The 144179-nt window shown below is 40.8% G+C and overlaps 6 protein-coding genes across 15 annotated transcripts in view; 3 read left to right on the top strand and 3 right to left on the bottom strand.

Moving 5' to 3' along the window:
- LOC311255445 (zinc finger E-box-binding homeobox 2) overlaps nt 1-25953 on the top strand; it is a 34625-nt gene extending 8672 nt beyond the window's left edge. For both annotated transcript variants that reach the window (XM_084349924.1, XM_084349923.1), the window contains exons 2-8: nt 18314-18595; nt 20461-20670; nt 21568-21761; nt 21913-22024; nt 22259-23775; nt 23925-24108; nt 25312-25953. In XM_084349924.1, the coding sequence (XP_084206050.1) occupies nt 18337-18595; nt 20461-20670; nt 21568-21761; nt 21913-22024; nt 22259-23775; nt 23925-24108; nt 25312-25928 (3093 nt within the window). In that variant the 5' untranslated portion in view covers nt 18314-18336 and the 3' untranslated portion in view covers nt 25929-25953. The remainder of the gene's footprint in view (nt 1-18313; nt 18596-20460; nt 20671-21567; nt 21762-21912; nt 22025-22258; nt 23776-23924; nt 24109-25311) is intronic.
- Nucleotides 25954-30164: 4211 nt separating this feature from the next.
- Nucleotides 30165-83781, bottom strand: arhgap9 (Rho GTPase activating protein 9). 7 transcript variants are annotated; one of them, XM_084349724.1, is made up of 22 exons: nt 83566-83781; nt 72650-72741; nt 67088-67429; nt 64958-65156; nt 64439-64836; nt 57097-57309; nt 56184-56273; nt 51422-51487; nt 48824-48964; nt 48557-48655; nt 47251-47312; nt 47023-47110; nt 46032-46127; nt 45528-45626; nt 45096-45201; nt 44583-44702; nt 42857-42955; nt 40182-40259; nt 39851-39904; nt 38946-39080; nt 34139-34244; nt 30165-31352 (listed from the first exon to the last, which is right to left on the bottom strand). In XM_084349724.1, the coding sequence occupies exons 3-22, from the start codon at nt 67310-67312 to the stop codon at nt 31166-31168; spliced, it is 2661 nt and encodes an 886-aa protein (XP_084205850.1). In that variant the 5' UTR covers nt 67313-67429; nt 72650-72741; nt 83566-83781; the 3' UTR covers nt 30165-31165. The 7 variants fall into 7 exon arrangements, with proteins under 7 accessions (XP_084205850.1, XP_084205848.1, XP_084205849.1 ...); XM_084349722.1 differs by having other exon boundaries at nt 57097-57348; XM_084349723.1 differs by lacking the exon at nt 83566-83781 and adding an exon at nt 72833-72895 and having other exon boundaries at nt 57097-57348.
- A 344-nt stretch (nt 83782-84125) lies between these two features.
- mars1 (methionyl-tRNA synthetase 1) lies at nt 84126-103073 on the top strand. 2 transcript variants are annotated; one of them, XM_084349583.1, is made up of 22 exons: nt 84126-84387; nt 87045-87135; nt 87632-87710; nt 87978-88109; nt 89399-89474; nt 89684-89868; nt 90914-91023; nt 91382-91498; nt 91789-91992; nt 93456-93657; nt 94000-94074; nt 94320-94490; nt 95828-95923; nt 96787-96904; nt 97111-97324; nt 98967-99098; nt 99421-99525; nt 99802-99997; nt 100643-100714; nt 101009-101035; nt 101319-101456; nt 102320-103073. In XM_084349583.1, the coding sequence occupies exons 1-22, from the start codon at nt 84285-84287 to the stop codon at nt 102467-102469; spliced, it is 2793 nt and encodes a 930-aa protein (XP_084205709.1). In that variant the 5' UTR covers nt 84126-84284; the 3' UTR covers nt 102470-103073. The 2 variants fall into 2 exon arrangements, with proteins under 2 accessions (XP_084205709.1, XP_084205710.1); XM_084349584.1 differs by lacking the exon at nt 101009-101035.
- On the bottom strand, nt 103071-107483 carry ddit3 (DNA-damage-inducible transcript 3). The gene is made up of 4 exons (XM_084349585.1): nt 107284-107483; nt 105758-105819; nt 105078-105286; nt 103071-104857 (listed from the first exon to the last, which is right to left on the bottom strand). Exons 3-4 carry the CDS (start codon nt 105231-105233, stop codon nt 104084-104086), a joined length of 930 nt encoding a protein of 309 aa, XP_084205711.1. The 5' UTR covers nt 105234-105286; nt 105758-105819; nt 107284-107483; the 3' UTR covers nt 103071-104083.
- A 7187-nt stretch (nt 107484-114670) lies between these two features.
- On the bottom strand, nt 114671-130490 carry dctn2 (dynactin 2 (p50)). The gene is made up of 14 exons (XM_084348451.1): nt 130283-130490; nt 129890-129958; nt 126220-126316; nt 125724-125785; nt 125379-125477; nt 122852-123012; nt 122108-122261; nt 121826-121891; nt 121498-121536; nt 121184-121261; nt 120342-120413; nt 118336-118438; nt 117175-117266; nt 114671-115517 (listed from the first exon to the last, which is right to left on the bottom strand). The coding sequence occupies exons 1-14, from the start codon at nt 130316-130318 to the stop codon at nt 115431-115433; spliced, it is 1215 nt and encodes a 404-aa protein (XP_084204577.1). The 5' UTR covers nt 130319-130490; the 3' UTR covers nt 114671-115430.
- A 1579-nt stretch (nt 130491-132069) lies between these two features.
- The window catches only part of kif5ab (kinesin family member 5A, b), a 76156-nt gene continuing 64046 nt past the window's right edge, over nt 132070-144179 (top strand). For both annotated transcript variants that reach the window (XM_084349559.1, XM_084349560.1), the window contains exon 1: nt 132070-132791. In XM_084349559.1, coding sequence (XP_084205685.1) covers nt 132663-132791 — 129 coding nt within the window. In that variant the 5' untranslated portion in view covers nt 132070-132662. The remainder of the gene's footprint in view (nt 132792-144179) is intronic.

The raw sequence follows: 144179 nt of genomic DNA on the forward strand, positions 1-144179 counted from the left end.
AGAAAACAACTGAATTTTTCCATCAGTTTTTGGAAGTTTGATGAAGCAACCCTTTAAAATCCCTTCTCTATCTTAACAAATGTTGGCGCAGTTCTGGTAGTCAATTAGCAAAGGCAACACAATTAAGAAAATGTTGTCATGTTGTTTATTTAAAATCTTCTGGCTGTGTACTGTTCGGGATCTCCCCTTGCTTTCAGACTCGATAGAATGACAGCAGCACAACTGATCAGACCCATTCAAACCCTCGCTCTCGAATCAAATGTTGGATTACATTTCGTAAGCCGCCTCACAAACATATCTATTCCTGTTGTCTTGCGCGTTATGTTTTGTTAGTCCATGAAAAACCTCCCTCTGTTCCTGACTTGATGTGCCGGTTTAAGAGAGAGCTTTCTCTCTCCATGTTTCCCTCACTCCCTCTTTCTCGTTTTTCTTCTTTTTTCAAGTGCCAATTTATTTAAACTCCTTTCCCCTTTTCTTCTTTCTCCTTCATTGATTTCCAAACCCCAGTCTTTGTATGCAGCTGGGGCCCAGCTGTGTGTCTGTGACTGTGTATGTGTGCGCATACATGTGTGTCTGTGTGTTTGTGTGGGTTTTTCTGGCACAGTGCTGCCACACTGAGCATAGCACACTGTACACAAAGGACTCGGGCAGCGAAAAAGAGAGGGAAAAAGAGAAAGGGAGAGAATAGGGGGAAAACTTTTGAACGTTAAAGACTGACGTGCATGTACTGTACAGAGTGGAGGGGCCGGGCCTTTTTGGACTGGGCCTAGTATAACGGCAGATGTATCGGCGCTCTGGGATGAGGGGTGGGGAGAGCGAGACAGCAATGAAGAGCGCAGGCACCACAGTTTATTACCAGGACTCTTCAAGGGGCTCAGCTCAGGCGTCAGAACCAGCGGGTGGGAGGGACAGAGGAGGAAGAAAAGAGAGGAGGATGACAGAGGTGGGGAACTGATGGGGTTGACAGGGCCGGAGACAGCGAAAACAGCTCTCCAGCGTGAGAAGACAAGAGATGGAGGGGCTGAGGGGCGTGAGGGGTAGAGACAGAGCAGACGGGACGGGCGACAGAATGCGGTGAAATCTAAGTGTTTCCTCGTTTGCTCCTCCACGTTCCCACAGCTCCAAGTGTCACAGATTTCTCCCATCCTAGTTCTGTGTGTGTGATGCCAGACCCTGCAGAGCCGTAATGGGGAATCCCTTGATTGAGTCTCTCTGGTATTTTTCACATGTTTATTCGATTATTGCTCGTTCTGATGCTTCAGATGAAGCCAAAGCAGACCCATGTCTTACTGTACGTTCTTGCCACGCTCTTGATCCACTCCAGGAGGAATTATTTGGAAAGTTTTGCGGTGCCATTGCAAGATTAATGGATGCAGAGGGGTTTTCCGCCACATAAGCTCCTGCATGACTGCTCGGAGTTGTAGGATCTTTTTTGTCATAGTGATACAGCAATATCTCTTTGTTGTATTTTGCCACAAATTATACAATTGTTTTTTTAAAATCCTATAACAGAAATTACATTTTTATTCAAACAATCATGATTTGATCCCTTAATCGATGGTGGTCCAATCCAGTGTGGTCATCACTATAGAATAAGAGTAGCACCATTGTGAACACAGGACTTCATTATACCCCTTTCACATTAGTCAAAACACCCACTGATATCTGGCTCTTGTCTTCACTGTAAATGGGTACAATCTGCAGTCACTCAAATGTCAAATGACACTGCGGTAGTCACGGGTCTGATCGTCAGTGATTAACGCAACACCTGGGGGACGCACACATTTTTGTTCCATCAGGCGCAATGTTATGACGTGTGTTAAAGTAAAGGCCGCTGGCTTGTTAATACCTTTGTGTCCCTTTTCTGTTCAAGCAGCAGGTGAACATGATTAAGTCGGCGCTGACTATGAAAGAGAGAATAACGTCAAAAGATATTACAGAAGTAACCGTTGTAAGCACGCCTGTGTCCCTAATAACTGAGCGCTGTCGGCTGCCAGATCGGTACTGCACATGTGCAACTTCGATAGAGATGAAAAAGAAGTGAGATGTCTCACTCCTCACTTCTGTTTTTAGCTCCAGAAACACATTGTGTTTCTAATTCAGAATCATGTTGATTAAAACTTGTTCTGGATGTAGTCTGATGAGGTGTGTGATCTGCTGCTTTCTACTGTTCCCTGTTTTTCTGGCGCGTTCGTAGTGACCAATGTGACACTCACTCAAAAAAACAAACCTGCATATACAAACTAATTTCAGTGTAAAAGTGGTTTTACAAACTGTGGCGGAAAGGATCACACTCACCCAAACTGTAAGATAGCACTAACAGCCACAGAGCTCATTAGGTGTGTGTGAGTGTGCATGTGTCTGTATGTGAGCATTTACTGTAGGTGCGTGGGTACACACTTTTCACACATTTAACATTAGCTGTAGTTCTTGCGGCTTCTCACTCACATACAGGCATTTCTATTTTCACATCAAAGGCGTTTTATCTGATAGAGAAGGTTAACATACTGTAGAGTTAGATGTTGCAAATTGATCCCTCCTCATTCTTGAAATACTCCATTTGCAGCGTTATTATTAAATTCATTGTCATTGCTTTGGCAGGGCTCCTCACCATTAATTCTATTTGTAGATCTTCCTTTTTGTGCAGAGAGCCTGGGTATCATGTGTTTGATATTCTGCACATGTTTGACAGAAGAAAGAGGTTAAAACGATCCACATAGAGGCAGGCTTTCTGTGCACAATTTATAGATATGTGCTGTTTTATCACACCTCAAATTAAATTTGGAAACCCTGCTTCAGCTGTCATGTATTACAAGGCCCAGATGGGTGGCAGAGAGAGAGAGAGAGAAAGAAAGAGAATGAGACAGGGGGAGAGAGGAGAGCAGCCTGGCAAAGAGGCAGAAGCACTCAGCTGGCTGAGAGGGTGCCAGTGTTTGCGAGTGAAGGAGCTCGATATAGCAAAGCAGCAGGGTGAAAGAGGAACAGTTTGATATGTGATGGTATCAGCAACAGATACACAGGAGTGAGGTGGCATTAGTTGAAGCTCTGCCTTGATCACCTCTGAGGCCAGAAAACCTCACCGACACTCTTTCTCTTTTCTGCCTTATCCCACCCTTTGTATCTCTGAGTCCAAGTCCATTTTCTTATTGCTTCTTATGTTTTCACACCCAATGTTAGTATGTGTTTCACTTAGACTTGTGCTGCACTTCCACTTACTGTTAGCACTATATACACACAACTGTATCGAAAGAGAAATAATCAATTAAAATGTTTAGCTGTGCATTCATAACTGACAAACAAAGGGATCTTGTTTCTCAAGACCACAGCATGGTGCTAGAAGAAACATGTGCTATGAATTAATAGTAGGCAGTGGGAGTGCGTGATATGGATACATTTGTTAAGGATGGTATGTGTGGTTTAATAGTACAAGATCAGATGTCATGATAAAGGAAAATGAATTAACTAACTTATAATGCATGAAACAATCACAGTAGGGCTGCAGGATTGTTTGAGTTATCGATTAATCTTGGATTAATTGTGAAGAAGTTCTCAAAACCGATGACTTCAAACGCCTAGTTCTGTCCAGGTAACAGTCCAGATAATAATTCTGTTTGCAATGGTATAAAACAAAGAAAAGCAGCAAATCTTCACATGCGAGATGAGAGAACCAAAGAATGGTTTGCATTTTTGCCTCTTTATTGATTTCAGAGATTCATAATTTATCCAACTCTTGACAGTTTATTTTTGTTGATGAAGTAATCAGCTCTTTACTTCAAACTAGACTGTAATATCTCTCAATCCAAAAAAATAAATACCTGACAAATAGAGCTACATCATAACATTAAAGGTCCTGTGTGTAGAATTTATGGGGACATAAGAGGATCTAAAGGCGGAAATAGAATATAGTATTCATAATTATGTTTTCATTACTGTATAGTCACCTTCAGTGTTGGGTAGCATTACTTGTTACATTACAAGATTACTGCTATTTTAAAGTAACTTGTTACATTACAGCATAACCGACGGAGAAAAGAAACTTGTTAGAGTACTTTTGTGTTACGATTAAAACCCCTTTGTGATTCCTTGCAATTGAATAGCATATTCTACGACCCGTCGCCCAATCTGTAACTCTGCAGGCTTATGATGACAGATGAAATATCTGTTTCTCAGCTCTATTTACCTTTTATGTTAAATTACAAAACATAAAGTTGAGTGGGCACAGGGACCTTGTTGTTCATACAACATGTAATTTTTTTCAACCGAATAAAAATGGTTGTACATGAAAGTAAACAGAAATTGAGGATACCTGACCGGTCGCAGCTGCACACCCTTTAGGCTGCTAACGATCGGACAGTGAACCTGACCCAGACTCAGCCTCCAGTTTTAGTGCCTGCCTCTATGAAAACAGACAAACGCGGGCTCGTATAGCCTCCAGTACAACATGAACATGTGAATAAACCTGTACCTGCACACTGACACGACCCATAGCCCCGACACAGCTGGAGGGGGCTGTGTACTGCCTGCCAAGAAGTAGGAAAGAAACTGATAGAGGAAACAGCAAAGTATGTTGAAATTCTTACAGTTACGGATTACTTATTTGAAAATGTAACTAAATAATGGATTACTTGTGATACTAGCCTGTTACGTTACTCGTCCCAACAAAAAAGTTATCTAAGTATTGCGTTTTTCATGGACTTACTAACTGCATTACCCCAACACTGGTCACCTGAAACTAAGAATCGTGTTTTCATTACCTGAGAATGAGCCACTGCAGTGGAGGATAAGGCAAGTGGCATTTCAATCTGCAACTTCACCACTAAATCCAATAACACTTAATTTTACATGTCTGGAAATTTCATGGTAAGTAGGCGGTAATTACCAAGCAAAGTATTTGAAATTACCCCGAAATTACCACAATAATTACCTCAATATTTATTGAAAATTGCCCCAGCAATCTTCTATTTTCCAATAAGCAGTTTATACATAGCTGGTAATTTCTTTAATACATTTCCAGGAAACTTCCAACTAGTTCCTCTGTAACTTCCCCTTCAGCAGGCCACTAAAATTAAGTGAGTTGTTTCTGCTCAACCTCAGACTAGTTTCTGTCTTAACATTCCCTCAGCAGGTCACTAAGTCATTGGGGCGATTTTCAATCAATCTTGAGTTAATTGTGGTAATTTGTTAATTGGGGGGTAATTTCAAACACATTTTAAATATGTAACTTGGCAATTAACACCGCTTTTACTTCCCATAAAATTTGCAGACCTGTAAAATGAAATGTTACTCTCAAGCCTACACACTGGAACAACTACAGACATTAAAGGCATCTCCACTATGCATGAACAGAGTGATAAAAACAACAAATGTATATCTTTTGATATATAATGTCCACCATCATAGATTATCTGCAAAAGTGTTGGTACTTCTATCAGCCCAGGTGAGAGAAAAAACAAAACTTGGACTACCTATAAGAAAGGCACGATGGGAGAGGTCAGCCAGCTGACTCTCACTCTTCTCCTTGTACCTGTGATCACCTGGCACCACCACCTTTATCCGACCTGTACATCCCACACACACACAGATACTGCACACACGCATATTACCTGGGAGGGAGTAAACACATTCCATCATGAAGCGAACACGCTTCACTGATTTCTAGGCCCACCTGTAACGGTCAAGGCTTTTGGTCTTAAATTCTTAAATTTTACTATCACACTATCTATCTGACTCCCTCCCTCTCACTCCCTCACTCTTTATTTTGCTAGCAACATCTCACTTTAACACATTTCCACTTTGTCTCCACCAGACACGTTAAGAGGCAGATGGCCTCTGCAGATGCTGCCTCACAGGCAATAATTTAGTTCTTTCATTCAGTCAATCGTTCTGTCTGCATTGCATACTTACAAAAAAAACCCGCAGCTGGTGGTTTATGCTTTTAAAGGTTGTTTTCAGGTCTCAACACACTTTGCAAAGATATTGCAGCATGAACTATTAGGTCACTGACATTAATCGCTTAAAGCTCAGGTATGATAAGGAACAGGATCCATGCACCGGAAATATTTTGTGCGAGAAAGGAAGCAACAAAGTTAATCAGTAAGCACTGGTCCACTCTGTCATTTATCACCTTCTAACAATCTAGTAGATAGTCTTATCTCATCGTTGTTATAGAATTTCTCATGGTTCTTGACAGGTTATGATGTGTGTGATGGTGTTGCAAAATGACAAGACCAGAGACCAGAGAGGGTTTTTAACTACAAAGATCAGCCACTAATGAAAATGAATAGCTTAGGAGAACAAAAACATTCTGAAGTTGTACAGAATCGATTTATTTTTCCTTTCTCGGCAGTGCGGTCAACTTGGGTACCTCAGCGAAACAGTGCAGTTATGATTATATGGTGCATGTGTCCAGCATTGCAGGAGGGATGGAGGGGGAAGTAAGTCATAAAGCTGCCTGGCAGCATATCAGAGGGAGGTAACGTCATCTAAATGATACAAGTAATGGGTAGGTGTGAATGTGTCCAGGCCTGATATTGGGACGGGGCTCTGGAAGGTTGACTTAATTTACTTCATTGTCACATTTTTCTCAGATTTGCGGCTTTTATTTGACTGTCATCTGTTGCCTTTCTTATGTGTGAGTCTCTTTTTCTTCTTTCTTTATCACCCCTTTGATTCCTCTTTATCTCCTTGTATCTCAACTCCCCCACCCTCTATCCCTTTTGACCCTTTCTTACATTTTTATCCACTCCTTCTCCTACTTTCTTCCCCTCTCCTTCCATCTATCCATCCTCCACTCCTCCTCCCAGCCCCGGGTTCCCCAAGCCCTGCACTGTCGCCATCATGCCCCCCACCCCCCCTCCCTGAGCGCCTCCCCTGTCCCACTGACACCACACGCTGCTCCCATCCCCCGAAAACCACTTCAAACAGCCAGCGCCATCAAAGCCCACAGTCAGTCAGCCAGGCAGCCAGTCAGCCAGCCAGCCAGCCTTCTGCTTCGACTTAAAATTACTGTCGTCCCAGTCGCAAGGCTGCTTTCCTCTTCTGATACACATCAAAGATCCTCTTAAACTCCCGAAGTTTGCTTTTTAAACCTTTCTTCTTGTCGAGTCTTTTTTTATATACATTATTTCGTTGGTTGAGGTTTTTGTTCTCCCTCTCTCTTTCTCTCTCTTCTTGCCATCATTTTTTTTTCTCCAGGTCAGTAATGACATGCACACACTCTCTTGTGCGGTTCTGCTGCCATTGCATTTTTCTCCATGACTTTAATTAGTTTCTTTTTCAAGGCGTTGGTTCGGGCTTCACATGCACAGCACACACGTTCCCTCTCTCTCACACACACACACAAGTACATCAAGCTGTAACTTACAAGCGTAAGGATGTGTGCAAATTAATATGCAATATGACTCATACATCTCTCTAATCAGAACTGCTTAACCACAAAAAGACCAGTTTAATAGCTTGTGTGTGTGTGTGTGTGTGTGTGTGTGTGTGTGTGTGTGTGTGTGTGTGTGTTCCTCATTTTGCTGCCCCGTGTTTCTTTATGTGCGTGCTTAAAGGGCAGAAAAAGTGACGAAATAAAAGAGACAGAGAGTCAGGGACGGAGAGAAGAGACCAGATAGTGTTTGCAGACATGTGAGGAACAACTGAGACAAAGACAAAGAAAATAAAAGCAGAGTGACACATTAGAAAGGCATGTCTTCTATGTTTCAAAGCCATGGAGGTCACATGTGGTCACATGAAATGTTTCAGAGTATCATCATCTCTCGGCTGGAGGATGTAATGTCAATGTGCGCCAGAGGATGGCGCCCCGTCTGTATGTTAACCAAGCAGGAACTGACTGTCAGGCTGCATCTATTAGGCCATTTATCATTATAAGGCAAAGTATATTTAGATACAGTCTCATTTTAAACTTTCTAATTTTACTGAATGACTTTTGAGTCCAAGAGCAGTCTGTTCTCGTCTATTCTTTGCTGTCAGGACTTTTATTTTTTTCTTTTGGTGGTTAAAGTGTAGAGGAATAACAGAGCAAAATATTATTATTGTCAGTTGTAGCGGCAGTGAGAGCTGTAATAATAGTTGAATTGATGTTGCTGTAATACCTTCATATGGTCTGCTCTGATCTTTTATAATGTGGCTTTCTCCAAATTCTTACTTCTTTGTGTTTTAAATCTGCTTTGAGTGGTTAGATGAAGACATTTTGGGCTTTAATACATTAAATTGTTCTTTTCAAGAACACCACATATTGCAAAACACCTCTAACAGACCTTATATACAGATGTAGACAAAGTCAGTGGGATACCAGACATATTTGTTTCACCCTCAAAACAAATCTCCCGTAGTAACTGAAAGTTGCAGCTCGAGTCGAACTAACCAGATCCCACATTGTATAGCTGTTAAGCTCAAAGAGAAGTTTTTATTTAGCGTGCACCCCTATTAAAAAAGTTAAGAACCTTTGTGCTCCGTCAGAGAATGTTTTAATATTCAAAAGGAGCCACTATTGTGTGGTTTCTTGCGCCAACGTACAAAATAAAGAGCCACATCAGACAGCTGGAACGGTCCCCGAGCATTTTCATGTGTAAAGAAAAAAGAGGGAAAACAAATTTGGAGGGGGGAGACAGGGGTATTTATAGAGTGGTGTGAGAGTCTTTGCAATGACAGGAGCCTAATGAAGTGGAGTTTGGTTTTTGATTCACAGTGTGGTGAGCGCGTGGGTCCCTCTGTGACCGTTACTGCATTCCAGCACCGATCCCTCGCTACACGGAAAACCAGCGCGGGCCACAGGAGGAGGCGGCAGAGGGCCAGCTCGAAATAACGTGTTCCTTTAACCCGGTTAACCTTTTCTCATCAACATCACCCTACTTCCAGTGCAGCAGATGCACACACAGAGGCTTACGGTGTACTGACACAGAGCTCAAACATGGTTATGAGCTCTCACACACAGTATACTGCAGATACAATAGAAAAGTCTGTTAGTCACTGCTGGTGAGTCATTGACATGGTAAATGAGTCAAATGACACAATAATGACACAATTCGACATGACATTGTAGGGAAGTCCAGAATGATATCAACTCCGTTTAACTTTAATAGGTCAGTGGAAATTGTAGTCTGTGTGAGATTTTATGACAGATATTTAATGAGGAAGTGAGAATGAGACAATGAATGAGATCGGAGGCTGTAAGTCATCACAATTGTAGTGAACGGTGTGATTGTTCTGGATGTTAAATTGCTGAGAGAACAACTCAATTCAAATTCAAAAACTAGCCTAAACAAGTTCAATGCAGACGGTGTGATTTTTGCGTTCTCTCAATCAAAACAAAACAAAAGATGTGAGCAGTGTGGGATCATGGGATTTTTTTGTCTTCATGGCTGATGGAAATCTATTTATGTTACTCAGAAATGCTAAAGGACGAGGTGAAGTTTAAAATTTGTTATGTTTACTCACGTCTGCCTACTTCTTTTCTCACTCTGGCTCTACCCGCAAATGCACTGTTTCTTGAATAAAATGACAGATTTCTCTGCATTTGAACATTATTGGAAACATTTAGAAAATTTACAACCAAGAACTAGTTGTTTTGAGACATTAAATGTGGAATTGCATATTATATCTATAATTTTTTGCGGTATCTCGACAAAACAAGCACTATTAAAAAAAGATGTGCAAGCATGACCATTCTTAGCTGATGCAGTTTGTAGAATCCAAAAAAAATATAGTTATTTATTGGTGTTTTTTATACATTTAAAACTGCTTTTCCCTTAGAACAGAACTGGTAGACAAATTTAAAAAAAAATCTTCTCTCTACGGCGTTACCATAGAGAATACTCTCTTACTTATCAAAGCATCCAACAAAGTTTAAAAAAAAAATGGCACAAATGCAGACAGGCTTTGAAGGTAAAGGTCGCTGTCATACAAGGTAGTTGTCTTTTGACAAATGTCACTGTGGTGGTCGACAGGACAGGTAAACATGGTGGCAAACATGTAGGCAGCAGCATACAGGAAACCTCCAGAGGAAGAACACAGACAACCACAAAAGCTCTTTGCACACCTCTTCACTCACACCTTGTGTCATTTCTGCGAAAAGAAAAACTGATTGCTGCAATTTTTTTGCATGCGAATTGATGACTGTTGATGTTACTGTTTGGTAAACAGCTAACATGGTAGGTGTTAGGATCAGGGCAGTAAGTCTATTGTTGTAGTCGTTTTTGGTGATCATTTTTGTCTCTTACAAAAGGGAAACCACAACAGACAGAGCACAGGAAAGCACTTGTGTCATAGACAAAATGTTGAAATATGATCTGTGATCTCTATTCATTTTCGTTTTCCTACTCACTTTTTTAAGCATCGGTGGTAAAAAAAAAAAAAAACAACAACATGGAAAAGAATCCATAGAAAAATTTGACTGAGGTGCTCATCCATTTTTAACCCTCTGTGGTTTGTTTTGGGCACCTCCTATAGCTCAGATGCTGCACTTTAAAAAAAGCACACCATGTGAAAACAGGCCACATTATCCATTATGGAAGATAACAGTTATCATAATGACACACCAAAAGATAAGCTAATTATCTAGCAACAAGCATCACTGCCTCTTTAATCCCTACCTGTGAGAAATGTAGAGCTATTAATTTTGAAGTGGAAGCAGCTATCAACTCTGTAAAAGTTAACATCATTATAGGCTACAAAAATATCTCATATATGTCTGGAGTTCACTCACCGCAATCTAAGAATACATAGCTCGAGTGGGAATCTACAAGAGGGGATGAAAGTATACCCTGTGTGTGTTACTCTCTCTCTCTTCTTCGCACTGCCTCTCCATCAGTGTTAGTTCAGTGTGCTGCACCTTCACATGAGTCACAGTTTTCTCACCCTTTCAACAGCATGAACATATATGCACCTTTGTGGTGTGATTACTGGTCTAGGCCACAAGTTATTTGGGACTCTTTCCTGTACATGTTTACTCTCACTACACCTATTTGTCCCTTTCTGTCTTTCTCTGAAATGCATCAGCGCATGCAGACACGGTAGCACAGAAAACGCTGTTTGAGCGCAAGTTTAATGAAAGTCCGTGGTGTCATGTTTGTGCTTTGCATTCGGAATTTGCACGTTTGGCAATTAAAGCCGTTAAGCTGGATAAAGGTGAATTCACACGTGTTCTGATGTATATGGAGAGCAATGAAAGACGTGCAGTACGCATGGGCAAAGTGCAAACATGAGTAGGAGGAGATTAGACCTATCAGATGTAAAGAAGAAAAAAACAGTACTGAAGGTGGATGATAAAAAAAAATAGCAGCAAAGTTGTTACCCTCTCAGTTTCATCATGAGGTAAATTAGCTTGTGCTGCAGCCACACAGTAAGTTAGAGCTTTTAACTATTTGTTTGGTGGTTTTGCATTACATTAATTCTGCTTACTTGCTGTCTGTTGAACCAGTCTGTGTTTGAAGTCACATGCAAGCAGGTTTCCAGTAAGCAGATGTGGTTCACTGTTTTGTGCAGTGATGTGACATGTAGATAGAGAACAACAGATCAGTGCTGCTGATCTCAATCGATTTTCAGATGTCTGGGCCTTTTTTCTGGGCGGCCATAGCAGCTATACACAACACCACAGCACGTTAAACTCAGGGCTGTTCTTTGATTCGCCGAGCCTCCCCTGAAATCGTACTGAGAACTCATATGTGAATAATGAAACTAACACCAGCGCACAGTCACACTAAAAGCGCAACTCGTTGACAAATCAACTTTGTGAGTGTTATCTGTGAATGGCTCAGTGGCTTTGAAGCTAATAAAATGCCAAAGGGGATTCTGTTTTTGTGTCACAAGGGCCCTAAGTGAACAGGATCATTAAAAACCACACTGAACAAAGGCAAAATAGTTTCAATATGCCGTTTGTTGCCAATTTAAAGACCACTGCTCAGTGTGCAGAATTGCACTGCTGTTGTGCTTCTGTCTTTGCAGAGTCTTAATCAATACGAGGAAATTAGCTTGTTGTTTTATTTTCTTGATCTTGATTGTTGTGTGTGCCTCTGCGTCGTTCAAAGTGCAGATGTTGGTCCTCCGCTGCGCATTCTGTGGTGGTGGTGGTGTAAATGCTCTGACAGGGTGGTGTCTCCTAATGAGTGGGACATCTGAAGGCACAGAGCCGTGACTGGGCTTGAACTTTTCTATCTCTGCAATTCAGATATTCATGGAGCCTCGCGTCCACACACAAACACACACACGCACACACACACCCACACACACACACACATGCAGTTATTGTCATGTCTGTCTTTGTTGTGTTTGATCATACTGTGTCCTCTGCAGCAGCACATCGGTCTTTCTCCCCATTTGTTCCCACGATGCAAGTCGTGTTTGTTTGTTTTTTCTAATTTCTTTATACCCTATTTTATGTCTCTCTGTGTATGTGTGTGTGTGTGTGTGTGTGTGTGTGTGCGTTCGTTGAGGGAATTTCCCTCAGTAGTGTTTTTCACAGTTCGACATCAGTTGGAGGATTTGTGTCAGGGACAGTTTGACACTGTCACTTTCTCTCTCTCTCTCTCTCTCTCTCTCTTTCTCTCTCTCTCTCTCTCTCTCTCTCTCCCTCTCTCTCTTTCTGTCTTTTATCGCTCACAGTTTCTTCTGTAATTCCTCACTCCACCATCTTTACTTTTATCGCTCTCTTTCTCCATGTCTTGTTCTGTCCATGCACTGTGCTGTATTCTTCATGCACCAGTGTCTCTGTCTCACTCTCGTCACCCCCTTTCTCTGACATGCACACCACAGCGCTGTGTACCAAACACATTGCAAAATGCAAAATCACATATTGCACCACACATCACATTTAAGCATCTCTTCCGTCACACTAATATGACCTTTACAATCCCCATCGCAGTGTCACAGTTTCAGTCTCATTTATTCTTGCCAACAGCCATTTGGAGACTTTTTTTTTTTTTTTTTATGTGTGTGGCTCGCTGTGAACCAGCTAAGACATGACTGTAATCACTTGAACTAAAATTTGACTGTGAGACTTAGGCTTTCATATCAATGTGTTTGTGGTTATTTTCACCATCATTAGACAAGAATGTTTGCACTTCCTTTTCTCTGGCCACAGCAATGCAATAAAAGTGCAGCAAAACATCACATTACCACCATTCCGATTGGTTAACATGTAATTTAGAGCATTTAATCCTCAATTTGCCGTCAGCATTCATGATATAATCTGTAAAACATTTGAATGCATTGAAATTAAAAGTAGCATTCCAAAATGCGGCAAGCACCGAGAGGGAAATGCAGCACCGAGTAAAGTAAATGAATATTACCGGTGTCAGACACTCTTCAACATTTTGAAATTATATCTTTTTGTGTCAAAAACTATTTTATTTTTTTTGTTGTAGAAAATGTCCAGTGAGCAAGCGTGTATTTGGTGCATGTGCAAAAACACAGGTAGATAAAATGCGTTTGGCACGCGGTCATCAGTGTGATTTCCCTCTCAGTGTTGTTAGGGCCAGTCAAACCAAACCGAACAGGTCTGTAGGTGCCGAAGTCAGGAGGAACTATCACCCTGCGACACACAGAGAGTGAGTCGCTGCTAAGATGAAGGAGATCAGGTGGGAGGTGTTTGCTCTGAGTTGCGGTCCTACTCTGACTCATCGTACGAATGTCAGACAGTAGGTATGAATAGGAAAGCTGCCATGTGAGATTTTTTTTTTTAAATGGCAAGTTTGATTTCTGCGATATATTTTAAGAGAGGTCATCGTTGTCAACATGAGTACGCTCTGCAGATGAATATGGACTCGCCTCGTCTCTGAACTGCTCACATAGGTACTGTAAAATGACAATACACACATCTTCCTGTGCTTGCTTTTTGTTTAGCGTGTGGGTGTCCATGACCCTCATGTGGTAATTTATTGAGTTCAAAATAGCAAGTGTTGCTCTTTAAACAGTCACCTGTGAAACTATCACCATTTTAACAGCGTGGAAGAAGCATTATTTCAGATATTAACTCAAACCAAATAATTTAAACTAATGTTTTAAACATATTTTAGATATCAGACTGAGTTCTGTGTCAAAAATATGATGGATCAGATTTTTATTTATGCCTCAGTGTATTCAGTGTCTGACTTGTTTCTGACAGTTTCACCGCCTACATTTTGTACTTTATAAAATGTGTCAGAGGTTAGTGCAATATGGCATCTGAAGAGCAATGTGGAGCTCATTTATTCTGGTTAGTTAAAGGACTCTTGACTGACGTATCAGTTTAAAAATGGATTTGACATAACACTTTAAAAAGTGAAGACACAGAAAAATGGAAAATGTATTTACCTTCCAAATCTAAACTAAATATATGCGCTGTACTTCAGTTAATTTACCACCTAAATTTAAAGGCAAGTTTAATGGTATACATGTAGTGTGTGTGTTTGGGGTATATCACAAAAACATTTAATTCAGTTTTTAATAATTCAGAAATGTGTCTATGCTCAGTTTGGGTGTTACCAAAATATCTTTAAACTGATATTTGCATAAGAAGTTATTTCTTGGGCTGTTGTTATCTCACGTGAAGAATGAAAATCTATTAAATGGCGCTGATGATACTACAATTTTTATTCTGGCTTTTTTGTAACAATCTTAAATTGTAAAGATCAACAGAACGGTAAGGATTACACTGTGCGGTAAATTGGGCCTGGCCTTGTTTGTTGCCATTAAAAACCAAAAGCAACAAACAAGGTAATTTCTAGGTAGTTATTGCGTGCTTACCCTTTAGCCACATAATTACTCAGTCAATACCAGCTCACATGTGTGCATCGTAAAATAAACTGCAGCCTAGCGTGTTGCTATACAGTACATGCCCTCTGGGATATAAACAGTGCAGAATTACAAAAGCACTGAAACGGACTCTGTGCTGTTGTGAGACGGTGAAAACGATGTATTGAGACGATTTTCCCCGTTATCTTATCTGACGTTTTTTTGTGTGTGTGTTTGTGTGGTTTGCATTTTAATGTGGCTGTGTAGAAACTATGTTTCTTTGTGACACACATGTGTGCTCATGAATGTATTCGGGCGTCCAAGTCTGGCTGGCTGTAGAAACCATTTTTTAGGCTTCAGATGGCAGGCAGTCCGTCAATCTCTCAGATATTCAGTCACTGTCAGGCAGGGAAAGCGACACACAGATTAAAATAGTTCTGCAGCTTTTGATCTGAACACACTGTTGTTGTCAAACCATCAGAAACAGTCCCCAAAAGACAGTGATCGACATTGTCAAGCATGATGCAGCACAGTTCAGTTAGCACTCTCTGGATATGAGTCACGTTCTTCCCACACACACTACAGTGCATGCACAATAGCGGTGGACTGTTTTCTACTGTGCCGAGCTGTGTGTTATTTTGTTCCAACAAATTACACATTCTTAAAACTCTCGCACATTGCACGAATTCATCGCTCTTAAACTCCTTTGTACCTTGACATAAGATCTCTATTTCCAGGCAATCCCAAACCTCCTGCGCTGTTCAAAGGTTTAGCTGTCCTGCTCCAGCAAAAGAAGGCCCATTTGAAGGATGCAGTCGCCATCCGAATAAATAAATCAGCAGGCTTGATAATGAAAGCCATTCGGCTTTAATGACAGCGCATATAGGCTCAGTGTCACTCACTGTCATGGGAGGGAAAATTAGAGCCAATTTGATGCTAATCCGGACCAGATTTTTGCTGTTTTCGGGCCCAGCGGTATGTCCCTATCATCCCAGGAAACTCCTGCAGGGCTGATAGGTCGACCTCAACTACATCATATAACTTCATAGCTGTCTGCTGTGGGGAAGCTCATTTGATGACCAATTTAACCCCCCATAAGAAGAGCAAGTCATTCCGCCCCATGTTAGCAGAGCAGCGCTGTATGGAGCAGAGGCCTGGATGACTAGCCTCTGTGAATCAGAGTTTTGGTGAAATGGAGCAGAGGCATGACACACAACTTGCTGACACATACAGATACACGTGTAGGTGTGAAATATCGAGATTAGCTAATAAGGTCCTCAGAGGGATATATTTTAGGTTTGTGTTTGTGTTTGCGGGCCAGCCCCTATGCAGCACTGCCCCCCCACTTATTTTCTTCTGGTCTTTCAGTAACGGAGTGAGTGTGTGTGTGTGTGTGTGTGTGTGTGTGTGTGTGTGTGTGTGTGTGTGTTTGTTATCTGTGTGTGTTTGCATCTTCTCGATGTAAAGTCACCGAGGTAGATTTGCTAAAATGTCTTCTGTCTCCGGGCTTTGTCACTGCGAGCTGTGGGGCGTAACTGAATGTGTAGACGAGCTGAAAGCTCATCAATTATCGTGCTCACCAGCCAGTAAGGGTGCATTTGGAACGGCTCAAACAAAAATAAAAAGTCTTTCAAGGGTGACTGAGAGTTGTTTTGACAGTTTAATGAATAAACTTTGTTTGTGTTTGGTAAAAATTTAAAGAGCTGTGAAACCTTATTTGCACTCCGATCTGATGAAAAGAGGCACAAGACTCGCACGGCCAAAGGGGAACTATTATTTAAAACTAATAAGAAGCATGATGATATTTTGCTGTGAGCTTCATCATATACTGATCAGAAACGTTTGTTTTCACAACACAAAAAGAAGAATTGGTCCTCTGCGTGTTGGCACAGTCAATGTTCCCCTCTTGACAATGGGTTGGCTTTCTCTGATGATATATTTCAAAGGCGCTGGCAAGGAGTCTATTTGTGTTCTTAAATGGTCATTATTTGCTCGTGATTAGATATTGCCAATCAGCGAGAGAGAAACAGAGAGTCCTCAAAAAAAGCCTTTGGAAATGAGAGCCAACAGCTGAAATCCCAGGCATGTGTTTGTGATTGTCATTTATTGTCTCTGCCATGGGAAAAAGTAATGCGCCTTTCCAGTTCTGCTGCAGTCTGGGCACAGAGGGTACACTTTAAAATTACAATATGTTATTTATCTTTTCTTCTTACTGCTGCTCTGTATCCCTTCTACATCACAAGTCACATACCGTGCATGTGAATTTAGACGGTAAAACAGATTTTTCTACAGTCGCGTCGATTTTGTTCTGTTAGAGCAATTACACGTATAAACTGTAAAAGTTCAATAAACTCAGAACAAAAAATGTCCTCTTCACTTGCAATCAGGACATTTTTAATAACAATGTTCTGTACAGTCCATTAGGTTACCTTCATGAGGTTATTTTTAATTTAAAAAAAAAAAAAACAGACCATCAGCACGTTATTTTTAAAAATTAAAAATAACCTGAAGAAGGTCTGTGAACCAAAAGATTGTTATTTTTTTCATTAAACATTTTTCCTGATTACAAGTGAAGAGGACAGTGTGCAGGATTGTTTTGTTCTGATTTTGTTGACCCTCGGTCTTCTGCTACATACTTTTCAATCCACATGTGTGAAAAAGTTTTGCTATATTAAACATTTGAAGACAATTTTAAAGGATTAAAATGGCAAATCCTCTTGTTCGCTATTTTTAGAACTGCATAATTACAATAATTGATAACAATATTAAACAGTCTGTTATTTATTAGATTTAGGCTTAAGAACCAAGTAAGAAAATGTGCTTGTTTTAGTCATGACTATAATTAAATACATATATTTTTATTTAATTGGATCAATATTGTATTTTCATTTTACAGATGAAAACCAAGTTTCACTCTCAGTACTGTCAGATTAAAACCATCTCTCTAGAAATTACACCGACATTGATCAGAAATGACTATTAATACTTAATATTTCTGTGTCTGAAGTTTTATATCGTAAAAGAAGAAAGCCCAGTTAAATATTCTGGATCTCCTTTAAACAAATGTGTATGTTGCATGCTGAGTCTGCCTGTATTGATCCACTCAAAGCCATAAAAATATTCAGCACATCAAACAGCTTCAGTTGATGACAGTTTCATTTGTCTTCAATACAGAAATATAATAGAAAAACTAAAGCAAATAATAATACAGTCAAAAAAACGTCTAAGATATAGTTCAGAATTTACAAAACATTTTTTAATGTCTGGTTGGGTTTTCCCTCTACTCTGTTTCGTGATGCAGAATTGTCTCTGGTTTGTTTTGATCATAATCGACAGCTCAACCACTTAAATGCCATCTGAACTAATAAGAAACACATGTATAAAAATAGTAAAAACATATTCGGACACAAAATAATAATCTGAATCTCATTCAGTGTAGACCTAAGAATTGCATTCAAGGTATTTGATTTTTAACATGCTTAAAAATACAATGCATAGTTCTGCAAAATCAGACGTCCCTAATGAGCATTTAAACCCGTCAGCCTGAGCCAGTGTCTTTTGTCTCCCTCATAAATTTTCTCTTTTCTTTTTCTTCTCACAGTGGATGCTGAGCAAGTCAGTTCAATGGGATCAGAGGGGGAGGATGAGGTCGGCCTGTGGAGCCTGGAGCCCCAGGACTGCCAGGAGAGCCTGGACAAGACGAGCCTGACACCCAGCGAGGGGACGGAGGAGCCTGGCAGCCCTGCTCGCTCCACGCGGCCGCACAGCCTCAGCCCTGGCAGCAGGAACTACTGGGGGCAGGTGGAGCCGGAGGTCGCAGAGGACGCCACCGGCGCTTCTGCCGCTGACAGGGAGGGAGATCAGGAACCACTGAGGATGTACTGTAAGTTATAAGCTTCAGCACAGAGCTGTCTTGTCAACCTTTTGGTGTTTTAATTTAAGCGCTAAACTATAAAATATCCATGAATATGTTTCTGCAGAATTGAGGCCAAGAGAGTTGCAAAGCTATGTAATATATGTACAGTATGAATACTACTACTGTATGTGTAAACAAGTTTACAGTGTTTTTCTGATGCAAGACACCCCCGGTCTCATGATGCTGCTCAGAGCCCTGTAGATACACCTTCATATCAGCTCCTTGTGAAACCATGCCTTCCCTACAAGCTGTTCCTTTTTTCACTCTTCTCTTTGAAAAGGCAGCCTTCTGAAAGCATGACAAAAGAACTCATCCCACACAATGTCACAATATTTCCATGCATCAAAGAGGTGACGTTACGGTACTGAAATCAGCACTGCACGACGTGAGGCTTTCCCTTTTATTTAGGAGAGATCAAAGGCTCACGCGGCTTGCCTACTAACAATCACTTAGCTCCCTCGCCTCGTGTGATTTGGCCTTGCCTGTTGAAGGCAAAGCTGAGTTTTTACAACACTCAACCGCACAGGCTCTTCCCTTCGCCACATAAAAAAACAGCTCAAAATATGCCAACATCTGCAAACATTTGAAAAATCTTCCTCAAAGTCGCTGTGAGCTGACTGGCTTGATTCGTGATAGGAGGCGCCCTCTCTTCTTCTCTTGGCTTTCTCCCTCTGTGCCGGCCTGTCGCTGCACTCACAGACACGAATGAGAAGGAATTCTTAAAATGTAGTTTCATATGTGGCCAACTTGTTCCCTGGATCTGTTGTTCTATCTGACAGTCTTCAAGTAAACAATTTAGTCCCATTAGACTCAGTTGTGCAGTGTCACTTTACAGTTGATTCCCACCTCCTCTGCAAACACACATTTACTCATGAATTCATGACAGCAAACCGTCTTTCAAGAATCTGATTTAGCACAGACAGTACACGAAAACAGTGGTTCAACCACAGTGATGCACCCATGTACCAGACTGCTCACCAGCTTTAAAAATGTTAAACTCAAAAAGATTTTAGATAAACCAGTTCAGGAGAGGTCATGTAGCAATGCCATATATCAATCTGCATAATAACTGGATATTGTTTATAAACTTTTGCGCAGCAAGTGACACTTTTCTTACCTTGTTTTTGTTGTCCATCCTGTATTTATTGTCATAATATGACTTATATGCTGCAAAAAAAAGTGAGATTTTTTTTTTGCAACTTGACTTTAAAACAATCTTGCAAAGGGATCAGCTCGAAAAAAAACGCATCCCTCGTGCACTTTCACAAGATTTACGTACACACACAAATGCATCATTATTAGTCAGTTAATCATTTAGTCAATTGACAGAAAACCGATTAATTGCTTAGATCATTTTTTCATAAAATGAAATGTGAGTATTTTGTGGTTTTCTATCATTGTAAATGTACTTTGAAGACGTCTCTTTGTGCTGTGGGAAACTTCATTTACTGTACTGTACTTTACAAAATTTTCTGACTTCATGTGAGCTAGATGATTAATGAAGGAAGTAATCAGCATATTTACTGTTAAGATAGATCATATAACAGTAAATTTAATCATGGACAGAGACACACACTTACAAACAGTTACAGTTGTGCTTCTTGGCCACAATTTTATTTCAGTTAGGCATGTAGCCCATTAGCCCACAGGGGAAAAAAAACTTGTAGCAATAATATTTTCTTGCAAATGTCACTAAGAAGGCTGAGTGTGTGCATGAGTCAGAATTATGTAGGACATTTTACAAAAATGCCTGACACAGCTCAACAACACTCATTGTTCTTTAGATTAAATATATGGATGTTTCAGTTCCTCGTGTTTTTTTCTGTTCCCAGATAAGAACTCAGACACCCAGAATGCCTTTGAGGACCTGGCCCATTATGAATTTCTGGCCCACTTGAGGAAGGCCTCTACCTCAGCAAGTCTCTTGGACCATCTGAACCACAATGGCAAAGCGGCAATGTACCACCCAAGCAGCAGGCACGATGAGCTGCCACCTGCCATCTGGTCACCAGGAGCTCAGCACCGCTCACCTGACGGAGCAGGTACGCTAACGAGGAGAACAACTGCAATGTTATGAAATTAAAAAACAACGCTAAACTGACTCTTCAACCAGGCCAACAAAATGTCTTCTTAGTTCTCATGAACCGCTGCCTGTGGGCGGACAGTAAATATCAGTGATATATATCAGATTGTTCTTTGCTAACGTCATTCTGAGAAAATGAAAAGGAAAACATGTATCAGCTTATCGACCACTAATAGCGGGGGTTCAAAAGCAACTCATTTACACATCGTAGCAATTCATGCATGCAACAGGACAATCTTGTCTTACAAGTTAAATATTCTGCTTGTTTGACATTTTATTTAGACTATGTCAGGTTTATATCAATGGTTGTCTCATAGTTCAATAGTCACTATACAAACATATAAGAGTAGAAGTTTAATCAATCAAATAAAAACATTGGATTTCAACAAAATAACTAATTCAACGCAAATACAATTATTAAACAACATGATCATATTTCAGTATTTTCAGGAAAGTTATGTTCTTCAGTTTTGCTCAAATTGTACTCTGATCTGTGAGTCTGAGGGAATGAAAATACACGTCTTTATTCTGTCAGTGGTGAAAGAAGGATTCAAATCATTTACTTAACTAAAATTAGTGATGCAACAGTGTAGAAATACTCTTACAAGTAAAAATCCGGCCTTCAAAATGTTACTTAGGTACAAAAGTATGAGAATAAAAATATGCCAAAAGCACAAGTACATTTCAGAATAATATATATTATATCATTGGATGAAAATCATTGATGCATTTCTGTGTAAGTATCACTCTAAAGCTGCAGCTGGTAACAGTAAAGTGATTTTAACAAATCTGGATGGATGGATTTAATGATTGTTTCCGCGGTCTGTTTAAAATGTCTCCTCTCTCTGGACTCCAGATGCAGGAAGGACCCAGCAGGCCTGTCCTTTCTGCCACAGGATGTATCAGCGAGGAGCTTCTTTAAGGGACCACATTAAGTACTGTCAGGAGAGGGAGGGGGGCCACATGGTCTGTCCACTCTGCGGATACACTGCCACACTTCGAGCACAAATGGAGCGACACTTGGCACTTCACAACCACATGCAGGACAAGGTGAGACACAAACAGACGGTGGCAAACGTTTACAACTGCAATCAACGTTATTTATTTGTAACTTTGTGATGGTAAAACTGACACTCGTACTTGAAATTCCTCTCTAAATGTGTTGTGTTATAAAACTATTAAAAATGTCTCATGGTCCTAGAATGCCATCACTTTGGATCAAGCCATGGAGACCAGGAAGTTCAAATGTCTGCAGTGTGGGAAAGCTTTCAAGTATAAACACCACCTCAAAGAGCATCTCCGCATCCACAGCGGTGAGACAAAATAACATCAAAACAGTCGTACTCACCCATCAATTTGCAATTGTTTCCACTGTATCTGTAACCCTCACTTATCATGTGGCATGAAATTATACCTAATTTGATGTGTTGACAGGAAACAAGTTAAAATAATTCATGACAGTAAAAGAGAATTATGAAAAATGTGGAAGGATCACACCCGAATTGAAGGTATTTTAAACCTATTTCTGTCTGTGTGTTGTCCTTAAGGTGAGAAACCGTATGAGTGCTCCAACTGCAAGAAGCGTTTCTCTCACTCTGGCTCCTACAGCTCACACCTCAGCAGCAAAAAGTGCCTGAATGGTGGAGGAAGTGGAGCCAGCGGAGCCAGCGGTGCATTTAATGGACATAACCAAAGCTCCTACCACCACTCATTTCCAACATCTCCCTCTGCAGGCGGGGGAAGAAACAGTAATGACAAAGGCTCTCCGATGGCTTCACAGGCCCAAGAAAATACCAGACCTCTTGGTCGAGTACCAGAGGATCCTCACCAGCTTTCACTGCAGGATCCCAGCCACAACCCCACAGGCTTCCCCAGAGCTTCAGATCTGCCTCGGCTTTGGGACCCATCAGCAGAGCTCTCTCTGAGGGACAGCATACTCAAAGGGACCACTCTGCTGCCTTATCTGCACTCTGGGACCAAGTTTGAGCAGATGCTGCAGGAGATGCTTCACAGGGAGGTGAAGAAAGACGAGGAGATGGACAGAGAAGGAGGAGGAAGAGCTGCAGTGGAGGATAGAAGGGTGATGTACAACGGAGGAGGGTCTGACAGGAAGGGCTCGCCTGACAGGAGGAGAGATGCCGGGGGGTCAGGCGAAGGGGAGAGAGGTGTGCTTGGGGTGACTTGTCGCTTGTGCTTCCAGCTTTTCCCAAATGTGGCGGTGCTCCTGCAGCATGAGCGGTACCTCTGTAAGATGAACAGAGAGTTGGTGGAGGTGCCTGAGAGTCTTCGAAGCAAAGACCACCCCTTGTCCCCTATATTCTTCCCCAGGTCTGCTCTACAACCAGAGAACAGCAAACCGATTGAAGTAACCAACGGCCTCTCTGGAAGCAAGTCACCGCTACAGAAGCCCAGCTGGCATGCCATCCCGCAGCAGCTTTTGGTGGCAATGCCTTCTCCCACGCAACCCCACCATGACGCTTTGCCCACACGAGCTTTTTGGTCCCGCCAGGAAAAAGGAAGCCCAAGTCAACCAATCAACCGTTCCCCAGAGCTGTCAACACCTCGAGCCAGAAGGAGAGTTTCCTCTTCAGGATTCGGTTCTCCAGTCCTCGACCTCACCAGCTGTCCCCCTGACCTCCCCTCCCCTCAGAAGCAGACCGGAAGCCCCTGGTCACAGAGTGAACCTCTGGACCTCTCGCTGCCCAAGCAGCTCTCAGACCAAGAGGAGAGAAATAAAACTGTAAATGGAAACTCAGCCAGAGGAGAGAGGAGAGAGCTCGGGAGCCAGCAGCTCAAGAGGCCGAGTCCAACTTCACATCTACCCCTTCAACACCACCCAGTCTACGGCGGGGCCGGAGGACCTGTGTTCCCAGGTGCCTTATACAACGGATTTCCTATCTTCAACCAGTCTCCTTTAGGGCTTTCAGGGCACGATGGCATCACACCGATGCCATTTGGCCAACCAGCTACCAGCCCTGGGTTTCTCTCTCCTATGGCTTACATGATGGAGGCCGAAGCAGAGGCGACGCTGAAAAAGATCCACCAGGAGAGACAAGCTCTCATGGTGAGTAAAGCTTCTCTTTCAGTTTTAGATTAATATTTGTATAACTAAAGAACATCCTCAAAATTACACATCAGCAAAAAATACATTAAAAAAAATATCTCTTTTTATACTGTTATGCATCGCTACAAATGTTCTGTTCATCTCTGTAGGGTGAGGTGTTAAGCCGTGGAGCTCTGGACTACCTCTCTCTCATGGATGAAGGACTGGACGGAGACGGAGGGCCGGGGAGGAAGAGATTGAAGAAGACAGACGAGGGGCTTTACGCTTGTGACATTTGTGAAAAAACCTTTCAGAAGAGCAGCTCTCTGCTGCGACACAAATACGAGCACACAGGTGTGTAGCTTGTGCACATTTTGCAAAATCATATTATGTGTCATTTCCCATAGTTCAGTGTTTCCCAAACTTTTAACGTCGTGTACCACCTCAAAAAAGTACCTCTGAAAGTACCACCATTATGATCAGCGTTAACCCTGAACCTTTCATTTTTATCTCTGCTTACCATCACAGCTTGAGTTTAACCTAACTAACCTAATCATGGATGAGACATGAATGCTCGATGTAGCCTAGCATGCAGAGCAAAAATATTGACAAAAAGTTATTTTAAATAACATTAAAGAATAAGGATTTTAATATGAAATTCTGCAGTATTGTGATAGTGTGATATGTTTTTAAATTGCCTTATTTCATTTCCCCCCACAAAAATGTTCCTCCGTGTACCACTAGAGTTGTACTATAATTACTGTAATTCGAGTTTTGGATGGTTAGATGAGAAGATCAATACAACTTTACATGGTAATTATGAAGCTACCATGTTAGCTTAGCTTAGCATTAAGAATGAAAACAAGGGGAAACCGCTAGCCTTGTCCATCTAAAGGTAACAAAAATTGCCAATACCTCTAAAGCTCGTAAATTCAGTGTCTTGTTTATTTAATCTGCATAATATGTAGGAACAAATTAGATGCAAGGTATTATTTGTTGCGCTTTAGAGGTGCTGCTAGGTGGATTGTGTCACCTTTTGACAGAGGTGAAGCTATCCGAGTGTTTGACTATTTCTTTAAAAATGTTTATGACAAAGTAGGGGTGGGCAATCTGGACACAAAAATAATAGCACAATCTATTTAATCACAATCAGGATCCGCAAACTTTTTTTTCTCAGACTATAGACTGTAGCCAGAGTTGTCAATGAATTTCTCCATTTTCGACCTTCAATCAGAATAATACAAGAAAGATTATTTTTTGGCAAAAGGTCCTCATCTGCCGTACCGTTAGCTCTAAGTCACATTGCATTATTTACAACCACATGAAGTAATTTGTCCAATCAGCCCAAACATACGACTCCATTAAATATTACGATCTCTACGATTGCCATAAAAGGTGATTGTGGATGCCTTCAAGATTGCCCACCCCTATGACAAAGTAAACTAGGTACATTAAATGTCTTAAATGTGTCTTTTTAGAAAAAAAAGAAAGAAAGAAAAAAGCTGGTACTTTTTTTTTTATAGTACATTGATAATAACTTCTCTCTGTTCATTACAGGCAAGCGTCCTCATGAGTGCAAGATCTGCAACAAGGCCTTCAAGCACAAGCACCATCTGATTGAACACAGCCGGCTGCACTCTGGAGAGAAACCCTACCAATGTGACAAGTGTGGCAAACGCTTCTCTCACTCCGGCTCGTACTCACAGCACATGAACCACCGCTACGCTTACTGCAGCAAAGACCAGGATCCAGACCAAGACCACGAGGAGATGCCTCTCACCCCGGGGGCCGGCAACAATCTCGGGGGCCGCCTCGCTGACGAGACCCCTCTGTCGATGGAGGATACCCAAACCCCGCACTCCTTCCTCAGCGATTCCAGTCTGGATGGAGCTGCAGAAGCCCTCAAGGAGGAGGAAGAGGAGGAGGAGGACAAAGAGGCAGGCGATGGTCATGTGGAAGAAGTACATCTGAGTTTTTCAGGGGCAGCGGAGGAGCTGGGAGGAAATCTCATCCAAGAATCTCCTTCAGGGGACAATGAGAGAAACAGTTACGATGTGGGAAACCATATCGATGATGCGGAGAGACAATTCTGGGACGGAGAGGACCAGAATGGCGTCTTGGACAAATGTGAACTGAGCCTGGATATTACAGATTTACCCAGAATAAAAACTTAAGCCAATACAATGCATATACTATATATATTAAGACTTTTGATACAGTTTTTATAAATATAACAGCTCCACTGATTTTTTTGTTACTCATTTTACGACATGAAACAATGCACAGAACTGCCAAAGCATAGACAGCCTTAAAGTGGATGAAGCCATAAGAAGAAAATATATTTGATGATACAAAGTTCAGTATTTTATCATGAAACATAGACTTGACGTACCTACAGTGTTTATTTGTATTTCTTTTTAAACGTGTTTTTGTTTATCAGGACAGCTAAAACATTTGGGTTGACTCGTCTGAGGTCGTGTCACATATCCAGATGTCTCACTTATTATATGCTTGCTGCTGCTGACTCTTGCACAACCCATAAAGCAGAGGCCTTTGTATTTTTACATCCAGGAGAAAGTAGATTTTTTTTAGAAACTTTGCTTGAAACATGTCGACTTTTCACAAGCAGATGCACACCGGTGAGTGGTTTAAGAAAGCAGGCCGTGAGGGAAAGTGTATGTAGGTTCGATTGCAGGATGGAAAGACATCTACTGTTGCTTTAAAATGCCATCAAGGTTTAAATGTTACAGATGCAGCCTGATACTCAGTTAGTATATTTATTCTTCCTCATAAGTGCATTCATTTTTTCAGTAACCTGTGGTATTATTTGATACAAATCTTTACCTCTTTTTTTAAGAAATGAACAGTAACTTGTAAAAAAATGTTTTAAATGAAAACACACACACACACAAGCAGCTATTACTTTGTTTCAGCGAGGGCTGTGTGTTAAAGTATTTGCTGCCAGATCTTTTATCATTCATGCTGTGAAGTCACACGGTACAACCAGCTCATCTCTTCAGGTTAACTACGGTGCTCAGTGGCTTTAACTATTGAGTTTAGAGGAAGCGGTAAAAAGAGGAAGAACTGGAAGGTGGTTATTTATTTCTTTCACGAAAAGCAGCGGACTGCACCTTTTTAACAGTCAAGAGGGGAAAAAAGATGAAGTCAGTCTCTGTTTTTTTTTTTACTGGTATTTAGGGGAGCATTTTAAACCTGCACTGTCTCACTGCTTGTCACACAGAGCTTCTCTGTTTCATTTATTGCTAAAATATCTTACTTCTTGTAATAATTTACACGTGCTGAGGCCTTTTTTCACACATGCCGAAACAATAACTTATCACACATTTGGACTGTCTGTTGAGGTGTGACGAGGGGGTCAAGACTCAGGACACACGCACACACACCAGCTTGCAACTTCCTCTTTCTGACTGCAGTGTAGTCAACGTGAAAAGTGCCTCAGATGCACTCAGACACTGTGAGTAATCCGACAAAGCCTTGGTACGACGAGATAAGACAGTGGTGCATGAGGTGTGACTAAGCTTGTAGCATTCATGCATACCGTGCGCCAAAGACACTTCTTGGTCATAATGTGTGTGTGCGTATGTGTGTGTGTGAGTGTGTGTTTATCACCAAAGATATGCATATGTGACACGCCAACTGCCACTCTACTCTTGCATAGTTCCTTACCTGTTATTTCTGGGTCAAAAATAGCCCCAAAAATGTCGACTTTCACTCTGTGTCTGCACACTTTTTTATATCAAGCAGTGTTTTTTTATCTTTTACTGGCACCAATGCAACTTTTGTATCAACTTTCTATATATATTTTTTGCATGTTTGTGGATATTTGTAATAAAATTGTACATACTTTGTCGCCAGAATGTTGTATTTCGTTGATTTTTCTTACAAAAACAAAAACTCACTATCAAACAGCATTGAATTCATAACCTCTTGCTGGAGGCCTTATGAGACTATAAAAATCAGCCCAACAAGATTTAGGTGTCACAACAATTTCCCTCAAGTGGCTTTAAAATGAATTAAACTACGGAGTTATTTCACTATTGAACTATCAGATGATTTTTTAAAATTTCAGTGTAAACGCAGACATCTTCAGACATAAGACGGTTGCGGCCTGGCCACTCAGTTTCCCATCACAGTAAACAGTTCCCACCACTCACGATCTGCAGACTGCTTTCCGACACCAGCTTTTTTGTGGCTCTGCCTGTTTGCATGATGATTCATCAGAGGTGGCTGCTCTGTGCCTGTGAACCTGTGTGTGTGGTAGGGGCATGCAGGGACTGAGCAGCTCTGCTGCTATGTGATACACCGAGCTTTAGGTTTAACGGTAGTTGGAGTAAACAATCGTCTAACCGTAACATTAACAAACCAGGCCGGGTGACGTAGGTCAGATACTTCTGTGTGCCACGCGTCAGCAGCGGTTAGTCAACTGTAGCACCAACAATCGGTGATGTTATGACATTCTTCTGATAGCTTGGCTGGTTTGGGGCTCGACAGTGAGTAACATGACATTTAATTATTGTGGTGTAGCAGACTCAGCATCAGCATCACTTGCAAGTCCCATCCACGAGCAACAGGTTGTCAGACTGAGTGCTTTAAGTTTCTATTCCCTGCAACAGACAGAGAAGGCAGGCCTGTCTATAAAGACTGAACACAGACACAAATGTATAGAGAAACTGTCTTTGAGAAAGACACTGATTCCCATCCAGTTTAAAAGTGATTCTCCACAGCAAACATTCCCCTCTTTTCTCTTCCTCTCCAAGGAAATGAATTAAACAACTGCCAACAAGCCGCGATATACAGGAACAAAAAGGGCAGTTGTTTGCCTTTTACCATCACGGTTGCATCACTTCCTGCAAGATAAACCATACAGATTCATTAGAATAGAGCCGGCCACGCAAAATTACTATGAAGTACACTTCAATTTACATTTTGACCGTGAAAATTAAGTCAGTTTCGAGGGTTACTTGGATGAAAAATACAAAAAAAAGGTGAAAACAGTTCACAACCTCTTCCACAACCTTCTCATTCTCTTAGTTACATGAATTTTTAATAAATACTTCCACAGACTCAAAAACATTTTGTTGTTTTAGCGTTGCAACAAACAGAATAACTACCTACAGATGCAGAAGGGTTTTGAACTAACGTCGGGCGGGCAGATTTCATCAGTTCATGCATCAAAAATCTGTTGTTGAAAGCAAATCTTTCCCAAAGGTTTTCAGCATTTCTGGTCTTTTGTCTACATTTGAAGTAATGACAGATTATTATACTTCTCATCACACAGAGGCACAATTGATATTTTTGCATTGTTTTAAATGTATGTAAATGTAAAAAGAAAGAAAGAAAGAAAGGAAGGAAGGAAGGAAGAAAGAAAGAACGGAAGAAAGAAAGAAAGAAAGAAAGAAAGAAAGAGTCAGCATTTTAAGCTGAAGTAACTGTGTGACTTTCACTGCCAACACACTGCTAATTAAGAGGGAGGGGTGTTTGATTGTGTCTCTGATGGACTGATGCTATTTTTGGGAGTCATTAGCGCCATCACACCAAGTGAAATAAAACACATCACAGAGCTCGAGTCTGCAGCGGTTTAAAAAGCCACTGGGTTTTTATTGACAGAAAAAGTCCCTTCAATTTAAGGACAGAACATACAGTAAAAAAAATACGTGAATGAAAATGAATGTCTTCAGGGTGTTATATTATTTTTCTTCAATAATTTAACAAATTGGAGACATTCGATCTAATGCGGAGGAGCCTGTGGGACGCACGGCTGTCAGAAGACCAGAGAGAAACTGGGATAAATGTTTAAACTGCGACGACTATGTGCATACATGCATTTGGATCGAGTAAACAAATGTGGTCGTATATTTGAGTAGAAAATATTTCTGTGCCGATCAAATGTAAGTCCGACCTTGAAAAATGTGCACATTGAACAAAAGTCCAGATGATCAATCAGCTACACATCATCCACACACACACTCGCAGGACTTGAAATAATACAGACATAAAAATGAATAAATACATCTAATAAAACTTTACAAAATCTATGAGCTATGACCCCCCCCATCCCTCCCACTCTCCCCCCCTCGTGCCTCTTTTCTGCTCTTTTTTGTCTTTTGCCAAACCCACAGTCAATATAAAATTACCAAAGCCGCAGAGTGAGAGAGTGAGAGGGTTTTGGGGGAAAATCCACATTTTTTAAACATATGCATTTCCAGTTCCTCTTTTGTTCTGTTATTAAAAGCAGCATTTGCACCAATCACAGGGGATGCCTCCGCCCGCCGCGTCTCTGAGGCCCACATACCTCCACACACTTCCACTATCTCTCACGCAAACCCCATCGCTCGCTATAAACAACCCCGGCAGACAAATCCTGGGCAAACATCACAAAATAGATCACACCAGTTTCATCACTTCTTTTTATTCAACGCAGGAGAGTTATCGGGTCCAGGCAACATCTTTTTTTAACAACACAATGGTAATTTCAAAGCAGTTTGTGTTTGGCTAATATATCATGTTTAGGTTACACACTGTATGCAAACTGCTACTAGTCGACAAAGACGGTATTTCACATATTTACAATGTCATGTTTTTAACTTAATCTGAGGAGTTTGCCCTAATAAAAATAGAAGATAGATCCAATTTTGTACAACAAGGGAAGCTTTGAGGGGCCACTCACTAAAACGTACTAAAAAGTACACTACTATTTGGTACAAAGGAACATTTTCTGCCCTCTTGGCACATTCATCCCATCACTGAAATCATGCTTGTTGAACTTTTCCTCTGAACTCTGACATAGATCTAAAAACTCTTCTTCTAAACACTGTATATCTTCAGCGGGGATGCGGGCACATGTACATGCCCAGCTCGCTTCCTGCTTGTTTGCATATTTTACAGTATATCCACACTGCAGGTGGGATCTGTCCGTCCTTGCTGCAAGAGGTGCTGGTGCGTGTGTTTTCACAGTGAGATGGTTCTGCTAAGTTTCGTTTCAGTGCTACGTTAAGACACATCCTTCCTTGATAAATAACTGATTAAAACTCAGCCAGCTGAACCGGCTGGAGGAGCTTTATCACTTTTATGGCTTTTATTCATCCTGGTCAAGTCTGAAACATCAAGGAAAAGTGACACGGAGGCGTCCGTTCCTGGGCTTGGCTCCACATCTGCACTCACAGACACAAGTATTGCAGCTAAAATTGGTTTGTTTTACTATTATTGTTTTAACATGGCTTTATATGGAGGGCAGATGTCATGATTAGCAGCTCTCTGTCCTGGTTCTTTTTAACCCCGTAATTATCTTTTGATGTGAAATCCATTTTTACACCACATGAGTTGACGCTGCACTACTTGTGCTTTCGTCTGATCTGGAGGAGCTTTTTGAACCCCCCTCTGTCCGTAAAGATCAAGAGGGGCCTCTCTTTCCAAAGATGTGGTCAAACTCGCTGAGGATGAGCTCCACCGCCTGGTTCTGGTAGACCATATTCACCGCCATGTTGCCATTGTCCCGCTCCGGGCGCATCAGGGTCGGCCCGAACACGATGCCGATGTTCTGGGTGGTCATTCGGTTGTAGTCTGAACGCTCCAAAACTCTGCAGAGAGACAAAACAGTCAAATTGGAAATAAGATTGAAGTCATCTCGAATATCAACAATAATTCAAAAGATACAGACTCGGATTGTGTATTGTTGCAGTTTGTGGAATTAAATTCTTAGTCACGCTAACAGGATGATAATGTCGGTCAGTCCTCCAGTTTGGCCTAAATTGAAATATGTCAGCAACTGTCTTGGCTTGCTGGCTTGATGGCTTGCAATGAAATTGTGCACAGACATTATTGGTCTGATGACTCAAGCACCACCACAAGGTTGACATTTGTGGTTTTGCATGAAATGTCTCTGCACCATCAGGACGGATTGCCATTAAATTTGGTACACACATTCATGTCCCCTACGAGGATGAATCGTAATAACTTGATCCTTCCAACTCAAGCCATTATCGCTTTTAATCGGTCCAATACTTTGGTTTATGACCTGGAAAATTAAAGACGTTCCCTTAAGCCTTTGTTGTACTTTGCGTTACATGCTAATTAGCGAATGTTAGCATGCTAACACACTAAACTTTGTCACCAAGTGTAAACCCACCATGTCATCACTCATTGGTGTGTGGACTACCGTTTTTAAGTCTTTAGCTTCGCATTACAGCCATCGCCATCTTGTTTTATTGTAGCCGGAAGTGACCATATTTGGATAACAGGGTGGAGCTGGGGGGGATATCCTGATTGATTTGACTGAGAAACCTGGTAAGAACAATCACAAGGTAGCGACGCCCTGAAGCATGCTCTGCTTTATTGTCTGTTTTACTCTAAATGCGACCGTAATTTACAAAATGAACATCAAGCTGTGTTGAAGAAGACTTTAAACTAGCGATTGAGACCATAAACTCATTAGGAAACTATTAACTATGGGAATAACTCAAGTGAAAAGTGGGGTCACTTCCTCACAAGCCTACATACAATCAGACTACTTTTTGCAACCAGTGGAGTCACCCCCTGCTGGCCATTAAAATAATGCAGGTTTAAGACGGTTCAACTTTTCAGACATGGAAGCTCCGTCTATGTCTAATACAGTCAACAGATGAACATCCAGCCCAGTTGCCAGGATCAAATGTTTCCGCTAACACTGCTACGTTCTCATTTGTACATGGCCCAGGCTAACTACCATATTCACATTTTTACAAAACGTACCACATCACATTAACTTTGCGTGTTTTATGATCTGACTTTCATGTTCAGAGGTAGAGGGGACAGTGGTGGAGTTACAGATGAGAAGGGTTTCAACATTTGTAAGAGTGAAACCTGGTTTTTAAACGAGACAGTGGGACATCTCCTGCTCACTTTGCAAAAACAAAAACAGGTATTTTCATTCAAAACATGATCTTTTCCCAACTCTAACCAAGTGGTTTGGGAGCCTAAACCTTACCAGACTACACACATAAAATGAAAAAAGTAATCTAAAGAAATGTTAAGTTTTTAACATATCTGTAGTTTGGAGAAATGTACATAGCCAACATTTATTCTGGCGATTTGGTTGGATAAACACTGCTGCACATGTTAGCATGCTTACTTTAGCATTTAGCACCTCCTCAGTACAGCCTCACACAGAGCTGCCAGCATGTCGGCAGACTTGAATCCATCTTGATGGCTAACTATTCGTACAGCTTCATGCTTCTGGTCAGCGCGTGACATCTTTATAATTTCTTTAACAATCTCAATCTCAATTTTTCTCAATCTCAGTTTGTGGATCCACCAGTGACATCTTGCTTCACGTCCACGTATCTGCATTTTCAAATCTGGATTTGTGCGCATAAGTGTCCCAATCCGCCGCCAGTATCCACCTATGTTGGTGTGTCTCAGTGTGTGTGTGATTGGGGGGGACTCAGGAATGGATTGAAGCCACAGCATGAGGCATTCTTCTAAAAATGCCATTCCCACCAAGCCACAGAAGCAGCCAGCAATTGCTCAAAACTTCCACATTAAAAAGAGAGGAGGAAAAAAGGGAGAGAGAGCGAGAGGGAGAGCGAGGGAGAGGGCGAAGAGAGAGAAAAGAGAGAGGTTCCAGTGGTGGCGGCGGTGGTGTTGGTATGCCTTCCAGCAGACGAACCACAAGGCTCCCATGGGACCTTCGAGGCAAGGAGGAGAGGGAGGAGGAAGGGAAAAAAAGGAGAGAGAGATAGAAAGAGGAGGAAGAAAGGAGGAAGAGGAAAGGGAGATTATAAAGAAGAGAAGGAAGAGAATGAAGTGGAAGTAAGGAAACAAAAGGTAGCAAGCGAGCAAGAGAGGAGGGGACGGGTGCGATCGGGAGAGGAGATAATAAATGAGAAACAGAGCGAGGGGGGAGAGGAATGACAGCGGGGAGAGAAAATGAGAGAAAGACACAGAGTTGACAAATTCATGGGGCCCACCACACCCTGGCACAAACATCAGCCTCAGAACACGAACACTCACCCCTGTAGTGGAAGGAAAAACCATAGGCGGTAAAAAACACACATTTTATGTACTGTAAAAGGAACTGGCTCGCAGAACATTGTACACCATTCATCTTCCTCCAGCCTTTTCATCTTCACAGGGACCCAAACTTAACAACAGTGTGATCCTGGTACAGCGCTGGCACACTCTGAGAATCCCTGACAGAAAGTCACCGACAAGGAAACGACCCCCTCTTGTGGTCAGATTTCAAAAAAGAAAAGTTACGAGGAGGAGATTTTTTATTTTCCTTCACGAGGGCATCCGGTTCACTCCTGCGTGCCGAAATGTCCCGAGGGAATATTCTGTATTATGAGATGTGCCCGGAGAAATGGAAACAAGCAGAGATGCACTGTACCGTCTGAGATGGCGACACATGAACTGCAGCGTGTCATGGTTTGGAGGAGGCATGTTGAGCACCAGACACTTCAAACGATCCACTTTGTCCATGTAGTCCGACATCTCTGCGACACAGAGCGGGAGACGTGTCAGATAACAACAGATATCATCACTTGCATTCTGTTTCATGTGTTTTATTAGCAACAGAAACCCGATTGGCATCCGCTAACTGATATAACATGGGCTCAATTAGCATCCACTATCTGATCTGATACAGCTGCTTGTAATTATCAGCCATCACCACTGTGGTTTGATGAGCAGCGAAATGGTGAGCGCACAAAAAAGTCCCGTGGATTGATAAGAAACAGGGAATCGATACTGAGAACGTATTTACATTTGTTATCATTTTTCATTCTGAATGTGATTTTAATTTGAAATGCAGGATTAAACAACTGTTTCAGGATGAGGGAAAGTATGTTGTGATACTCATCAGAGAGCTCATGCAAATTAATTGATGAAGAACACAGTTAAAGGAAAAGTCTTTTTAAATAGAGTCACACACAATGAAGAGATCAAAAACACGATCAGCGAATTGATCCTACAAATGTGCTGTATGTGAGCCTGATTTGCTTTATTTCTCAGTGCAATACTCATAAAACTAATAAAAAACATCACTGAGCCACGCTGCCTATTATGCTGCCATTAACATGGGCTCTGTTGTTTATTCTTTAACAATAATGATTAACTTCATTTAAAGAGCACTTATCAAACCAAAGTACACAGTTTACATGTAGATAAAATGAAATGAAATGCCACAAAGATAAAATATACAAGAAGAGCAAAATTAAACTCAGCAGATGAAAACCAATAAAATAAGCATGCAAATCAGATAAAATCCAGATATGCTCTCCGATAAAAGTACGTTTTTAGAAGAGATTTAAAAGAAGGCGCTGAGTCTGACAGCCTTATTTCCTCGGGCAGGTCATTGCAGAGCCTCGGGGCCGCTGATAGCAAAAACTCAGGCCTCGTTAGTTTTTTAGCCTGGACTCTGGAATAAATACAAGACCACTGCCTGAGGATCATAAAAGATCTTAAAATCAACTCTGCAAAAAACACGTAGCTGCTGTAAAGACGCTAAAACTCAGAACTAGATATTAAACCGCAGCTGAAAATTGTTCCTAAAAATTCACTTTTGGTTTCTTTTTCAGTCAACTTTGCTTAAACCTACAGTAGCCTGCTGATTTAGGACAACATTTGGCCTTGTTAGATATAAAATCTATATAATTAAACTATATAGAATTAAATATAGAAATAGAACAGTATAGATATTATAGAATTAAACTATATAGAAAAGAGCTGCCTAAAGTGGGGTCCGTGGGCCAAGTTCGGCCCTCCATAAGGTTTGATTTGGCCCGTCAGATGTTACTAGTGTAAAGAAATGTGAAATTATTTTTAAAAACTGAAATATAAATCACAGTTTATGCCATCTAAATTCATTGTGAAATAAGATTGCTCTTTAAATATGTAGGATCCATAATTATTCATGCTCTTTCATAATCTGAGTATAGCGTGAAGAGGGACAATTTGTGCAGGATCCACGGTGCTTATTTGTGCATCATAAAAATACAACACAATAAGCGTTTGGCCTGTTGCCCACCATTAAGTTTGAGTTTTGGTCCTCCAAGGGAGAAAAGTTTGTGCACCCCTGATGCAGAATGCTTCCAATAACTTCACGTCACGTAACGTACACACAGTTTAATATTGTTTTCTTATGATGTTATTTCAAAGTGTTCAAATCTCATCCATCTCAAGTGCATGTTTGAGGCTTTAAATCAGCCTATTAGCACCTTAAAAACACAACAATTAAAGGATTTTTGTCTAAACAAGATACAGAAAACAGGCTCGACTACTGTAGCAGTGTGTTCACCGGCTGTCTACAATGTCCTCACTAAAACCGAGGTGGAGCACATTATACCTGTCCTTAAATCACTGCTCTGGCTTTCTGTGTGTCAGAGGATAGATTTTAACTACTTGTCTATAAAGCACTTAATGACCTCAGGCCTAAATACATCGCTGGTTTACTCGTACGTTATGAAGGATCCAGACCCCTCAGGTCATCTGGGACACGTTTACCCCAAGCAAGGTGAAGCAGCTTCTAGTTTCTCTGCTCCCCACCTGTGGAACGAGCTAACAGACTACCTGAGGAACGGATTCACATTCCTCAGATATATTTCATATAATCTACTTGTATTTTGTTGCTCTGATCTGTACCCGTGACATCTGTCCGTCCTGGGACAGGGACCCCTCGTCTGTGGCGCTTCCTGAGGTTTTTTCATTTTTTTCCCCCCCACCGCTTCAAAAGGTTTTTTTCTTTAGCGAGTTTCCTTAATCCTTGAATCCAGGGTAAATGGAGGGTAAAATTGACTTTAAATCAATAAAATCAGGGCTTAAAAACAAAACTGTTTACTGTGGCTTTCACATAATTAGATTTATAACTTCTTTGTAATCTGTAACCTTTTATATGCTTGCGCTTTGTTTTTGTGTTTTAAAAGCAACATTTTCTTAACGCCTTATTTTTAAAGCCTTTCATTGTCTCCGTAAAGCACTTCAGACTGCCTCGTGTCTGAATGCTGTTATAGAAACGAACGTGCCTTTCGTTGATTTAATGTTTCGTTAGTAACGAATCAGAGACTTAATTTACCTGTTGGGCCACGGACTAAAGAGAAAGGACAGCTGGAGTTTACTCAAATCTAGCAGTGAGTCCGACCAGCAGTCATAAAAAAGCACAGCAGAAACACCACACAGGTTGGACGCTTACTTAAAATCTTCAGACATTACAGTTAGGGTCTTAAAAATGACAACATAAATATAGAAGTTTGCCGATTTCACACTTCTCCTGCTGCAAGTTTTCTATCCGGACGTGACTGTCGGTTTATATTTGTGGCCTGTTCTTAACGGTAGGAAAGGGATGGACTTCCACAGACTGAGTGAGGTAAAGATGAACTAACACAGAGTTGGTTTCGGTCTTTTCGTGGTGTTTGTTGACAAGAAGAAAAACAGAATAACAGCAACCTTATCCTTTAAATAATGGTGTCTAAACTGAAGCATGTATGTATATGAGTCAAGGATTATGGGACTGAAATGTGAGTAATTTACACTGTGAGGATGTTTTTTGCAGAGAAACCGTCACTTAATTTAAATTCAACACTGCCCAATAAATTACAGTTTTGTCAGGATGTAATTATTCTCCTCTCGCCTTCATGCAATTTTCTCTTCGTGGAAGCGCCATTTTATTTCACTGTGCCCATATATCTTTCACTCTATACCGTATGTGGCAACGTCTTCTAGAGGTGGAAAAAACCGAGTGCTGTAAATACACTTTATTCTATAATGAAGAGCATTACATCCACAACAGCTTGGCAAAGTGTGAAACCGCCCAAGTAAAGAGGGGGCTGAGCTCTCCTCTCTCTAACCGAGACTGTCTTGGTTTCGACTCATTAAAACCACAGCAGTGTTGTGAGTATTCAAAATAAAAGCACACCGGAGGACAAATAATATTAAGAAGGGCTCTGAGAGCCTTCAGGGTGCAAGCCGCCCATCTTATTGTGGTTTTAGCAATGTTTTTGCCCTCTTGTCTTGGTTTCACTACTACCTCATTTTACAGAATGCTTTTTTTCTATTTCGTCTTTTCACAAGAAACACACAATGTGTTGTCCATGTTTTGTATTAAAAATCTCACAATTAATTTAAAAAATGGACACTGATCATGTAAATCAGGGCTAGAAGTGAACATTTTTTTGATTGTTGATTAATTAAATTATTTTTAACTAATCATTTTCTTTATAAAATGTCAGAAAATGGTGAGAAACGTCGTGTTTGAGGAGTCGAAGGCAACACGCACACCGCTTGTTTTCTTAAAATGCGAGGAATCAAATCCCCCAAAAATCTCAAGACTTTAAGGTTTTGTCCATGACCCAAAGTATTCAGTTTATGTCATAGAGTCATATAATTTGGGCTGGAACTAATGATTATTTTCATTGTTAATCTGTTGATTATTTTCTTGATTAATCGTTTAGTTGTTTGGCCTACAAAAAGTCTCAAAATGGTGAAAAATGTCTAAGAGGAGCGGAGAAACCAGAAAATATTCACATTTAAGAAGCCAAAATCAGAGAATTTTTACTTTTATTTTCTTAAACAGCAAATCAAGCCAAGTAATCGATTATCAAAATCGTTAGTGAGCAATTTAATAGTTAATCAATCAATTGGTTGCAGCTCTACACGTAACTGAGCCCGGCCAGGGACTCTCTCATGCATATCATTACCCTCTCTTTCCCCTCATTTCCTGTTTGCGTTCCACTAAACACAACCAAAGAAAAGACAATAAATGCCCAAATTACACTTGGAAAAAACAATATCCTACAAAAATGTCTCACCTCAAATATAAAGGTGATTATTTGCATTTTAATAAGAATTGTGTTTTTTTCATACATAAAAGTGCTTTACTTTCTCCCTCAGACTGATCAAAGATGATATCATTCTGTGAGCACTCCACATTTAACAGAGGAGGGCATACAGTAAGTAAAAGCTATGATAGTTTCATGTATATATTTATTTATTTACATTTATTTTTTAGATTTTTTATATATTTTTTTCTTCCTTACTCTTGCCATTCTATCTTTCTCTATTTCAATCTTGTTCATATCCACAGTGTGACATTTTCTGGTCTAGTAGGAGCAACTGTAACGGTGATCTCACCCACGGGGATCAACAAAGTATTTCTGATTTCTGATAAAAACAGTGTGAGTGGGGCTGAAGTGGTCACTCACTGACTGTCTCCACAATGTCGGTGAAGAAGCCGAAGGGCACCAGGGGCTCGGGAAGCTCGCGGAAGAAAAGTTTCAACGCTCCTGTGATGACATGAATGTCCTCCCAATCAGACTGGTCCAAATTCAGCTTCTCCTCTGAGAGACCGGGAGGAGGGAGAGGGGGGAGGAGGGAGGGAGGGAGGAGAGGATGAGGGTAACGGGGAGAAATTCAGACAGACAGAGTCAGAGGAAGTGAACGAAAAGGCGAGGCAATGTGAAACAAGAGCAACAAAGAGTTCGGATCAAGAGAGAAACAAGAGAGAGTGTGAATTCAGGTCAGCGTTAAGGCGTGACGTTAAGGCTCGTAGCTGCAGGAGGGAGATAGAAATGGTCTTTAAAAGTGAGAGAAGACACTGAAGCACAAACACATGTAAAGCACACAGTTTCTTATAATCCAGGCCTGACAAATGCTTCTCAAGCTGGATCATAGGGACCAAAGGGAAGACGATGATTAGCTTTAATTTGACCTAAATGTCAAGAATATTTATGACGCAAACAAGAATCTAATGATGAGAAACATGAGTCAGAGAGATTAGAGGAGCTGATTCTCCGCTTCGTCCACTTGGTGGCAGCCTTGGACCGCGTGAGAGCTCGCTGTACAACCTGCTGCGTGTTATTACATCAGAAAACTTAAAGCACAGAAAGCCTAAGGGACACACATACATTAAGCAAATGGTAGCACAACCACCGAACTGCTCAGTGCACTTCTGGTTTGCAGCTCAGCTCTGCGTGTCAATCTGCGGGTGGGCGTTCTGACTGAGTTTCTCACTGAGGTGTTCACATTACGCAACACACGATGCACAAAACAAGCAGGCTGAGGAACACGTGAAGAAGCGGCTGGTTTTTCCTCGTCGGGCTGAATCTACCTTGTACCAACTCCGCTGGGAACATGTAACGGCCGTCAGTGGTCACCGCTCGCTCTGCGAAAAGCAACAGTTACTCAGTCGGCGTCCGGACGTCATGTGATAGAAGCAGTTATACAGTCTTGAGTGGTGTGTGGATTACACTGTGTGTATTCAGACTGAACAAAACAGCATCAGATGACATTTATCTTGACTGAAAAAAAGAGGAAAAGATAAAACGTCTTGATTTCTGACGACAGAAAGAAAAATACAACTTCCACCTTCTTCAGGTTTCATTAATCTCTGATAAAATTTCATAAAGTTTAGTCGTTCCCCTCCTCCCCTTCATCCTCACCATGGTTCACGAGGAAGCGTAGTTTCTGAATCACTGCCAGGTTCCCGGATACTCTATATATGCCGTCAGTGTCCAGTCCTGCAACAAACCACAGAGATGACTAAATGTGGGGATCTCCACCGGTGTGACACAGTATCATGGCTTTACACGGTAAAGGGTGACTTCACCAATTTTACACTTTAATTTTTGTATCATGCTGAAGTACTCTGATAAATATCCCCCAGTGATGTCACTCAGTGGCTGAGGTGCATTGTGGGTAATGTAGGCTCCAGGTTTAGAGCAGCAGAACCAGAGCTATCGCTTTTTTGTTTCACACATTCTTCTTCCTTTTAAAAACATGGCGCCTACATTACCCACAATGCAATTTAGCCACTGAATGATATTACTTGAGACAGTTTGTCGGATTACATGCAGCTTCCTCTGGAGCCACAAAAGGCTTTCTACTACTTATTTCACATATGCAAGTAGTACTTCCGAAAACCTGTAAACACACTTTAATGTGTCAAATTGGTGGAGTTACCCTTTAAGAGGGTTAGTGTGAGCATGAGCAAAAGTTAAGGATTTGTTTCCTCATATTTTAAGGCACCAGACCTGGGCTGTGTCTTGTGTATATACTACTAAATGTTTTAAAATAATGTTTTTCATTTCTGGTGATATCGTATGTTTTGACATTTGCAGTTCATCTTAATGGATAATGCTCCGTGAACATTTATTATCTTCATGTATGACGACATGAAGGTTATAAATGTTTATGGGAGGATTATCTAGTGTGCCGACTTTATTTCTGTATTTTTCATTTCTTCTTTTGTGTTTAACGTGTTTGGGTGTGAGCGATTTTATCAAAAGAGCTTTCCATACGAACCAGCTGCCAGCCAAACAGCTGACTGCTCATGTAAGTCCAGCCAGCTACTTTAGAAAAAAATTATACTAAAGCAGAGAGGTTATGTCCTGCCAAGTAGATCATTAAGAGTCTTCAGTGTTTGACAGAAATTAGATATATAATTGATGCCAAAACGATGGTTGGATGTGCTTTATGAATTAACAAATTAATCAATCATCTTTATTCACTTTGCACTTTTTAAAGCAGAGCCTTTTTTTAAGATGAACTGCAAATGCACACTAAAACAGGCAATGTTGTCATGGTAATAGACAGCATAACGTGAGAAAAACTGTAATTAAAATGAGTTTATATGATGGAGCAGGGGCAACCGAATGTGGCAAAGGTCATCAGAATTTGAGTCCCTGCATCACAAAGGAGACAAAGCAAGCGGTATGTGCGTGCTGCCTTCTGCTCAGATTGTGAGGCACATTTTCTGTACATCAATAATTGAGCGTGCTTTGTACAAAGTTTGTTTTGTCGCCTAAGTGCCCAAAAACGTGTGACTAACAAGTGAGGCAAAAGCACGTCTTGACACTTTAAGACATGTAGGATTTTAAAGTCACATTTTGCGCGATCACATGAGCCCTTGAGTATTTATAAACTTCCTCTAAACATTTCATTGTGTGATGTTTGAAGTGCTTACAGAGTTTTGTTATGACACTGAGTTTCTGCTTTTTCTGCACTGGTTCCAACATCAGCAGTGGAACAAGTCAGGCTTCTGTGATACATTAATGATTAACATCTTGTCAGGGCTTTGAGGTTAAAATGAACAGTTTCACGTTTACCAGAGACAATGACTGCCATTGAATGTATCATGTAACTGCAATTAGTCATGCAGCGACTTAATCAGCCACTTGGAAAACAAATCAAACTCTTCTTTCTGGTAGAAGTTTAAAGAAGACCTTCTATACTTTTTCTTCTTGTCCTTTCTCTTTGTATGTTACAAAGGTTCTCGTGCATGTGAAAGGTCTTGAAAGTTGACACGAACAGAAGTTCTTCTCTCCCACAGAAAACACTGCTCCTGAACACCTCATCAGTAGTCCCGCCTTTAGTTTTGTGACTTCTTGACATCACTGTCACACATTTGTATAATTTATGCCTATATTCATGGTAGAAGTGAAACTAACTGGGAGCTCAAAACATAAAAAATAAATAAAAAAATATTCTGCATCAGGTTTGAGAGTCGATTTATCTTGGATCATTTCTTCTATCTTAGATCAAAGATAATTCTTTGAGGGGGAAAAATTGCAAAACACTTACTGGTTCCAGCTTCTTAAATGTGAATATGTGAACAAATTTTATTGTAGTCTTTCTAGTATGAATTTTTAATAACACAGCATGCTACAACTACAATAACTGTATGCGGTAACTATGACAATTATCAATTATCTTTCTCTTTCTCCAGAAACTTCTTTGTCCTGAAAGTTTTCAGTCTTTCACAGCCTTGATCTATCTGAAACTACTCCTCAGAAATATTTAATTCATCAAAACCAGGTTTTAAAAGCTCTTGTGATCAAAACACAGACGTCTTTGTGTGTATGAAATATTTATCAGCGGCATTGTTTCTAAACAGTTTCTAAACAACTCAATTTTCTCTCATTTGGATCTCTTTGTCTGGCAGCTGTCACAACTGCTGCTCCGTGCGTTTTAGTCCGCTCTCTGTCGGCCTATCACAAACGTTTTGCAGTACATTTCTGCTGGATGATTTATGTCACAGAGCTGAACCGCTTTTCTCCCGTGTCTGCAATAAGCTGGGAATCAGATCAGCAGGAGGCGGCTGTGTGTTTGACTTTACCTCTCTTCTCCACGGCCTCAGTACAAAGTCTGACGAAGCGAGGGACGGTGCTCTTCTCTCTCTCACAGAGCATCTCCAGACTGCAACCAAACACCTGATCTGAAGGGTGATGACAGACGGACACAAACACACACACACACACACACACACACACACACACACACACACACACACACACACACAAACACACTTTTTATGTCGGATCAGACGTTTTCTTCTTCTCTCAGATAACTGTGCCAACACATGATGTAAGAGCTCCAAGCTCAAGTCAATCTAGTGATAAATTTACTGTTCATTATAGAAGAAAAAACCTCCACGTTCCCAGAGGAGATGTAAGCTCACCCTTTATGATGCAACGCCATTCATGTACTGTACAGTATGTACTGTAGGGTGAAAATAAAATCGTATGCAACCCTTTTAAGCCACAGTGTGACGCCATTAAACTGCTGTGTGATCAGATTAGGTTGTCTCTGATAAGGACTGCGATGAACTTAATGTGAAGTTGAGAAGTGTCATCAGTTTAACAATCATTAAACTCAGAATTTTGTTATAAATCCACAGATGCTTTTGAACGTCATCTCCACGTCTACCGAAAATGCAGAAAATCACGTTACGCCTCCTAGTGGACGAGGGTGTCGTTGAGGTTACACATCCTGTTAGTCTGCCAAAAGGGAGCTGAAGCATTTCAAACCTACAAGTTAATTGTTTTATTTTTGTTAAAATTGTGGGTCTGACTATGTAAATGCAACATCCCCGACGTGTTCGGTCAGGAACCTTGTGCTGCATATCAAGGGTCTACTGCTCGCCCACAGTTAAAGGCTGGAAGGCTAAAACGGTTCATGTTTTCTAGAGCTTTTACCATCTTCAGTTTCTCCTGTAGTGATTATCTACATCTTAATCTATGTAAAGATGCTACTAAGTCTAAAAGACTTGAGGATGTTGTGGCAGAATGCTAATTTCTTATCTTAGTTGATCTCTGATGAGACACTTTTCCGACCGACTCGTCACAGGAGTGCAGTAAAGGAGTTCCTGCACAGATGGGTGGCAAAGTTAATGAGCTACAAATTAAGGGACAAACCAACATAAAGTGTCTCAGTAGGCTGTGGCCACCGCGAGTCACCAGAACAGCTTCGATTCGCCTGAAGTGTCTTAAATCTACTGAAGGGACAAACTGCGTTCTTGGTGTTGATGGTGGTGGAGAACACATCGGTGTAGAAGTATGTTTTCTTCCAGGTCACAGTGGTGAAGAGGAGGTTGTACGGCTCAGGTGCCACATGTTTCTTCACTCATTTTGTCAGGTTTTTCCATTAATTTGTCACCTTTTGTCACCATTTGTATCGTTTTAAAATGTCTTTTGCTTAGGACATTGGGGAAAAAACGACAAAAGCTCATTTCAGCCGTTCAGAAAGATCCGTAAAAGAAGACAGTTTTGTTTTTCAGCAGACGATCAAAAACTTCTTTGAGAAGCTCTTAGTTAACAGGCGAGGAGGATTGCAGTGCACATTCTCTCAGGGAGGTGGCATCGCTGCTGGATACATGCTGAGATTTCCTGGCAGCCGTCACGGCCGTGATGCAGCTCAGTTAAATATCTTCCTAACAAAACTTCAGTGGGTAGTTTAAGCAGTAAAAGTGTGGTCTTGTTAAAACACACTTCCATCATTCACCACTGCACGCTGCTGAATAAAGAACAGTTGCGCCGAAATCAAACTTCAAAAAGAATCCTCACCTTTGATGAGGCCTTTCTCCTGCAGCGCCTGCAGAGGAGGTCTCTTCAGGATCAGCTTCTTCAGCCGGGTCTTCACTCTCTTCCTCTCCGTGTTCTCCAGGTTGGACGATGAGCGAGGGACTGCAGAGGGAGGAAAGGAGGAGGAGGAGGAGGAAGAGGAGGAGGAGGAGGTCAGTGCGGGGCGTTCGAATGCGGGGCAGGAGAGCAGATGAGAGGGGATGGTGGTGAGGATGAAAAGCGGGAGGGCCGGGCGGCGGCGGAGATGAGTCAGGACTGACGGGGGGATTATCTGCCACGGAGGCCGCGTGAAGATATAAGTGGGCTGGATGGAGGAGAGGATGGAGGAGAGGATGGAGGGGTGTAAGAAGCCTGTGTGGAAGTTTAGAGAGAAAGAGTGATGATGACGGAGTGAGAGAGGCCTCGAGTACACCGAGGTGGAGGGCGGGGTCGGTTTTATGTGAAGGAAGGCGGTCAGGATGGAGCGATGAGAGGCGTCACGTGGTGATGACTTACGAGACGTTCTCCTGTCGTCCTCGTCTCCGCTGTGTTCCAACATCTCCACGCTGCCCGCTCGCCTCAGAGAGTACAGAAGGACGTTGTCTAACGGGTTTTCACGATCCTGCAAGAGTGAAATAAGGCTCATTGTGTTCACTGCATCGTCAGAGAAACAAAATTCTGCTTTAATTTAAAATCCATTCAAAGGAAAGAAACTGGACAGTGTGGGGCGACAGAAGAGGTGTAGACAAATTGAAGAGACAGAAACTACATTCATGGTTGTGTATAGAAGTCTGTGTGTTTAAGATTCAGTAAAAGGTCATACAGTTACACAACCTTATGTACTGATGGTATGAAACTCCTTCTATCCAAAGGGAAACCATTTTACCACGAATACAGAAGTGGTGCAGTGAAAGTACAACCATGTCTCCTGTGTGTCGCGTGCCTCACCAGCCTGTCGATGACGTTCTGGATGGTGTTGTACCACTCTTTGATCAGAGAGTCTGTCTCTGACTGCAGCAGGAACTCGTTTCCCGTCACTGTCCTCAGCTACAACACACACATTTACAAACCACATGAGTGTGTGACCTCCAGATCTAACACAGCAAGCCCCAGTTTTAACTGTACATCTCCTGAGTTTAAAGACGGCAGAGCACTCACACTAAGACTTGATCTGCCAGATTGTACTGGAAAATGAATTTTTCACAGCTTCCTCTTCTACACAGAGGGTCACAGCCGAGTGACCAAGTGCAAGAAGCTTCCCACTCTCACTTCCCTAACTGATAAGGACCCTTTGCTGACAGGAATATGATTTTATCTTTTACTGCTCATCAGTTAACACATTGTCCTCACGGCACATCAGCTCACAAAACAATTCAAATGAAAATGATAGGTAACCCAACAGTTTGTTGAATTTCTGCGACCCTTCTGACAGTTCTTCCACTTGTTTCTTACCTTGAACACATTCTTCTTGCTGGACAGCTCGTGGGCCCAGTGGAGCTGTGCGCCTCTTAAATCCACACTGCTCTCGGGGCGACTGTTTCCTGGTCTCTGTTTGCAATAAAAGATTCATGTTTGGTTCGATTTTGTTAAAACTTAGCTGGCTGAACTGACCTGTATGTTTTTACTTAAAATGGAGTTTGGGTGCTTTTGCTGTGGGAAACAACGCTTTGCCCCGTTTAACTGACACCTAAATTTTGACCAACTTTCACACACAACACCTGCAGCCGGTTTGTGTGACCTGTCTAACTGTGAATATCCTGTGAAGAGAAATGTGCAATAAACAACTGAGAGTGCCTCCATTTAAACAGACTGAAGAGTTTCTTTATGCATCAGTCTATACTGTTGCTAAACCAAAATCAGAGTGCTGCTAAATAAGATCTGGATTTGAGGACATTATGTTTTATGTTTGTTTATGTGCTTTTGTGAACATGTGCCATATGTGTGGCTCTGTGTCTAATTTGTGTCTTGAGTGGAGCTTCCTCAGGATGCAAAATGAATGTCATTGTAAACTGACAATGAAGTCGTATCATATCGTATCGTATCGTATCGTATCGTATCGTGTCGTGTCATGTTGTAAGGTATCATGCTACATCATATGTTATCGTACCATGTCACATCATGTTGTATTGTATCGTATTGTATCATGCCGCATCGTAACGCATCATAATGTATTCTGTGCGACAGCTGGGCGGTCACTTTTCCTGTTTGTTGAAAGCTACTGATGTTTATGCAATGGACCAGAATCAGCTGACCTCGAAAGTTGCTTCACAATGTTTAATTCTAAAATGATGAACGCAGAAGAACTGACACAGAGCTCTTACAAAATGACTCACAAGAGTTGGCTGACGATTTTGTAATCAAGACATTTTCTCCATGTTATGATTTCCCAGCCATCTATTACTGGACTTAAGCCATTAAAAACACAGACTGTCTAAGCTCTCACCCAGCTGGAAGGTGTCTGTGATTTGGGATCTTTGAAGAAAACCAAACTGTTCCCAACCAACACCACCCAGGAAGGGCTCCAATTCTTCCTGCAAAACAAAGAGCATTCATATACCTGTCACTGGGGATGCAGAACACCAAGTAATACTTCCCTTCATTTCTTAAAACACTTTTTTACAAACAGATGTGATCTAATTTGTGTGTCAACATCAGTCTCTTGATGTCTCACCTCAGTTTCCGGCCTCCTTCTGCAATCTTTGTCTTATTCAAGAGGCCGGCTTTCTCTAACTCCTGCAAACACATTAAAAGCGCATTAAAATCTGCAATATTCAAGCACTAATATCAATACTGTCACACTAATGTCATCACAGAGAGTAGAAGTTGAAATATTAACAGTAAAGTACAGCGGAGGGCTTTTCCTCTGTGTAATAAACTGCATCCTGAGCGAACCCATTTAACTTGACTGTTGCATCATTCGAAAAATAGCAGGAGGGGAGCTGCTGTGAGATCTCCCACTGCGGTGTGGCCCCATTTAAGGTGCAGGAGAACAGAATTAATACTAACTATGAAGTTATAAATGTTGAGGACAGAATATAATGACAGTGAGGAAGAAACACAGAGGTGAAGGCCATTTCAGAAAGAGAACAGAGAAAGAGGAACGCTAGAAGTATTTTACTTTATTTGCAAAGGTTTTGAGAGAACCATGCTGATTTTTTCTTTAATCTAAAAACATCACCATGGACAGTTTTCTGAATTTTCCAGCTTCATTAAAAAAAATTTCCAAATGAAATCTGGTAACAGGGATGACTGTGGATTATCCTGAGTAACTGCTTCAATGCTCTATTACTGGCGTGGCTATCTGCGCACTACATGTCACCTGCAGATATCTGACGACATCTGCATATAAACCAAAGCCTCAGCTACTAGAGCTTTATGGCTACTGCTTTGTTTTTTGCTGTTGTATGCGAGAGCAGAGTTTTAATTTTTCAGGTGTAAAATCTGTCTGGTGGTTTGACACGGTAGTCATTATCTACTCACCACCATGCTCATAGAAAGTCGAGTGAAATTTTGTAGTCCACAAAACATTTCTGAAGTAGATGGTGGCTTGTTTTAAAATGTAAAAAAAAAGAAAATAGTCAAACAAAATGGCTCCATACAGCTCGTCCGGCAGAACACATGTCTCCGAAAGCACCAAGATCCAAAATTGATTTGGAAAGATGTTATTAACACCCTCAGCAAGCCTCTAGTTAAGCAGCTACAGTGAAGACTTTGGCTTTAAAGAGGGTGTAAATAACCTCCTTTTAAATCAATTTGGCATCTCAAGGCTTCTGGAGACTCGGATTAGTTCAGCTGTTTAGGCGAATGCTGTTGTTTTGCTGTGAAGCTCCAGAAATGTTTTGTTGAGTACGAAACTTGGTGAGCTCATCCTTTAAGGCTGCCCCGATGCTCCTCAGAATGTTTAAGACAGCATTGCGTTCTCAAAGCTGTCCACCTGTACATAACATCAATATGAGATATGGTATTCGTTTTCTCACCGGCGTGCAGCCCTCGCTGTCTGGAGAGCTCGCAGGAGACGGAGGCTCCACAACGATGTTGGTCACATTACAGGAGTAATCTTTGCACTGCTGGACCAGCTGAAACACAGGAAGCATCATCGTCATCATCATCAGCCGGGTTCATGTGTCTGTATGTACATTTGTGCAGAGTTTCTATGTGAAAACTGGTGAAGTCGATCTGCACTTCCTCCTCTCTCTGCTCATCTGTGAATACTGTGCACGCAGTCTATGACCTTGTGTGAATACCTTGCCGTTCTCAGGCAGGACCATAGATTGGGAGTGGCTGAGCTGCTGCTTCACGTCATGCTGGGAGCTATGGAAGTGGGCATCGGCATTGCTGAACGCCATCGTGCTCAGGGTGTCAGAGGAGGCGGCGCGCTGCATGCTCTTCACGGGGGGTTAAAAGTCAGGGTCAAATGTTTGGGTCAGTGGTGAAAGGGAACAAACAAAAAAGGGGAAGGGAAGTGACTGATTTATTGTGTGAACACGCTCCCATTGTAGTGTTACATCTGCAGAACTTGTCTAAAGCCTCTGACAGCTGATATGTCGTTGTTCTCTTCTAAGTAAGACACTACAGAGGAGGCCTTTTCTAGATATTATATTTACTGTATATGTTGGTATTTAGCTTATGCTCTTGCCTCGAGCCACCTCGCATGAGTGCACCAGTACAATGAGCATAAATACTTAAACAATTAAGATCACAAACAAGCAACAGTGCGGATCAACAGAAAGGTCAGGGGCCTTTCAGAAATTAAGCATGCAGCTCCTCATGTCCTACATAAAACAACATTCATGGAAACAAGCATGCAAAAAGCACCGACTCTTCCACTTGAACTTTTTCCATCTACTTCTTTTGACCTTTCATTTCAGGCTATACCTAAGATGGCAACCATTTTTCTCATTGGCTTGTTTGACAACAGTGGATGTTTTTGTAGACAACAGGCTCTTTGGTGATTTTTCTCTGACTGATGGACCATTAAAGTCCATTAAAGATCACCAGTCACTTCTGGTCATCTCCTGGGATCGGCAGAAGCTCAAGCTTTATTGAGTCGTTCAAAATGCAGCTCTCTTCTCTTTGGCTTTTATCTGTACTTAAATTGCGACTACTAAATGGGCTCTTGTAATGGTGTTTTTACAAGTTTTTTTTTCTTTAATCAGAGATCATATCTACCTTTTATGTGCCTGAGAAATATATCCGACCTGACTTCATGACTCATTCTTACGTGGGTTTTTAAAATGTCACCTCACTCACTTTGGTCAACAGCTAAGCCTCAGTATCAGTATATCAACAGGTTTTCTTATCTTTGTCTGCCCTCACTTCTCTCAGATGCCAGACAGTGGTAGACATTATGAAATCTTCTGCCACGTCACATCAGTTCTGGAGAAATCTGCAAGTATCTTAAACCATTTCTCTTCATGTTCTGCTTTAGAGCTGTAACATTCAGTCCATGAGTTGATCTGCTCTTCAAAAGAAAAAAGTTTTTGCTGTTTTGATAGTTGATTAGTTGCGTCAGTCACTTTTCAAGCAGAAATGTCAAGCATTTGCTGGTTCCAGCTTCTTTAAAATGATTATTTGCTGCATTTTTTGTCATTTATGGTGGTAAATGGGGAGTCTTCGGTTTTTAGATTGTTGTTTTGACAAATAAGGCAAATTAAAGACGTCACTTTGGGCTCTGGGAGATTGTGATTAACATTTTTCACATTTTTCTTTTTTACATTTTAAAGACTAAATGATTAATTGATAGAGGTGCCTGCAGGTTACCAGTAATGAAAACTTAAGTAGCATGTATGAACTGTCTGCCACTCTGAGAACAACTACAGACAATACGAGTAAGCGTCGAACCTGTGCACTTGGCAGACAAACTGCAGTTACTTTAACAAGTTCTCACTTTTTTGCTTCACTTCACAGGAAGGGCTGTGAGGCAGAGACACAGTGATGCATGCACGTGCAGCTGTACTTTACATGCAAAACATTTACACTTACAATCCCATGCATGCACATATATGTAAGTCTGCACACAAATGCACAGTATTCCCACAACTTCAACTTTTCATGCAGCGGCAGCCATAATTAAGTACCTTCCCCAATCCCTGTAACCTAGTTTCAACAATCAGACTACATATCCCTCCAAATGTTTGCCATCTTTTCATGCAAGGAGGATTAACACTAAGAGCCAAATCTGCTCCTTTGCTAAAGAGGAGGCCTTTATAAGGGCTTTAAACCAGGCGCACCCACACCCCACTGTGATGCAACATGTTGCAGCTAGAACTGCTTGGGTAACAGCCTTTCTTTTTACACCATGAGTTGCTATTTCACCACCTTCATATGCATAAATGCTGATCTCTGAGAATCTAAAGAGCATAGCTGGCACTACTTTAATGTGTTCTACAGTAATACAGTGCAGATGCAGTTTTTGCAAATCTAACGACTCGACTTCATTGATTTTCATGAGGAAAATACCCTCCATCAAAAGCCCTTTAAGCGCTGGTAAAACACTTAGGATTACCTTCCCAGTCGGGCACGGATAACAAGGAAGGAGTTGTCAGCTAAATGCTTTTAAAAGAAGAATAAGTATTGCAAGTAATCTATAGGTATTCATGCACAGATATTCAGCTAATGGCTCTAACATAACTGACTAAGTCAAGGCGGCGGACTACGCCACCAGAATGCTATGACGTTCTCCAAATGCATCCTGTTGTGTAGGGAGAATATATAAAACCGATAAAGGGTGATTATCATCTATATGTTTCTCTTTGACAGGTGTTTGACTACAAAGTGAAAGTCAAGGTGAAATGCAATAAAAGCCCTCTGGCAATGAAAGAGTGCATCAGGTAGAGTTTCACCTGTTTCATCTGCCAGCCACCATCGGTATTTCTCTGGTGGCTTCCAAAGAGGAAATCAGGTGACAGCTAGTGAGAAAAAAGGCATAGAAACAGGAAGATAAAGGCAGTAAACACAGATGAACAGTTTCTATTCATATCTTAAAATTCATTTTCAAACACAAGTCTTTTTTTTGGTAAAAATGACCTGCACTTTCAGGCTTTTCTGTCAGCTCTTTGTGGAAAAAAAGACAGCGTTTGTTCCAAAATGGCAACCAGTTTGGGTTTAATTTCACACCAACGTTTAAAAACAGGATGCTGACAGATGTGTTCAGTTAAGATCAGCCACGAGGCACGGACTAATGCTCACGCCAACACAGAAGCTACTCCTCTGCCCCGCTTACATCCTGTAGGCTAGAAATGCTCTTTGATTCGCCACCACGGCACAGAGGTACTCACACACACACACACACAGACACACTCATGCCTGTAATCAACTGAAGTTAATGAAAGGCAGTTGCAACCGTTGATCAGTTAGACAGAAACACACGCTGCATAGTACTGATTTGACTCAAACATACTGATTTTAAGTTCTGAACTGAATCACACACGTCCAGAAAAGAGTCACGACAGCGTTTTGAGACCAAGATAAGATCAACTCCAACCGCTCTGACAGTGAAAAGCCAACTGAGTGAACCAAATCATCACATCAATAACAAAAAAACATATTTAGTTCCATTTAATTTAATCCTACACGTCCTGCCAGCAGAAATTAAGCACCAAAAACGACGTGGAATGAAAACATCAAACATTGTGTAAGAAATGAAAATGAACTTACAGCGTACGTGCTCATTATCGCTGATCACCCACTTCTACAATCCACGCACACTACTGTCTCTGAGAGCTTTTGTCCTGTCGAGTTTAAGTCCTCGGCTGTCTGTCCTTTCATGCCATGACACTTTCTCGTCTGAGTGTCAAAGTGCATCAAACCATTCATCTCTCCCTCCTGTCTCAGCCTACATCTACTTCCCTATTCTAGAGGGAAGCTGGCTTTATCAACCGCTGCAAGCAGCTCACAATAATCAGACCAGAGCTTTGCTAAAATTGCCACATTAGCCACAGTGCAACAGGTTTGTGTTTGCAAACGTACACAGTGTGAAGTCGAACACAGTGGGGGTGCTTTTATTCATGTTACAACACTAGGACATTAACATAGTTAAGGTTTAGCTTCTAAAATAACAATGACAGTGAATGAAAGCACCTTTAATGCTGTTAGATTGTTATATGGGATCGTTATGACTGTTGCCTCAGTGTGTAAACATCATTTTAATGTGTTAGATGTTCAGCTTACTTGAAAATATTGCATAACATTTGGTAATGCCAGGGAAATTATGATTTGATAAAATCATTTTAGACACATATTTGTATTTAGGGAGAAGATAAACTTGCACAAACATGATTAGAAGTTGGTGCGAGGCTGATATTTGGTATATTTAATGTCACAATAACAAGTAAACCACCTTTGACTCCATGAGGGACACCTCCCACCAAGATGAGTCACATTAAGAACGCCTGCAGCTGTTGAGAGCGTGTGGAAACTAGTGAGCAGCGAGTAGAGAAGTTAAAATAGACCACCAACAGATAATGGTAGAAATGACCAGCATCCAATCAGTGGAAGCAAACCAAAGCAAACTCGACAAGTCCCACCATAAACAAAGGGAAACTCCTAGAGACCAACAACTCCTGGATCACTTGGCCATGTATAGAAATACTGTAAAAATATACACTTTTATACGATTAACAGTTCAAATAATTCAATGTATTCAGAGGAACGAATCTGGAACATTATTGGTCAAACCTCGGTTTATTCTATAACAACTCATCATATTTCATAAAGTGATGCTTTGCAAATTCTGAATCTGCAAAGTAAGTCAGTCAGTAGATAATTAGACCTGTCAACAGGGCTGCAAATAATAATCAGATTCATTAGCGATAAATCGCCGAAACCTCCCTGATGTTCTCTGATAGAAACCAGGAAACTGTAGCATGTTAACACCTCACGCGGAAGAGATGGTGAGAGATCACACCTGCAGACACACAAGCAGAAACCTCGGTACCGTTCTGACCATATGATCTATGAATAACCAGGTTTTTCATGTTCCACGTGAACGCCATACCCTAAATATGATCAAACCTGGATACATATTCACGTTATCGCATCACGCAGTTTCAGATGCTTTTCGAAGACTTTTAAGACAAATTTTCTTCATCAAGCATTAAAGGTATGTATAAAGGTAGGTAGCATCTATGTGCAGAGGTAGGTTTCATGTAGAAATATAGCTATTAGAGTGAGTTACAGTAGGTTAATCTACATTTTGCTAACATGCAAGTTCAATTATAAACACTAGGTTCAGTTTAAAGGTTTAAAGACTTGTAACATCAGAAAGGAGTACTTTCACGCAGAACAGATTAGCTCATTTTGACAAAAAGTAAGTAAAAAAATAGATAAATACAATTAGACAAAATGTTTTTGGTAATTAAGACCTAACAAACTCAAATAAAGACTTTGATTAATGACTTTCAAGGCATAATATCTGGAAAAACTGAATTTACGACATTTAAAAAATGTACGGACCTTCAGACACACTGACGAAACACGTTAAAAAGCAGCAAATCCTTGCATGTGAGAAGCTGGAACCAGAGAACGATTGATCATTTAATGAAATGTACTTATTCACTTTCAACAGATGTGCAAGCATGTGCCCACAAGCACAAGAAGGAGCCAACATGTTCAGAGTTATAAAAATAAAAACCCACACCGGAGACCGCTGCATGTGGGTCACCTGGGTCATTAACTCATGTGTCATGCAGTATGCATTAGATCTCATTGGTGAAGTTCCTGTTTGGTAACACATGTAGCACAGAATAAAAAGTGACACATATAGGTCAACAGAAAGCGTCTCGCACTGGCTTGATGGGGGAATCACTGCTTTGATCATGTGGGTATTTTTTTTGATGAGCAACATTAAATTTGAAACACTGACGCAACGTTGAGGCAACACAACCTTGAGATGCAAAATGCTTATCTCTAACAATCTGGATCAGGCCATGACGTCGTATTTGATTCTGCGGACGGGTCAATTTCTGTCACAGGCGGCTGTTGAATAAATTCCCTTTAAAAATCGTCTGAAGCAACAAATGCACTTCCTCACTCTGAGCCGATATACACAATAAAAAGGTGAAACTAATGAAACAGTGGAAGTTTGACTGTGACGGCATCTGTGAGGTCAGACAGGCTGATGAAAAGTTTCAGTGAGTGGTTTAAATTTAGCGATGTTTTGTTATGTGGCGGATTTAAAACAGTCTCCCTCTGTGACGCCCTAATGGCTTCTGCTCATCTGCGTCAGATCAAGAGGCATAACCTTGTTATTCCCTTCAGGGATTAGCTCAACAAAAACACCATTTGAGAAGAAGTGTGTGACGCGGGGCAGTTAATATATAAATAAATTTGGCAGCAAGTCCGTCAGTGAATGACGGGGCAACTAGAAAGATGTAATCCCCTTTTTAATTTGGCCCACGCTCAGCGTTTCTCCCCGCTTTAATCTGGAGCACAGTCCCGGCCTGTGTGCTCTCAGACAGCTGCTGACAATAGAGTCATATGTATAGAAATGAGCAGCGAGTGTGTGTTTTGTCCTGCTGTTGTATTTTTTTCCAAAAGCACAGCTGTTTGTCACATGAGAATGATTATCTAATAGTTTTAATAACTATCTACATCACAGAAGCAAAAAATTAAGAATATAAAAATTGATTGTTTGAAAAGACACTAAGCCAACCTCTTCGACTAATCACTGTATTGGCACACAGTGTTGTGAACACATTTCCCAAATCCAAGTACAAACTTCGTTGTGACGAGGATCATTGAATAAAAGTACAAAGCTAATGTCTGGGAAGATCCTAAAATACACAAATATATAAATAAGAGAATTAATGAAAGCAAACGTTGTTTGCAGAAAGCAATTAAAATGTCCGCAGTGTGGAAATATTTTCAATTCGAAAACAAGAGCAGCCCAACAATCACTTTTAAAGTCTGCAAACAAGCATTTCACAAAGCCGTAGTAACAGAGCTACGTTCAGTATCAGTTTGACCTAAAATATGAACAGAATACATAAAAATTCACTCAGGCAAAGGCTGCACTGAAGCAACACACGCTGGTTGTGCCTGTGAATGTCACAGTTAAGCTTTTACACCACTTCAAAGTGAGAATTGTGATTTTATTACTCATTTAGATCTTATTATAAAAACACATTTCATTTTGTTCACTTCGTTATTTTGCTAAGAAACAAATGAAAGCCAGTGCTCTTTTGATAATAGTTGCCGCTCAGCGGCCGGGCACCTCTGGAGGAGAGAGTCAGGTGCAGAGCCGGACCTTCTGGAGGAAAATACACCTGCAGTTACGTCTGGCTTTTGATCTGGAGCCTTTGACCGACGGATGATCTCAGCGATCACAAATTTGTGGATTAAAAAGTGGATTTATCTTCACTCCCATTTACCAACCTGACTGCAGCAGTGTTTATATACTGCACTGTTAGTGGACTGTATTGCTCAGTGCTGGCTGGAGAAGGAGGGAAATGTGCTTTACTTCATGAACATAGCATCTCAGTGAGGAGAGGGATAAAAGAGAGAGAACCAGAGTCTCTGGTGAGTGCTAAGTTTAGTGACTGACCTGAATTTAAACACACAGACCCCATTTTTTTTTTTTTTTTTTTTACAGTACAGCTGTCTTACCCTGTGCATCGTTCCATTGCCAGCTTCAGGAAGTGGTAGTGACAGATGGTTGGTTTCCCTGGGTTGTGTCTGAGGTTGTACTGGATTGCCCTTCCAGAGACACAGAAAAAATATATAGATTGTGAAACAGGAAGGAAAGAACTGAGACACAGTAACAGCTATTAACTACGACCTCAAACACATCATGATGTTAAACGCTGATGTATTTAACAGGATCATAAAGGCAGTATTTACTGAATTTCTAAAATGCACTATGTTGTAAGTTTCAGTTTTTTTGTCCGTCTATCAATAAAAAATGCAATAAAATACTATTATAATCATTAAAGTCATATTTCAAGCAGAAATGTCAAACATTTACAGGTTCCAGCTTCTTAAATGAGTTGCTTTGCTGTTCAATGTCAAACAAAAAATGTCTCAGTCAAAAAAGCATATATCCCAAAAAGCTGTCTGTTCATATCAGTGACCTTGCCCACTCACTGTGCAATATATTCTGCGACTACCCAAGTGTTAAGTTCAATGTGACCCTGTCCCAAAGTGAGAACATTTAGAGTAACTGCCACTCAAACTCATACATGAGTCTCCCCACGTTCACTAGACTTCCAGCTGTGGAAACCTGTCCTGTGATCACTGCGTGTGCACGCCTGTCTGCATCACCTCATGTAAGTAAAGAGAAAAGATGCGAGCCGGGCTTCTCTCCTTTAGGTCCTATGAAGTCGTTTGGCTGAAAAGGTCCCTTTTAGTGCTGATACAGTCAAAATATGTGCGCATATAAATGAGCAGAGTCCTTTACTCCACACCATGACCCTCTTCTATCCTCTCCTCCGAGACAAGAGGCTTTCATCCAGCTCTGAAACTACCCTCCTTTTCAGATTTAAAGCAATTTCAGCAAAAGAAAAAACAACCATGTTGTTACCTTGGTGGGGGTGCGTCCACGGGACCGACGAGGGGGTTTCCAGGACCTCTCCCTGGTAATGCTGTTGACATAGTAGCTTCTCCCTGTGGATGGGTCTAAATACTGCTCCCACAGGTCCAGGACTTGAAGAGGCTGCTGACCCGGGGCCGGGCTCGGAGGCTCCGGCTGTGACAGACGTTTCTCCGGCTGCATTTCATTGTAAAGAGGGGAGTCCTGCCAGGAAAGTTGGGACAGATAGGACTCGGTTGGGACCTTGTAGGTAGAGAGAGTAAAGTAGAGGAAAGAGAAAGAAGGAGAGGGAGAGAGGAAAAAAAGTAGTGCAAGGCGAAGGGTTAAGGTTAGGGCGAGGGTTAGGGCGTAGAGGAAAAGAAATGAGACTTAAGATAAAGTTCTACGATTTAAAAGCACAATATGAAATTTCTGCTGCAAGGGATCTCTATTTTAAAACAAGACATTTGCTGAGGCTTGTGTGAGGAGGGCCTGGCAGAGCAGGGGACAGAGCTGCTCCTTCTGGAGGAATACACACCAGGAGTCACATCCAAGTCTGCCCCGATCCAAAGGTGTTTACCTACAGGAGGAGAGCTCAGCTTTTTACTTTTGGGATCAAAAAGTGGATTCATCTTCACTCCTGTTTATCAACCTGGCTGCAGCAGCGATCTGAGGAAATGTACCACATGAACGCGATACAGAAAGGAGAGCGGGGAAAGAAGAGACAGAGCCTGAGTCCTACTGTAGGTGAGTGCTGTAGTTAAGTGATTGACCTGAATTCAAACACACAGACACACACACCCTTGGTGCATGCCATGCTCGCTAGCTTGCGATTAACGTAGTAAAGTGATGTGGCTGTGTGGGGTGAATAAACACTCAAAACACAAATAATCCTGTGGTCAAACTTGTTTTGCTGGTGGTGAACACACCATGACACAACCACTATTGCAGATAAAATCTATCTCAGGCACACATGTTCACAGACAAGGTCTTGTTTTAGGTTTTATCCAAGTTACTTTAAGTTGCTTACGGCGTCTTTCCCTCTCGCTCTCTGTCTTTCTAGCGACAGGCATCCAAATGAAACTCTCCATTAGCTTGAGTAAACCGCTGGATTCCTCTGGTTTTGAGATATTTGGGATGATCTAAGTACACAACTCTACAAACTGTATAGCAAAGGCAGTTGTTTTTAGACAATCAAAAACAGATGTTTTACATATATCTTTAAAGGATAATGTTGGCAATGTGCTATATTTTTCTTGAAATCTTATAAGAGAGGCCGAGACCAACGACTAATTTTTCTATCACAACAGTAAAAGTTACAAATGTGCATTCGTTGGGGACTAATTCCAGCAATTTATTTTTTTATTTATTTGGGGTTGTTTAAATTTGCGTCATGGCGCATCCTGGCTACACTGATAACACTTATTCATTGAAAAAAATTGTTGGATTTGTGTTTTTTTAATTTGGACCATGATTGAATATCTCCAGCGCTGTCTTTTCATTACCTACGATGTGTGTTTGTTGTTCTGTTTGTGCATTAGGATGCAAATGTATGTGTGCTTATATAAACAAGTGGCTCTGTGCAACATCACAGGGCTTCTCTTTACCCAAATCGAGGGTAGTACAGTAGGTGTTGTATGCTTATGGAGACTGTAAAGTATACAGTCTAAATAAGCTTAGCTTATGTGAACAGGAATGTGTGTTCAGGATAAGGGCACAGAACTAATACCACAAGTTCAGTGAGAGACGGCAGCACTTTGAACAAAAACAATCATTTCAGTGTACAAAGAATTCACAAAGAGAAATAACTAAATCCCACCGCCTCTTAACATAGAATAACCCGTCAGACTTTGGATTAAGACAGAGCTTATAGAAACGTGTGCACTCGCCCAGAGAGAGAGAGAGGACTGAATCGACAGCTACAAGAGAGAACATCGACAAATCCATTGAAATTAATTGAAAAGATATGCATGGAAGATCATCTTTCCACGAAATATGGCTGAGACGTCATTCACTAACTGATTGACTGGCTAGCTGGTTGATCCCTGTTGCATAACACATCGCTGTTTCAGATACCGACTGTGGGAACATGGTGTGTGTATTGATGTATGTGTGTGCATGAGAGGCACATGTGAAAAGGGATGTGATTGTAGTTTACTCCAGGGGGCAGCGATGAGTCTGCAGCTCACCTGAAGCCTCCTGTCCCACTCTTCTCCTCTGTTAACCTCAGTGGTTAAATCTAAACCAAGTGTCTCTAAACAGGGTCAAATCAGGCTACAGCAGATCAGATATATAATATATAAAACACTTTAATGCCATTTCAAAACTAATATCTCTAACTTGATTCAAAACTACAAGACAGTACGCAGACTTACAGATTGTAGGGGGGGTGTACGGTTTGAATTTTGTATTGATAAGGTAAGGAGGACTGAAACTGCTAATCAAGATTAAAAAAAAATAATAATTTAAATGAAAAAATTAAGAAATAAAACTGAATTCACGATGGCTGCGCTCTTTACATGCACCACAGTGAGGGCTCTGTTACTGTGTATACTTGCACAAATAGGACGGAGGCATCATTAATGTTTATAATTATGCCTTTCTTTCAACATCAAGTCAGAATATCTGCCGAGAGAAAAGTCTTTTAATAAACTTCACAATAAAGCTACAGTATATTACAACTATAGAGACCTCAGACCTCTGAATCACCACAAGCATCTCAAATTCAATTTCAGTACAACATTTACTTTTTTCTCTACATAACATAAACTGCGTTAAAAAATAACACAACACTTCCTGATGTATGATTATTGCCACTCTACAACATAAAACACATTTCACTAAGACGAGGAGCTTGTTTGTAAATGTAGTTCAAGATTAACAAATATGGTGACGAACACTTTATTAATGACATCATCACCTGTTTGAGGAAAAATGAACACAATCATTTCGTCCTTTGTGTATGTGAGTGTGTGTGTGTGCGTCAGCAGTCCTTTTTTTTAATTTTTCCCAAGTAAAGCTGACATCTTGTTCTTAACCGGTATTGACTTCTATTTCAGACACTTCCTCTTCCACCTCTTCTTCTTCTTCTTCTCGTTCGACAGCCTCACTCTCATCAGGGCGATGATCACGTACTTATTCACACTTGGTTGCTTTTGTGACTCAAAACTTCACCGGACGTTCCATCAACACGAGGGTGAGTAGTTAATGACTGAATTTACATTTTGGGTGAACTTATCCTTTAACTAATTTCAGATGAACTGTTTGCTCTGTTCCAAAAGAAATGTACAAGATAAGTGAGAAGTTAGTCAGAATAAGATATCTTAGTGAGATGAAAGCACTTTTTCTTACTTTAGTGGAGAAACTCTCCGCTAATCAATATTTCAAGACAGTGAGCAGTATTGACTTCTATCTCAGACACTTCCTCCTCCACCTCTTCAGGTTTGATAATCTCATCTTCCTCAGAGCTGTGATCAAGTACTTATTCACCATTGGTTGCATTTGTGACTCTACCACAAAATACATGAGGAAGACAGAGAAGCTTCATTTATAGATCAGAGATATGACAAAACAGCCCAGTCCTGTATTGATCTAGATATTTAGTCTAATAACGGTAAACGTTTGGTCCCTGTGGTTGGGAAAAGTGGGATATGTGAGAGAGAATAGATTGTTGCATGTGTGTGACTGCAGTTGGACTTGAGAACTTTATATGTTATTTCTGTCACCATGTTTTGCTTGAAAGCTTTGGTTGCCGTCAAGGCAGAAGAAGAGATGCTGCAGATGTACGTCTGTCTGTACGAGCTCAGGATTATACTGTACATCCATTTCACATCTAAAGTCAGTAAAACACAAGCATTTTGTTCAGTGTGATGATTGCTTGTCAGGTTTATGTTTATTTTTGTCCGTATGTCCAGTCATTGCCCTTGACCAAGATCACATGAGAGGAATTCAAAACAGATAAATAGACTAATAAAGAAATAAAAAGATAGAAGTTCAAACCCAGTGAAGTTTACTCAAGGTTTCAATTACGTCCTGGGAGCATTTGAGTCACGCCACATAGATTTTTATCAGCAATGGCGGCTGTTTAAAGGTGTGTTCATCACCAGCGAAGCGAGTTTGATGCAGGATCATTTATGTTCATTCATCCGCCTCAGACTGTCAGATTACTTCGCTGTAAGTTAGCCCTAAACTCAACAGCATGAATGAATTCAGCACTCACCAGAGACTCCGCTCCTCTCTCTTCATTCCCCCTCTCCTCTCTGTAATGCTGATCGTGCAGTAAAGTACATTTCCCCTCCAGCTCGAGTCAGGAGGGGGAATTTAGGATAAATCTGCCCGTGAGTCAGGCTTCATCAGCTCGACATCAGCGCCAACGTCACTGCTGCTCTTGTGGCTAAATGGAGGCAAACCCCTGCGGCCGGGTTAGAAAAGGAGGCTGCAGCATATTAGCGGCCACACTGTTTTGGGATGTCTATTACTCGTGGGCATATTGTGTAGGTGTCCACAGACTTTTGGCCATTTAGTGTACTAACCAAACCTTTTAGCAACGGTCAGTCTTATCTCTTCAAAAGGAATTTCGCCCTCATTTAATTCAAATTCATCATCAGTGTGGCTGACAAAAATGTATGACGAGAGAGTGTTTTCTGCATGAAACACAGGGAGTTATGACCTGAATGTGGCTGCAATAATCCTGCTTAGCGGTATTAAAGGCTCCAATGAAGAATGTCCTCAGAGAGAAAGAGAGAGAGAGGGGGGCAGATACAAAGGCAGACAGGGAGGACGAGAGAACGAGACACAGAAAAAAAAAAAGAGCTCTGTCATTTCCACTGAGATCACGGCTAACCGAAGTCGGAAGTAACCGGTGCACGCGTGTCTCAGTGGAAGCAGAGCTCCGTGTGGAGAGACGAGCTGCGGGAGCTTCCCTCAGCTGAGGGACAGATAACCTTCAGGATTTCTCTCAACCGCAACGCCTTGTGTAATCCCCTCTGATGTAATACAGGGAGGCTCCGACGTCACGACAATGCTAACTTGATTGCTGCTCTCGGAGGATTATTAAGGTCAAGAACAGACGTAGATAAAACACAACCTCTGCTGTCTGTCGGGATCTCCCCGAGTCTTTTAATCGGTTTTGTTACTTCCTCATAACATCTCTGATTGAAGGAAGTAAACAAAAATAATCTCAATAATTAAGATCCATAGTTCATCTGCAATCTATCATCTGTTGGAGTTTGTTTCTCCAGTTCTCCGGCACAGTCACAAGGCTAAAAACCACGATCCGTGTTGGAGCTATGACCTGTAAATCCATCAGATTAGAGGTTTCTGCCAATGAGAGGAAATCAAAATTACTCTAATTCCACTCTTCCTTCAACGTCAGCAACATTTGGTGGATTTGTTTGACCTATTTTCATTCATTCACTATTCTTAACACGAATTAGGATGAGAGAAAGTATCAAGTAACAGCTGAATCTGCACTTGAGACTGTGGTTTGGTCTCTTCTCATAGAACGGTCTGGTTATACCCGGTATCATTCTGCTATAGGGGGAAAAAAAATCTCTGGCTTGTTTGTATTTCTTCTTTATCAGCATGCAGCGCTGGTGCCCCTGCAAAATTGTGACGTGGGCGAAAATTTGCACATGAGGAGGCGAGTCCTGGCATTAAAATAGCTAAATCCCCGCGCGAGAAAAGGTAACGGCGGCGAGCTTGTATAGATTTGTACCATTAGCGTAGCAACCGAGTTAGGGTCAAGTTAATTTGCCGTTTAGAGCGTGAAGGTTGCTAGCTCAGAGTTGTTGTGTCTGTTTCCCGCAGATAGTGGAAGGGAGGAGAATGGTGCCTGAAAGACTCGGCCAATGGCAGGCTCAGACACAAAGTTTACACCCGCTGAGTCAGACTATCCATTCCTTTAAACCGGGAAAACTTATTTAACAAAAGAAGGCTTGACTAAGGCTGTCAGTTTTGATTAAAAAAAACCTTTTCCAGTGTTGGGATGATCTGTTTTGTTGCCTTGACCTTTTCCTGTACACGATCTACTCGGCCTCATGACGACAGAAAGTCGGGTGAAGTTTCGTAGTCCACGAAACATTTCGGGAGCTTCACAGCAAAACAGCGTTGCATCATTGTCCTTAACAACCGAAGTTGACAGGGACTGAAAGAAACTACAGAATCTCATAAGGCGTAATCCAAGTCTCCGGAAGCCCAGAGATCCCAAATTGACTTACACTCTGACGCACAATCGAGCTTTTGCACCAGCTTAGTCGCTACAGTGACGATTTTGGCTTAAAGGGGGGTGTAAATAATGTCTTTTCAAATCAATTTTGGATCTCTGGGCGTCTGGACACTTGGATTACGCTGGATGAGCTGTCTGGAGCATTTTCTGTTTTAAAAAAAAATCAAAATGTAAAAAAAAAAAGTAAAAAAACGTACTTACTTAAGCTCAGTTAGTTCCTTACTTTACTGGAGCCCGCTACTGTTAATATTTCAGTACAGTGAGCAGTGTTGACGTCTATATCAGACACTTCCTCTTCCACCTCTTCTCCTTCAAGTTTAATATTCTCGTCCTCATCAGAGCTGTGATCAAGTACTTATTCACAGATGGTTGTATTGAGATTTTATGGTAATAAAATACATGAGTAAGACGGAGAAGCTTTATTTATAGACCAAAGATATAAGAAATGGACCAGTCCTGTATGGATCAAGATAAAGTGTACTAAGTCTGTGTTCTTAGTCTAATAACTAACCATTTTTAAAGTTTCGTCTTCATGTTTCGGGAAAAAGTGAGATATGTGACAATGATTGATGCAAGTGTGAGACTGTCGCTGGATGTGAGAATTTGATGTTTTTCTGTTCCACGTTTTGATTGAAAGGTTTGTTTTCTGTAGGCGGAAGTGTTTTACACAGAGGAAGAGATGCTGCAGGTGTCATGTGTGACTCATGTGTCTGCTGTCAATCATTTTGTGTCGCCCACTTGTGAAAGGCATGAATTTCAAAGAGCCAAAGCTTTAATCCAACACAGCAAGTTTAATTGAAGGGAAACTGGTATTGGTAAATTGTGCACCTGGATGTTATTTTCATGTGTTTGTAATCCAATATTATTTTTTCACCACCTTTGTTGTAGAGAGTTGGGGACACTGATTCTGGTTTGAAAGAAGCGTGAGCCTCTTTCAGCTTTTCAAAAAACATAAATTCAACATCAATCATCTCAAAACAGGACACAGTTCACAAACACAGCACTCCGAGTGAAATTAAACTGGGCAGAAAGATGAGAATAACACCCAGGTGTAAAAATACAGAGCAGGAATTTCCTTTACCAGATGTTTTAACTAACATCTGTTTGAGGTTTTAAGTGTCTTCCTACCTGCAGATGGTTGTTTTTGCCAGGACCTCCCACCATGTCCCACTGGCTGCAAGACTTCTTGGGCATCCTGTGGTTGACCCGACTGCTGAAGCCCCCACCCACCTCGTCGTACGGGTTCTCAACCACGTTTTCAGGCAGGTTGCTGGAGCTCTGGCTCCGAGTGATCATGGGGACCACCCTGGGGTTCCTTGGTAATGTTTGGGTCATGGAGGAGGCGGGGGACCCAGGGACCATGAGGTGGCCTGATGAGGAGGAGGTGGAAGAGTCGGGGGTGAAGGTGAATCCAGAGAGGGGCAGGGTGGGGAAGCGGCCTCCACCTGTGTTGGTGTGGTTGTCCAGCCCCTGGAAGGCACTGAAGGAGTTGAGGTTTTCCATGGAGCGGTAGATGGGTTTGTTCACTGAAGGGGGAAGATAAAATGAAAGCTGATTTGAGTTTCGATTATTAATTTTAAGAGAGAATTAGAATAAAAACACACATTTTCCATGATATTTTCTCTCTGTCTTCCTCTCACACTTTACCTTGACGCTGCTCATGATAGCTTGTGGCTGATGGGCTAGGAGAGAGCGACACCCTTGGCAGTGTCCTGAGGTTGGTGTTCAGCGAGGCAGACATGACCAGGCGCTGCGGCGAGGCCACTGGTGCGATGGGCACCTCTGTCACATACGTGGCGGGGACATACAGCGGCTTTGTTTTGCTGGCCGCCCCGATCCTTCGTACCTGTCAAAGAACAAACAGATTTCCGAGTGCTTTTTGCTATTTTTTCTCCCACGTAGATCCACTTAGTTCAACCGAGCGTCAACCAGCACAGCTGAGACCTGAACACTGTGTGGGAATTCATTACGCTGCAGTTCCTGTGTCATCAAACAGATGCGCTGACAAACCCACGACTGCTCCTCCGAAATACATAGTTCATATTTTTTACCACAAGACTTGCTTATGCCACTTTTTCTAATGTGTTTCTCAAGACTGAATTTTGCATTTATTTCATGAAGCACCTTCACTTGTCCGGTACTTAAATTCCTGAATAACCAAAAACAGACATTACGATCTGATTATCTGATCTTTGAATATTTTCTCAATTTGAATTATGGTACGAAATTAAAATGTGCGACAGCGGATTTTAATCGAACAAATCCCATAAAAAGAGCTAAAACCATACGTGCCAACCCTCTCGATTTTCCCGCGAGACTCCCATTTTTCATTGCCTTCACCCAGTTCACTCCTGGGGTCACAATTCTCCTGTATTTCTCACGATTAAGGACAATTTTTCACACTTGTTCCCCTTTCAGTTCTCATAAACTTTTCTGGTGCTGTACAGCGTTTAGTCTGCTGTACTGTTGTGCTTCGTCCTCCTCAGTAAGTGAGAGACGGACAGAGAAATGGAGAGGAGAGGAAATATTAAAAGACGTTTCAGACACCCTGGAGAGAAGAATTCCTGTTTCTTATGTAATGTTTTAAAAGAAAGGGGCTCGAATCTGCAACGTCAGTTTTTCTGTCATTCTCGAGAGTTGCACCGCATCAATCCCCATCAAGAGGCTGACAATCATATGGTGGTGGAGAGGAAAGACTCTCTCAACGGCAGGGGTAAAACATGAATGAATTAATGAAAAGTGATAGTTTACACTTGAGGGCAAATTATTCTACAATGTTTTCTGAGAATTACAAGTAAAATAACGTTTAATATAGTTATTTGACATAAAAAATGCTGTTGCATAATGCCGCCAGAATGCAGGAAACAGCACCCTGTTTTTGAAGTCTCAAGGTTGGCACGTATGGCTGAAACCAACAATGAATTGATTTGAACTATTTCCTGTGTAGATACAGCCTGATAAAGCTTCTTCCTCTCTATTTCTGTCCAAAATCTGTTAAAAAATAGAAGAGCACACTCAGTAGAGTGGAGATCTTGATCACGCTACAGTCAAGATGACAAAAATAAGAAAAACGGTGATTTATTTATCTCGTATCGTGCTTAGCTTTAGTGGATCGAGACCTTTCAGGTATGGAATTAATCTGCAGATGCTCTGGTTCAAGATGAGGCCAAGCTTTTCTGTGCGTGCCAGTTTTTGATCCACGACAAAAGGCCAAAATGTGAGTGGGTAAGTCTTGTTTTTAGCCTAGCCGATTGCAGGAAATGTTTTTTGCCACGCGATTCAAAACTGATGCAGCTGCTGATCAGTTGCAGCCCTGACCAGGATAATAAATAAAAATCAGTGAGCCAGATTGTCGCACTACATGTTTCTTTATGAACACATGCACTGTAGTTTACCTTATGGCTTTCCAACATGCACCATCCTACTGCCCTAAATACTCGCTAAAGCACTAAATCCGCAACTTGAAATAGTCCCAAGAAAATGCATTATTTATTCCTGTTTGATAAAAACTACAGTGCCCAGCTATTTTAAGGATTTACTTTTTGTTCAGATGAAAGTACATACTCGTGACTGGTTTTAAAAGATTTACGTCTTCATTAAGAACACATGGGCTTGAGTCAGGGAGCCACAAACAGGGTAGGCGAAGTCAAAAAGTATGAAAGATGAATTATTGCATTATAATTTTGGTCTTTTTTGTCAATAGAAAGCTGCAGACGATGCAGATGTTGCCGTTTCTTTGAAATCTTCCACAGACACAAGACAAACTGCTTTTCTCACCTGCCACCAGTCATTGTTGGTCTTCTTCAGGAGAATAAACCGCTCGCCCTCCCTAATGCAGACCTGCCGTCCATCAGCCCCGCGGTAGCTGTAGTCATACTGGGCCTCGAGGACCACCGTACCGCTGGGGACCCCACACACTGTCATCCCCCTGGAGGCCACCACAGGTGTCGCAGCAGGCTGTTGGTTGTGCCCCACAGAGCGACGCCAAGTCCCAGACAACATGGCTCTTGACACGGACCTTCAGCAAGCTTTACTGGAAGCGTGCGGATGGTTGATACTGGTGATACTGGTTGGGTTAGCACAGGGCAGGTGAGACTGGAGCCAGGCCAGTGCCATGATCTGAAACACACAGGTACAGAGAGAGAGGGAGATTACATGAAGCTGTCAGAGAACAATGACAAAATGTCCCCGAGCTGTGTGCAGGTTCAAAGGGTTCAGAGAGAAGATGAATCCATTTAGTGCTAAAAATAGGAATCTGGGTTAATCTGGATAAAATCACCAAAATGTATGAAAACATTAGAAAACTATCCAGTTTAGTTTTCCTCTGCATCATTTACCTTCATGAAACGATCTGCTTCCTCTACTTCACATCATTTCAAACTGAATATCATTTTGGACAAACAAAAAACCCAACACTGTTAGCGACAACTATACAGCTGTAACCACAGTGTTAACATATGATGAATGACATAATCACTGTTTTGTTTCCTTGTCCTTTTTTAGTACACAGTGATAGCTCAGTTTGTTAAAGGTACGATTTCTTTCAGATTGTATATATATATATGAAATATATCTATATATATATATATATATATATATATACATATATTATAGTATATCTCAATGAGACTATGCTATACAGTTTCCTAATGTGACAGAAATAGAGCTGCAACAAATATTTTTTTATTATTGATTAACTTCTCTCTTTTATTTTTGTTAAATCCATGAATTGAAATATGCAATACTTTTAGGCTATATCACGATACACAATATATATATACATATTTTGAAAATCTCCTCATCTCCTTATAAAGCAGCACAAGTCTCCTTATCCAAATTTTCAGATGATACACAGTCTCATATCAACAAACGATATCATACCTGTCCGATTATTGGGCCGACATTTAGATTTTTCCAATTATCAGTATCAATGATTTTTCTGTCAGACTGCAAATAAAATAAACTCATTTAAAAATGTGCTACTTTGGCTCTGATGCAACATCCTCTTACACAATGTCCTGCCCACAACAATATCTGATTGGTAACACTTCACAATTAATAGCCTATAAACACTGAATAATCTGAACCAGTAACTAAATGTATTAAATGAATGTAGTGGAGAGGAAGTATAAAGTAGCAGAAAATGGAAATACCTCAAAATTGTACTTCAATTCATCACTGGTTGTTCAAATTTTGACATTTTTACTGCAAATGAATATGGACCTCAAATATCACTTTTCAGTCTCCTTGAATTTCTAATAATAGATGTCGGTATCAGCCCTGAAAAAGCCATGTCTGTCAACCCCTCTTGTAAATGACTCAATTTTTTTTTTTTAAATCCACTCGACTGACACGGATGAGGATAAAATGTCCCTGCAGATATTTGTACACCACCACAGTACACCACTTTTTCTATTGTCCTTTCATGCTGGCAGAACTCAGAGACACGTGTGAGTGAATAACTCATGCGTTTGGAGGATGCGAGGAGCGCAGTATACCCAAAATAGCATCTGTCTCCGTCTCTCCACCTGAGCCAGCATCCCCAAGCTAAACCCCTGCTCTACCCAGCCAAGACCCGCTTACATAAGAGCACATCTAACTTTCTGCCAGACACATAGCAATACAGCCTCACACATTACACGCACACACCCACCCACACATGCACATGCACACACACATAGAAAAGGGAACATCCCTAGGCACCTAGCAACAGGGCTTCAGTCACAGTCAGGCCCAACCCATCTCAGTCTGGGTGAGAACAGGAGAGGCAGCAAACAGGAGAGAAAATTAACAGAGACGTGTTTGTTACTGGCAAGACAAATTAAAAAAAAAATAACAAAAGGTATACACCCAAAAAAGAGTGCAAAAAGAGCAGGGAGTCAGGGCTAATTTGAAAAAAAGGAGAAAAAGCGATACACGAAGGAATGGGTGACGCTGGATAGAGCTGTGAGCCGTGTGAAGGCGATGAAAGTGAGGATGGGGGTTAGCTGGCTGAACCTTGATAATCCTACTATTATTAAAGCACAGGAATGGATCGTTGACCCCCACTGCTACAAAGAATTACAGTAAAATCCCTCCGGACCAGCATATGGGCAGAGGGACTGCCTCCCTGCCTGGATGGCCAGCTAGGTAGCTAACGCTGGCAGGAAGCTCACAGAGGAGCATTTTCAAGGCATGAATGAATCAGAATAAATGCCATTACACATTAGGTAACTAGACTGACAAAGGCTGAGATCTCTTCACTCATATTACACGAGTGGACGCAACTGGCTTATGCTGTGAGGTAACGGCATCTAGGGGGACAATGAATTATTTTCTTTTTAATTTGTTGATTATTTTCAAGAATAAAATGTCAATCAGCGTTTCCCAAAGCCCAAGAGGTCGTCCTCAAATGGCGTATTTTGTCCACAACCCAAACATGTTTAGTTTACTGTCATAGAGGACTAAAGAAACCAGAAAATATTCACATTTAAAAAGCTGAAACCATATAAGTTTGACATTTTCAAGATAACTCAAACCTATTCATCAATTATCCAAACAGTTGGCGGGGGTAAGGAGGTAGAGCTGGTTGCCCAGTAATCGCAAGGTCACTGTTTCAATTCCTCGGCTCTCCCGGCTGCACATTGAAGTATCCTTGAGCAAGATACTGAACTCTTGATTGCTGGAGTGGCACCTTGCATGGCAGCCTCTGCCATCAGTGTGTTAATGGGTGAATGTGACAAGAGTTGCTACAGAAGTCATAGCCATAACCTGTACTTCTACTCTATTATAAGTGGGACAAATATCCCGAAAAGTAAAAAACAAAAAGGGAACTGGGTTCCATAATTAATGAGCAGAAGTGTATTTATTGCAATTCCTTGATGCACTGTATGCAGTTTCTACTGCGAGGGGTCTCCCAGTCAAAACAAAACAATAGACGTGAGCAACGGATCATGTTAAACAATGAAGACTATCTATCTGACCAGGCAGAAATGTTCATGGATGAGGTGATGTTTTGTACGTTTCATTCACATTACATTTATTTTTAGACATTTTATTAGGGAAATGTTATTAATATCTTTAAAGCGAGACTTTGTAACTTCTGCTTTCAATTTGTAAGAAGCAAAATGTTGTTTTTTTTACCAAAAGTTACCCCTAAGGCACCTTTTGTACCAGAAAAAAATGTTTAAATAAATGTCAAGAAGTTTTAAGCCGGTCTTTTGGTGTGCAGCAAGCTCTGTTCATTTCTGGAAATGCCCCAACTCTTTGTCTTCACACGCAGACGACGGCAAAAGTCAGAGGTACGAGGCGAGTGAGCAAACAGGAAACTGCAAAGACACATCAAGGTTCAACCACAGTTTGGGTCATATCCTCTCTATCTTACCATTTGTTTTTCTGTTGTGAAACTTCTTCGGTTGTTTAGTTACAGCCTGTAGGTGCTGACAGCCCGTACAGTCTGCTGCGCAGCACTTAAATACAGCGAGTGATGCTGAGTTGCTCTGACTACTGGGCAGCTGTGTGAGTAGCATTAATTAGTGCCAAGCTGAGCCTTGAAGCAGGGAGTCGTAGTTGTTTTTGAAAACCCTGTTGCGTGGATTCAGCAAAGTGTAATTGACATTTTAGATGGGCAGGGAGAAATTACATCACACACTGGGTTTAATGAAAGGCCAAAACATTCAGCAGTGCCCAATTCATACAACCTGTCTACGATTTTTATCAAGCCTGCGCACACAGGAAGAGCTCTTTTGGTACTGCTACACACGTGTTTGTCTTTTCCTGTCTCTCTTCACTGCTCAAAACAACTATTAAAAAGAGATGGAAAAAACAGCTAGTGAGGGGTTTTACCCAACTTAAAGGGCCAGTGCACCTTAAAATCAAAACTACATATTTTCCCTCTTACCTGTAGTGCTCTTTATCCATCTAGATTATTTTGGTGTGAGCAGCCAAGTTTGGAGATATCTACTATAGAGATGTCTCCCTTCTCACGATATGAAGGAGCTTGTCGTGCTTACAGCACCAAAAAAAAACATTTGAAAAACTCAACAGCAATGTCTCTTTCCAGAAATCATGACCCGCTTACTCAAGATAATTCACAGACCTTGTTGTGAGCTGTTTCATGTAGACCCTAACCCAAAACGCAATACATGTTCAACAAGAGATCAGAGAGGAGGGAAGATCCTTAATCTTATTAGAGCTATGGGATATTAAATCATCCATTTTTGCTCACAACATCTTTGTCCTTCTTATCCTCAGGTATGCAAACACTACAGGTAAGAAACGTTTTGAAAATGAAAAGATGTAAAATTATTGGTTATCTAGAAGCAGGTAACTATCGGCTGAAAAGTATCCATATCAAGCATCCCTAAGAGGAGGCAGCCATCTCTACGGCTGACATCTTAAACTTGGAAAATCAAACAAAAACAATCTAGATGGATAGAAGCACAGCAGGAAAGAGGAAACATTTGTTTTTTGTGTGTGTTTTTGCTTTTTAGGATGAACTGTCCCTTTAACATTTATTGAGTTATGGCTAAAATAGACACAGTTGCTGCACACCTTAATTCACTCATCAGTACAGGTAAAAAATGTGTTACACAGGCACAGGAGGTTTTATCAGGTCCTGTGCTCATTAGGCTATAATAGCAGAGTTTAAGTCCCTGGTGGTATTATTCAGATTTAAGGCACTTTACAGTAACAATGCTCCCAAAGGGAAGAAAGACAGGGGAAGTCAGGAATGCGGTTGGCCTTTCTTTGCTTGATTGACTCACACCAGAAACCTAGAAAGGCTAAAAATAACTATGCTAATAAACTATTAAAATACCATCATTTTGCTGAGAGTAAACCTGATTTCAACACCAATGGCTAACAATTTAAAGGACAAATTACAATCATGACAGAAGGAAAAAAATTAGGGAAAATGAGGCCAGACTGTGTTTCTATTTGCAGGTCAGATGGAAGTGGAGAGGGCACTGGCGTCACAAATCCAAACATACAGAGAGGCCCATATGGTGTCAGAGACGGACACAGGCACCCTGTAACGGCTGTTGAGAGGCAATCACAGTTTGTGCCAGGGGCTGAGGGCACAGGGCTTATGGTGTGGTATCAACAACACAAATGGAGCGATGAAGGAGAAAACATAGAGGGAAGGAATGAGGGAAAACATGGATGGCAAGATGAGAGCAAACTTTCAAAAACACGAGAGGAGGAAAAGCCGAGTGGTATTCATCTGTTTGCCTTTGCCTGAGTGCTTTCACTGCAGCTCAGACTGAGTGTGCACGCAAGTCGGACCGAGCTGAAGACACGGAGAGTGCCCAATTTGTGCATGCATGCGAGAGAGACGGCGAGAGAACGAGGGCGACTCACCATGGTCCTGAAGTGAGAGCGTCTCTGTGTCAACAAGGTCACCACCAGCTCACTCTGCAGACAGGTCCATCCGTGCAACGCCGACAATAAACCTTAAAAGTAAAAAAAAAAAATGTATGTGAGAAAATGTGTGCCCACCAGAAGAGTTGTGGCTTCTGGCCTGACAAAGATTAAAGAGCAAACACAAAGGTGAGGCAGCAAATGGCTAAAATTGACAAAAGCTCGGAGCTCCCTCCTGCAGAATCGCTCTCATGCACACACAGTTAATCCAATGCACCAAAGTGATCCTGCCTCCACTCATTGAACCCCTGCTGACCCTTCCTTCCCCGATTTAGCCAGCGTTTTGCCTGAGAGATAAAAACAGGGCCAGTGACAGAGAGAGCGTCAGCTGGCCATTAACCATTCATGCAAATAAACCATATTTGAACTTGAGAGAGGATCATGGGAGAAACAGACGGAGAGAGAACCAAACAAAAGCAACCAGCAGCCCAGTTAATTGATTGAGTTATTGATCCATACACAGAGCAGACTGGTCAACAGTGTCACTGGACATCAGAGATCCACCACACAGTTGAGCACGTCCACCAAATGGATGTCAGCAGTGAGGCAGAGGACATTATGTTCATCCAGATCATCTCAGGATTTGCTCTGCCACTTTCTTTCTCCAAGAGAGGAAATAAAATATTCACAGTTTGCATAATCTGGTTGAATGTTAAAATGTTAAAGTGATGAAGTGCTTAGTTGTTTGTCATGTTTTGAACAAAGGCTGGCATCTTCTTGTCAGCAAAGCTGAACAGCTCTGCACACACGACTCGTTACATTATGTGACGTATACTGTATGTAACAAGCTGCGCACGTACAGTATCATCCTGTCATTAACTCTGTGTGCGAGGGGTGAGGGGCTGCATTTCACCCATCTACACATTCAAAACAAGTAACTAAGAGTTACAGCACAGGGACAGAAGCAGCAACTGTGTTTAGGACCTGAGCCAACAAACTATTAGCCTGTATTCATTTAAAATGTGACGTGTCCAGGCTTTGCACACAGTCAATTAGGAGTTTCTGCTCTGACTTTTTCAGTGGCAAAAATATTCACAGCGGGAAAAACATTATGACTAAAGTTACAGTGCACAGCAGCAGCTTTGAATAAACAATCAGCCTACCAGCTGCAGCCAGGCTGACTGTTGTCACCCACTCCAAAAGTGTCCTGTGCCAGGCTTCGCGCAAGGTTCACAGTGATAAATATGGAAGCCCATTTCCACCAGTTAAAGAAAAGGAGAAGATGAAAACTGAGCTTGATGAAAAAATATTCCCACGGTAAGTCATTATTATGAGAGAAGACGCCAAAATCATGGAATAAAAGGCAGAAATTATGAGACAAAAACTCATTATTATGAGATAGGAAGTCAAAATACAAACAGTCGAAAATATGAGATACAATGTCAACATTAAACTCATAATTTTGACTTTTTTTTTTACCTTTTATCTCATTTAAACTCATTATTACGTCTTACCATGGGAATACATAGCCTATATATTTTATTTTTTATCGAGGCTCAGTTTTCATAAAGTTTTTGTTTTTAACTGGCGGAAATGGGCTTTCATAGGAAGGATCATATCAGGGCATAAATAAATCATGAATGCATGAGAGAGAAGTCGGTCTCGTGTTTTTAATACATTTTTCTAATTTCTTTTTAATGCTGCTCCTTCTAGTAGGCCTACGTATTACCGTAGTCTTTGTAAATGAATGTTTTTAGCTCGCTAGTAAGTTACTAACTTGTAAGGATGAAGGCAGCAAAACATCCTTTCATTTTTTGGAATAGTTAAAAAGGTCAAAGTTATTATAACCGTGTGCGTGCATGTCAGTCTCAGGTGCACTCCGGTACTTAAACAAATAGCCCTACATCCCTGCTGGCGAAGTTTAAATACAATATGTTTAACAAACCAGACAGACTTATCAGTTTCAAGGGTGTGTTGTAAAAGCAAAAGCATTTGACGTTTTAGTCAAATCAACAATCCTGACAGGCCATTGGATTAAACGCCTCAGGGATTATAGGCCCTCCTGGTGGGTTTGAATGTTTTAGTCACCATTTTCCAAAGCATACATCAATTTTTAGATTCACTTCCTAACTGCATGCAGTTCACCTCTTGCCACGTAGCCTAGTTGACAGTTTATGTTTCCGCAAACCACTAATACGTTCATGTTTGTAAGTCTCATACGTGCCATTTCTATGACAGCTGTCATATCATATCGACATTACTGTACACGTATATGACCTGACATTCATATCAGGAGGTGGACGGGATGGTGGTGGAGTTACAGGCAACAGGGCTGGCAGGTCACACTCTGCAGGACGAGATTACGTTTCCACATTTACAAGCGTGAAACCACTGGATATTTTTTAAAGGAGCCCTCGAGAAATTGCAATCTGTGTTTGTGGCAACGAAACTCTTTGAGTGGTTTGTACAAGACCTCGAAAATCTCGTGCCGTGTTTGTGGTGACCAAAGCAGGTATTTTAAGCCCAAACATGATCTTTTCCTAACTCTAACCGAGAGCATCAACATCTACTTTGATGATGGGGTCGTGCTACAATGGTACAAAAATCAACCTGATGCTTGCTTGAGATCAATAATCCATCACAGTGAACATTTAGCTGCTTAAAAGCTCAGAGAACCTCTTCAGACATGTTTAAATATTCTGCTTCTGAATAATGATGTGCTTAACCGCTGTACACATGGTGCCTCCTACCTAAAAGCTAATCATCATTTGTTTGTGTGCTGGAGGTTTCAAGTTTTCTCATCACACACAAAATTGCGCCTGTCTACGCGCACATTTTCTATTTTTAGATTTGAGATAAGAACAGGGAACCCTCATCCTTCAGTCTCTCTGACAGCGCTGCACAGTGAAGGCCAAACATCCAACAGTTTTTTTCCAGGTCAAGGAGACTCAAATCTTTTTGTCAAAGGAGCATTATAGTGACACGGCAGCACGGTTGCAAGCAACTCCCTTTGTTTGTGTTATTCAAGGGCACGCTGAGATCTGTGGGAGGTATAAAAACATATGGGGCACGCTGGAAAAAGTGGTACAAACAATATGCAGTTAATTGGCTATGTCATGCGCGCAAAACCATCTGAGGATATGTTACCATGACACCGTTGGAAACACCCTGAAGCTGGAGGGCAGAGAGAGAGACAATAAATGCAAATTACCATCTAATAAATTATATGGTGGAGGAACGAAACCAGCAGATAATTGTTTGAGAGCAATTCCAGAGCTGCTTCAGGACCACGAGCACCTCAGCTGATGCCAGAGAAGCACAGCGAGAAGCTGCAATGTTGCAAGACAAGCCGCTAAATGACAAGTTCATCTCCAACAGAGATGGTTGGAGATCGCAGGGTCCATCAAACTTCAGCACACGGCAGGACAGGAGAGGAGTGAGGGGTGTTGAGGGAAAGTTTGGTGTCATATCATATCCATATTCATTCCATACGTTTGAAGTTGAAAGAGGGCGGCTTTAATAATCATGGCTACATGGTCTTCAAAGAGAGATGAGACATGGGGAAGAGGAGTATAGAGTGAATGAGGAACTTCAAAGGGTTTTTGCGTGCACTCCCACATCCGTGTACACACAGCAAACACACACACACGCTCATTCGCACGTAGACTGTACTGTATTTACATATGAATGTCTATAACCAAGGGCTTCGCAGGAAAAAGAGAAAGAAGAACAAGTTGCTCCACAGGATGCGCACTGTTCAGTAACTTTACCCAACACGAAAAATAAGTAAGAAGTGTGACACTTAAAGTTTACAGGCCTGCTGATTTAAAATCTGTGTCAGCCAAACAGCTACTACGTGACACGAGCCTGTGCTGCCTGTGAACGGTCTCTGCTGTATTTTGTGCAAACAAGCATTCAGTGGTTCGTCTGCTCAACTGTTGGAGTCCTAGCTTGAAGTCAGGCTGCGTGAGGTGAAACGTTGCATCATGCATCATACATTATGGGTAAAAGGAGTTGTAACACAGCAGTTCATCTTAGAATAAGCGCAGGAGCGCTTTGAAATTCTCCTAAAAATCAATGCTAAACCAAACCAGGAGTTACAAGACTTTACCTAAACTACACCTGAAACAGATTAAATGATCACAAAGTGTGAGCTTAAACTTTGACGACTCAGGACCTTCAACATTTAATACTTGCTTTTAGAAATCAACAACCTCAGTGTGAATGTGGCAGCTAGAACTCAAAATTTTCTTCAGCCCAGATTCATATTGTTTGTTTGCTCGATGTCTCTGTTCATGCTCAGCATCACTGACAGTGAGTCCCTCAGTTTATTCCCTTCAGTGTAAGTGTTGAATAAAGGATTTTACTCCATGGGCTCGGGAACACCGTAAAACCATTGTTGGTAAACACAGTTTGTCTACGAATGATTACATTCTGTTTTTACTTATGTTTTAACAGCACCAAAGTTTTATATACCTCAAAATGACATCGTTACAATATGTACAACATACTCCATCTTTAGATCCTCAAGTCAGACTAGAGCCCAACACACACACATTAGCATGCTGTATATGCTGATATGCGCCGATGTGAGGTTTAGAGATTTTCGTGCAGAAAAATACATTTGGTGTAATTTATAATCATTAACTTCCTCTTGAAGTTCACCGTTATCCGGCCTCTGTTACATAACTTTGTCACAAGTGTCTGATTAAAAAAACAAATGTGTGTAGATCGGCCGATATATTGACGTCGGAGTTGTTTACTCCCCAATGTCTGTATCAGTATCAACCACAAAAATCAAACATCGGTCAGACAACAAAAAACTCCACAAAACCGAAATGCAGAAATAGAAATCACTCTCCTGATATCAACTAGCCTTCAAATATTAGCCAGAAATCAGTCCACTCTCAGCTTGCAGTTCTACTGAGGACAGCCATGTGAAGGAGCGTTCACTTTGTCTATGGGTGAACAGTGAAAACTACTAGTGCTGATGTCTCTCTCTCCATATGAGACACATGCCTCAAGCCAAAACAGCCTTTCATCCTCCCATGGCCATGAATTATTGATGATCAGACCAGAGAGAGACACTGAAACACACACTATGTTTCCCACTGTGGCGGCTGGCTGCCTGCACGGACGTGTGTATGAACGCACGTCTGTGTGTGTGTATGTATGACTAAACAGGTGGGCTGGATTCCTTCAGTGATTAGCTGTGTAAATTGTCAGAGAGCCAATCAAAAAGCGGATGACGACAGTAAAGCAGCCATTGGCTCATGCTCTCTACTATCATCATGACAACAACCTCAGTGACCAACTACCATCTCCAGTGTCTCCAGCATGCATGCTATTTGTTTCGTGTTGCACATAACAACGTCTCATATGTGTGATGCCATCATTTCAAGCGTACGCTGACGCAACGCTCGTGTTTACAATGAACCCTGCAGCCTGCATCGACACATAGCAAACTTCTTCACGGAGTTCACTTGTATAATATTCAACTTCTCATTTCCCCCCAGTTCAATACAAACAACAACCAGACGGACCAGTTAGGCAAAGTGGTGCAGGATTCCTCAGGGGCCATTTTAAACACTTGAAAAGAATTAATTCAAGCAACACATTTTTAATTAGCTCATGCATTTCATGTGAAAAAACAGAAGGTGAAAAACACACTGCTGGTATACATGTAGTCAAATCATAATAAGCTTAATTCAGCAAGAGAAATCAGCTTATGAAAAATGTTTTTTTTCTTATGTGTGAGAAATACAGCATAAAATATCTGTCAACTTACGATATCACTTTAGCAATACTATTGAGGTATAAAACATTTCCATGCTCCTCGTTATTTGTATTAATATTCCAACAAAAGAAACAGGGCTGCAATTAACAATCACTTCTGTTATTGATTCATTTGTCAGTTACTTTTCCAAATAACTGATTAATCGTTTACTAAATAGCACCAGAAAAAGGTGAACAGTCCAGATTTATCTAATAAATGGTCTTGGAAGGGTTTGAATGTTTTAGTCACCATGGAAGGTACGGAAGGCAATTCTGGAGAAAGACAGTTGTCTCGATATCATAATATCTCCTCAAAAGCACGTCACTAATGCTAGAATTGGTAGACAAAGTCGTCTATGCAAACATGTCTACGTAGGAATAATAATAATAATAATACATTTTATTTGTAACGCACTTTATATTTAACAAAAAATCTCAAAGTGCTACAACAGCAACAAAAAAAGAAAAAGAAGTTAAAACAAGAGTTAAAAGCAGGAATGACCGTAAAAGGCAGGTGATGGAAAAAGTAAGTCTGGCAAGTTGAAAACATTTTAGGAATGATTCAATATTTTTAGGTTTTTGTCCTTCTTGCTGCACTCAAAAGAGGTAAAACTGCCCCGGAGCGCTGTAGAGATGCCCAGCCACATCGATTTATTTAGCTTTTTCCAAGACTGAAACATACTTTAAGAATATGAAGTTGCCTAGATATGGATTTTGCAGCGCATTGATTTTTTGTCAGCAGCAGTCAAACAGAATAAGAAGTGTTTAATTTATTTGTGATACAAACGTAAATAAACAATAATCATGCCTTACTCACACAGAAGGTGATGTTGTTGCTAATATCCACAGGTTAAGTGTCAGTCTTTGGCAAACAAACGAGGTATTCCTCTCCAACCATACTCACACAATATATTTCAACTGAAGAAAATAAAAAGTCAGGAATAATCTTTTGAAAATAACAAAATAAACCTTCACTCTCTGCCTGGGCTCATGGGTTTGTTGCTGAGCCTGTGGGAATGTGCGGTACATTGATGTTTCTAATGAAGAGCGCTGAGCTCCATTGATCCACCAGGGATGAGAGTGAGCTGTCAAAAGCTATCAGGCGAGTCAAAGACCCACTTTCAGCCCTGTGCAGCTGAAGTGAGCACGATACCGTTGGGGCACAAGGAAGAGAAGTGAAACCTCCCAAGGCAAACATGTAGAGAAGGGGCGCACACGCAGACACATGCCTTCACGGGGTTAAAGGGGTTATTTGTTCAATAAAGTAACATTACACTAATAACAATAAGGGGTTAGGATGTGTCAGATATGAGAGAAGTGTTTACCCATGATGCCTTCAGGTCTATTTGGTGCATGTGGTTTTCCAAGAACAACTTTCCTTCAATTTATTCTTGAAGTTACTGGATATGTGTATGTACTGTAGACTAGAGCTGCAAGAATTTTCACACTAATTATTGGACAAATCTCTGAATCTACAAAATGTCAAAGATTGTGAAAGAATGTCCGTCACATGAGCCAAAAGTGACGGCTTCAAAAGTCTTTTTTTTGTCGAACCAAGAGTCCAAAACCCAAAGATATCCAGTTTACATTATTAATAAAGAAAAGCAGAGGTGAAATCGGAGCATGTGCAACATTTTTCCATTACCTCTGCTTGAAAGATGATAATAGTTGCTGATATTTCTGTTGATTAATAGATTCAGCTCTAATGCAAACTTGGTTTAATTTTAAGTTTATAAGGCACTGCATGAAGCAGCGTGGCCAGCAGGACTGCAACAAATGATTATTTTCATTGTCGATTAATCTGTCGATCATTGTCTTGATAAATCAATTAGTTGTTTCATCGTTAACAAGTCAGAAAATGGGGACACATGTCGATCAGAGTTTCCCGCAAATGTCTTGTTCAGTTAAATGTCGTAGGGGAGAAAAGAAAGCAGAATATATTCTTATTCAGGAAGCTGGAATCAAAGATTTTCGACCTTAAAAATAAATGAATAATACAAATATTTGCCCAACAATTTAATCATTGACAATTAATCAATAATAACTGATTAATTGTTGATGTGCTAGTGGCCAGGTATCAAATGTAAGTGGTGTTTCAGCCCTCAATTTCTGTTGTCTGAAGTGATGACCAGATGCATTATACAATACAGTGAAGTCACAAATCATTGCACAGATATTAATAGTATGCGGGATTAATCTGGATTAAAACAGAGCACAGATGTGAACATTGTTGGCGCTATTGTACTGTACAGTTGGAGTAGTTGGAGCTACTGCACTGCTTACATATAGACAATACAGTATAGTGAGTAAATAGGAGACCCTGTCTGTTATGATTAGGGCTACACAATTAATCCAACATAGACCAGTGCAATATCCAAACTGCAAAAAGATACAGGGATGAGGGAGGGCTTTAAAAATTGCCAGGTGTTTTTATAGATGTTTGTGTGTATAAAATATGAATATGTTGTGAAATATTCATTTGCGGTAATAACTTTTATAATAAGATATAGACATTTGGTCAATGTGTATATATATGTATATTATATTATAAGCTATGTATGTATATTTGTGTGTATGTATGTGCGTAGATGTAAATGTGTACAGCACATATGTATACAGTACATGCATATATGGGTGTCTCTGTAAATATATTTATATGTATTATGTGTTTATTAATTTTACATGTAGTATATCGAATTGTATATAGTTAGATGGGAGCGTACAAAGGTACACAGGTTCAGGAATGGAAGTAAATTGATTATGATTAATTACTGAGTTGTGGAGAAGGGGTAGGGTTAAATAAGTGTGTACTTCTTCCTACTCCTTTTCGGGCATGTCAATGCTTGTTAATGGAATATACTTTGTAACATGCTTTTCATCTTATTATGCTTATTTGTCGAACTAATTTAACTTTTTGTTTTGTTTTGCATTCACCAGGAAAAAACCCAGAAAATGTGTGTACATGTTCTTGATATATTATCAATAAAAATGAATACGTTATCAATGTACCATCATGTCTATGCAGTCTGTTCAGCCTACCACTTTCTCTCGAAAGTAAGCCACCTGACCTTTTTGGGTCGAGTGAGGTTTCTTGTGACACAGAAATGGGGTCACAGGGTTGAAAAGGTTGACAAACTCGAGTTAGACCTGATTCCATTGATAAGGTAATCAACCATAGTACCTTTCAACAGACCAATGTCATCTAAAAAGACATACCAGTAAAAAAAATCCCCCAAAACAAAACTGCATGCAGAGAAACCATTGTGTTATGGCTGTCAAATGAAGCTACAACGATTAGCTGATTAATCGATTAGTTGGTCCAAAGACAACCACTTGCCAACTATTTTCATTATAGAATCGTTTCAGTCATTTTTCAAGCAGAAATGTCAAACATTGGCTGGTTCCAGCTTCTTAAATGTTAAGATTTGCTGCTTTTCTTTGTCATTTTTGACAGTAAAAGAAGTATCTTTGGATTTTGGAGTGTTGGTTTGACAAAAGAAGCAATATGAAGACATCTCCTTGGGCCTTTTTGATGAGCATTTTGCACATTTTTGACATTTTATACACTAAATGATTCAAAATAATCTTTAGTTGCAGTCCTACTGTCACCTGGCACAAACCAGATGAGGTTTTGCTTCACTTCCTGGTCTCCTACTGTATATTTTTGCTCCACAGCCGTTGCATGCAAGCAGACACACTCTCACGTCTCTCACACTCTGAGAGAGAAAAAAAGGAGATATATGACTTGCTCAGATATCCCGAAGCAGCAGAATAATCTGACTGGGAACACACCACGATGTGAAACACTTCAGTCTCTCAATCTGTCTTCGACACTTCATCCACGACAGTGAAGCACACAAGCAATTAGAGCGAACTTGTAACCCCCCTGCTAATACTGCACATGGTACGGGGCACTTTTAATCAGTCAGTGTTGCAACTGGAGAATAATCTTTCGAGCCTGTGTCGTCACAGGCTGGCGAAAAGGGGAGCAAATCTCCTGCTTTGCATGGACTTAAGAAAGATTATGAAACAACAAAAATGCAATGCGTCAGTCAAACCGTTTCCATCACACTCTGTGGTTAACCCGTCCATGTACTCTCTGTGAAGCATATACACGGCTACAACTTGCAGTAGCATGCAAATGTATTTCCGCATGAAACGAGGTCTGTCATATGTAAAGTGTCGAGATAAGCGTTTCTTATCAGTGTGACTTCTCATGACTGGGAAATACAGATGACCAAAAATGAGGTCATGGAGCCAGCAGCATTGTAGTGATGACATATGTGAGAATGCATCATCGCCTAAAAGACTGGCAATGCAAAAAGTGCATTATATGTCAAAACGTGAGTGTATAAGGGGATGGGCAGTACAGGAAACTCTAAAAGGTGGTTATAGGTACATGGTGAGTCTTCACAGTTAGCTCCTTGTGGTTCTCTTGCCGCGGTTGTGACAGTATATTGTCAGCTACATGTGGTTTGACACTATGGTGTGGAAAAATAAGGTGTTTTGGAAAAGAATAAAGTTATTTTAGTAACAGCAAAATGTATTTATGATCTTTTTGTGGAGGCGAGACTTACTATATGTTGCTAAACATTAGATCTGCAGCATTGGATGACAACTTTTTTTGTTTTGCACAAACTTACAGGAGATGGGAGCATTGTGACATGCATTGTAATTGTAACCACTAGATAAAAGCTGAAATCAGCCTTATATGGAATCAGACTAAAATGTATATTTCAAAATAAAACACAAGCAACTGTAAATGCACAGAATGATGATAATTAAGTGCAAAGACCATTAAAGCCAAGAGATATGTTATGACAATGTTATTCATACTCTTTTAAACCTGTACTCAGATGTGACCGGTGACAAAATAATGTAATCTAACAACTTGTAAAATATAATGTACATTTTATCTCGGTGCATAAGTGTATATGGTTTAAACTACAGTTGCACTAATGCCACAGGAGATTATAATACCGATGGTGAGTGAACAACAGAAACTCTTAATCTTGCATGAAATATTTCCTCCTGCATTTATGTGATAATTCCTAAAGGGGAAAAAAAATAAACATTTCTGACCAAACAGTTTAGCAGAAATCTCATCTTTGCATTCGCGGGGCTCAACATCACTCACTCACCTTGCAGCGACGTGATGATGACAGCTCTGTTGTGTTTTTGGAGTGAACTGCGGAGCGAGCAGGAGTTGCGTCTTTTCTCGCGGCGTGAATAAAAAAGCTTGATGAATTCACATAGTTCAGGTAACGGAAGCACAGAGAACAACTCCGCCGTACACTTTTGCAAATTAACAGTCATACGTGTGCACTAAGTTGCCCGGTGCAGCCCATGGTCATACATCCTCCTGGCGCTCTAAGTGGATAAAAAAAACAGCTTCTGCTGTGTGGGTTTGCTAGTTTTTGATTGGCTACAATCGCCCAATATGATTTTACACAGAACCAATCATATAACTGAACAAGCGGCGTTGAAGTGCGCGCGTTTAAGCACAGGACGTCGCCCGGTTTGTAATGTACATCACTTGAAATGTATCCCGCCCAGCGGTGCTACAGTGACAACGAAAACAAGCACACCTAATGCGCGTCGAATGTTACCCTCTCGGAAACGGCTCATGGGAGTTGTAGTCTATTTAATAGACAGCTACCGTCTATGTTAACGACGCAGGCGCCGCTCCAAAACTACATCTCCGCCATGTGTAAAAGGTCGAGCACCGCTTGCATCAGCGTGTGGACGGCACTCACTGGCAAACTTTCTAACAACAGCAGCTGCTTGTCTTGTTTTAAAGTACAAATACTGCCATCATTAAAGACAGCTCAAACAAAGCAGAGTTGCTGTCAACGGCCAGATGAAGCTCTTCGTAAGTGAAGGCAACCCGCATTGCCTAAAGGTGTTAGCTGCTTTAGAAGTGAGCGGAGTTCAGTGTGACGTTCAGTATGTCAACCACGAAGGTAAGAAAGCATGGTTAGCTTAAATTAGTCTGTGGGTTTACATGTAAAAGAGATTTATAACAGCTGCCGTTTGCTAAAGAGCAGCAGTGGGTAATCGTAATATGTGGTTTTCATCAGGTTTGAGCTGGGTTTGTGCTGTAACTGACGGTTGGAATAGCAAGCTAGCTAGCTAGCTGTCATCCTGACTGTCAGTCACTGATGAATGGAGGGGACAGTCCACCTGTGTCTGCATCTGAAGCAGCTAGAAAACTCTTACTGTACATCACTGCTTTGTTTGCCTTGTTTTAGTGCTGTTTGTTCGTGTAGCTTCCTTTGTTTAAGAGGTGTTAGGCTTCTGCCTGTACAGTGTAGCCCACCAACCTATAGCTACAGCTGTTATGTCTTCAACAGTATAGATTTACTTGGATTTCCAATTTAAATGTACCCAGGAAGTGTAGAACTGAATTAGATCTACTAAATGTTGTTTATTCTTCTCTATGTCTGAAAACTCAGCCCTCAAATACGCATTTATGGTGTGAATGAACATGTTTCAGCCAGTTGAAGAAACTGGTATAACTACTCTATAAACAAGCTCACCTGCACAACAGTCTGGTTTGTTGTTGAGTGCGGTTTATTTGGTTTTATCTGAACAAACATTATGATTTTATTTGCACTGTCAAGTTGCAGGGCTTTATTATACAGAGACAGTAACAATATATGTCTCGTTATATCTTGTTATACCTTTTATTTTCAAAAATTGTCAATGTTTTTATTCTCAAAGAACAAAATCTAAGTTCACTTACGGTGTGAGGCTTTTATTCCCTGCCAGTTTGATCAAGCTGCGCCCAAAAAACTTGATTAGATAACCAAGGACCTAAAAAATGTAGAAGATGCTGGCTCATTTAGAGAGAGAGGAGAGGAGTGGAGAGAGGTCCAACAGGTTAAAAATTCAGGTTGGACTTGTGACTGTAATCTAAACCAAGTCGTAATGTGAATTATTGACAGTGACACAAGTCTGTTTGATGATCTCGATCTTGATATTTTGACCAGATCACTCATCCCTCCTCGGGATGGGGGGCAATTAATGGTCATCTTTGACCCAAGTTTGAGAAAGGCTTCAAGAGAGGCTGTTTTAATTCAAGTAGTCTTCCCCAGGCATAGTTCAACAATGAGTTTCACATGTTGTATTGTTTTGCATCAAGAGAATATGGCTACAACATATGAGCTGGTCATGCTGCTGTGACTTGGGGTATTTCTCACTGGATGCATTGCATGGTGGAGCATCATCTAGAAGCTGCTGTGCATGGGGAATTAGACTCTAATTAAATGGTAAACATCCCAGGCAGCTTCAGGCTTATGGTCTGATTGTGTCTGACATGTGAGAGAGGCTTCACTCCAAGTCCCAGATGTGTGCTAGTCCTCCTTGGCAGCTGGATCACAGAGATGAATAATCAGGGCCATCTGGCATGAAGCCACAGTGTATGAATGAAGTGGACTGAACTCAGAAATACATTATGTATATAAGCAGAATTAGGGGTGTTTGTTTTTTATTTATCAACTGATTCATTATAGGGCTGCAGCCAAATATAAAATGTCATAAAATGGTAAAATAAAAAAATGTCCCAAAAAAAAAACAGACTAGTGTTCCCCAAAGCCCAAGATGACATCCTCAAATGTCTTTTTTGTCCACAACTAGAGCTGCAATGATCAATCGATTAGTTGTTCTCACTGAACTTTTGAAGCCCCTACAATGGTATTCAGGACAGCCCTAATTTTGAAGATCGATTCTTGACAATTTCCAAAATTATCTGAATCCAGCTTCTTAAACGTGAATATTTTCTGTTTTCTTTACTCCTCTATGACAGCAAACTGAATATTTTTGTGTACATTCACATATTTCTCAACTATTTTCTGACATGTTATAGCCCAAACAACTCACTGATTAATCAAGAAATTAATCAACGGATTAATCAGTAATGAAAATAAAAGTTAATTGTATCCCTATCCACAACCCAAAGATATTTAGTTTACTGTTATGGAGGAGTACCCAACTAACCAATTTAATTCATTACAAAGTCTGAAATATTGCACATTTATTAGATAAATATAATAATAATATTTTGCTGTATTAAATCCTAGAGCCACCATAACATATCAAATTATGTTGTTGAAATGAAGACATGAGTAATCATGTATTATCAGACTCCCCTCATGTGGTGATTCGTCCTGAGTTCTGATGAATTCCAGATTTAAAAAATATCCTCGACTTTCCACGTGACCTTTGTGTTCTTCATAGATCATTCTAGTAAACTCACTGATAAGTATTGAGGCTAAGAATTTGATCACAAGATTATCCTTGAAGCATTTGAAGAGCCCTGTGCTATTAGTTCTCCTTTAAGATGCAGCTTTGAATTCTAATATAATCTCTGCTCAGGAAGAGTAGAAATTGACTGGATCCACTGGATCTAAAATGTTCTACTCTCTATAAACAAATATAAAAAAAAAAGATTTACGGTTTGAAAAACATGATTCACCCAGATGAAGAATCAAGTCTAACTAGTCTAGAAACAAGCTCATCCACATAACAATCTTGTCTACTGTTGTTGTTGTCTTCCAATTTTATTTGTTTAGTTTTTTTCTGAAGAAACATTGTGATTTTTTTTTTTTTTTTTCTTCAGAAAAAGTGGTGCCCTTCCTTAGCCGTCCAGCCTTGCCAGCCCTGCTCCTGCCTAGTGGGCAGCACCTTTTCAGCTCCAATGCCATCTGCCGGTCAGTAGATTTAATAATCTCCTTCGAATGCCAAGTGCAAGTTGGCATGAATGTAGAGGCTATTACTCACTGTCTCTATATACTGTAGCTCATCAGATATCCAAAAGGGCAAGTTGAACAGCAAAAATGTATTTTCACTTATCTCAGACATCTCAGTATCTAGTCATGCAGCCAGCTTTGGCTACTTTATACTTGCACTCACCTGTTTACAAAATGTAGATTGACCTAACTCACTCTAATAACCATATTCCTACATAAACCTACCTCTGCACAGGACCACATATGTGCTACTTACCTTTATACTGCTTTAGACAGCATAGTTTGTCCAAAAATCGGTCTTCAATTTGTTTAAAAATTATCTTTAAAAAAACTTAGAATTTCTGATACCTGTCTAGATTTTAGATACGTGTTTGTTTGAAACAGATCAGATAAAAAAAAATCTAAGCTGCAACTGTTTGTCAGGACTTTCTTCTGTTTCCCACTTTCAACACCTTAGATACCTGTTTGAAGTTAATGGACAAGACTCCAGTGAACTTTGCAATCAGTGGCTTGAATGGGAGGCCACAACACTTCAGGTAAGCTTGACATAAAAAAAACAGACCTTTCAGTTATTTGGTAATCTGTTATACAACACACCTTACCTCTGTGTAACTCAAGCCAACAAGAATCCATGCAGCCAAATGATTTAAACTCATGCTCTCAAAAGAGCAATGTACAACAGAAATCTGTAGGGTTTAAGGAAATTAACTGTTTAACCTCAGCCATGCTTCTTTGTTTTACTGCTCACTCTAATGTCATTCAATCCATTCTAATTAACCTCTGTTTGTCTTTTTTTTGTGCAGCCTGCACTGCTAGAGGGCCTCCACATAGCAGTGCTGCAAGGAAAAGGATCAGAGGTGTTCAAAGTCCTCCAGGGGCCCCTAAACTACTTGGACCAAAGCTTGAGCAAGGGGAACACGCCATATTTAACTGGGGTACAGCATTACCATCTCCTGTTCAGCTACAACACTTCATGTTATCCAGTGCCTATTTAGTTGTATTTAGAAGATAAAGACAAACATACTAACTCAGACAAACCCCTTTCAGTCTATACAATATACGATCAAGTCAAAAGTTCACAACGTCTTTTTGGAAGCTCAGCTGAGCTTAACTGAGCGTCTCCTCTGTGCTACACCAGGCTCCTCCGGCAACATTTCTTTTTTTATTTATCTTTTTTTCAGCTGATCATGTAGAGCTAGTGATGAATTTTTAAGTTAGAATGATTTATCTGGGGAGGAGGGTCCCTTATGTTACAGATGTGCCAGAGTGTGGGTGGGTGGGTGGTTCAGTTCTCTATGCTATTTGCAGCCCCTGTGGCAACGAGTCATCCGTGTCTATCATATATTTCATGTGTACAGGAATATGTTTTGTTAAGTCTCTTGGTGATTGGCATGGCTTGGAGGAACTCTGTGTAAAGCTCAAGAAAAAATGTGGTTCTCACACACAGTGAGGAAGTGAACACAGTCCATATTTAGTGAGATGTAAACACACAAAAAACAAATCATGCTGAAAATAGTCTTCCTCATGGTTGTTCTGTATGTCTAAAGTCACAGGGGTCGTGCAGATCCTTCTTCTCTATTGTTTTTACGGCTCTCAAAACAGCAAGTATTTAGGTTTTTGATGGGGTGACAGGAAAACAACACATGGCAAGTTCAGGAATAGTGGTGGTGATTAATCAAATTTTATTTTCAACTAATATTTTGGCTTCTTACAGTTATGAAAACAAGAGATAAAAGGGTTATTGTTCTGCATTTCATTTCGCAATAATGATATGATGCTCTCAGTTTGTCTTGTGAAAAAAAAATCCAGCAAACCCCTTTCCTTTACAGTGGTGTGCTTTCACACCGACCTAAAATCCCAAACTCACTCTCAGCCAGACTGTGGCATGTGTAGTTCAGCTCACTGTGGAAAAGTGTGTCTTTTGCAAAAAACCCGAACAGTCCAGCTGCCGCTTGGAGTTTGGTGCACATCTATTAGTGCTAAAAAAAGGACAAGAGTCCCATTTTAACAAACATTTTTAAGTATTTATATCTATTGTATTACGTATTCTATTATTATAGAATTTAAGGGAAAGCCACTGTTTAAAAGACACGTTTTTTAACAGTTTGATAAATACAGGATGTTTCCAAAGTCGATAAGTAACCGTGTTTAATTTATCGTGATCTCAACTTTGAATTTTAATTGCTTTAAAAATGAATGCTCATTAAACTTTGCTGTGTTTCAGAAAGCCGTTTCAGTTGCTGATGTTGTTTTGTGGGCTGCGCTGTACCCTGTTTTATCTGATCCTTCACTAGCATTGGGTAAGTAATAATAAACTTGTTATTGGCCATGCATAAACTGTGCATCAATTAACTATTTCTTCTTCCCTATTTTCATTCAGAGAGTCTTTGTCTTCTTTCTTCACCTACCATCTCTCTTTATTTTATTATCAGTTGTTTTATTTCCATTTTTTTTCCTGTTCTCTACGTTCGAACGGTCCTTACCGCAACCCCTTTGCTCTCCTTTTCAGGTGAATGTAAGTGTGTGAAGACTTGGTTTGACCGTGGGGCTGTTATGCACAGTTTCCAGTCTGCTGCTCAGAAAGTGCTGCAGGGAAAAGGCCTGCAGGGCATGAAGAGCTTCATGCAGAGGCAGCCTGCCCCTCGGAGCAGCCAGTGCAGAGACACTCAGCAATGCAACAGCAGCCCTGCTGAGGTATCAGCCGGATCATCAGGATAACTATTAAACTTAAAGCCCTCTTACTGAACAAAAAGCATTCAGAGGTGCTTCAGTGCCTAACTACTTGTGCTTATGCCTGAGGAAACATGTACAACCTGTGAGGTTTCCAAGAAAATGTATTGGTTTTTTTTTTTGCTTGATTTAAAGTTGCACAAACAACACCTTGTGAGACAATGTCACACATTTCCTTTCCCGCATTTTCTGTCTTTACTTCACTGCAGCGTTTGTACTTTTTTTGGGGAAGAAAGTTAAAGCATTCAAAGGGTTGCAAGGCTCAAATTCACCTCACTTAAACTAAGCAGGGCTCTCTTGTAAAGCAGATGCAGTTTCCGTGTGAGAGTTAACCTGGCTCTCTGAAAGCTAAATTGACACCCGTGTTAGGCTATAGAACATGCAGCATGTAGAAGTTACATCACCATTTTCTTAATCCTCCATTTCTTTCTCTAGTGAGCAGTGGATTGGAGGATTTGAGCAGGTGTCAGTCAAATATAGAAGCGGCAGTTACGGCTCGATGTCAAAGGAGGATGCGGAGTGTGTGTATGTCAGATTGCTAAATGCGTTAGCTTCGGGGTTAAAGGGTCGAAAGGTCAGGTGTTAAAGGGCAAAAAATAAAAGTCTTGTAAATACGGTAGTTTAATGGGAGGGCAGTTCTTTAAAAAATCACCTCCTTTATACAGTATGATTCTTGTGAGTTTATACAAATGTGCTGAAAACAAGACCATCTTTGTGTTTGTACTGCAGTGCCTCATCTGATCTCTGCTTGTTTAACATTCATGTTGAAATTGAGCCAATTTGGATATTATGTCATTTTACATCAATGGAACAGCTTTCAGTGGCAGATAAAAACTATCATTAACCATTTAGAGTTCAGACTTTTTTGTCCACAGTCATAATATTTTACAAATTTTACATTTAAATTAATTTAACAAGTTAATAAAACAGCAGGATTAAAAGTACAAATATCTGATCATGGAGATTACTAACTAACCCAATGATTCTCTATATGTAAATGTTTGTTTAGGGTGATGAAGGTGAGCGTGCGGTTTCAGAAGCGGAGATGGAGGCAGCTGCTCTCACCTGGAGTAAAGGTTTGAACGCCTGCCCAATGACTACAGACAGACAGCACCCTATGTAAGTAATTTAAGTGCTGTTTTCTATTCTAGGCATCAAGCAGATTATTTATAGTAACATGCAAAGAGTGTATATTCTGCAGTTTTGGGTGTTAAATTATGTTTTTGGGGGTCACATTATCATCTTCCTGTGGGACAGTCCCACAAACTTCACCCAGCAACTGTCGTGTGCAGTCTCAAGAAGAGCAGCCTGTTTCTGTTCCTGAAAAGTTATTTTGTCAAGTGATCATCCAACAGAATTAGAGTAGAGTGGGTTTAGCTGCAACATGTAGAAAACTGACTGAGGATGTAGACTCTAACCCATAAGGAGTAATGAGATAAGCAGATTAAAGCCTAGATCTGTTTTGTTTTCCTACCAGTTTACCACAAGAGGGCAAGCGAAACCTGCTCGTGACCAGCGCCCTGCCTTATGTCAACAATGTTCCCCACCTGGGCAACATCATTGGCTGCGTCCTCAGCGCTGACGTTTTCTGCAGGTAGGATTTGAATTCCTTTTTCCTCTCTACATAGGTGCCAACAAAATACTGATGATCATGAATTAAATATAGACCTCTGCACCAAACACATTTTTAAAACGTTTACATGAGATTATATACAATCTTGTGCATATATAATACATATGTTATATAATATTCACTCGAACTCAACATCATCTTTCTTCCTCCATTTCTTTTTCTTACTACATCTGTCCTCATCAATTACCATCCCTCTGTCCGAGTGCCTATGATGTCTTAATATTTTGACTCCACGCATCTCCTCCTCGAAGGTACGGCCGTCTGCGAGACTGGAACGTGCTGTTTGTGTGTGGCACAGATGAGTACGGCACAGCAACAGAGAACAAGGCCAGAGAGGAGGGTCTGACGCCGCAGCAGATCTGCGACAAGTATCACACCATTCACTCCAGCATCTACAAGTGGTTCCAGATTGACTTCGATTATTTTGGCAGGACCACCACTGAGAAGCAGACGGAGTAAGTGGAAGCGAGGGAGGCGGCTGCAGTTGGCCTGTGTGTAAAAATGTAATCTGCTGTTATGTGAGCTCCCTGACCCTGGTCCTCTCGAGGGTTGGGTGTGGTTCTTTTACCGTCTGGCTTTATGAAAGGGCACGTTTCCATACGATTACTATACAGTTACGTAACATAGGATTACTCTGATCTTGCAGTAGATACTAGTGTGGATGTCTAGCCCTCTCAAGCTTAAAGTCTACTTTACTTAATCTCAGATTATTGAACTTGATTGAAGAATGTAGGTTATTGCTTACAATCTCAAGGTTTATCAAATAAGGAAGATATTTTTAAAAACATTTGTTTTAACTTTCAAGTCACATTATCCATTTTATAATATTGATGAGGCACCTTAGACTGCATATTTGAGCCATTGAAAAGAAAGAGGGAAAATATGGAGAATGTGAAAAAAATCTCAGATTTACGACAAAAGAGAATATTCTCTGAGATTATTAGCTCATAAATGTGCACCAAAGAAGGGAAATTCTCTGACATAAAAGTCACACATTTTAGAAAAAAATTGTGCGTCAGGAACTACAACACAATGCACAGATGCAAGGATATCGCTGGTTACATCAACAGGCAATTTCTTGAAAGTCCACTTAACTCTCTGAGAACATCTGAGGTTTTTTACTGGATGTTGCTGGATGCTCCCCTGGCTCCATAATGTCTTTTTAATGTTTTTCCATTAATTAATTATTTTTTTTACCTACAAAGGTTTTAATACACTGTCGTAGGTAACTAAAAATATGGATGGATTGTTTCTCTTTCTTCTGTTGAAACAATGAAAGCAAAAGAGTAGACTTCTTCTTATGGAGGATAAGTTGTCAGCTTATTTTTGTTTGTATGGGTTTAAAATAAAGACCTGGAAAGATGTTTTTTTTTTTTTTGGTGGGTTTACCTACTTATACGTGGAAATAGGAAACAAAAGAGAGGCACTTTTTTTCTATAAAGAAGAGAATTGAATTCTTGTACACAGAAAAGGATTACAGAGATAAAAACTCTTGTGTTATGGGGCCTTTTGCTTTGATAGACTACAACATAAAAGGCATGAAACGCAATGCACCAGAACTACTTTGAAAAATGAAAACAGCCCACAGATTAAAGACTTTTGAAAAGTGCTTTGGATGTTAGGTCTTGCATTTAAGATTTACTATCACACACCAAAGATTACAAGCAGCTTTGTTTTTTTTGTACCATTTTACGTCACGTTTTTGTTAAATCAATAACACAAACTCTTTTTTCTTCTGTTTCTGTTTCTAGTATATTGTTCTATATCTTAAGTTTACATCATTTCCAGCCAATGGACAAAAAGGATCAGTTCATCCACCTTTTTTTTTAAACTCTGGTCAAAAGACAAACATTGTGTCATCCCAGGCAAAGCCCCTAAAGTATCTTTCAATCAACTTGTCCTCTTGTAATCCATTTAGGATAGCCCAGGATATTTTCTGGCGACTCCACAAGCATGATTTTCTCATGGAAGACACAGTGGAGCAGCTCCGTTGTGAAAACTGTCAGCGCTTCCTTGCCGATCGCTTTGTAGAAGGCATCTGTCCCCACTGCGCCTACCCAGAAGCTCGTGGCGACCAGTGTGACAAGTGTGGGCGCCTCATCAATGCTGTGGAGCTCAGGGTGAGTTTGAAGGAGCATGTTGATGAAAATGAGGATTATTAATTGACTATTAGAACAAGAACGATGATGTTGGTAAATGCCATACCATTTTTGTTCTTTGTTGTTAATATACTGTATATTGAAGGCAAAAAACTAGTTCTGCTACTAACTGGCTTTCAAGATTCAAGAAGAATTTTATTTTCATTTCACAACAAAAGATCCACTTGTACTGCACCAAACTATGAATCTAGAATACAGACTTTTGTTGCTGCACTGGAGCTCTCCAAATTGCAATGTCAGTTAAAAATCAAGCAGAAGTCAGCCTCACTGGTGTTGATCATTGTTTATGACTCTCCTCTACAGGAACCCCAGTGTAAGGTCTGCAGGCAGACTCCAGTCATCCGCTCCTCCAAACATCTTTTCCTGGACCTGCCAAAGGTATGTTTTTTCACACTGCATTGTCCATTCTACAGTTTAGACGGTGATTGTTGTTCACAGGGACGGAGACAGAGTCGGCTTGTTAAGGAAGTAAAAGCATAAAGTGTAATTCCAAGTCACAGAGCTTTTATCCCTGTGGTAAATGTATTACATGAACTGCTTTACTCTCTCTGAGCTGTGGTTTAGAGTTAAGGCATTTGGTTGTTTTCGCCAGCATTTTCATTCTACTTCTCTCTGTCATGCAGCTTGAAGCTCAGTTGGAGCAGTGGCTGGACAAGTCAACCAGCACAGGAGACTGGACAGCAAATGCCAAACAGATCACTCGCTCCTGGCTGAGAGATGGACTCAAACCTCGCTGCATCACCAGGGACCTGAAGTGGGGAACACCAGTACCTCATCCTGACTTTAAAGAGAAGGTCTGCTATTGTTGCCCAGAGTAAAAAAAATAATTCATAAGATGCACACACCAGCACTCACAAACATTGTTTTCCTCATGTATTGAAGCATAATAAAGCTCTACTGCTGAGCTAATTCCCCTGCTGAGAAAATAATGAAGGCAAACACTTAATATCTGAGGTCAGGTCCCTAATTAAACATTGAGAATGACTGTGCACTTCATTATCTGTTTACAAATGCTGCAGTGACTGATGATTCTGCAGTGCTCTCTAATAGCACTCCTGTGCTTCACTGGGAGACTCTCTAAATCTGGCATGTGTCAACATGTTTGGATGCTGACCACTTTCTTCAAGATTAATATTTAAAGGTGCATCATATCATTTTGGAGAAAAAAATATGGAAATATATGAAATTAATATATGAGTTTGTATTGTACCTTAATAAATACAAAATCAGTTGAAAAATCAGTTGGCCGATATTGTCAACCAAGCTTTTTTTTTTTTTAAGACTGTTAGGCAGAAAGAGATGCTTAAGGGCAACTTATATTTATTTATTTATTTTCCGTGTTAAGTTGACTTTTTCAGCGCAGTTATGTAATTTGAGATGATAACGTTTATAGTTAAATTGTAAAATATCCTCCCTCTGTTATCTGTGTTTGATAAACACATATAAGGGATAATTGCAAAAACATTGTGTATATCAGTAGATATATGATAGTGGAATTTGTTACTCCCTAACGTCTGTATCGGTTGGGCTCTAATTCTTAGTTTGAATATCTAGTCTAACACTACATAGTGCACCTTTAAAAGGAAATTTGACAAAAGTCACACCCTCAATTGAAATTAATGTTCGTATCCAGGTCATTCCTTTATTTCTCCTAATCTTTGTGTCCTTTTTTAGAGTGATTCGTGTGGTCCAGAAATTTCTATAACACTAAATAGGGCTGAAAACATATTATGTTCATTGTTGATTATTTATTGAAAATTTCTTAATTAAGCAATTAGTTGTTTGGACTATTAGATGACAGAAAATGGTGAAAAATGTCAGTCAGTGTCTCGCGAAGCCATAGATGACTTCCTCAAATGTCTTGTTTTGTCCTCAACCAAAACATATTCAGCTTACTGTCATCGAGGAATAAAGAAAACAGAAAATATTCACATTAAACAGGCTGAAATCTGAGAATTTTTACCTTTTTTTTCCTTAAAAAATTACACAAACAAACCAATGAATCAATCATTGAAATAGCAAAAGCTGGTGTAGTTGACAATTCATCGATTAATCGTTGCAGCTTTGATGCAAAGCATTGCAAAAAAAAAAATGCATCCTTTGTCACTCATGACTCTTGCTGCCTCTGCAGGTGTTCTACGTGTGGTTTGATGCCCCCATTGGTTATCTGTCCATCACTGCCAACTACACCGACAAATGGGAAAAGTGGTGGAAGAATCCTCATCAGGTAACCCCAACCTCCAACGCACATGTTGTCAAAATTTATGAGCCGAGCAGAGTACTGATGCAAGAGCTTGGCACAGATTTTGTCTGATTGTTTTTTTCATTGCCCCATCTGGTCTTCTGCACTCTCCATTAAAACAGTGTTAATTCCTAGCCCCATATAACCCTAATGTGAAACAGATGAAGACATAACCTCTTTGATTATGAGAACTCGATGATTAGCTACAATGGACAGACCAAGGGAGTCAAACACTGTATTTCTTGCGCTCTGGTGAAGTTGTGCCATTTCTGTTGCAATTTATGCTGCAAATGTGTTTATTTATGTAAAGGAAAACACAAAATTCAGGTACCAAGTGACAATTCAAACTAAAGTGGAATATAATGCTCTAAGGTGTCAGATGAGGTGTTCATAAAAATCACCAAAAAAATAAAAATTGGTCCATGATACTGTCATCAACTCTCAGAAAAGGGGAACAAGTTGACATATATGAGATGATATTTTAAGCTTTCACACCTCTCAGCTTCCTACACATACGGTAAGTGTCGAGCTAAAAACACATGCAAGTCAGCTAGCCAGATCATTTACATGTGGACTGCAAGTTCTTTAAAAAAAAAAAAAAAGACCTAAAACCCTATAGATAAAAAAAAAAGGTAACCTATCTTCTTCACTCTGACTGACTCATCTCCTCTCCATCTAAAACCCCAGGATTGAGCTCCTGTTATGTGTGTGTGATGGCCTGTATTTGCACGGTGAGAGAGAGAGATGGGGGTTGGGGAGAGCTGATAAGTCCTCTTTGAACTGGATGATCTCATGATGATCTAATATGATGTCATCCTAACAGTGCAGTGTTGGTTCTCTGCCATCAGGTGGAGCTGTACAACTTCATGGCCAAAGACAATGTGCCATTTCACAGCGTGGTGTTCCCCTGCTCCCTACTGGGAGCTCAGGACAACTACACTCTGGTCAACCACCTCGTTGCCACTGGTAAGACCGATGATTTCACTAGTTGATTAATTATTTATATGTTATATTGTTAGACTAAGTTGGATTAACAGCAGAGCTTAAAATGGTTTTAATGGCACATTCACTCTGTTTGGCAGTTATGTAACACCAACATCATGGTCCAGTGCATTCACACTGGAAATTAAGGTCTGGCTTTGGCGGTAACTTATGCTGTAACTTCCCAACAGAGTATCTGAATTACGAGGACACTAAGTTCTCCAAGAGCCGAGGCGTGGGTGTGTTCGGAGACATGGCCAAGGACACGAACATCCCGTCTGATGTGTGGCGGTTCTACCTCCTGTACGTGCGTCCAGAAGGACAGGATTCAGCCTTCTCCTGGGCTGACATGGCTACCAAGAACAACTCTGAGCTACTTAACAACCTGGGCAACTTTATCAACAGGTTGGTAATCATCATGTTGTAAAATTACAGCACAATTATGGGTACACTTTTCCATCATGGCTGTATATGTTAAAGGTGTGCATAGCCTTCATATGTATTTCATTTTTTTTATTTTATCGTCTTCATTTTTTCCATCACTTAATCACTATTTCTCTCTCCTTCTAACTCTTGAGCTGCTAAATTCTGCTACCTTCTAATCACATATAGTCAGTAAAGAGTCCGTCAGTGAGAAATGAGAAATGTCCAAATTTAACTTGTGATCCTCCTTGATCACCTGCACCAATCTCCTTTTCCTGATACTTCTCCCTGCCTATAACTTTGTGACATTTTCTGTGTTTCATGGTTTCTTTTTCTGTTTTAATTGTTATGATCAGTTAAAATCAGTCACCAGTGAAACAAAAAATGGGGCAATCCACCTCAAGTTGTTCACATTTTGTACGTAATAAGTTTCACTGAAAAAGTAAATACGCAGCAAAACTGTCATCCGGTCCAATTAACAACTAAGTTTTCAGATTGTTGTACTCGTTGGAAAAAAGAGCTGTAACTATTACAAGAGGCTCACCCTAGTTTTCTAAATTTGTTTGGGATGGCGTAATTTAGCCCCAATTACATCGCCTCAAATGATTTTTAAAAGATCAGGGTTAAATCCCACATCAAAGATTTTTCTCAGCAGCTTTTTTTTTCCCAAAGTACCTTGATCTTCAAAATTGGTCTCGGGCAGCAGCGTTGATGCCTAATTGGTTCAAAAATATCTTGTAGATTGCATCCAGCCTAAGGTGTTGGAGGTAGAAAGTATTCTGCTTCAGAAAAGAAATTCTGTCCTTGCCTGGAACCAGATACTAAATCACTACATCATTAGCGACAGTGTGTCCATCTTATGCCGCTTTTTCAAATTCGTAAACGATCCTGGGCTGTGGTGTTCCTGCTAATTGCTGCTCAATTGAAATGTTGACTAATGAGAATTTCACAAATAATCAGCTCAGCAAACCAAAATGGGTAAACCCCTAATTCATATTTACCAACAGCAAATGTTACTTTATTGATTGGGATGATTCAGCTATTAAAACAGTAAGAATATTGTTTTTTCTTATTTTTCCCGGATGAAGAGAAACCCTTAGGGCTTGGCAGTTTCACTGATCAAAAAACAAATTAAGAATGCAGGTCACACAAAGTTCATTCTCACCCATCAGAATCGTTGAATTCATTGTTAATTCAACAGTTATGTCAAGGCATTTGGCTTGGCAGACTTTCCCCAGAGGTTGAGAGATGTGTAAAATATAGAACAGTCTGTTGCATCACACGTGACAAAAACCTCACTACAAACCCTGATGTACACATGAAACTCATTTAAAGAATGACTGGCTCCAACATAGAGGCGATGAAGGAGCTGTGAAGAGGCTCAAACGCAGCACACTGTTGTGTTAGTTTACACTCGCAGAGCACTGTATTACATCTAGCAACAAAATCTATAATTTATAAACAATTAGCAAGTCAAGTAGCGTGCCCTTCTCTCGTTTTGCTCTCCCTCCCTCTCAAGGCTTCTCCCGCTGCCTTCCTCTCTCCATTCTCACATTTTTCCCTGACCCCCATTTTAATGTTTTTATCTGTCTCATTAAAACCCTCCTCTCCCTCTCTCCTCCAGAGCTGGCATGTTTGTCACCAAGTTCTTTGACGGCTGTGTGCCTGCGATGGAGCTACAGCAGGAAGATAAGAAGCTGCTGGCTCTGGTGGGCTGGGAGCTGCAGCAGTACATCCAGCTTATGGACAAAGTCAAGTAAGACCGTTCAAGTCCATACCTGTCACGAGGTTAATGTTGGGATTTAGACAGACATTTATCAATTTATGTGAAATTTCTTTTAATATGTAAAAATATTCTCGTCTTTTATCAGTTTAAGTCAGGGATTTAAAATGAATAAAATATGAAAATGTTTATGTAAGTGTACATTTTCATTTTAGCTTTTAGATTGGCAGTGTCATCTTGGGATAAATCTAAATTATAGTACATCCTGTATTGTGGGTTGTGGTCGCACAACTTCCTTCAATTTAAATTAACGTTGGTCGGCTGTCATCAAATTTTCTCTCAAATGTTCCTCCAGAATCCGTGATGCTCTGAAACACATCCTCAACATCTCTCGCCATGGCAACCAGTACATTCAAGTCAATGAACCCTGGAGAAAGATCAAGGGAGACGACACAGAAAGGTGAGATCTTCATGACCGTCTCATCACAATCTGTAGCTCTGTAGGTGCACTGGTAGCTGTGATCCTCATTTTATATTAAGAACACTGACGGAAAAAAGGTTCATGTGTCTCTGAACACAGAAAAAAGTTGTTTGATTCAGCAGATTGATTTCATGAAATCAATTCTAAGAAGAAATTAATATTAACACAAGTGTACAGCCAGTAATTAAGATCTAACATTTAGAATCACGATCTGTCCGTCTGACTGACTGACTTATCTCTGTTTCTCTTCGTCAGGCTACGTGCGGGCACAGTGACGGGTGTGTCTGTGAACATCGCCTGCTTGCTGTCCGTGATGCTGTTCCCATACATGCCTACGGTCAGCCAAACCATCAGGGACCAACTCAACGCACCTCAGTCTATCATCAGCACCATGTTGCAAGGCAGTGGCACCTTTGTGTGTGCCTTGAGTGCCGGCCATCGCGTTGGCACTGTGAGTACGATCTGAAAAAGTACACACACACTGTTCATACATGTGCAGACACACAAACCTGTGGAACCTCCTGTATGTTGACACGGGGTGATACAATGAGGATGCAACAGCCTGTCAATATTTCAGTGCGCTGGAGGACATTGTTGTCATGTGAACACACACACACACAGTAAAGGAAAATAGCCCCGACGGTGTTTCCAGGCTCCAGCCTTTCCAGCAGCAACTTTCTCTCAGGCCACTTGTCCCTTCAGGCCGTGTTGTGGTGACCTGTATCCGCGGCTGGCTGCCAACGCTGCATTCAGTCTCCAACGTTATTATAATTCATGTCTGAGGTCTATTCTAATGTCACTCTAAAGCACATACACAATGCTCATGTTCACACAACTTATCTGACAAATCACGCCTTTTTTCCTAATGCTGCGTTGAAGAGCGGTGATCATGATCGAACCTCCGCAAATTTCTCATACATAGTTATCTACTTACTTACTTGCATAATCCTCTTTGTTCAAAGACGAGCACAGAGCCTCCAGGTTAAATTTTCCAGCTTCACTGGCCTTGGGCTGGATCCACAATCGCAAACTTTTTAAATATTCGTGCATATGTTTTTTTGAATTTCTACCTTTTGTTCCCTCGTTTTATTCACAGGTCAGTCCGCTGTTCCAGAAACTGGAGATGGACCAGATCGAGGCTTTGAAGAAGAGATTCGGTGGACAGCAGGTATTTGATGTTTATGATGCCTAATGGTCTGTGCATCGGTTCGGTCATGTTATGTGGTAATATAGGTTGACTATTTATGAATATGAAATAAGAAGAAGAAGAAGAATTGTTAATGCGCAGACGTTCACGGGCCTCCGTCAGACTGCTGTCGTGCATAAGAATTTCCACTTATCTGTGTTGTGAGACATGATGCAGCGCAAAAACAATATGAATTTTTAAATAATGTATTGAGCATCCATCATATAGATAAAAATAATCCCTCTCTAAACCCTCTCCTCAACCGCTTGCCTCAAGCCTGAAGATGAACCACCTAAAAAAAAGGTATCGAGCGGTATTTGTGTGTGAAGAGTCGCGCTGTTGTGTCAATGTTGATTACCGCATGCCTTCACTGACACTAGCACCTCATCTAACGTTTTTATTTTTACTCATCCCCGTGTGTCCGGTGTGATTCACTGCCCATTCACACGACTTACTCATACAATCCTGCTCGACATTTTGAGTGATGAGTGTTATTGTCTGAAATGAAGCAAGTAATCTCCAGAATATAATAACCATCAAAACGCCTCAAATTCAAACGCCGTCATCTGTCTGTTTCCTCCCTCAGACGACAGCTCAGAAGGCTGCCAACACTCAGCCTGCTGCTGTGCCAGCTCCTGCTGCTGCTGCTGCTGCTGAGGTGGCGTCGGTGAACGGAGTGGACCCAGAAAAAGCTAAGCAGCTCACACAGGCTGTGGCTGAGCAGGTGAGATCGCTGGCTAGTGTGAACGCACTGTTGAGCGAAACCCAATTGTGAAATTTTTCGGCATTTTTTATTTTTAGTAATCTGTTATTGGAACTTGAATTCTATAATTTTTTTGAAACGGGATAGTGTATAAATCAACATTCAAAAAAATCAATGCACCCGAGTTCGCTCAATGGCTAGTTTTCATCGGCAGTCCCCGCGTTTGATGTTAACGGCCATCGTAGAAGAAATAGAAATGATAAATCGTGTGTGATAGTTTAAAAAAAAACAGCTGCTTTGTGATTTAAAAAAACGTATATTACAGTTGAATAACACGAGAGGGTAAAATCCATCATCAGATGGATAAAAGTAGCATCGGTGTCTAAATTTTTAGGTCTCAACAAGCCATTTCTTCGCACTACAAGCCGATTTTGTTTTTCGATAATGTCATTTTAATTCCATTGTTTTGTTTTAAACATTGTCTTCCATAATCCGTAATCTTCCATAAGGAATGAAAGCGATCTCCAAAAATCGGCTCACGCATGCGACAAGGTACTGGCCGCTGAAATAAATAATGGTTAATTTTAAAAGCTAAATTGAATTGGAATCTTTATTTGGAAAATAATCTGTTAACGCTTCAGTTTGTAGGTAATTGATTGAAATTGTTTTAGCTTAATTTTATTATTTTACATTATTACTATAAATGCGGCGGTAAAAAATGTTGAATTCTCAGTATTTCCAAACCACGACGGACGCGTAAAATTACAAACGCACAAATTGCCGCCTCAGATAATTGCGCTCTATTTGTCCATTTAAGCTAACCTTTTTAAAGACAAATGTGGGTGTGAGAAATCTATTAAAACCCGTCATTTTATCCAACACAGGGGGACAAGGTGCGAGCGCTCAAAACCCAGAAGGCAGAGAAGGCCGTGATTACAGCGGAGGTGGCCAAACTGTTGGACCTGAAGAAACAGCTGGCTCAAGCTGAGGGGAAGAGCCCTGAGCCTGCACCTCAGAAGGGCAAGAAGAAGTGAGACAGAAAAAAAACTGAAATCAAAAACAACGGAGGTTAGTCAGAGGAAGGGAAGAGTAGAATGGTTTGAGGTATGATAGTGGAGAATGGGAACAAGATGTACACTAAGAGAGATGAGGGTATTAGCTTAAGGCAAAGCCGTGACAGGATCTAAGACAATGTGGTGTTGGCACTGAGGACTAATGAAATGCTGGATAGGCCGACGGGGAAACGAAAACACACAAAGAGGGAGTCAAATGAATACAGCTACAGAATGGAGGGATTTCTCCAAATCCCTACACCAAAAGAAACTGATTTTATACTCTCCCTGTGATAAAGTCAGCATACGATATTAGCTTTGGAAGGTGTGTAGCGCATTTAAAGATGTTTTTTATATCCTCTGAAAAATTGTTTTTGCCATTTGCTGCAAATACCCTTTTTGGATCCAGAAATTTAATTTAAGTTCTGCTAAAAAAAAAAAAAAAATTGTCTGTACTCTTCCCCTCCCCCTTTCTCAATTACCTCTGATTTACACCATTTTCTACACAAGAAAAAAAAAATCATTCATACAGTATACAGATCATGGTAAAAGGAAAACCAATAAACATTACATGACACAAAAAGTTGCACCTTTTTTTTCTTTTATTGCAAATTCGGGATTACAATGAAGGATAAAATAAATGGTATGGTGAAATACATGTATTTGATGCCATCAATGATAACAGCCATGCATATTATTCTACGATTAACAATTTCTATGACTACAATGAGAAAATAACAGTGGTTATGTTGGCATTTTACAGTACAAGCCATTACAGTACAATTATATATATATTACAGTGATTATATAAAAATAGTAAATCAGGGTAGAACAAGTCGTGTTAATTCCACCACAAATCCTCATATTGATAGAAAAGGTCAGCTTAGAAAGTATAGCCGGGTCCTACTTTATCTAAATACACATACACACAAGCCATGGGTTATAAAAAAGTAACAAAGAGTATGAATCTCTCCCAAAAAAACTCATTCTCTCATACTCACACTGCACTGGGCACTTTCAAACTTTTCCTGAGCTCCTAAACTCTCCACAAATTGGGGCAAATAATCTCTGCTAGCCGGATTGCAGCCCTTAACGTAGGAGTTACAATTATTGCAAAATGGTGGGAACGGATGACGATGACATGCACTCTCTGAATTAAGTTCCTTTCTTTCCAGCATACAAATCATCAAATGCTCCTAACTATTATTCCTGCCATCCTATTTGGTGGGGTTTAAGTTAGGCATTCTTTAAAATGACAAACATTCATCAAAACCACTGAATCAGTTGCACTTAGAGCTGTCTGTTCTTCCTTTTCCTTTAAACATGCTGTGTCTTTTTATTTGCCGCATTGCTGTTGCAGCCCCTTCTCTCTGTGCCTTTTCTTGTCTTGACTTTCATCACTTTCCTCCTTCTTGCCATCTTAAGCGCTCATTCTTTTCCAAAAATCATCTTGCTTATAAAATATATCTTTGGTTTCCATTCTTTTCTGTCTTAGAGGCATTTCATGACCATCATATTACACCTTTCCCCACCACTGCTTATTCCAATTCTGTTGGACCTGTCATTTTTTTTATTCCCGTCTTTCATTTTTTTTCCTCATTTCCTGGTGTTGACTAGTCTCTCTATCAGGGCTCTACGTGTCCTCTGTACCTCCTCTCCCAGCCTTTCAATCTCTGCTTTCAAACGCTCGTTCTGCTCCGTCAGCTCCTGTACCTTCCTCTCGTTCTCCTGCTCTCTCTCTTTGCGACTCTTTTTGGCAGACGAGTAGGATGAGGATGTTCGTTGCGTGGAGGAGGCAAAAGAGGACAAGGCACCGTTGGCCCTCTCGCTGGTGGACCTCTTGCGTTTCCCCAGGCGGGAGGACGGGTAGGCAGAGGGAGAAGAGACGGGTGAGGAGGGAGAGGAACAATTTTGAGATGGCGACTGGGAGGCTGAGGAGGAGCAGGACGGAGAATCGGGAACACAGGGCAGTTCCTCCTCGCTGGCTGAGGGAGAAGCGGGATGGACGTTATTAGCCTGGTGGTGTTGATGGTGGTGGTGGTAATAATAGCCGCCGCTGATCACCGCTCCGCTCGGATCCACCATCCCCACTCCTCCTTCACTCAGCAACTCGAAGAACTCTGGAGGCAGCAGATCACTGCCGCCTCCTGCCGAGCTATCTCCACTTCTCCCACTCTCAGCCTGCCGCTCTTCTGCAACCGCTGGACTCATGCAGGAGGAAGAGGAGGATGAAGATGAGGTGTGATGCAGAGGCTGGGTGCTGTGGATCTCCTCTGTTGCCCTCTGAACACCTTCGCCCCATGTCTGGCTTCCATCTGTCAGCCACGTCAGAGAACAACTCTCCAGAACATCCAGAAACTCCGGCTCTTTCTACGAACAAAAACGGAAAAGTCAACACCTGTCAAACTATCAAAAAAATAAAAAATATAAAACTGGAAGTACATTTCACATCACTAAGAACACAAGTAGAATTATTCACAAAAGAGTTTAATACATCTTGGAAAAGAGGAAATTTAATGAAAATACAACTGTTGAAAACACTCACACTCATCATAGGTGTGATAGCCATTTCATTCTTCAAGCTACTGACCTCGGTACATGTGGGGGCACGTGCCAGTTTTGCCCCTCCCGCGTCGGAGCCCAGAATATCCTGCAGGTCCTCATACCACGCCTCCAACTCTGCACCACACAACGGCCCCACGCCAGGGGGGTACGGCGGGGGCAGGTGTAGCCACTCGGCAGTCATCTCGCCAGTCAGTCACAACTCACAGATACTCGGCCAACCGGTTCACACTGGACCTGATGGTGGGTAAGGAGGGTTGGTATAAGAGTGCAGAGGAGCCGAACGTCAGATGACTGACACATCACAAAAACTCAGCCTCGTTAATCTCTACCGTTCTGCCACTGGTTAAGTTTTGGTGTGTAGATATGAAGGGATAAAAGGCTGTTGTGAATCATTACTGCAAGAAGTCTTTAGCTGTATAATTATTTACGTCATGATAAAAGAAAACTAGAACAAAGACCAAAGTGCAGTATATTGTGTTATCCACTTAAACATTAAAATGGAATAACAGTGGCACTAAGTGAGAAAATTACTGAACTGCACTGTAATTGTTGATAAGAGGCATTTGAAGATTAAAAACATGAATAAAAATTTCCAGTAACTCAATTCCAGGACAAAGTTCAGATTAAAATGAACAAATTGATTAAATCAAAGTCTTCACTTCACATGCAGCATTCAGAATGTAAAATATGAGGAGACCAATTTACCTTTAGAAAGTCTCTGTTAATCAAGTCTGCCAATTTGTTGGTGATAGCTTGTCCCAACAATTCTGGAAGAAAAGAAAGTATTTGATAGGTTAGTGTTAAATCCTGTGTGAAAAATGTATCTTGTGAGGGCTGGAATCTGCTGAGATTTCAGAATCAAAATGATGATTTGCAAAAATACAGAGCCAGAGAACAAAGGGTGCTTAAAATTAATCATTAATGTCTGCTCTGAGAAATTAAAATAATGACGAAAATATTACAACAACTGTTAAAATGATCCACAAGGATGGAGAAAATAAGATTCCTGTTACTTAATTCTTGTAAACAAAGACCGAAACGCTCTCCACTGCGCCCCCTGCTTTCTACGGTCCTCAAAACACGTTGGGATCGATAAACAAGTGGTTAAAAACGACGAGTATATCCTTGTAGTGATCTCTCCAGGTCTGACAGTCAGGTCCACTATTTTTATTAATTGCTTACAGTGTCCAAAACAAAAATCAATTAACAAACGCCATTGTAACCACTATGATCATTGTAGAGAAAGCTTGTAGCTGTAATATTTAATATTTAAAAAAGGCTTCTCTCCTATGCAAAGACAAAAAAAAATTAAAAATTAAAACATCCACAGATAAATGAGGCGCTGTCAGGGATGTGAATTACTAAATTACAAAGTGATAATTTAAAAAATAAAGAAATCCTCTTTAACTAGATGTCAAATGTTAAACTCCCCGTGATAGCGCCACCATACCTGCATTAAAACTTAGGTTTGGTCAATAAACGTACCAATTATTATTTCTTGTGATACACTATACAACATTTAAAATCTAAATAATTTCTTTTTTTAGTTGGGCTACATGTCCAACGTGAGCCAAGACAATTACGTCATGGAAATGCAAGTCCAGCAGGAGGAATGGGCGAAACAAAAGGAAACGCACAGAGAGTGGAATGGAGTGGGTTGGGTGGAAAAAAAATAAAGGACAAAACAACATTAACACCCATTCATTCAGTGGTAAACATTTACTTTAAACGGGTTTGTGAGGAGTGTCTGAAACAAAATGCAGCTGTCAAAAATAAAAGCCGTCCAGTCTCGAGTCAACAGCCCCACCAGTTACTGTCAGACGTCACGCGGAGTGGGCTAACGTCTCGATTTGTTTAAATGAAATGACACTTAAAAAATCCAAGTGCTGGACGTTGAAGCTATAAAATTAAGAAAATAATTTAACAGCATAAACACGTTCAAGCGTCAAAAAAAGACACAAAACTTCCTGGTTTAAAGTCCGTGCGAGCTTGACAACTTGTCAAGCGAAGCAGACAACACATGAAAACAACTCGATGTGAAATATGATTGATAAGGACAACTGTTCCTCCAAAAAAAGCACTGGGATATCTGCCAAAAACACGAAATACTGTTTTCTTTCCAGCACACCAGACGACTTTAAGAGTGCCTTAAGTAACCGTTACTCCCCCCGAAAGACTGAAAAACAGCCACCAACTGACACCAAAAACTACCGACAATAAACTCCACTTACCCTTTTTCTTTTATTCGCTCGCCTTCTCGACTGTCTTGAACTCGAATGTGGATATTTTAGTAAAAATTGGTGATAGCTCATGTTAACCATTGTTCAGTCTTGACGGCTGAATGTGATTTTTCGGAAACTCCCGGCGGTGTTTATAAGGAGGGAGAGGCCAACCGAACTATGCATGGGAAGGTAGTTTCATCACAACCTAGCAGTACGTGGAAGACCTACGTTCCAAGGGTCCAATCGAGAAGGCGGAGTTAAGATCTTTTCCTTGGCGACATCCAATAGGGTGGCGAGAATTCAGCGCCGAGGCGGGGCTAGGCGTCGTCTGGGCTGGTTGTTCTCGCTCTATCCCGTATAGTTTGTACGAGCAGCAATTGTGATGCAGTCATAAGACGGCCAGGACGAATTTGGGGCGTATGGGAGTCACATGAAAGGAATGATGCAATGCTTGGCAACCAATTTCTAGCTGGGGATAACACCAGCAGAATCAGAACATGTTTTATTAAACAGTGTTGGCTCTAACTAAAATCTAAAAATATACATATATGCATGGATATCTAATGTCGAAGAATTGTTTGTTTCCGGAACACAAAAGCTGAATCGATTTTCTCACGAATTGTTTTATCGCAGTAAAAAAAAAAAAAAAAAAAAAAAAAAATCCTATGTGCTCATGTTGCGTTTACGTGCTGATGTTTTTATTCATTGTGTTGGCATCCGCTTATTTTCACCTGACTTCATGATTACAGGTGCCTGTCTAAAGTTTGTCGGTGGCACTGAGATCACACACACATACACACCCCCTTCATTTCCCTTCATAGCCTGATCCACCACGAGGAGAATAAAAAAAACAACAAAAAAAACAAGCGGTCCTTCCCTTGAAACGACACTTTCCACCGGGTCAGAGTTATTCTGGAGGACAGATGTCTTTTATTTGTCAGGTATTTGTAATATGCCACAAAGAGCGCACATGTTCAGTGTCATATTCTCATTCATTTCATACCGCGCGCTCTGTCGCAGCTCCGCGAGATATCAAAACACGCCCGGCCGGAGGAGCGTCTGTGGCGCTGGGTGTGATCCAACACACTGTCCCCCCTTTATTACTGTCCGGCTGTTATTGATGGAATTCAGCAGGATTCTTCATTAATGTTTGATTTTTAAAAAAAAAACTTTTATTACATGTCATTATCTCTGATCAGTGTTATTGTTTTTATTGTATCAATTATGACTGATTTATTTAGCTGTTTAACAATATGTCACTATAATACAGGGTTGTATTTTGCTAGAATAATACAGGCTGACACATCACACCAAAACACTTATTTCATAGGGGTGTTTTGATCAAGTATAGCTGATGCAATAGGCTACAGACACGCTATAAATATGGTGTTTATGACACATATATATAGATATTAAAAAATGTAGGTCCCCATTGAGATGATTTTCCCGCACTAATACGCTAACTTTAGTCTATTATTCATAGTCTTTAATAGCTATATTGTCAAAATGTTTTCATTATTTTGAAGGTGATTGAATGTGACGCCACCTAATCTATATAGCCAGTACCATTGTGTTTTTGTTTATAATAAATATTTAAGATCATCACTGATGAAATGCTACCATAGAAGAAGTCACACCTATAGACTCACTGTAGTTCCCTCAGTGTCACATTTACACATATTAATATGATATTAGCCTGTTGTCAGGTTCACACGAGCCGTAAAGTGAAAATAAACTTACATTGAGGACCGTACACACAATAAAACTCCTTTTATAAAAGTAAAATTAGATTAAAAACACAGGTTCAACAAGGTCACTATCTCAGACACACGATGAGCCATAAGGCACACGTTACAGTGCTACACGACGAGCTTTAATAAGGTAAACAACAGCGACAAAAACAACAACAACAAAAGTGACAATGAAGTAAAAGCATGTTTCATCATGTTGCGGGCTCCTCACCCCGCTCCTGACACTTTCTGCCCTAATCCCAAACTCAGCACACACAAACTGTTTTCCATGCACGGCGCAACGTGCACGGGCTCAACATGCACAGCCCCATAGCAACAGCGCCAAGCAGCGAATAGAAAGCTCAAATACTGTCTCTAGGACCCGGGTTAAAGCGCTGCAGGAAGCACCGTGAACACGTCACGACTTGAGTGGCTGTTGCTGAGTAGTTCAGCATACTTTCTCTACACCCCTCCCTCCCCCTCCCCTCCCCTCCCCTCCCCTCCATCCATCCCTCCCCTCTCCACCCGTGCCGTCTGTTTATTTTGTCAGTCCCGTCGTCTGTGTTGTATTCATTATAAAACACTGTTTACAACCCCAGATCTGGGTTGCTTTTTTTTTGTCTTTTTTTTTTTGTCAGTGTTTCAAAATAGTCTGGCCATGATGGTGCCTGTTTTCTCATTTGTTTGTCCTTTCAGCTGATAAAAAAAAGTAAATAAAAAAAATCATGTTATTGATAAGATATATATTTATCCCCTATACTCTTATTGTCTTGTTGTCTTTTGTTATTTTGTATGACATTGAATGTAAACAAGCACTCAAACTGATGCTGGTCTGTTCATGTGGATCGGCTTTTACATAAGATTTAGTCAATACTGATGGTTGTGTTTGGAGATATCGGTTGCTATGGTGTCGCTGTAATGTTTTACCTGCTGTAGCGCAATCTAATAAATATCTATTTGTCTGCCGTGTCATAAATAACTGGATATAATTCTTTTTTTATTGATATTTTTTAGCATAATTCCTACACTGCTGTCACATCATATATTTTTAAACAAACACAAACTCAATTTATGCTCACATAACTTTACCAGAGTGTAAAACATGACAAACAAGTAAAACTAACCCACATTTAAAATGATTATGACTGAGAAAATGTGACTTTAATTCTAAAAAATATGAGTGTGGACAGGAATTTATTTCTCTCATTGGCTTGATCTTTGTCGTGCTGCCACATCGCTTCAGAACAAAACGCTGTTGTGTGAAATTTATCCAACATTCGACAATGGTGGGGGGGGGGAAAAAACGACGATGATGTTGTTGTTAATGTTTTGAGTTATCTTCTCCCCAAAAATCAGATTTTGTGTTCTTTTGTTTTACAGGCAGAAAGGGTCTGGGGAATTTCCAGCCACCACACTGCCTTTTTTCTGTCCTGTGCCCTTGGTCAAAGCTCCACACCCAGTTCCCCCTGTCTCACACACACACACACACACACACACACACACACACACACACACACACACACACACACACACACACACACACACACACACCAGCTGTCGGAATCCTTCCCTTCTCTGAACTGAGACCAACTGATACAGCTGTTAACATGTGCTGGTGATAAATCCCTTTCTCTCTCTCTCCCTCTCTTGGCATGTCCTTTCTCTTTGTTTGTTTGTTTGTTTTAACTCTTTTTTTCCGTCTCCCGGACAACCAGCAGAAAGACCTCCTCACCTTATTAGAAATTCTGTCCAAATGATGACAACTGGGAGAAATATTCCCCCAAAAATCTCTTGTTTTGTGTGTGAAATTCATGTAATTTTTAAACTGTGGCGTTGACTCACGGGTGAGATTCTCACAAGATATGTTGCCAACAGTTATCACCAACAGTGCTTTTTCTTTCACCTTTAGGTCCCCGTTGATGCGACATTCATCTCTTTTGCCGATCGCCGTCTCAGCTGAGGAATCTCGCAATTCTCTATTGTCTGATGACGCCCATTGATCAACTCATTTGCATTTTATTTCCTCAGAAGGTTCCCCATCCATCATCTCCTTTTACATAATTCAGAAGAACAACATCTTAAATACCATAAAGTTAGAAATCATTTAAGAGTCATCCACTCAATAACCTCTCTCCCCGTCCAGATTTAACGGCTAAATGTCACATCCACTTGTTGAGATTTCTGTGTTTGGAGCTTCAGGACGACTTTACAGTCAATCTTGTTACTTAGTAAGTCAGTTAAAACCCTGTTTACCTCTGAGCCTCACCTCTCTGTACTCCGTCTCCATCTTCTTCTCTTTTTTTGTTCCCCCATTCGCTACAAGCCTCACTCTGCCCCACAACAGTATCCATCCTATTTTACTCTGCTTATCTCCACCCGCTTCGTCTGTCCTTCTCTCTGCTTCACTACAGGCTCCTCACCTGTCTAGACCCATTGAGGAAAATTTGATAAACTGATGCAGAGGCCCTTGTGCGATTAGCTTTCTCTTCTCTGCAGCATTTTTTTTTTGCTTTTCTTTCTCTGATTCTACTTTTAGCTGCCTCCATTTTATTTTATTTATTTCATTTCATTTGTTACAAAAAAGGGAAAAAAATTCGTAAGCTCTATATTAAAGGCAAAAACACTGACATTTCCACAACCTTTAAATTACTCAAATAGTCAAACTCGGTGCCTTTAGTTATTTTCTTGATTTTGTTTACATTGTCTCAACAATCTCAGTATTAGTGCAATACAGACAGCTGCGATTTCTCCATTTTTCTTGGCACCGACATATGTGTCAAAGATGAGACATAAAAGTCAAAGGCATATAAACAAGCACGAGCAAGAGACTGTGAGGCATTAAACTTTAAAAAGCCTGTCTGAACAGGTGGGTATACTGGCAGCGAGACACACACTCCAGGCTCTCACTCCATCCTTTTTTCTTCCTCTCCTCTTAGTTTCCCCTCATATCAGCACCAGAAACTGAGATTTTGGAGCAATTGGTGCTCCCTATGGCCTCCTCTGCGTTCAGCTGCTCTGTGCTGCCTGAGGACTTCAATATTTACTTTGGCCAGTGGAGTGCAGGTTGGTTTGGGCTCCATATATAAATAAGTAGCTGCAATTTCACTGTAGAGTTAAGAATGATTGAAGCTAAAGTGTCATTCATGTTACTAAAAGCTTTGTTTGGATACGTACCCCTCTGCTTCTGAGTGGAGGGGGTTCAGTATTATCATTCACTCACTGTCCTCCTGTCCTCGATCATACACAGGGCCACATAGAGAGCTTCAGTCTGAAACAAAATGCCGTTAATAACAACGTTTTGGGCTGAGCTCTTGGTAATCTTCAGTTTGTAATTGAGCATAAATGCGTCTTAACAGAAGGGCCTTCATGGGCTGCCCCAATCTAGCACACCCAAAATAGAAGGACAAATGCGGTATAACATGATATACTGTACATGGTATGTCTCTGTGCTCATCTGGGGCATTCCCTTCTAAGTTGGAGCTCTGGATCTAATTCCCTGCAAGTCACACTTGATATGTCCTGACCGAGCAGGCCAGTGGTGAAGTCCACCCACATTTAGGGGAAACACAAAGCTGCTCAGCACTTTGGGTAATCTTTTATAGATAAGTTACAAATAAAAGCAGATATAGGCAATAAGAGGCAGCCATAAAACTCTGCTAAAGTAAAGGAGAAATCCGCAGTAATCATATATTATGTCTAATTCAGAGCCAAATTATCCAGAGGCACACATGTTTGAAAAAAGGTTTTTATCCAGCTGAAGAGGTAAATGCTATCATGAAACTGACCTCTGGACTACAGCGGGCTGTGTCCGGATGACTCATCAGAACCACCTGATCCTTAACCTACTCTGTGCTAACCTGTCTGGCTTTGTCACTAATACCATCACCTGACATCTAACATGAGCCAGCTTTTCGTTTTAATGCTCGTTATAAACCGACTAATGCCAAATGGATTTGAGGCTGACCTCACACAGAAATTCAGTGGGTGCCTTGTGTTAATTTCCTTAGTGAATGATGGAAGTATTGGACTAGTTTTACTCTGTATGTCTTCATTTGCTGTTACGTATAACTCTGGTTGTGTTTGCAATGAGAAAAGAACATTTGCTGTGTAATATGTAAGGGCAATGGTCTTACTGAGTATCAATAGCTAATAGTGTAGAGTTATGAGAGAAATGAGGAGGGACAGATGGGGAATGATGGGTAATAAAGGTCCTTAGCCGGACATAAACCAGGGAGGTGTCCTCGTTTAAGCCGTTGACCACCAGGCAACCTCAAGTATTCAAATAATTCCTGAATGTAATTTTTACATTGTAGGCGGTGTCTGAATTTAGCTCCTCCTAACCATTTCAAATCCAGTTGGTCAAGAATGTCAAGATACTCGTTCAAGGAAATGTAACTAAGGATTGTTAGTACGTGAAGTGAGAAAGTGCTTTTAAAAGTTTTTGCACCCACATCTTGGCTGTGATGGAATGTAACTTGATTAAAATCTTTAAGTACTTGTACTTTACTTGTGTATACTATTTCTATTTTCTGCTACTTTACACTTCCACTCAACTACATGTTGGAGGCAAGTATTGTACTTTTTACTTGATTACATTTATTTGATGTCTTTATTCAATATGCAGATTGTGTGCTGCATCAGAGCCAAAGTAGCACATCTTTAAATGTATTCTATCGGCAATCGGATAAGAAAAAAACTCACTCCGATGATCTGAAAAATACCGGATATCTGTACTGTACAAGTACTATTTGTGTGGGTGACTTTCACTTAGAGTATTACTTTCACAGAGGAATATTTCAACACGATATCTTTACTTTTAATCAGGTATTAGTTTTGGGTTCTTTTTACAACACTGCATCATGGTGTGAGCTACAGTATGGAAAAGTATAAGAATTGGATTAAGGACTACTGTATTTGATCACCGAATGCATGTGTCCTGGTAAATCCATTGCCTTGATGCAGTTGTTGCTTGTTTGGAGTCTGTCGCTTGTTTCTTTTATGTGAAATATTAAGTTGTTTAAGTTTGTTGTTTGTTCTTTTATGTGTAACTTTTTATGCTGCTGATTTTAAATCTAAATGACAACATTCCTGGTAAATAAAATCATTTCAAAAATGTATATATTAGAATTATCTGAAAGTATGGCAAAATAACTTCTAATTGGCACTATCTCTTAAAGCTGAACGCCAGGTTGACCTTTTTTTTATTAGATGCTGTGCTGCCACCTAGTGTTCATAAATGGGCGTAACAGTTCCTTACATGACTTAAAACACGAGTATTTTTTAAAATAAGATTTTGAATACCTGTATGCTGCTTATTCAGGATTAAGATTTTAAAATGTGTTTCATATGCAACATGTAACTCTCTGTAAAACATAATTTTACATGACAAAGTTTTGTGGTTATGTTTGCACATACCAATAGTTGATGACTCATCACCTTCCATGTAATCTTTCATCATCCCTATGTTCATCTGACGTCTTCAAACTGTTCAGGTATCTGCCCAGACATGTTCGCATAACCGACAAACAAACGTGCCATTTAGGAATGTGGTAAGATGGTAAGATTAACAGTATCTTGATTTTTGTTATGAAGTGGGCATCTCTGTCAACTATTAAGTGATCATTATAAAAGGGATCTTCATCTCATGAAACAAAAAAGAGCCAAGCTCATCGCACTTTGTTTATTGATCAGTTTCCATGACCACAGATGAACAATACAGTTGACTTGTAGGCAATGACAAAGCAGATTAAAAGTTTGTCTGTGGTGTCCGGTCTCAGTCATAATAATATAGTTACAAGCGACTGAGCGTGAAGAAACAATAAGGTACACAGGCATATTTACAAGCTTTCCTTCCGTGACTTGGCCCCGACACTCGCACACACGTGCGCTCCTGCTACAACACTAGAAGACAATAGATCTTGATTTTGATTTTTATACAGTCGACAACATTTTTTAATGCGTCATCCAACAACCCGACATAGCTGTGATCCATTTAATTTTACCAGAATATACAGTACAAATCAAGTATTAGTGTGAGGTTCCAAAAGGAATGGAGGAATTTCTTATATTTCATACTAATAATTATAAAAACAATCCAGTCTAAAACTCAATAAGCTTAACAGGGGACTGCGATCAGTGGCATGTAGAGTTGACAAATGTGTTTTAAGTGGATATCAATTTGATGAAAGAGAAAGGAAGAGGAAAGGAGGGTGAACAAGAACATTTGGTCTCCTTTTTTTCTTTTTTTTTTGTAATTCCATCATTTCCAACTTTCTAAACATTCCACTTAGTGAAAAAAAGGCAGAGGCAAAGTAGAGAGCAAGAGAAGGATGGCCAGACAGGACAGAGTGCTCTCTGTGCTCTCTAGCCAACTCTTTTGTGTCCATGTTCTACACTCTCCTGGACCGGTTCAAACTCTGCCACCGTTTATTTGGAGAGCTTCTTAATCCTCTGATCTAGCGCTGCAAAGTTCTCTTCTACAGCCACCAGGTTTTCCTTCATTGTCTGTTGGACCTGGGGGCAAGAGGGGGAGAAAAAAAGCTCAATTAGGTTACAAGAGAGACATACTGATGAGGCAGAGGAGAGAGAAGTGGCGGGAAAGAAGCTGTGGTGGAGAGAATGAGTTGAGGGGAGGCAGGAAAATATGCAGATATAGAGAAGATGTAGAGACGGAAAGAGTGGATATGGAGTCAAGATTGTTTTTTAAAGGCAGGATTTGGGGAGGCAGCAAACTGGTTTAGAAAAGTTGGCTGGACAAAACAAGATATATGAGCTCTGGGAGTTAAAATAAAGACAAAACAAGGTTAGGGTTAGTTTAAAAACATCATTTTAGGAAGTGGTTTCATTCTTTTAACATTCCTATGTACTAAATGATTGGTAAAAAATAATTATTGGGTTGATCAGTTAAAGAAAAAGTACATACTAATAAGCTTGTGACAACATCGGTGTTACCTGGTACACCGGGCTTTTTAGAAGAAAAGGTGCTCACTATCTGTCAAGCGCTGTGTTAATTTGTTTATTTAAAACAGCGACTGTGTGCAAATAAGTATTCCACAGCACAATGCTTATATCCATCTGTTTTCCCTGGGCGGGTTTGCTAATGCAAACAAAACATTTCTCCTAACCCAGCTTTACATTAAAAGCATTTGAGTGGCGAAACACAAGTTGACTTTTATCTTGAAGTCAGTTAACTCTCCTTACTACCGTCACGTTATTAGTGAAGTGTGACTCCTGCTACTCCGTGCTGGAGCTGTACACCTGAACACCGGGTAACACCAACTACTGTAGCAAGCCTAAGCCCCATTACATTATATTTACATAAATCTGTCATGGATGTGTGAGGTCAAGTTCACAGGGAATTAAAACATACAAAGAAATACTGAAAATGCTATTAAAAGCTGGCACTATTGAGCAATGTTGATCCAGGAGGTGACAGAAAAACTGTGCTTGCAACAAAAAAAATGACATTTTCTGTGAAACCATTTGAACATCAGATTCAGTGATCTTCTAAAGCCTCACGACACCACTGCAGAATACAGTGTAAGTCTATGAAGAAATAAGACCAGAACTTTTATGATTTCATATTAGAAGTTTCAACAAACACTAAAAAGAAGCTTTTCTTGTGGCGGTGCTGCTTTTTCCATGTAGCTAGAAGCCTTGACCTGTGAAAGCAGAGGTTGAGTATTGACTGAGCCCAAAGGAGGCTTTAGACAGCCTCAGTCCTTCTGATGGGCCGCTGCACTGTGTTACATTATTACTTTTGGCCTTACAGAACACTTCAAATTGTGTTAGAGGACACCGATCATTTATTCCCTACACAAAGAGGTTATTGCCACGCGGTTGGGTTTGTCAAGTTTTCTTTTCTTTTTTTCTAAGCTAATCCAACATGTTCAATCATGCTGTTAAAAAACATCTGGAGTGAAGAAGCTACAGCAGGTGTTTACTGGGTTTCTATCTTTTTTAAAATAATGCCTTTCAGTCTCTGACTATAGAAAAGGTTTATTTCCTGTATTAGATTGGTTCATTCATTCATTCACCACACATGCATATCCACTGGCCTCATCCCAATGGTCCTATGATTGCAGTAGATCGCACACGACGTGGACATTTAAGTGGCCAAACTTGTTCCACACTCCGGCAGTGTTAAAAAGATTTATCTTGAACTTCCTACCTGTGTTAGCAGGGTGTTATTGTCCTTCAGAGAGTTGTTGATCATCTGCTGAGTGGTGTCCAGGTGGGTCAGCAGCTGGCCAAACTGCATGGCTACAAGTTGATGGGGTTGGATGAAGTGAAACCCAGAGGCAAGAGCGTAGAGAGAATAGTATTAGTTCTCAAATGTACAGTTAAAAACTTGCTTAAAAAATGTAATGTTGTCTTTGCTCTCAGCCAAAGTGAGGGGAGATAAATAATCTGAAACGGATGTATGACTGCTTGACAGATTAAACTTTTTTTCTTTCACTTGTTTGCCTTCATCTGTACAGAAAGATCAGTGGAGAAACATTAAGTGGATGCAGCTAAACCCCATTGAACACTTTAGCTGCAGACTGTGACAGATTGGTGCGAACACAGTCAGGATGATAAATGACCCCTTCAGCTCTCAGGAATGAATTATCAATACAATCTATTAATGCCAAGGTTCTGCTTTCATGTGCTAAATAATAAAAAGATGATAATGTGCATCTCTTTCTCCCTGAGGGGGTGTTTAACAGTATTGCCAGATTTAGTCTAATTCTATTACCATTCTCAGGCTCCCTTTCAGTGATTTTTTGCCCTTTGTTATAATAGAATGGCATGGTTTTGGCTAAATCTATTATCCGTTTGAATCCAATTTTCGCTTAGTTTTCATCTTTTGTCTCACACGCGTTCCCATTGCAAATGCAAATCTTTCAGGCCAAGTATTACTTCCCAGCACAGACGCTGTCTGACACATGATCCGGGGTTCACACCCTGTTATGTTCTGTGGCTACATCCTACATATTTTGAATCTTTAATGCCACTCCCCACCCCCCACTAACCTACATACATCCTCTCCTTGAACTCTCATGGGTGTCATTTCAAGGTTCTTCTCCCACATAAAAGAACATAAATTATACAAGTTTTCATTGTTATCATCACTACTGGGGTGAAATGTGCCCCTAGAGCAATATTGTTACAATATTTGAACCAATTACTCAACACCAGAACATTCATGTATTGTTATGGGGCAAAGTGATATGATAGTAAACTCCTCTCACTCAACAGCTCATATTGTCTTGTGGTTTAGAGATTTATGTGAGGGAACATAAGTCTCAGGCTGCAGCACTGTAAAATAGTTCCCATTCCTGTGTGTTACCTTGCTCGTGCAACTCCTTGACAGCGACAAGCCTCTGCACCACCTGAGGTATAGAAGTGGACATGGCATCCCACTTCTGCACCACGTCATAAAGCTGCGACACCTGACAGGTGAGCACATACAGGCACATTGAATACCAACATTAAGCCTTCCAGATAAAAAAAAAGCATGTTTCTTTTGTCCAAGGTCACAGTTTTGTCCTTTGTTGCCTGATGCAATAGTTATTATTGTACTGTAAATATTTCTAATGCACACTGATAAACAAATTCAGACAACCCTGTCTATGATTAATAGTGTTACTGTGACAATCTGGCTGTGCAGTCTACATCTGAACAATGTGGGGACTTTCATGTTTCTGTGTACATACCTGCACTTATTGTTAAAATACACTGGATCACCTCCATTTAAACTTCATAATACCGTGCTATTAAATGTAGGGTTATACCAGTTCTGAGATATAATGTGGAATAAAAAATGATCATTTTGATTGATCATACTGTGTTTATTTGCTTATGCACAGTATAAACTCTACTGTATTAGTGTTTCTGAAAAATATACATATTTGAACTTTTTTGTGAAATTACAGTAAGCATTTGTTGAACCGAAAGATAAACCTTCCCTTTTCCTTCCTCTAAGGGTCATTAACTGACAATAACAATTATTGTGATATACCGTGTAACATGAAACGGTGATATCTTCTGAGGTTATCTAACTGTGAAAATCTCATACTGTTGCAACCCTTATCGAATGCTACAAATATTGCTTGCATTGCTTGATATTTGCACTTTTCATTTTCAGCTGCATTTTATCTCTAAAGATATAGGCTTGGTTATTGTGAGTGCAATAACAATGAGGTTAGGTAGTTGAAGAACAGTGATGCAGTCACACACCTTATTTAGTAAGTCACAAGCACAGTACATCATAGACTCCTAAAGAGTCAGACAGCAATGTACACCCCCGTCTCATACCCACTGGAAAAGAGACGTCTTTTTTTTTCTTAGAGTGGAAAACAAAAATATCAGACGTCTGTTGAGTGGCACCTTCAGTTAATTTGGGGAAATATGGGGTCAATTTTTCCAATTTGTTAGGAAAATACATTTCCACACACTGCTGATTGAAGCAACTTCTGCAGTTTGGAATAGTGTCTATATTATTTTGTTGTGGTGTGGGTGATATGCTGCTGTCCTGACTATAAGAGTCTATTATGGATAGTTTACTATTGACAGTAACAATGGTTTGTTTTGTTTTAATTGTTTGACTATAGTTCTGTTACTTTATTTTTCTCAGTCTTTGTATGCCGTTTGGCAATATGTGAATTATTACACTAATGTGTTTCTATGAAGTGAATATCATCCTTTTTAGATTTTAAGTGCTCTGATAACATACTTGTTTGTTCTTGCAAAATCCAATAAACAAAGTTTAAAAAAAGCAATGTACAATAACCTTATTTATCCAAAGTAAACCACATCGTCTGACTTTATCCTTCACCTTAATGATATAATTAACATGTCCTGCCCCCTTCTGGCCTTTTAAGAGTACAGCACTTTAGAGCAATTGATGTCTAAAGCACACAAGTACTTTGTATGTAGATCATGCAGATCTCACATAAATCTAACATGAAAAACCTGAAAGAAGCTTGATTCATTACTGACTCAAAATTCCCAGAATACCAAAAGCTGTTTGTTACGGACAGCACTAAATTCAAAATTTAACTTATGATGCTGCTGCTCTCTGCTGTTTAGTCCAACTGTCAGAGCCGTCAAGTATTAGTGAACATCTTCTAAATTGACATCTTGTCACCCAGACTGAACTATGAAGGTTATCTTCTGTGACGCTACATGATTATTGGACATATTAAACAACTTAGGATCAAAGGAAATCTTCCATCTTTAAGTCTTTTGTAACGGAGAATTCACAGGTGGACTTTTAAGATGCCATTCTGTATGAGAGCATCTGAGCTGATTACTCGATTAGTGTGCACTGATGAATGTACAGGGATTACAAACCTTGTTTTGTGTATCAGCGTCTTCAATTGCCGCCTTGTGTTTAGCAATCTCATTCATCTTCCCGAGGACACTCTGAATGGGAGGGGTAAAAAGTTAATTATTTATCTTAGTGCGAGAGGTATTCAGAGGACATTCAGATACGTAACAGGAAAACAGACAAGCATGGATTAGGTTAGTATCAATACTGCGGTATAACGACAGGTTCTTCTAGCGGGCTACACTACAAGTAAGCAAAATGTATGAAAAACTGGCAGATTTTAAAAGTTAAGAAGATACAACACAAGTGTTTATCAGCACTTCACCACAAAGCAACTGAACTATTCCTTTCACTGAGTTTCAATAACCATCCAGTGCTAGGGGATGTTTCAAAAAGACAGAGTAAGCTACAGTAAATACCATTATATACCAGAGTCAGAGGAAGGGCTGACATCTTGTTTTTTGTGTTGTTTCTTTTTAGTTTAGTTTATTTAATAAGGGACAGTCAAAGAAAAAGTCAAAAAGGCTTCCGAAAATATGACAAAGCAAAAGAGAAAAAAAAAAAAACGAAGATGGAAAATCAAATTTTTATATTGGATTTACATTTGATTTACATTCTTTGTAACGAACACATATAGATAATATATTGAGCTTGTCATTGAACTCCCTGAAACACAGCAAACGCACATTTCAGCATTCTTTTTTAAAAACTACGGTTTCTCTGGGAAATATGCTGTACAAATAAATATAATGATAATACATAGAATAATCAGTTGTAATCAAATCACAACTGATTATTTTATTTATACCAAAAGCCTACATTTCCCCACTAACACCGTTCTGTATGCTGAACATGGATGAGTTACCTGCAGTCTGGCCTCCACTTGGTCCAGAGTAGCAGAGTCCAGTGCGCTGACTCTCGCCTGCAGGAGCTCTATGGTGTCCTGAAACAAACAAGCAAAAAAACACACACACACACAAGTTATATATAAGTTTGCAGACAGAACTTTGTGTCCTTGCTCTTACCACTGGCACAGTAGCAATAAACAAACTTGGAGGAACTGATGTCATCTTTGAAGTATGACCCAGTTCTCTGGCTGCACATCAGATACACAGTGTTATGAATACAGACACAAACTCCATACAGTGTGTTCCCACAAGAAAGTAGCTGACTTCTTACCATCAAACTGACTCCTTGTACGCCAGCACTAAGAGGTCCCTGCAACATCAACACAAAGAGGGAGAAGTACATTTTAACAAGAAGCAACGAAGCCTCCCCCATAATTTACATAAATCAAGTGGAAGATTTTTTTTTAATTTCACTTTGTGGATGGTTACACAGCAACAGGAGCATGAAAATGCTGCTGGTGTGAGAGTGAAAGAGATAAACAGAATTAGTGTGAATGAAAGAGAAAGGCTTGAGAGAGGATGTGTGTGTGTGTGTGTGTGTGTGTGTGTGTGTGTGTGTGTGTGTGTGTGTGTGCGCGTGCATGTTTGTTGGTGTGTACCTGCTTGTCTGATCCTGAGCCAACAGCGATCTCCAGCTCAGCAAGACGCTTCTCCAATTCTGCCATCTACAGGGACAGAACAAGGCAACACATGGCTGGCAGTGACAACAGCATCCCACAAGACACACATAAAACGCCCACGCACACACCTTCCTGCCTTTTGTCCTGTTTATTGCCATCGAATACTCTGACATTTATCTCATGAGAATGAAAACAAAAACACGTCTAGCTGATCATACCGCTTAAACATGCGTTCACATCCGAGACATTCTTCCACTTTACCTTGGCAGACTCATTGAATTTTTCCTGCTCTGGTCTGCTGTGCAGCTCGTAGAGTACGACTCCATCTGGGCCCTTAGCTGAAGCCGTCGGCTTGCTGTCTCCTGCAGCGCTGCCACGGCTGCCCTTGGCCACTTCCAGCTGGGTGAGCAGACGTCTGCGGGAAAGGGAGGAAAGGGAGACACAAAAGGATTATATGCTCAATATTGTTATCTGCCCCCATGTGCTGCTGTGCCCTCTTTCTCTCTTGGTACCAATCTTTTCAGGCTTTGTTGTAAACTGTAAAGTTCAAGGTGAGCTTGGATCTTTTTAGAACAGTTTTCATTACTTTTTATTCCCATTCTCTCACTTGTGTCACCATCTCTCTCTATCTTCCTCATGCTTGGGTCTGACATGTTGCAACAGTATGTTTTCATTCTCTCTGCGCCTTCTCTCACCTTCTCCAGTTTTATTTCCCTTCCTCTATCATCTGTCCATCCGTTCTCCCTAGGTAGTTCACTGAGATCAGCAGGATTTATGTGAGCAATTGATACCAGCTGTACTGCCTTACCCTTATTACTCGCTCCCTCCTTATGTCTGGGTTTTAGTCAGAGGCTCAGGAAAATGAATTCCCCTGCCCTTGCCTCCAACCATCTATTGCTGACTACTTCCATTTCCTCAATCTACTTTTTCCATCACTCCATCAGGGTCTGATAGTTTTAGGCTTCAGGTTTCAGTTTCCAGATGCTTGTCGTCTTCTCAGCTCACCTGGCCAGCGCTCCATCTGGGTCAGCCAGGTTGATGTGTGCCTGTGGTCCCAGCAGTGAGTCGAGATGGGCAGAAACCAGCTGCTGTTTGAGCTGGGCTGCCTGCTGGGCAAGCACCACCGGGGTCAGGCGCTCCTCTGCATTGCTTTCCTTTGTGGCAGACTGCAGACAGAGGAAACACCGGGATCATTGAGTAACTGAGCTCTATGCAGCAGTAAACAGCAATGCGGTGGTTGAGGAAATCGAGGACTAGAAGTCTGTTTTCTGAGAACATGCGTCCCATGACAAATCAATGGAAATTAAGGAAAATGTTCTGAATCCATAAACATGCACACTTTCACTAGACATGCAAATTGTATTTGTTCTAACATTGTGTTTGAGATAGAAGAGAATTAAGCGGTGCAATTAAACCTGGGATTGGATTAGACGTTGCAGCCAACCACGGGGATCTACTTAAGGGTAACAAAATGAAATAACAAAATAAAACTAATTTGAAAATGATTTGGTAAGTTTATGCAGAAAGCTTTAGGAGGCTTGAGCTGCTGTCTCTGATATGCTTTCTTAAACTGGAGCGTTTTTTTGGCGTTTATTTTTCCCCGATTCTCCGCAACAGAGGTGGTACGGGGAAAATTATTTTGACTAATAGTGGGGCTGGGCAATTAATAGAATTTATGATTTTGGCTTCCAACGATCATGACAGCAAGATTATTGAGATAAAACGATCTCTGATGCTCCTGTTTTGTGCCACGTTATATATCAAGCGCGTCCCTTTCTTTCACAGTAATGCACTTTCATTCCTTCCTAAAAGCCCAGAGTCATTCTCAGCCAGGCTGTGACACGTTTAGTTCAGCTCACTGCAGTCAAGTGAGCAGTCGTTTGTGAAAACCACATCAGGACAGCCGTCACTTTTGATGCACATCTCTCCTTGCTGTTACAGTACTAGCTTGGAGCATCCAAAGAGGATGAGAGAGTACATTTCAGTAATCCTTTCTCACATTTCGTACACCAAAATAATATTATAATACACATCGTATGTTAAAAGGGTCTCAATATTTATATTATATTATAAGTGCAAGATAAATCCAAAGTCAAAAAGTTATTGTGTTATATTGACTGATATGGTTTTATCAGGGAAGATACCAATACTGATTATTAGTTATCAAGGACACAGATAACTGATGTGTGTAACCATTGTATGTTTACAGCAAATTTTAGAATAACCAGGGATTGACTGTAACAATTTATGACAAGTACAGTATATTTACTCAAGTACAATTGAGGTACTCAGTATTGTCTGTTGAGTATTTACATTCTCTGCTACTTTATGCTTCCACTAGTTACTTTGCAGATCCAGATTATTTAGTGTTGACAGGCAATTTCTTATGAATTGGAACCAGTCAGATAGCTGACTGCTGTGGGCGGGACACTGAGTGAGATCACAGAGTGGTGAATACAGACAGAGACAGAACAATGCATCAGAGCCGAAGCAGCATTTTTTAACTAATCTATTTAAACTATTTTAAACACGGCTACAGATAAGTCGGAAAAATGCTGAATATCCACCCTGATAATCGGCCAGGCTGATAATCAGCCCATCCCTAATCCTGATCTCAATATTGACCAAAATAATGGTGGTTATGATTTTTTTCCATAAGCCAGCAGTCATGACCCATAGCCAAAACAGTCAGAATTATGAGACCTAGGTTGAAATAAAATGCCAGAATCTTCTTCAACACTGACAATAGCAAAGCACGGTCAATGGCATCAACGTTGGACACACACAGTTAGATTCCTGGTGTTCTCCCTGGTCTATCTCAGTGGATAACATTATGTTCTCACTGAAGCATGCAGCATTTGACTTTTTTACATTCACTGCTCTCAGCCTGATGAATAGACACACATTACCATGAGAAAGTCAATTGCTCCACAGAGGTCTTTCATAAGTGCAATTTGGAGGTTGTAGCAGAGTAGCAACTTGTTCCAGAAAGTCAGGCTGAATATTCTGCCATTACGACCTGCATGAGCTGAAACCCATGGATACTGTCACAAAAACTGCCAATTCACATGTTGAATTATTCGGGTTTGGACTCTTAGGGCAGCATGCCCTGCTCCATTTCTATCCAAGGTAGTGACACCCACGTTTTAATTAGTTTGTGGGCTGCGGGGTCTACGCAAGTCTTGAAAAGCAATTACCTACACTGGTTTTAATCAAATCTCATTTTCAGGGTGAATTGAAGCCAAGCTTTGGATTGGATATTCAGGTCTGTAGTGCAACAACAACAACTGGACATAAATATACCACCATCCAAGATGTTCTAGCTACAAGGTTGCACTCCGCTGAATGAATACATGATGATGTGGTCGAGGGACAGAGTGAAGGAGAGTCTGGCTCTGTGAAAGGCGACTGAATTTGTGTGCAGACAGGAAGATAAAGGCGGGATAATCACAGAGTACCATCCCTTGCCAAGTCCTTTGGGCAAGGCGAGAAGTGTGCTTGGGTGCATGTGTGTGTGTTGCTATTAGTTCACCTGGATGGTATCCACCTCCTGAGTGAGTTCCTGGATCTCATTCACCAGGCGCTGGTACTTCTGCTGGGGCGTCTCCTTCACTCCGCAGCCCTCTCCAAGCTGAACGAGGATGAGAGAGAGTGGAGAAATTGTATGAATAGAACACAAGACCAAAATGAGTCTAATCCAGAGAGAATGGCCTCGAGTCCAACAATCACACAAACACATCATCGCAGCCTCTTAACTCACTATCGGAAAATAGCGAGTGAAATAAAAATGTAAACACGGCGGTTACCCTCAGCTTGGAACATCTTGTGAGAGAATGAAAAGTTAAAGCTGAATTTCTGCTGAACAGAAAGTACTCACAATTTCAAATTCTCCAGACTCATAGCCCACTCTTCTGCTTTTACTGATTCTGTCTGAGAAGTCTGAAAAAGAGACAAATGGGTTGTAAGACAAATAATCAAAAGGATCTGTTTAATTACACCTGTAAAAGGGCAGCACCTGTTAACTTTGTCTGCCAGTCTTGCATTTTACAAAGAGCATTTAGAAAATGTCCTTTAAATGTTGTTTGTTTTGATAACTACGTAGAGTAAATATTGTATTCTATAAAAGCTATTGTAAATATTACAATAATGTTGTTTTACATACCGAGTATTGACAGTAATTTGTAGTACAAGACTAATTGAAGTACCACTCAGTTGCCAGTTTATTAGGTACACCTAGCGTAAACTAATGCAGTTTGATACAACAATGCCGCAATAAATCTAATACTAGTGTTTTTTGCAGCACAACATAGTAGTTATTACTAGTAAATAAGTTAAAAAAAAAGAAGTAATGTTATCATCTGCTACCAACTGACCAAGTCCTTTGGTGGTGACGTGCTTGTCTTTGAACTTGTCATAGGCTGCGTTAGGGTTGACCACAATCCTCTCCACGCTGTCACTGCAGAGCTCCTCCTGTCATTAAAACACCACGAAACAAAGTCAGATTAACATAAAATCATAAAAAGCATGTAAGACTAAACAGATAGACTTCAAAATGAGCCTTGGCTTACTGAGCCAGTTAGCCAAAGGTCTCAAAGCCCAAGGTAGACTTGAAATATGTTGACAGGTTGGTTAGATCCGAGAGGAAATTCTACGCCTGATCATTGCCACAAATTTGATTTAAAATGATTATGAATTATGTGGTTAAATCAACAAATGTAATTCTGCTCACCAAGGTCAGTTACCCTCAGAAATTAAAAGCCATTGTAGCCATTAATCATGGAAAATTCACAAGAGCTTCAGAGCCATTATTTTGGCCAGATTATTTCAACATGATTTAGAGTACCGGCAGGCAAGAGACAAATGTGCAAAATTAAATATATCACAGCCATAGTTTACCATGGCCTGATTCTAGACTCGTAAGACCATCTTTCAAAAATATGTCATCCATGTATTATAAGTCTACTATGGTAAAAATTAATGTTGCATGAATCTAAAAAGGCAGAACCAAAGCTCAAAGACACTAACACTTTCTTCTCTAAATGACGTTTTTTTGATTAGTGATTCTAATCGCAAAAAAACGTTTAATCAAAACTTCCTAGTGATTGATTATGATGAGCTAGAAGCTATGGGTAGGATTAAAACACCACTGACACATACAGATAGATGGCATGAGTCCAGGGCTCACACAGAGACTCAGATTAAAACACAGACCGAGAAAACACACAGAACACAAGACGGTTACACAAATGCAGGGAGGAGGAGTGAGGAGGAGGAGGAGGAGTGAGGAGGATGGTTAGTCAGGCTCTTACCAGCTCCTTGGGTTTCCAAAGAGAGTTAGAGAAAGTAACGGAAGAGCAGAGGGAGAGAAAAAAGTAGGGGGAGAGAGAGAGAGAGAGAGAGAGAGAGACAACACAGATTAATGTGGTTATCACATGCCATGCACACAGCAGGAACAGTTGGTCAGGGGAAAGATAAGAAAGAAAGCAGTGTTCTGAGAGTTGCTGCTAAAACCCTGGAGACACACTGTTCACACCGTCTCCAGTTCTTTCTCTCTTCCCCGACTCAGGGTGGTAAGATGGTCCATTAACACCAACAAGTTACTTTCTCCTTTGATACCGTACTGTAAATTATAATGCAGTGCGACTATATGCTCGCATGGAGAGCATTATAGGTCTCACAACATTAATGCTATGGATGCAGGGGATTAGTGGTTTAAAGACAATCCATGAGTAAGAATGAAGGGTACATGGTGGTTTAAGAAGTTAAGAAACTTAAAATGCTGGGAAACCCTAAAATGCATTCTGTTACAGAAATTGAAATCTATTATACAATTTAGATTTTTAACATGCAGTTCATCTAAAATTAATCTGCTAGACTAAACCAAAGTACTTAAACAAGTTCATCCAAGTCAAGGTCCATATACACTGTGTGATTTGGTGCTGTGCCAGAAACACTAATGATATCTTTGGTCATCAATTCAAGATGGTCTCAGATCACCCTGCGAGTCACATCCACTGATGACCTGCTAATGTCCGTGTCAACGGTCTGACAGTGTTGGAAGTTCAGGACCAAATTGTCACTGTGACTCCAACTACAACTGACATCTAAAAACAAAACTAAATGTGACATGAAACCAGGGATACACTGATCCATGTGGTTTTTTTAATGTCCAGGGATAGCTGTGGCGCTAAAAAAAACACATTTTTAATGTCAGAAGATGTCAACTAAATCTGGATCAGTCATGTCTGACCAATGTGTGATCCACTTAAAAAGGTCATTTATGGTGCAGATACCAATCTGATGCACCCCAGCATGTACTGACATAGCACACACTGTCCAACACAACATTGTAACCACAATTTCTGAATGCAGTCGGCATTTGGAGGCAAAACAAAAAGAATATTTTAGAAATCTGGCAAAGAAGAAAATGTTTGAACATTGAAGTGCCAGCGCCAAAACCAAAGCTTGTTATTTATTTGGCTCCATTTTCAAAACACAACAGCAGTGCAGATGGATTGCGGGAGTAGATGACGTGTTTCTGCTTGCCTTTATTTGCCCTATTTACATCATCAATGCTATGATTCAGCAGTGATTCATTGAAAAGCCTGACGTGACCCAAAACTGACAAACATACAGTCAGCAAAGATTCTGTACACAGAGTGACAATGCAATGAACCTGCAGGATGTTATCACACAGTGTATAGGAGCCTCAACAGTCCAGTTAGCCAGAATAGTGATGTTAGGCATGAAGCAACTGTTAGAACATGATGACAGGTTAATAAGGGAAATATCTTAAACAAGTAAACAAACACTTTCCCCTATATGCGCTTCACACTCACACAGACAAACACACGAGCCTTCACTGCTTAGTCAAAGCATGACCCAGTGAAAGAGCAAATTAAAATGCTGCTGAAGAGCCATCAATCATTATTCCCTTAGAATAGTTTAAATGAGCAAAACAAATAGGAGGAAAAGAATCAATTCCTTGCACTTCAAAACAATCAAAAATTGATGAATTACAGAGCACAAAAAGGGTCACTCCGTCGATCCATTTTTCATTTCATCAGCCCAATCAATAGAGATAGGAAAAGTGGATATGAGATTTTAAAAACGTGCATAAAAAAAGCATGGCATTAAGCTCACTGAGAGTAAAACGGAGCCAGTCTTACTTGTACAAACTATGGTCCCAGGAGGGGTTGGGGAGAGTCAAAACAAGGGCAAGGGTTTGGGAAGAACGAATGTGGAAACATGGAAGGGAAAACGCCAATTAGAATTGGTTATGTTTAAAAGCAGTGTCAGACCAGCATCCCTCAACTGTTCACCAAGTGCTTACCAATATCACAGTTAAAAAATACTCTACTCTAGCAATACAACCACTATCTCTGAAAGACTGCTTAACATTGCCCTTAGGTAACAGTGAGATAAGAGTCACAAGACCCTCATCAGGGCAGAGTTAAAAACATCCACAGCACATCTTGTTCCTTGCCATTTTAATTAAAAAAAATGGTGCTTGGGTGACATTTTGGAGGCAGATATAATAGTTTGCATAGTTTATAGAAGATGAGTTAAGCAGTAACCTAAAAGGGCATCTTGGCCTTTTGAATGATATATAGACAAGTATGCATAATCTTTGGAGACATATGCTTTTAAGTCACTAGGTGGTTATAAACAAATCTTGCAACTTTAGGTGGATAACAGGGGAGATCACAATTTACCTTGCAGAGTTAGTAAGGACAGCACAAATACAGTGACCGATTAATATAAACTTCATAAATCAGCTCATTAAGTTACATCACATTCTTGATGATGACATTGGTGCATTGATACAGTACTGCTGAGCTGCAATCAGTGCCTTGCCATGTGAGTAGTAATATTAAGCCAAGTAATCGTGACAGGGATAATGCATACGGATTACATTGAAGAAATCACTACCGTTATCTCAAGTGCACACACTTGTCAGGTAGCTACGTTAGCTACATATGCAGCGACCAAGCTAGCAGTCTGCAAACGGACACATCCAGTGGCTTCAAAACGTCCACTTACCGACTCAAACTGAGCCTGGTCATCTTCTGGAAGGTCACCGGTCTCGTACACGTCCGGCTCGTTAAAGGCCTGTTGAAACAATAAGGAAAACAATATAGCACAGGATCAGTTATCCAGTTTATTGTCATTAGCCTGGCCAACGCCCCGGCCCATTCAACGTAAACGTATTTGCTAACACTTGCTCTCTGGTGGTTTGCATCACGGGACACAACATTAGCTGAAAAACGTAACCAAGAAACTACAATTAACAACGCTAGCTGTTTAGTAACTGCAAACAGTACGCAGACAACACAGTAAACAGCAGAGACGTTAGCTAACCTAGCTGTCACAGCCTGGAGCTAGCATTGCCATATAGCAATCTAGCTAATCTGTCTGCTAGCGTTAGCCACTTACAATTCCTGGCAAGTTTGCGTATTTAGGATCAGCCATTGTCTGCGGGAAGCAAAGAGTAGACCAACAAATCACGATAGAATAAAACAGCAGTTCTTAAAACGTGTAAATGATCGATGAACCGAATCAAACTGTAACAAAAGCTAACGATAGATGAGCCAGCAGTCTCTCAGCCGGCGGACGTTTCCAGGCTGATGTGGTCACTAGCTTGATTTGACAGCGTGTACGTTGGGTTTGTTGCGAGCGAGGGCGGGTGGGCGGTGATGTGCTCGCTGTATCAACGGGAAAACGCAAAACGGCCTGCCAATACCAACGAAACAAACACACCCGAGAAAGTGGAGCGTCGTTACGCATGCGCACCATTTGACCAATACGATCTAACGGCCCGATTTATGTTGTTTAGTATCTTTTAATGTGATTTTCACATCAAACTCACTGTTTCATGTCGCACTCGTGATGCATTTCATACCTAATATGTTTCAACAACAACATTTTCTGTCGTTATTTTCCAGAAGTGTGTGGCTGAAGTGTAGCAGACGCGTCACACGGTGGCGCTAAAGGTACAAGAAAAGAGCTCCATCAATGGGCCGAAGGTGGTCGACTGAGATGATGATTCACTCTGTTGGAAAAAAATGATCACCGGCAAGTGAAGTGTTTTTTTTATTCCAGTAAATGCTGAAATGAGTGCAACTGTGTGTTCCTTCACTCACTTAAAACTCATCAATGTTTAGCTAGAGTTGGAGATAATACATAACATACGATAATGTGCTAGTAGTGCATGTTTGTTTGTCAAATAATCACCTACTTTACATCACATATAGCATGTTATATACTAGATATATACTACACGTGATCTGAAGACATTTAATGATTTTTTTTACATAACTACTAGCTGATAACTGCTTCTGCTAAGTAATCACATGATTGGATAAAGCATCGTCAAATTTGTACCTTTAGGCTACTTAAACGGTGGTCAAAAGAAAAATATAGGAGCAGTGGCAATAAAAGCTTGTATATAGAACAAGACAAACCAGTGCACTACGGCACAGCATTTTCAACATTGTCCTCTGTTTCTTGGGGTAAAGCCTGTCACATGAATGGCTTGCCTTTAATTATTTCACAATCCTCATTAAAATGTGAATGTATTCATTTTTAATGTAAGCCTATTCTAAGTACCAGGATATAGCTTTATTCATCCTTACTGTAGCTCTTTAGAGGAACATCTGGCAGATGTGTTATTAAAGGGGCACTTCAGTGATTTTACACATGAAACTCTTTATTCACGTGAGGAGTAATTAGCCCTTGAAAACAGTTGTATAATGTAGGCCTGTTCTGCCTTCTCACTTCATGAATTATGAACTGGGGTTGTTGGTGTTTACAAGTAAGTAAGGGTGTAGGGACACTTCAGTTGCATTGTGGGACATGTAGCTAGACTCCAGGGTGACTGGAGATTGAACCCTGAAAGTACAAGTCAGGGATGGATACCTTAGCTGCTTCAGTTTCTATCATTCTGCCTTTCAAACCTGTCCTTTAACCTGTGATGAAAGTGCAGTGCTGGAGTGCCCCTTTAAATCTCAAGGCCAAAAAAAAAAAAAAAATGATGGAGCCTCTGGTTCCCACATGACTACCCATCTTGTCATGCAAAACAGCATTGCCATGACGACCACTGCCAGTCTGGTGCAGACCAAAAAATAAATAAAAAAAAGAATGAGATGCTCTCCTCAAAAAACCTCTGTCCACAGCAAATATCCCACCAGATGCACGAAGCAGGCTACCTGTAGCTGCCTGAGTGCAAGTCGAAACTTTTCCGTGTGGCTGTGGTCGCGGGGATAAGAAGCAGAGTTGGAGCTCTCTCCCTGCTCCTCGGTCCCTGTGCTCAGCGGTGCTGATGAGAGGATACACACGCCCCGCCCCCAGTGAGAGAGCACGGCTGACAGTGATGCAAGGCATGCCTGTGAGGAGGCAGCAGCCCATCCAGACACTACCGAGCGGACCAGTTTGGACTATACACTCTCCACCTTCTTCTTCTTCTTCTTCTTCTTCTTCTTCTTCTTCTTCTTCTCCAGCGCTTCAAGTTTGCTCCGAGGGCTTCCTGAGAAAAGAAAACGCTGTCAAACGGCTTCTTTTTCTTTCTTTTTGTTTGACGTTTCTTGAATCAACGTGGCTGTGTAGTCTCTCCCCAAAAAACTCGTAGTTGCCCATTCTCCCAAATGCTTCGCGTGCCAGTCTCGCTTCGCATGTGGGTATAGAAGCGGCTGCGTGCAGGTGGTTTAAAAAAGGTTACACAGGGATTTTTTTTTATTTTTATTTTTTCCATTAGCTAAAGAAAACCCCCTTTTTCTATCTTTTTGGACGCGCGTCCACTTACTATTTATCCCCCACAATGGCTGATGGTAACGCGGAATGCAATATCAAGGTGTTGTGTCGATTTCGTCCACTGAACAAGTCCGAAATTAGCCGAGGAGATAAGTTCATCCCTGTATTTCACAGAGAGGACACTGTCATCTTCGGGGTAAGTTATTCCTAACCAGCCCTTTCTCTCTCTCTCTCTCTCTTTCTTTTTTTTTTTGGTCACCTTTTCCATGCAGTCCATGAGCACTGACGCTAGGGGTTACACTTTTCATCTGGCACACACATCAGATACTGGCCAGACAAGACTGAGGGCTTAAAGGCTTCTGATAGGGATCAAACTGAGTGTAGCCTCTATCAATACTCTGATCAGCATGCTGCACCATCCAGGTGTGTGTGCGTGTGTGTGTGTGTGTGTGTGTGTGGAGCAAGGAGGCTTCCTGATACCTGTCATTTTGGGGCTGGAGGAAAAAAGGGGCTAGATCTAACTGATGAATGATTTGCCACACATGTCATGTTTTGGGATGATTTGCCAGAATCGTCCCTTTCATTTTGAAATTCAGCCCGGAGATGAGCGAGCCCTACAATCCTGAGAACTTGGATCTCGACCCCACCTTTGTGATCCCACGCCGTGCCTCATCATTTCCTGCCTCTATGGTATCGATCTGCTGGATTTCGGTGTGTTTCCTGACTCCGAGAATTATGCAGGATTGATTGATTGCTGAAGATGTTTGTTGTGTAGTCCAGTCAGCCTTTAATGCACCGCTGATTTATCTGGTGCTGCAAATCTACTGAGAGTCATGATGGTGGTGCTCTGTAGGCTTGTTTCTGTCCGGTGAATGGGTTTTTGGCTGATTATCAGCTGATGATTGCTGTCACTGTTGCGCAGCAGCGATGAAAATGAACCAAGCTGTAAAATGTTGATCAATCTGATGGCTGTGAGCAACATGCCGTGGACGATTAGAGTGCTCTAAATGCAAATTGTCCTTGTTGGGGCAAGGCTAACACACACACACACACACATGCACAAGTACATACACAAGCAGGTGCTGCAACATGCACATGTGCTGTACAGTATACATCCATGCATTTCACTCCTAAGACACAGTTCTCTCCAGCAGTAACAAAAGGAGAGAGAGAGTGAGAGAGATCCACACCCATTTGGCCTGAGGCTTGACTTGAAGTGATGATCAAGACAGCAGAAAATCCCTATCGGCTTACTGTCGTCACACACATGCACAAACACACACTCACACACATTAAAATGCAAGACAGCATTGTTGGGGCAGATACCCCTGCGCGGCTGTCTTGTATACCCTGGTTGTACCAGCGGGATGTCTTCCCCAAACAGAGCGAACGCTCATTATCACATTATTTTGATGCTATTTGTGAATGGCAGGTTTGGCATTACAGCAGCTTGTGATCATTCAATCCTGCGTCAGCCTCCACTGCTGTATTTAAATGTGTTCTGGGTGTGTTTGAAGGCGGCAGAAGAATGAAACATTGATTCAGATGTTCACTCTTGTAGATGATGAGGTTATCTTAAACAGCTGTATCTCAGTATGAAAGTCAGATCTTCTTGAATTACTGTCTTGAAAGATTTATTTGATGTGAGTGTGTCTGCTCCATCAGGCTTGTGTTAGCCAGAAGGAATGCATGCTTCATATTAATCTCCAGATGATGACAGTTGGAAACAGTATGAGTAGAAATAAAGTAAACTCATCTAACCTATGAAAGGCCGACATACACTCTGCACTGCTGTCTTTCCCTACCTACACTCCTGAATCGCAGCAGGAGCCTTCATAGCCGATAATGCCTGGAAGCAGAAGCAGCTCTCTACTCATATTCCCATTCATTTTATGTACTGACCGCCCCTCTCTTTGCCTCCGTTCAGATGACTGTAATCACAGAAGTGTGCGTACAGTATTCATCTTTGTGAACGTAATTACTTTGGAGGCTTGCAGGAGGGTTTTCAAGGTGTGCAAATGTATTCAGAGTGCGTCTTTTACCGTCTGTAGCGTTTCTCTCGTAGCTCGGGAAAACTCTCAGACGAAGTTATGAGAGAAAAAAACAAAACAAAAAAAAAAAACAAAGTCTCCTGAGAGTTTAAATGCTGCGCACGTCAGATTGGATCAGGATTTAAAATATCAGGCCGACAGACAGGCAGGCACACTGCAGGGACCCCATAGCGACAACTAAGCGCTCACATTCTGACGGTAGATAAAAAACAATCCGAGTCTGGGCAGCACTGATGGCCCCACATTTGTCTGATCCTTCCAGAACTTGTTAACTGACAGAGGCAATGATTTGAGTTGCTGAGTGATGGTTCGGCTGCAACCGGGTGGCAGGCAGGAAGGGACTTGGAGAGATTGAAGATCTTGGAAGATGGTGTGCTGGTGTGCCCCGAATTGATGAAGGAACATCTCTGGGGGCCTCAAAACATTGGGAATCTCTGACTGTCTGTTAGGATGTGGAGTGTTTTCATACCGGAGCAAAAAGGCGTAGACTGCTGATCAAATTTCAAGTGAATTTTTAATGAGTCGGACTTAGATTTGCATCTGAATATGACACATCCACCTAAACAACAAGCAATGCATCTTTTCAAGCCTCCCCCCCTAAATATTCATGAGTTTCTACTGTTAGAGCTGCATCATGACAAAAAGAATGAACAAAATACAAAACATTATTTATACATTATATTATTCTAACAGGGATTACTTAAAGGAAGACTATGTAGCTTTTTCTATTGAGTTGGTTACAAAGACATTTTCATTATTTGTTTGTGACAGGCTAAACACAGTGTAAGAGCAGCACAATTAGAGCAAACTGAAGTATTAGTTGATCAGAGCAGACAAGGGGTTGTAGCTGAAAAACCCTTGCATTTAACCCGATGCATTTAATGGCTTGAAAATTGTGCTTTTAATTTGTAAGAGAAAAGTTGTATTCTTCAAAATCTATTTAATGCGTCTCAAAAGCAGCAATAATTGATTTCTGCAGTTACAACACTGATATTCTATCACCTCGTAAAATTGTTGCTACATCCAGCAGACACGGAGGAAAATTCACGTCCGTTGGGAGTTGTGCTTCTGGCGACCTGATGAATGTATGTAAGTCCAATAAGCTTTTGGTGCCCAACATCTCCCGAGGGAAATATGTAGCTCTTCAGCTGCTAAGTGCTTCGCTATGTTCACCAGCTAGTCGCCTACAGTGAGTTTATGAGAGGGTTTTTTTTTATTTATTTTTTTTAGAATATTTTATTTTGCCTTTCTAAAACAGGCAACATACAACCAGAAAATGGCAGCAATAAACAAATCAAAATAAAGTGAATAAACAAAACAAAACATTGAGAGACTTGGTGCAACATCTCATCTCAAGGATCATATAGTCAAGAACATCCACATGTATGGAGGTTTTCCATATAATCCAAAAAAGCTTGCTATATCTTGTGAGATGTTTTACTCTCTCCTACTCCTCAATCAATACATGATATTCTCTCGGGGTACGCAGCTATGCCAGCAAACTTTTTGTGAGCCTTATAGTGTGGCTACTCTTCTCTACTCAGTACACAAATCTCCAGATCCAATGGAAAGACAACTCTGTGAATGTTGGACAGGATGTCACATACCCTCTGCCATTACATTTAGGTGCAGTGATCTGTATCTGGAGTTTAAAGTAGAGGCAACACCATCTTTGCACAAGTCACCCCACAGTTCCCTATCCAGATTTATTCCCAGGTTTGGAGCTTTTCTTATCGAGTATTATTAATCTTGACATAAGAGCTTAATACACTCTGGAGATAGTTTAAAACCGTGGTTGGTCAGCATGACACAACTGCTCCACAGGTGTCACAGTATGTAAATCCCACCGGTCTTTGAGATCGACGCTAATGAAGACAGGTAATTGCAGGTAGCTGAAGGAATCTCTCATTATCAAGTTGTATTTCTGTTTAAACTGTTCAGCAGACACAAAGACTCCCTCCTCATAGCAGTGCTCTGAGTGACTAATACCTTTCTCAGACCATAATCTGAAGCTAATATTCTGAGAGATCTTTGGTAGCCGTCTGTTTCTCCATAAAGGAGTCCTTCTTCGTAGAACAGCTCATTATGAGAGCCTTTTGACTGAAAACAGCTGCTCTCTGTGGCCAAGATATAGATTGATAAGAGTGGTGAGATTGAATCAAAACAGTGAAGTTGCATATTGAGCTGAGAGATGCTAAAATGCTCCAAGAAACTGTGCAAAACTGCAGAGTCCAGTGATAGTTATCAATGGTTTTGTCTATGAGTAACCCATTTATACAGTCCTTTCACTGTCCTTCGATCCATTGCTAATACAAAAATGTGATTAGTGCAGCTTTAAACTTAAGGTGATTACTCAGCCACGGACCTGAGTACTAAGACGCGTTTGTCTAGACTCAACTCAGACGTCACCTTGAGCACTCGGGAACTGATGGTGACTTCGCTACCATCACGGACTATGTCCACTGCTGCATCCACTTGACATCAGCAGTGAGTCAGTGCGGTGAAAGAAGTCTGGAGCAGCGGTGCAAAACTCATCAGCAGCACAGACACAAGAGTCCGTCATTCGGCCCTGAAATGTTGGATCATAAAAGAAGTGGGTTACATTTTTAACAGGTGAGTTAGACCGTCGTGTTTCCCAACAGAAGCACTCTCAGACGTTGCAACACAATTTTTCCCATGAGTAATTTTAATGACAACAGCAATATGTCACATCCCACATTACTATTCCTTTGTCATTTCACGAGCGTGGCCACCTGTGGAGTGTCTGTGCAACAGTAATAGCCATACTCAGTCCGTACTGCCCCGGGGCTCGGCCTTTGTGTTCGCCCCACAGTGGAGTGACACAGCTGTCTCCAGTATTTCACTGTCTGCAGTAATGCAGCATCACAAGGGCCAGATTGTCCCTCCTAATCTTCTGGCAGGCGAGAACGATTGCCACGATGAATCAAGCCTTGGATTCAGTTCTATGAATAAATAAACGATCATGGCCGTCTCTGAGGCAGCGAGATATGGAATTTTCTTCTTTTCTTGCTCGCAGGCGGTGACATATAGATATTACATGCCAGTGCCATACGTTCTCTGTGTAGGCCAGGCTTATTAAAAATAACCTGAATGCATATATGCATCATACCAGTGACAGTTTATGATGATTAGGTATGAGTTAGGAGTCTAAAAAGAAATAACTGCAGTTTCAGACCTGTGCTATTCACTCCATAATCGTTTGTTGTCTTATCCACTTAAGCTGCAAGAGCTTTAGGAGCCTCACGAGTACTGAGGAGGATAAGAAGCATCTCTTTTAAACCCCTTTGTCCAAAGTGAAATAACTGTATGATTCATTTGGCTGCTGTTGTTGCAAATCCTTGTGATTATTTCTGGCTGGACACTGAGTTTAAGGGGGAATGGTAGTTTGACATATCTTGTTGACACAAATTTTTCGACACCTCTTCATTTTGTATGGGCTATACTTAACAATTGTTTGAAATGTACATGTGTTAATCACTTTTGTGTCGGCCACATGTGAGCAGATCTTAATGTAATGTAAAAAAATCAACCCTGTCCTTGTTTGTCTCTCTCGGTTGCTGACACAAGCCTGTGGTCAATTTGTTTAAAGGGGCACTGGGGAAAAAATTCAAAGTCAGAATTTAAATATTAAAAATATTCAATATTTATGAGGTAATAATACAAACTCAGACATATTTATTTTTTTCCTTAACTGATTAAACAAGCTGTTCTGAGAGGAAAACAAGGTCCCCAGAACACTGTTTGAAGCTAGAAATGTGGCAGGGTCCGCCACATATAAACAATCAGTATATTTATTCAGTCATGAAAACAAAGAGTTTGTTTATTTAGTTAAGGTTAGGGTAAGACATAAAAAAAGATCAGTCAAAAAAGATCTTTATCTGCTGATTAAAATGTCTTCGCCAAAACTACATAGTGTTCCTTTAAATTGTTTAATGCTGCTGGACTGTGGATTTCAGGTCAGGTTTTCCGCGACAGTCCAGAGGATGTGACTTTACTTTATGCATGTTTTCGAGTGCCTCGCCAACATTAGCTGACGTCTAACATGAATTAACGACGGGCTTCCAGCACAACACCGACGTTTCCACAGAGCCATTTTAAATGATGAAAATCTCCAAATTGGATTTTACCTCTGCGGCGTCTTCAACTACAGGTCTTACTCGTTATCATGAGCCACCACTTCCAAGATTAGAGGTACAATTTTAATGAGCTTGCATCAGAGGGAAAGACCAGACCGACTCAGTTTTGAACCCAAATACAAAAAACAACAAGAAAGGTCTTCATGTTTGTTGCCCGAACTGTCAGCCATTATCCTGTCAGAGTCAACCTCGGGCTGTTAATGTGTGTTCGTTCGTGTGTGTTTACACGCTGAGAGGTTGTGTTGACTATAGTTTAAAACATCCTTTATATCAAGTCCCTTACTTCCTCACTGACCTCCCTGTCACTGCCACATGAAGCTGTTTGATTTTTGGGGTTGGGCTGGCCTTGATAGATGGCAGGAGGTGAACTTATTTGCGGTGGAATGGATCCGTCCACCTGAGTCCAAATGAAATGTGCGCATTAAAGAACTATTGATTCTCTATTTTCTGCACACCATTTATAATTCTATGGATTACCTTTCCTTGGCTGCGCTTCTCTTGTGCGCTTACAGGTCTACTATAGAAACTCAAGGGTGTTAAATGTTGCTGCGAAATACACCTTGTTTACATCTTTTGGAAGAATAGAGGATTATAATAATCTTATCAGAGGGTTCAGAGTATGCTGCAGTAAAGCTCACAATTTCCACAAGAAGGAACTTATTTTCTCCTGAAAGCATTTTCTAGGATTCATGAAAATGAATTAGGATCATATGCTGTGCTACTGTTGCAGAAAATAGGCATGTAATGCTGTTAAAAATTAACCAATTATTCATCAGTGGCCACTTAGTTTCTAGGATATCTGGTTTGTGATGGAGCTGCGTGCTCGCCTGAGAGCTGATTTTCTTTTTTCTCATCTCGCTTTCTTGATTAGGTAGAAAATAGGAGGAGAAAACAGCTGCCGTTGAAACAAACTGTTGACAGTGCATGTCGGGCGCTGGGTAAAGCCGTCTACCTGTCTCATACCTTTTGTTATTTATAGTTCCACTGGAGCTGTTTCTCCTCAAGGATATTACTTTGCCATGGCTTTAACTGTCTCCAAACCAAACAGAATCTGAGATGGAGGTCCAAAGGGCTCGCCTCATGCCCACGCCGGTGCACGCTTTAGTGCTCTAATTCTATCACTGCTCTGCACACACCCTATCCAATTAGGCAGCGTAATGGGATTGCTGCGCAGGGTCAAGATCTGCTCTCATTTTTTCCTGTTGGACGCCACCATCACAGCAGCTACCACATGGGATAAGGACCTCATCTCCCCTCCTCTCTCTCTCTTTCTCTCTCTCTCAATGCTCGCTTCACACTATTTTTTTTTCTCCGTCTAGCTGTATTTCATGGTGTAATGATCTTGCTGCTCATTTCCCCATGACTCAGCAGCAGTTTTGGGAAGATGTGAGAGAGTAAGCTCAGCTAAGGCCGTTGTCTCATTAAGTTAGGTATAGAGGCTGCTCACAGGTTTTAATGGCGTCAAGGGAAAAGCCGCTGTCGATCAGGAGCCTAAATGCAAGGGGATCAAGTGACTGTATTGAAGTTTACTTCAAATGAAAAACAGGCTGAGATTAATTTTGCTGTATTTCAAGAGCAAAATCAATATTCTTATCGACACTACTGTACCCTTATGAATTTAATCTACCTACCCACAACCCATACCTATAAGGGCTGCCAGCTCTCCCTCCCATCTTCTCCCTGTATTAACATTAAACTGACACCAATTTAGTCAGCAGCCACACTCAGCAGCATATTAGCTGCCAGCTCCTTCCGCCGTCTTTATTTTTACTCAGCGTGCACTCATGCCAGGGTTAGATAAGCTTGTGCCAGTTCGTCAACACTTTTCCTGCCCATTTCTGTCCCTTTATGACAGAAGTGGGCTGTGACGACCGGGCTCTCAGCTCCGGGGAGCGTTAATGGAGCATCCTCTGCTCATTAGCCACGGCCCTGCCCCGGATGCCGCCTGGTCCCTTCGTCTGCCCTCGGCGTCTGTGGGCAGTACATCGTATCCGACTGCACATGTTCGCACACGTGTGTGCACGCGCCAAGACCCCGAGCAGTCGGTGCTATATTAGCATGGTAATAGGCCAGCGAGGAGGAGATCCCAAGGAGACAAAAGCAGCATCTCTGCCCTCTGGATGCGCAGGACTTCTGTTTCCTTTAATTAATCACAGTTCGGTTTATTGATGTGTCACTTGAGAACATTGACGTCCTTCTCTAGGTCACTTCTTCCTCTCTCAGGGGAGACTTGCTTTCAAGCACACTTTCCTTTACGGTTTTGTTCTAGGTTAATCATATTTAGCATTGTTTTCAGAAAGAGTTGGTAAATCTTGGCAAACATGAATTTCAGGCTTATTTTAATCTTCACATGGCCCCAGATTGGTCCCTGCCAAGGCTTTCAGAAACACTTCTCCAGGCTACAGCACCATGAAACTGTTTCTTTGTGGCTCCCAGTGGGAACGTCGATTATCACAACACAACTTTTTTTTTTTTTGCCCTCTCACTTCACCTCATCTATCTCCCTGTGTTTCTAATTAATTACATTTTAAGCAAACTCTTAAAACCATTCACGTCTTTATTTTTTTTCTGCGGGCCTTTTATTATCTGAATTCTTCGCTGCACGGCTCCGTCATTAGTTGCGGCTGAATTACAAAAGAGAATCCCTAAAACCGTGTTGTTGATTTTTACAGCAAATTTAAATCATTGCTCACTACTAGTTCCTGGATTGCTTCATTTTCCACCCAGCTACTCTCTTCGCTTCGCTGGGTTTTATAATTGCTGCCAGCGTACACAAGTTGATAGAAATGTGAGCCTATGTTTTCCACATTTCTACATCTTCTTCTGTGTCATTTATTATTCATTCCCTGGCACATGTGGTCATTAATAGGGCTCATACGGATGGTCTGGCGCAGCTCGTTAGCGTAGCTGGTGGATTACTGCATGTGTCTTCCTTCGGCACTTGTGCTTTTGAGGATCAGTCACAGTGTCGAGGCTCTGGATTGAGATTTAATTGAAACTGCGGACCAGGACCACACAGAACCTCTATTTCAATTTGGCACAGAGTGAGAGATGTCTGCGGTTGTTGCATTATAAGTTGCCTGCATTATCATTTCATTGGAGCATTACTTCTCGCCAGATTTAGCCAATGCAGTTGGCTCACAGGGTTACGTGCAAATTGAATTACTGGTGGAGAGGGATTGATCGCTCGGTTAAGGGCTTTCTTTCTTAACATGGCTTCACTCTCAAGAAGAGAGCTTCTTTAGTGCAATTTTTTGTGGTTATATCCCCTCACGGATGATACAATAGGCCCCTCTTTTCAATACGAAAAACATTCAGATAGAATTATATGTGTGATAAATTGATGCACAGTCTATTTCGACAGCGTAAGTAAGTGTTGATTGGTTTGTTTTACACTTTCAGAGCTGCATTAGCACTTAGAAAGGAAGCTTTTAAAGGTAAGCTTGCTGCCTGAAAACCAAGATTTCCTGAGTATTAAATGCTAAATGAGTTTGGCTTTCCTCCCTGTCGTGCTGAAGCAGCACAGGCAGAGACAAAGCCGCTGTCAGGAGCAAGCTTTTATCTCATGTGAATTAATTTTGACTGGATTTAGTTGTACGCAGATCAAGCTGAGCGCAGGTGGCTGTTGGCTGAAATGGAGGTGATGACTTCAAGTCCTTAAGGCCATATTTCTTTTGACATCAAATATTCCCTGTGAGAGGGAGGACAGCTAATAGCTGGGCTCTCAGAGCGTATCAGGTTGTAATCGAAACTCATTGCTCAGGCCGAGGTCACTGATCCCAATTTATGTGAGACAACTCATTTCATTCTGAAGGTTTATTTCTGTTTTTTTGTGGGATTTCATGAAATTTACAAGGTAAATAACTGGAAGGCATGTGAAGGCTGGTGGCACAATCAGACATGACATTTCAAGCAAATACTGGAACAGTGTCATTTAGATAATGAGGCATCTCTGTCTTCACTTTCCTCAGTCTCCTTCTCTTTCAACCTCTTTTGTTCTCTCAGTCTCTGCAGGATCTTTACTGCCAGTCTATTTGAACTAGGTATCTTTGTCTGTGTACTTTGCTGATAGAGGTTCTTCTGGGCTCTCCTGGCTGTACATGTGGACTTGAGCTCTTTTCCACACAATAAAGAAAGGGCTGTATCATTTAAACGTTTGAGATTTTGTCCAGATGTGATCCCTGAGCTTCATTGCTGATACCAAAATAATCCTTCATGCTGTGTACTACCAACTCTGTATAGATGTTTTGTTACGTAATGCTTACTTGTACAGTACAAATCTTTTAAGTTGCATGTTTTTTCTAATAAAAAAACGTGGATCTGTGTAGACTCTTGTACTCGCAGATACCGATCATTTAGGCTGTATCGGAGGAATTTCCGATTCTGATATCAGTGTCAAACAAACCCTAAACAGTCATGAAATCTTTTATGTATTTTGTACTTAAGCGGGTGTACAAGAAGTTTGCCCAAAATATACAATCGAAAATTGTCAAAATTGAGTTGAAGTGCAAATCACAACAACTCAGTGTTTTCCTATTTGCCGTTGTGTTTTGCTATTTGCTGTTGTGTTTTGCTATTTGCTGTTGCCCAGGTAGCAACATTGCTACGCCCAGATCTGGCCTGCACCACGTACGTTCATCCAGCCCACATACCGCGTGGCACGATGGCATCTGGCCATGCTACTGCCTGCTTGTGGCTCCGATCTGGCAAACAGGAGCAGACCGCCCAAGTACCATTGTTCCAAGCGGTATGTGGGCCGGATGAGGATGTCTGGTACAATTTTGCTATCTGGGCGTGTTTTACTATACTCTGTTGTGTTTTCACTTCAGGGCCACCGTATTGCGGTCTTGTCACATGATCTTCATCAGCAGATAAAGTTTGCTCAGTTGTCATTAAATTGTAAAAGTTTAAAGGTTCAGTTTGTAAGAAAGTTGATTTTTCAGTCTCATTCCCAACCCCCAAAATCCTGACACTTTGGGTTTCCCAACAGTTAAATACTGACACTTCGGGATTGTAGGTCGGGTCACCTGACATCCCAAAGCGTCAGTATTTGACAAGTTGGGAATTCTTACTAATTGGACCTTTAAATAACCTCTTTTTTTTTTGCACTTTACCAGCTTTTGACACTCCATTAAAATACTTAAATGTAGCAACAGCCGAAAACAGGTGGAAACAGCTAGCCTCCTGCCTCAGTCCAGAGGTGTCAGAATAAAAGCTCACTAATTTGCAGTTTCTATCTCGCTGGTTGTCTGGCAACCTCATGACAACAAGACTCAAGGAAGTCACTGCATAACAACCTGCTACAGACATCACGTATTAATCAGTCAGCTTAAGAGGGCAAGCTGTTGTGCTGTGTTCATAGCCTTTGTTGCTAAA

This window comes from Pagrus pagrus, assembly GCF_965226575.1.
Source record: "Pagrus pagrus genome assembly, chromosome: 3".
In the NCBI taxonomy this organism is placed as follows: domain Eukaryota; kingdom Metazoa; phylum Chordata; class Actinopteri; order Spariformes; family Sparidae; genus Pagrus; species Pagrus pagrus.

Coding starts and splice junctions, on each gene's coding strand:
- arhgap9 (XM_084349722.1), bottom strand. CDS start 67,312: ATGTTGTCTGGGACTTGGCGTCGCTCTGTGGGGCACAACCAACAGCCT. Junction 42,956..44,582: donor GGAGAAAGGCCTCATCAAAG/GTGAGGATTCTT, acceptor ATCACCCTTCAG/ATCAGGTGTTTGGTTGCAGT. Junction 39,081..39,850: donor CCCAGCGGAGTTGGTACAAG/GTAGATTCAGCC, acceptor CCGGTCTCTCAG/AGGAGAAGCTGAATTTGGAC.
- mars1 (XM_084349583.1), top strand. CDS start 84,285: ATGAAGCTCTTCGTAAGTGAAGGCAACCCGCATTGCCTAAAGGTGTTA. Junction 88,110..89,398: donor ACACGCCATATTTAACTGGG/GTACAGCATTAC, acceptor GCTGTGTTTCAG/AAAGCCGTTTCAGTTGCTGA. Junction 100,715..101,008: donor AGAGATTCGGTGGACAGCAG/GTATTTGATGTT, acceptor GCTTGCCTCAAG/CCTGAAGATGAACCACCTAA.
- ddit3 (XM_084349585.1), bottom strand. CDS start 105,233: ATGACTGCCGAGTGGCTACACCTGCCCCCGCCGTACCCCCCTGGCGTG. Junction 104,858..105,077: donor GTGCCCCCACATGTACCGAG/GTCAGTAGCTTG, acceptor TTTTGTTCGTAG/AAAGAGCCGGAGTTTCTGGA.
- dctn2 (XM_084348451.1), bottom strand. CDS start 130,318: ATGGCTGATCCTAAATACGCAAACTTGCCAGGAATT. Junction 126,317..129,889: donor ACCAGGCTCAGTTTGAGTCG/GTAAGTGGACGT, acceptor TTTTAATGACAG/GAGGAGCTCTGCAGTGACAG. Junction 120,414..121,183: donor AAGTGGAGGCCAGACTGCAG/GTAACTCATCCA, acceptor CCTCCCATTCAG/AGTGTCCTCGGGAAGATGAA.